The 144,179-nt window shown below is 46.2% G+C and overlaps 2 protein-coding genes and 1 non-coding gene across 5 annotated transcripts; 1 reads left to right on the top strand and 2 right to left on the bottom strand.

The window, feature by feature from the left end:
• Positions 1-22,502: 22,502 nt before the first annotated feature.
• Positions 22,503-22,591, bottom strand: TRNAY-GUA (transfer RNA tyrosine (anticodon GUA)). The gene is given in 2 exon segments: positions 22,503-22,538; positions 22,555-22,591. It is a non-coding gene; the product is annotated as a tRNA-Tyr (tRNA).
• An 11,466-nt stretch (positions 22,592-34,057) lies between these two features.
• Positions 34,058-91,974, top strand: TRIM55 (tripartite motif containing 55). 3 transcript variants are annotated; one of them, XM_074987126.1, is made up of 11 exons: positions 34,058-34,386; positions 35,739-35,911; positions 42,746-42,911; positions 45,438-45,533; positions 51,536-51,769; positions 53,940-53,962; positions 54,079-54,203; positions 58,877-59,079; positions 61,601-61,888; positions 64,660-64,750; positions 91,568-91,703. In XM_074987126.1, the coding sequence occupies exons 1-11, from the start codon at positions 34,219-34,221 to the stop codon at positions 91,576-91,578; spliced, it is 1,578 nt and encodes a 525-aa protein (XP_074843227.1). In that variant the 5' UTR covers positions 34,058-34,218; the 3' UTR covers positions 91,579-91,703. The 3 variants fall into 3 exon arrangements, with proteins under 3 accessions (XP_074843227.1, XP_074843229.1, XP_074843226.1); XM_074987125.1 differs by lacking the exon at positions 64,660-64,750 and having other exon boundaries at positions 34,062-34,386; positions 91,568-91,974; XM_074987128.1 differs by lacking the exons at positions 61,601-61,888; positions 64,660-64,750 and having other exon boundaries at positions 34,061-34,386; positions 91,568-91,974.
• Positions 91,975-95,634: 3,660 nt separating this feature from the next.
• Positions 95,635-96,800, bottom strand: CRH (corticotropin releasing hormone). The gene is made up of 2 exons (XM_074985753.1): positions 96,697-96,800; positions 95,635-96,336 (listed from the first exon to the last, which is right to left on the bottom strand). Exon 2 carries the CDS (start codon positions 96,319-96,321, stop codon positions 95,872-95,874), a length of 450 nt encoding a protein of 149 aa, XP_074841854.1. The 5' UTR covers positions 96,322-96,336; positions 96,697-96,800; the 3' UTR covers positions 95,635-95,871.
• Between the last annotated feature and the right edge of the window lie 47,379 nt (positions 96,801-144,179).

Below are 144,179 nucleotides of genomic sequence, written 5' to 3'. Positions count from 1 at the left end.
GATGAAATTTGATTTCAGACTTTAAATATCGTTGCAGGGAGAAAATTCCAGATACAAAAGGCCTCATTAATCTAGCTGAGAAAGGGATACCAAGAACAAAAGCCTGGAAGCTGAAGCCAAACCTTCAATTTAGAAATAAAACAAAGGTCTTTTTATAGTGAGGTTTATTAATCATTGAAAAAAAATGAAAACAAGAATAATGCAGGATTCTCCATCTCTCCATGTCTTCAACTCGAGACTGGGTAGCTTTCCAGAATGTGTACTGTCGTCGAACACATCTTACTCTGTAGCTGGATGAATGTGAAAGGCCTGTGGTAAATAAAGGAAGTCGGAGTAGATCTCTCCCTTCTGGCCTTAATTGTTGTATGCTGTTTTCTATTTGTTTTCCTGCTAAAGGTAATTCCTCCTCTTCTTCTTTAGCTGTGGCACTAGATTTTTCTACTGCAAAACGGTAGGGATGTGTACAAGTTGACCCTCTCTCGTTCAGTACCCTAGCGACCTGCCTGGTGCCAAACAAGAGAATTTGCTGGACTACGGGAGGTCAGTATTGTCTAGCAGCATTACCAACACTTCCTCTGCTTTATATGATGACCATGAGCACCTTGGGTTTGATAAAACTTATGGACTGGTATGATACTAATTCTATTGCAACAAATGAAGACTGATGTTGAGCAGTATTGTGAGACCTGTGCCTGGTGTGTACAATGCAAGATTCTACCCATGACAGCTGCTCCACTGTCTCCTCTTCACAGCGAAGGGCCTATGGACTTGGTCTGTATGGATTTTGTCACAACCGAACCTGATAGCAGGAATACTTGTAATGTGCTAGTCATAACTGATCATTTCACAAGGTATGCACAGGCCTCTCCAGTGCCGTAACTAGCTAATTTTGTGCCTGAGGAAAGAATATAAAATTGTGCCCCTCGTTTGTATAAATTCAGAGTAGTTATTGCATAGAAAAAGGGAAAATACATTATTATACTTATTTGTTATAGTTATGATATTTGCACAAACAATTAATACATCTATATCTTAATACATATAATTATACTGTAACCTATACCTATAATGTAATCTATATATTAATACATATAAAATATCACCTTGTCGGGTACTATTAGGTGTTTGTTTATTGTTGTACTTTGCACACTTTTAATGAGGCAAACTCATCAATAATTGCATTGAAATTAATATTCGCTACCTCATGTTTTATTGGTAAGATGAACATATTTGACATTTGATATCCATCCTGATTCATGGGTGCTCAAAGGTAGTTCTTAATTAATTTTGGTTTACTAAAACTTTAGAAGCCAGTCACTGGCAAGCAGAGAAATATTAGCAGTGCAGTTTCCAAATTTGGATAAGATTTGTCCAGATTAGAGTTGCCAGGTTTTTGGAAAACTTATGTGGGACAGGCAGTGACAGCTGTGGGATCCCCGGCTGAGCGACTGGGGGCACCCCACAGCTGAGAGGCTGGGAGTTGGATGGGGCACAGAGCCCTAAAGACAGTGTCAGCCATGGGATCCCCAGCCAGGGAGCCCCAGATTTCAATTGGCAGCTCTGCAAAACATTTTTGTGTAAACGCAGGATGTGGGACTGCTGACTGAAATCCAGAACTGCCCCACAGATTGTAGCATGTCTGGCAACCCTAGGCAGATTATATTCACGAATCAACTGTACAAGGTCCAAACTAGTCGCAGGTGAAATGTTCGGCATAGCTGATTCCTGCCAAAGCCTCTAGTTCAGGCAGATGTGTTGGTTTTCAGGGTGGTGGGGTATTCTAGCTGTTTACTCTTACAGGTAGCAGGGGCTGATCTTGTAGAGATGGGGAAATTTTAGGGTTTCACTGACAAAAGACTGAGAGTTGGACTGTGTTGAAATCTTCTTTTATGGCTCTCAGCATTGACTCTCAGAGCCAGTTTTCCGTGCCCTGGCACAGCTTAAGTGCAATGAAGGAGCCCTTCCTCTGATGCAGGATGGGGGAAAATTCTACTGTCCCTTCAAACCTGAGGAGCTGCAGGAACCAGCTGGTCCCATCTCCCTGTAAATGGTGCATACATGTGTGGGTGGGATGATCTCCCCAGAGCATTGCTCAGTCATGTGCCCCCTCCTGGACCCGCTCCGGGAACTGGCTGCAAACTGGGTCTTTGTGCTGCAGACTGGGGCTGAGCAGCACTCTCCCTTTGCAGTTGCACTTTCTCTCTGAAAAGTGACACACTTGGGCTGGCCCAGGAGCCTGAGCCTTGTGCATGCTGCCTTCAAACCCTGTGTCAGGTAAAATACCAGGCCCTACCCTGAGTGGAGGGCTGCTGAGGGGGCAAAGAGGCATTAGCTCAGGCCGGCTCCTGGGGAGACTGTGAATTTCACTTAGCACCTCCAGTGAGTGGTGTGAGAGCTGAGGCAGGAGTTCCCCCCACTTGGATCCGGCCTGCAAACCCACATGGTGACTGCAGGAGGGTATTTCCGAGCCAGGGAGGCAGGAGCCTGTGGTATGATTTCAACCAGCAGCTAAGTTTCCATCTATGCTTGAATCCGCTTTTAAATTGCCTCCCCTGCAGTTTCTTCCAGCCAGAGGTAGGGAGACCTTTCCTCCCCAACCCAAATATGGAAAAGGTAGAATAGGTCAGCGGGGAGGTGGAGGAGGGCCCAAATATGGGACCATCCCGCCTAATATGGGACGGACGGACACACACACACACACACACACACACACACACACACACACACACACACACACACACACACACACACACACACACCCCCCCCCCCAACGAGGCATCTTTCCACGATGCTAGTAGAAACCCCTTTCTCCTGCAGTAATGTAAGGGGGAGGGGGCCATCAAGGCAACCTTGCCAGCCCCCCAAAGACAGGCATGTTTTGCATGAAAGAAACTTGGAAAAATGCAGTTAGTAACAGGATTAAACTGCTAGCACTGCGGGGGGGGGGGGGGGGGGAACCTCCCTGCCTGAATTAACACAATCAAAAGCACATTTGCATAAAAACTTTTACAAAGGAAGGAGCTGCTGCCGTGCTGTGGCTGTTTCCTGCGCCCTCTCAGCCCTACGCCCTAGGCAAGTGCCTCACTTGCCTCACCCTTGCTAGGGCCATAAGCCTTGCTTAGTACCTTTTAGTAAAGGCACTTGAAACTTGTAGCCCATGGCTACCCAGCCTGCCGGCAGCTCGAAGTCTGGCACTTCGAAGTTGCCACAGGGGAGAATTAGCCTAATGAAGTGCTGCATATGCATCGCTGCACTTCATTAGTCATCTCCCATCAGCCTGATTACCATGTCCCCTTCGAATTAAGGGGCAAGTGTAGACATAGCAGAGGAGTATACTCTCTGGGGTGGGGCAGCTAACAGCAGCATAAATACCAGTTGGATAAGGTTCATTTATTTCTTTGTACTTTGTTGATTGCTTTTATTCAAGTGTATTCTGTAACCCTGGTTCCTTAAGCTGTTAAGGAAAGGTATTAATTTAGTTTGATCAGTCAGACGTGTTATTTATCATTGCTGTTTTGGTGTTAAACCCAGATGATTACTAGAATAAGTACTCTTGGAGGTTCCCAAGGCACACCATTTGGAGCACACAGGAGCCAAGCTAGGTGGAGACACTGCCATTTTATATACCTTTAGAAATAAGGGACTGCAGCAAAGGGGTGAAAAGGGGATTTCCAGCTATTCAGCATCAACTGGGACATTCAGGATCTTCTTTAATATTAAAACCATCAGGCACCCAGACACACTGGTGAGTGTTGCCTACTCCTGAGTAAACCAGGAGGGAAAAAAGGAGGTTACAATCAGAGCTTAGTTCACTGCCTGGTGTGGTAAGTTCATGGGGGATCTGGTTTAATGAGGCTGCGTATGATGGCTTGTAGCTGATCTGCAACCGCTGGTGGCAAACTTCCCCAATGACTGGTGATGGGTTTCTTTGTGGGAAGGGCTCTGAGTTACAACAGAGATTCTTTCCCAGATAATTGCCTAGTGGGTCTTGCCAAAATACTCCTGCGCTAACTGAGCCCATTTTTGGGGGTGGGAAAGAATTTTCCCCGGATCAGATTTGCAGAACCCTTGAAGCTGGGATGCAGGGGAAGGTCACTTGCAGCTTTCATCTATTTTAAATGGTGGATTCTCCATAGTATGATGTGTTTAAATCACAATTTGTGGACTTCAGTAACTCAGCCAGTGATGATGGGTCTGTGAAAAGAGAAGATGGATGAGACTGTATGGCCTGCAACAGGCAGGAGGTCAGACCAGATGATCACGGTTGTCCCTTCTGCCCTTAATGTCTGAATTGTGAGACCTGCCTTTTGGCTTGCTCTCAGAGTCCTGACACCAGCTCTGACCCATGTCACTGAATCCTGCTCCCTGACTGCTACTGCTCTGACTATTAGGCATGACTGCCCAAATTAGGAGTCAAAGGAGGCTTTGTTTCTGGAGGTGGTGTGGTTACACCAACAGAAAAACTCCTGCTTCCTTCTGGGCTCCTCCTCCTTCCTTCTGGGCTGCAGCTAAGCTAAGGTGCTGTGCTGGCACAGATATGACAGTGTAGGCTCAGGAGTACAGACACACCCTCAATTTTCATTCAAAAAGTGTTTCAACCACTCAGGTTTGCAGAAAAAAGGCTGAAAACATCACCTGAATATGTCTTTAAAGCTCAGAAAGCAAAGGTGCATAAAAAGACCCAAAATGAATGGTAAGTTTATTTTTTTCTCTTTTATCTTATTATTTGAAGCCAATCTCATGATTTTTTTTTTTCATTTGGCTCCTGATGTTTCTAGGCCTGAGGTTGGCCATGCCTCCCGGATGAAGAATTTTGTGGGTACGTAGCATTTCTTAGCAACTAAGATTGTGTTTCACTGCTCCAGGAAATGAAGGAGGAAGCAACAGCCTGCCAGAGACTACAGAGTTTGTAAAAGGTTGTATAAGTTTTGGCTGAAACAAGTGGAATGGGGACACAATACTTTTGTTTCCAGGTAAGTAACAGGTTTCTTTATGCACTCGTATGTACAAATAAGTATATGGCCACTAAATGCCTGGGATGCTGATGTTTGAGACGTATACCACGCACCTGAGGTTTCCAGAAATGACCTCCTTTTTGGTCCTTCAATCTCCCTCTGGACAGATATTTGAAATATGGAAAACTTCCTTGAGAATCTACAACCACTTCTGGCAATACACTCACCCCTGGCTATATGAGCACAATTGGTTCCCAACTTTCTGCTCGTAGGCAGAAACTGGTAAGAGGGACACTAAATTCCTATTAAATTACATGGTAAAGTCTCTGATTAGTTACTAGGGCTCTTAACCTGGGGAAGGAGAGGCAGCAGGTGGTGCTGTTTTTAAAAGGTAAGTGAACCTTGGGTTGGGGAGGGTTAAAGGCTGGGGGTACTTTGGGGCTGTGAGCGGGAGGGTGGGTTTAGACTGCTGCGGTTTGGGGCCAGTGGGGCGGGGGTCAGGCTGAGGGCCAGTAAGGGGGTCTGGCTGCTGCGGTTTGGGGCTGCAGGGCTGTTGGGTGTGGGATCAGGCTGCAGGGGGTCAGGCAGCAGGAGGGTCTGGCTGTGGGCCTGTAAAGGAGTCTGGCTGCGGGGCTACAGGGGGGACAGGTGGCAGGTGGGGGGTCTGGCCGTGGGAGGTGGTCAGGCTGCTGGGCTGCGGAGGATACAGGCGGTGGGGGGAGCTGGCCACGGGGGTTACAGGCAGCAGGGGTGTTGGGCTGCAGGGCTGCGGTGTCGGGGGGCATCAGGCTGCAGGGCCACAGGAGTTACAGGCGGTGGGGGGGTCTGGCCGCAGGGGTTACAGGCGGCAGCAGGGGGTCTGTCTGCAGCGGTCACAGGAGGCAGTGGTGTTGGGCTGCGGGGCCAGCAGGGGTGTTGGGCTGTAGAGTCATGGGGGTACAGGCGACCATGGGGTCAGGCTGCAGGGCCACTGGGGGTACAGGTAGTGGGGGGTTCAGGCTGTGGGGCTGGTAAGGGGGTCTGGCTGCCACGGTTTAGGGCTGCGGGGAAGCGGTCAAGTAGCAGGGGGCGGTCTGGCCATGGGGCTGGCAGGGGCATCAGGCTGCCGGGGTTTGGGGCTGCGAGGCTGAGGGGGAGGGTCACACTAGGGGGGTTGGAGCCGCGGGGAGGGGGTAAGGCTTGTATTAGCAGGAGGGAGTTCACTCATAAAGTGAACTAAGGGAGGTATATATGTCCCTTGTTTAAGCGAGTGTTCGTAAATAAAGTACTCGTTTGAGGAGGGATGAGTGTACCATACCACAGAAGTTGTAGGAAAGGGTTTGCCAAGAACTGCTGCTGTGTTGGACCTCAGGGTCACAGAGGAATCTCCTAGTGCAGCGTTTCTGACACTGGGGTCCTAACCCAAACGGGGGCAGCAAGGTGAATGCAGAAGGGTCGCTCGGAGGGTCACCACGTTTGGGTTTTCGCAGCCAGGATCTCTTCTTCAGCCCTCTGATCTCTCTCCAGGCAGACTTTGGAAATATGAAAACATGTCCACGAGTCTTCCTGGCCTTCAGAACTGGGTGGCTGGAGTGGCAGCTGCTCTCTGCCGCCCAACCTGGCAAGTATTGCCGCACCAGCAGCAGCTCAGAAGAAAGAGTGGCAATACCAGAACTTGCTACACTTCCTTCTGTGCTGATGCTGGTGGTGACACTTGACTTCAAAGCTGAGCACCTGCTCTCTCTGGCCACCCAGATTGGAAGATAGAGATGCTGCTAGCAGTGGCACAAAAGGAAGAGTGGCAATAGCATGACGCACCACCCTTCTTTCTGAGCTACTGCTGGCAGCATTGCTGCCATCCGAGCTGTGCACCTCACCAGAAGCCGTTGCTGTGTGGCCACTCAGTTCAGAATGCAGCTCCACCACCACCGACAGTGTACAAGAAAAGGTGGTAATACCATACCTGGCCACCCTTCCTTCTGCACTCTGGCTGGTGGTGTCACTGACTTCTGAGCCAGGTGTCCTGCCAGCAGCTGCTGCTCTCTGGCTGTTGAGCACGGAAAGCCGTGCTGTCCCTGGCAGCGGCACAGGAGGAAGGGTGACACTAGCAGGCTATGCCCTTCTACGCTGCTGTTGGTGGCAGATTGCCTTCTGTGCTCGGTGCCTGCATTCTATTGCTCCCCAGCTTTGAAGGTAGAAATGCTGCCAGGAGTACCATAGAAGGAAACATGTCACTGGCAAACCATCCTCAGTACCATCCTCCATTCTGTGCTGCTGCTGGCTTTGGTATTGCCATCCAGGCTGGGCACCTCACCAGTTGCCACTACCCTCCTCCTGCATCCCTTTGTGGAAGGCAGTGCCACCACCTGCAGTGGCACTGAAGGAGGCAATATCAGATCACGTGACTCTTCCTTCTCCCGTGCTGCTGATGGTGGCACTCACTTTCCAGGTGCCCAGATTAGACAGCAGAACTGCTCCTAGCCGTGGCCCAGGAGGAAGGACAGCAATACCATAACATGCCACCCTCCCTCCTGTGCCATTGCTAGTGGTGGCAGTGACTTCTGAGCTGGGTGAACTGCCAGCAGCCAGAAAAACAGTCAGTGCCACCAGCAGCAGCAGCAGTCCAGAAGGAAGGGTGCCAACACCATACAAATCCTGGCCTGTAATCCGAGCTGGGCACCTCACCAGAGGCCATTGCTCTGCAGCCACCCAGCTCAGAAGGGAGCCCCTCCACCCACAAGAGTGCACAAGGAAAGGTGACAACACCATACCATGCCACCATTCCTTCTGCACTGCTGCTGGCAGCGGCATTTACTTTTGAGCTGGGTGTCCTGCCAGCAGCATTCACTCTCCAGCCGCTCAGCTTGGAAAGCAGTGCTGCCACCAGCAGTAGCACAGAAGGAAGTGCGGCAGTAGCAGAAAATGCCACCCTTCCTTTGGCACTGTTGTTGGGGGCAGACTGCCTTCTGAGCTTGGTGCCAGACACTGTTGCTGTCCAGCTTCAAAGTTAGCGCTGCTGCAAGCAGCACAGAAGAAAGGATGGCAACACCATGCCATGCCTCCCTTCCAGCTATGCTGCTGTTGGCACCAATGCTGCCATCGAAGCTGGGCAACTGCATTGATCTGTGGCCGTCTAAATCAGAATGCCATATCACCACTAGCAGCAGCACAAAAGGAATGGCAGCAATAACATGCCATGCCACCCTTCTTTCTGCACTGCGGCTGGTGGCAGCGCTGAGGTCCAAGCTGGGTAAGCTGCCAACAGCCACCACTCGCTGGCTTCTCAGCATGGAAAGCAGTGCTGCCACAAGCACCAGCAGAAGGAACGGTGGCAGCAGCAGACCATGTAGGATGCAGTAGCAGACCATGCCACTCTTCCTTCTATGCTGGTCCATTATGGACTGGAAGAAGAACTGAAGAAATTTATGCACAGTGAGGTCCAGCATGAGAATCTCTTGCAACATAAATAATGGCTGGAAAAATTGGCATATTTGGCTGATGTATTTGAGCAACTAAATTAACTGAATCTGAAGCTGCAAGGATGCAATGAGAAAATACTGATGTGCAAAGACAAGCTAAATGGGTTCCAATCAAAACTTAAACTTTGGAGAGAAGCAGTTGGTCATGGTTCACTCCAGATGTTCATGTGAGCGTCTAGCTCAGACTGAGACAGAAGACTATTCCCACTTCCAGAGCAACATTTGAATTTGCTTCAGGACAAGCTGAGGCATTATTTTTAGTCCATCTGGAAAGGAGCAGTTTGATTGGATTCTAAATCCTTTTGCATCATCCTCAGAAAAGTCAATAATGTGTTTATCTTTGCAGGAAAAGGAAGAATTTTTGGAAGTCAGGAATGATGGCAACCTTGATCTACAATTTAGAGAGATTCCATTGGATCAGTTTTGGCTACAGAAATTAATATCCACCGATTTCAAAGCAAGCAACAATTGTTCTACTGCCATTTTCAACAACCTACCTCTGTGAACTTTGTTTGTGTTTGTTATCACTTATAAAAATGAGATCATGTTTAAAAAGTAAGGGTGAGGAGCTCCATATAGTAGCTCTTTCCAGTACTGAACCAAATATTAAACAGTTGCGTTCATTAAAACAAGCCCACATTTCGCATTAAAATTCTAGTCGAAAATGTGAAGTTCACTATTTTTTTCATTGATATTGTAATATATGTATGTTTCATTTTGAAATTATGCACTATTTTATGCTGACTATATTTTTAATTTTGGTGTGCCATGAAAAGTTTGGGATCTTAAAAGTACACCACGAGATTACATCGTTTGGGAAGCACTGTCTTAGAAGACATTTAGCAGTAAATTGCAGCTAAGTAACAACACAGAACGCTGAAAGCCAGGACTGGTGGCTGTAAACAAACATTATGAGACTACGGGAAACTTGGCCACACCCATGATAAGTGATTGCCCGGGTAACTAAAATCATGCTGGGTTATGGATGTTGCTGGATTCAACCTGTAGTATCTTTGAAGAAAAAGAAATGCAAATTATATTCTGCTATGTAAATTGTATCTGTTAAGTGGAGTTCAGTTCCAAGGTGCTATGTAAGTTAGTCTGAAGGTCATTTGTTTTTCCCTATCAAGATGAGATTTCTGGAGATGTGTGGAGTTATGACAGGGTAGGGTGGAATTGTCTGACGTTACCAAGGGCTCCTTTAGTCTATAAAAAATTGATACCTGCATTCTTTAAGGTGTGGATTCTTTTTTATATCGCTGCTCTTTTTTGACTTTTGCCTTCTATCTTTTCAGTTAGTGATTTGACTGCAGTGTGAAGAAAATTTTGGCCTGCACTGAACACTCTTCTGTAGAACTTCCGTCATGGCCAATACCGTATGTTAGTCATTTCATGGGCCACTGGCCATTGGAAATGCACTTGACTTAAAACACATCTTACAACTACTTTCCTCTGCCACCCCTGTTTCTGAGTACCTCAGTTACATTTTTGTAGGCAGAGTTCCTTTTTCTTTGCCCTCTTACTAGCTCCATTCATCACCTACATCTTGGGGCACAATTGGCACAAAACACAATGCCACACTAATTATTGTGAGGGTGTGTCTGCACTACAGAGTTATTCCAGAATAGATTATTCCAGAGTTATTTTTTCCAAATAAACTCTTCTGGAACAACACATCTATACTACAGGGAATCCCTAAAATGAGCAAAACTTATTTTGAAATAGAGTGTCCACACACAATGGCTACGTCTACACGTGCATGCTACATCTAAATAGCTTATTTCAATGTAGCGACATCGAAATAGTCTATTTCGATGAATAACGTCTACACGTCCTCCAGGGCTGGCAACATCAACGTTCAACTTCGACGTGGGGCAGCACCACATCGAAATAGGCGCTGCGAGGGAATGTCTACACGCCAAAGTAGCACACATCGAAATAAGGGTGCCAGGAACAGCTGCAGACAGGGTCACAGGGTGGACTCAACAGCAAGCCACTCCCTTAAAGGGCCCCTCCCAGACAGTTGCACTAAACAACACAAGATCCACAGAGCTGACAACTGGTTGCAGACCCTGTGCATGCAGCATGGATCCCTAGCTGCAGCAGCAGCAGCCAGAAGCCCTGGGCTAAGGGCTGCTGCACACAGTGACCATAGAGCCCCGCAGGGGCTGGAGAGAGAGCGTCTCTCAACCCCTCAGCTGATGGCCGCCATGGCGGACCCCGCTTTTTCGATGTTGCAGGACACGGATCATCTACACATGCCCTACTTCGACGTTCAACTTCGAAGTAGGGCGTTATTCCCATCCCCTCATGGGGTTAGCGACTTCGACGTCTCACCACCTAACGTTGATTTCAACTTCGAAATAGCGCCCAACACATGTAGCCCTGACGGGCACTATTTCGAAGTAGCGTGCACGTGTAGACACGGCCAATAAAGCCTATATTGAATTATAGCCCCTATATCTATTTTGAAGTTAGTGCTATTCCTCATGGAATGAGGTTTAACAATTTCAAAATATGCCAATCACTGTTTCAAAATAATTTTGATATGGGGGTTGCGTAGTGTAGACGCTTGCAAATTGATTTCAGAATAGCAGCCATTATTTCCAAATAACTTTGCTGTGTAGACCTGTCCTAAGAGACTTCATGGAGTCTTTGGTGTCTCTCCATTGTTGGCTTAGATAAAAGTTGTTTGTTTGTTTTTGTTGTTCTCTTACTTAGTTTTAATTCCTTTCCCCCCCGGCCGTTGGGAAGGCTGAGTTGCAGTGGAGTGACTTTTGGCTACCTGGAAAAAAGTGGCAGGTGGGGTGAACAAACAGCCTGCTATTATCACAAAAGTTGTAACACCTTAGCTATGTCTACACATGAACCCAACATCGAAGTAGCCTATTTCGATGTGGCGACATCGAAATAGGCTATTTCGATGAATAACATCTACACGTCCTCCAGGGCTGGCAACGTCGATGTTCAACATCAACGTTGCGCAGCACCACATCGAAATAGGTGCTGCGAGGGAACGTCTACACGCCAAAGTAGCACACATCGAAATAGGGGTGCCAGGCACAGCTGCAGACAAGGTCACAGGGCGGACTAGCGCTTCCGGGGCAACAGCTAGCCGCTCCCTTAAAGGGCCCCTCCCAGACACACTCAGCCTGCACAGCACGCGGTCTGAAGAGCCATAGGCACGCAGACCTCGGGCAACGCAGTCATGGATCCCCAGCAGCAGCAGCAGCAGCAGCCAGAGGTCCACCCAGCCGCCCCTGCAGGAGCAGGGCTCACCCTGATCCATGCCATGCGGGAGGCAGCTGAGCACCTCCTTGCCACACCGGAGGAGGAGCGGCCCACAGAGGAGCAGGACTCACCCCCCCAAACCTGCAGCACCCCGACCTCCTCCCCGCCTCACACGCCGCCGCCTGTGGAGCTACCCCACCAGCACCGACTGGTGGGAGCAGCTGGTGCTTGAGGAGTGGGACAACGACCGCTGGCTCAGGAACTTTAGGATGAGCCGGCAGACATTTATGGAGCTGTGCCAGTGGCTCACCCCTGCACTCAGGCACCAGGACACCACCATGCAGTGTGCCCTCCCAGTGGAGAAACAGGTCGGCATCGCTGTCTGGAAGCTGGCCACTCCAGACAGCTACCGATCCATGGGCCAGCAGTTTGGCGTCGGCAAGGCCACCGTCGGGGCTGTCCTCATGGAGGTAAGAGGACCCACGGGGGGAGCGGGGGGAAGGCATCCCTGGCATGGCAGGGGGGCCCGGGCAGGGCAGGGGAGGGGAGGGGAGGGCAGGGGGGGCCCGGGCAGGGCAGGGCCACGCACACCCTGCTCACCCCTCATTGGTGCTCTCCCATGTGCTTCCCCTGCAGGTCGTGCGCGCCATCAATTCCATGCTCCTCCACAGGCTCGTGAGGCTGGGGGACCCAGATGCCACCATCGCAGGCTTTGCCACGCTGGGCTTCCCCAGTTGCTTCGGGGCTCTGGATGGGACTCACATCCCCATCCGCGCCCCGCAACACAGTGGAGGACGCTACATAAACTGCAAGGGCTACCACTCAGTGGTCCTCCAGGCCCTGGTGGACAGCCGGGGCCGTTTCCAGGACGTTTATGTGGGCTGGCCTGGCAGTACCCACGACACCCGGGTTTTCCGGAACTCGGGCCTGTGCCACTGGCTGGAGGCGGGGACCTACATCCCCCAGCGGGAGATCCCTGTGGGGGACACCACCATGCCCCTCTGCATCATCACAGATGTGGCATACCCCCTCCGGCCCTGGCTCATGCACCCGTACACAGGCCGTCTCTCTGCCAGCCAGAAGCGCTTCAACCAGTGCCTGAACCACGCACGCCAGGTGGTGGAGCGCTCATTTGGCCGCCTCAAAGGGCGCTGGAGATGTCTCCTCACCCGCCTGGATGCAGGCCCCACCAACATCCCCCAGATTGTGGGTGCGTGCAGCGCCCTACACAATCTGGTGGAGAGCAAGGGGGAGGCCTTTTTTCAGGGCTGGGTTGTGGAGGCTGGCAGGGCCAACGTGCAGCCACCCGCTGCCCCCAGTCGCCAGGTGGACCCCGAAGGGACCCGGGTCCAGGAGGCCCTGAGGGCCCACTTCGATGAGGCTGCGGGGTGAACTCTGCCAGGCCCCCCACTGCGCCCCCCCCCCTTCCTCCACAACACTCCCTGCCCCTATGCCCACACCACGGAGCACCCAACAGCACCGCCCCCCCCGCCGACTTTTCCTGGACAAATAAAAGCACGCACTTGTTTGTAAAATCAAACTGGTTTTCTTTGAACTGTTGTTTTAACTAATACCAAACTATATCCAAGAACTTCTAACTATTATAAGTGAAAAATAAAAAAGTATGCATATATTTACAAAAAAAAACAGGGATTACAAGGAAGGGGAGAACTGTTTACATGGGGGGGGACAGGGCAAACAGGGGGCACAAATAAATAAGTCCGAACTATATACAAGGGGGGGGGCACGTCCTGGGCCCCACACCCCTATAGTCCGGCACTGGGGGTGGGCGGCCGGGAGCCCCGCCTCGGCCAGAGCCCTGTCCAGGGCTGGCTGGGGGCTGGGCGGACCAGAAGATACGTCCAGCGAGTCTCAGCTGGCCCCAGGTCTCCCTCAGCAGTCTGGCCCTCGGTGGCGGGGCGACAGCGGATGGCACGGCGACGAGCGGAGCAGCGGCTGGCGCGGCAGGTGGAGCACTCAGGGCGGGTGCAGTGGCGGCTGGCGCGGCATGGGGGGCCAGGTAGTCCACTAGGCGGTTGAACATGTCCATGTAGGCCCCCCATGCCTCTTGGCGCCAGGCCAGCGCCTGCTCCTGCAGGTCCAGGCGGCGTTGGTCCACCCGCAGGAGCTGCTCCGCGACCTCCAGCTGCCGACGATGGATGGCCAGCAGCTGGGGGTCCGTCGCCGTCGGGTGGTGGTGCTGGGTCCGCCGTCTTGCCCACCGCAGGGCCGGTCGGTCCTCCACCGAGGGGCTGGCCTGGAGCGATGGCCCCGGATGGGATTCTGGGACCACTGAAGCCTCGCCGGCGCTCTCCGGTCCTTCTGATGGTGCAGCTGCGGAACACAGGAGGGGGGGAAGAAGAGTGGAGACAGGCATTAGTGTGGGCCCCGAGCCATGGCCCTTGTCCCCCCACCCCTGTGCTGCAGGTTCCCCATCCCCGTCCCGGGGAGATGCTGCTGTGATGGGGTTCACGGGTCCCCCTGCACTGCACCCTGTCCCCCGGCGGGAGTGACTCTCACTTCACTCAGCAGGGTCTGACAGGAGCGGTTTCTTAGGCCACAGATGCCCAGTTTCTCCCAGGAGTGACAGCACCAGCTGTCGGAAGAGACAGTCCTTCCAACCCGTCCTGGGGAGAAGACCCCAAGGGGTGCCCCTCTGGGGTGTAGCTTTCCCCCTCCTCAGGCTGGCTGCCTTCCAGCTCTCCCTTCCCCTAGCCTCTACCTGCAGCCCCTCCCGATTCAAAGCCAGCTCGGCTCCTCCCTCCTCTTTGTTCAGGGCAGAGGTGTAACCTGCCAGTTGTAGCCCCAGGATCATCCTTTGCCCCTGGGAGCTATTCAGCTTGTTGCTCATATCTAGCCTGAGTCTCGCATTTGCACTCCCCCCACTCCATCACATGCTGCTGCTGCTGCTGCTGCTGCTGCGGGGTGTCCCACCCCCTCCTCCCGGGTGACCCTAGAGGTTCCGCTCCCCCTGCCCCGGGGATGGGGCATGGCACTGTCGTGTTGGGGGGGGGCAGGGGCTGATGCACTCCTGTGAGAGACATGCCACTGCTGTCCTTGGGGCCATGGTCATCTGGGCATGTGGAGGGCCCTGGCCACATATCTATTACCCCCGCCCCTCAACCCCGGGGGTGTACACCGGGGGGGGTACATACCTGTAGGTCCACTCCCACAGTCAGGGGACACCCGGGGGACGGACGCCCAACTGCTGCTCCGGGATGGGAGGAGGAGCTGCAGCCCCGTCTCAGTGGAGGAGGAGTCCCCCTCCTCCTCCTCCTCCTCCTCCTCCTGCTCCGGTGCCCCAGGGGTGGGCTCCAGGGGGGGTCCCCGGGGTGCGGGGCTTACCTCCGGGGCGGATTCCAGCTCCGGGGCCTGCTGGGGCTCCTCAGCCGAAGTGTCAAGAGTGGCCAGAGGGGAGGAGGTGTGCCGGGGGCCCAGGATGTCTGAGCTCCCTGTAAAAGGGTCAAGTGACGGGAGCGGCCCCAGATCGGCCAGCCGCATCCCGGGCCCGGGCATAACCCTGCTGCAGCTCTTTCACTTTACTCCAGACATGGTCCGGAGTGCGGGCAGGGTGACCCCGGGCAGCCAGGCCTTCGGCCAGCTGAGCAAACGCATCCGCTTTCCGCCTCTTGCTCCCCATTACCTGGAGCACCTCCTCCTCGCTCCAGAGCCCCAGCAGGTCCCAAAGCTCGGCCTCCATCCAGGAGGGGCCCCGCTGCCGCTTCCCAGCCTGGCTGCCAGCTTGGGAGCCCTGGCTGCCCTGGCTCCCCTTGGGGGGGGGGGGGAGGCCCTGGGGGTGCTGGGGGGGCTGCTGGGCGGCCATCACAGCTGGGGTGGCTGTCTGTGCTGGCTGTGAGGCGTGCAGGCTGGCTGCGTGTCTGGGCTGCCGCCTGCACGTTCTCTCAGCTTCCTGCACAGGAAAGGGAGGGGGAGGGGACCTTTAAGGGGCCGCTCCACGCAGTCACCATTGAGCTGAGGGGCTGGAGAGAGCGTCACTCAACCCCTCAGCTGATGGCCGCCATGGAGGACCCCACAATTTCGATGTTGCGGGACGCCCAACGACTACACGGTCCCTACTTCGACGTTGAACGTCGAAGTAGGGCGCTATTCCCATCCCCTCATGGGGTTAGCGGCATCGACGTCTCGCCGCCTAACATCGATGTTAACATCGAAATAGCGCCCAACACGTGTAGCCGTGACGGGCGCTAGTTTGAAGTTAGTGCCGCTACTTCGAAGTAGTGTGCACGTGTAGACATGGCTATTGTGTGTGGTGAAGAATGTTTCAAACAGTAGATTCCATTTTGTCTACTTTTTACCAGTGACTTCTCTTAAATAAGTATTGACAAGAAGCAATTCCATTTCCCTCTGTCTGGGATGTTTTGTCCATCTCAGTGGTAGAACGTGTATTTATTTTTATCACTGACTTTGCTCAATATGAAAAACCATTCAGGATGAGAATTGTTACAAGCCCCAGCTCAAGGATTTTCTTGTAATGAGCTACTGGTCTATCCCATAGAAAATCTGTCCTTGCTCTGTGCAGTGAATACACAGGAAGGCAGGTAGCTTGTCCAATTTACTCTGGAATTTTTTCTTTTCTTCTCATTTTACTGAGGCACTAGCTACAGTTAAGGTTAACACCAGCTTTCTGTTTACAGTGCAGCTTTTGAAAGTGTCTGTAGTGAGTCAGTGTGGCCTCCTGCTGACTCAGAGGCAGAGGAGGCTGCGCAGAGGCCCTGGTGGGCGGGCCCAGAGCCAGAACACCAGTGGCCCGCCCCCAGAGGGCGGGGCCCAGGGCTAGAAGGGCCAAGGGCAGGGCTCGGGACCCATTAAAGCCTGAGCCTCCGGGCAGGGAGGAGGTGCCTGCACGAGCTCCCCGGCGCCAAGGGCAGATCCAGATGCCCCAGTGGGAGTACCCGGACTTCTCAGACCTACCAGGACCCTCACGCCGGCGGAGACCCCCCGCCTTGGAGGAAGCCCCAGACCGGCCAGACCGGCGACGGTGAGCGACTCCGAGGCCCCAGGAGCGGCCTGCCCCAGCGTCCCGGCGGACCCCTGCAGCCCCCAGGCCCAGGATCGCCTCAGGCCCACTGTGCTACCGCCGCCAGACTATCCCGACGACATCGACATGAGCCACTGGCCGGAGCCCCCGAAGGTGGACGACCTGGAGGAGACCGACCCCGCGGGACCCCCCAACCAGATGGACTGGGACCTTCTGCCAGCGGAGGTACAGGTAGGAAGTGGTCCGGGGAATGACGCTCCCGAACCCATGGCGGTGTGTTGCGGCCTGGATCCCCACTGCCGTGGTCGTGTGTGAGCGACCCCCAGGGCCCCGGGCCGGGTCACAGTGGAGTGGGAGGGCCTGCGACCCCCTACCCCCTCCCTGACAGGGCCAGCCCGCGCTGGGCCTGTGCTCGGACCCTTGTGCTGTTGCCCCGCCCCAAACTGAGGGCTGGGCCTGTGCTCAAACCCTGAGCGCTGCTGCCCCGCCCTGAACTGAGGGCTGGGCCTGGACTGTGTTGCAATTGTGAACTGCTGCCCTGCCCTGGACTGAGGGCTGGGCCGGTGTTATAACCCTCTTTTGGTTGCCGCCCACCCTAGGCCAAGGGCTGGGCATCCCAGGACTCCTACAGTGGCAAAATTGATCATTCACCTTGACATCTGGGATGTTTCAGCGGGTGCCAGGCTCTGTTAATGATTCCAATTTGGGGCCCTTTGAATAAGGGGTCTTGAACTACAGTCCTCCACCTCAAAAATGGCTTTTCTTGAAGTTGAAGATTCTGTTTGTCACAACCAGGAGCAAAGGCTACATCTATACTACAGAGATCTTTCAAAAGAAGTTCTTCCAGAAGACCTTTTCAAAAAAAACTTCTTTCAAAAGAGCACATCCACACACAAAAAAAATTTATCTACTCTTTCGACAGAGAGCATCCACGCAGCCCCCGCTCCTTCGAAGGAACGGGCCAGGGATCGAAAAATCCAGTGTTATGAGAACTGTTCTTTTGAAAGAAGGGCCGTCAGGGCGTCTACACACAGGGTTTATTTTTTTCTGAAAATATCTTTTGAAAAAAGTGGTCTTCCTCATCTGGGAGAGGAAGAGGGCCTCTGGAAAAAGAGCTGCATTCTTTCGATTCCAGGTGGAAAGAGTGCATTTTGCGTGTAGATGCTCCATGAGTTCTTTCGGGAAAGTCTCGTTTTTTTTCAAAAGAACTTGCTAGTATAGACGCAGCCACCCAGTCAGTTCTCAGGGCTAGCACAGAAGTTAAGCCTACTGGATGGAACAGAAAATTAGCTTAGTGGTTACAGCAGGAAACTGGCCCGGGAGCCAGAGCTGAAAGTAGGAAATGAGAGTCAAAAGCATGCATGGGACACAAGGGAAAGCAAAGTTGGGAAGGAATCAGATAGACACAATTGTAGTTACATACATACATATTATGCAGCTGGTTACCTTTAGTCTGCTGGCTCCTATCAGCCAATCACATAGGCCAAATAATCAAGTGGTCCTATCACAGCCCAGCTGAATTAATTAATCTGCCAGGAGAAAATGAGCAGGCTTCTCTTCCTGATACTGGCAAGGCAACTTTTTTTACTCAAGAGTAGAGCTTAAACCAGGACTCAGATCACCTCAGTGCCTCCAGTGCTTCGGGATTACTCCAACAGCGTGAATGGGTCTGACCTGGCCATGGGTGAAGATTAATTAAAAAGTAATTTTAGAAGCAGTTCCTCCTTAATAGATCACACTGATCATATATATACAGAGAAGCTAACTATCTGGAAAATTTAGAGAGGTAGCTGTGTTAGTCTGTATCTTCACAAAACAAAGCAGCAGTCATGTAGCACTCTGAAGGCTAACAAAATAATTTATTAGGCGATGAGCTTTCATGGAGAAGTGGGTCTGACCCATGTAAGCGCATCACCTAATAAATTATTTTGTTGGTCTTTAAAGTGCTACATGACTGCTGCTTTGTTATTCGGAAAATTGTTTCTTCATCACAGGATCTGAACTCTAAGGACAGCCAATCCAGGATAGAAATTGGAAGTGAAAAAACCAAGTATACTGCTCTAATCTGCCTGTATCAAGGGTTATATTTATTTTGGGAAATGTAATCTGCATTCAGCACAATATTCAAAAAGCACTGAAACTTGTTTTTGACAAGAAAAATCAGTGAAATTTGCAGATGTTCACAAGGAAGGAAGAGTGATCGTGGGTGGAAGACTAGCTGACAACCAGCTGACGGCGATTCGGATTAGTAGAGCAGAAGGAAGGGGGGACCCGAGGGTGAGTAAGAGAGGGACTGTGGAACAATAACATCAGGAACACATGTCATCCCAACATTCTCCTTCAGTGGGCATCCAACTCATGGACTGAGCTACATCCTCAGGTGTAATTTCCTGCCTGTCTCATAGCAGCCATGTTTAGGATATATCTTGTGTGACAGATGAGAGGCTACTACCCTATTTTTAGACATTACAGTATTCAGTTAACAGAAGTGTTACACCCAGACATACTGGATCCTGAGGTGAGAAGCATCCAGGTGAGCCAATTGGAAAAAGAGAGGAGGGTTGTTGAATTGACGCAGTTATCTCCTGGGACATCAAGGGAAGTACAGAAAGCCATCAGGTGCTATGCTGGTCCTGCTTGTTAGACATGAGGCCTAATCCTCCAGCAGACTCGCAAGGGACTCGGGATTAGCTCCAGCAAGTGTAGGACACTGCTGGCACAGTAGCCCTGATTCCCACACAGAAGAGGGATGAAAGTGCCACTGAAAACATGGACCCAAACCACCTTGCAGGGACTTAACTGCCCCCTGCGTGGGGCCCGAACCACCCCACAGTGGCTTAACTCCCACGCATGGAGCTCTAAGCGCCCCCTGAGTGCCTAAACTGCCCCCTGGGCCCACCATAAATCATTCTGGACTTCAGTGACACATTTTATTTTGAGGTGTGTGTCCACCATGAATTTAGAGTCTTGCTGGACTTCATCTGGGTTTTCACTTCATCAGGCCCTGGTTCAGGAAAGCGGCTCTATGGAGGAAGGAAATTAAGCAACTCTTGAAATGAAAACATGTGTTGAAGTGCTTCAAAGCATCAGGCTCCTAATTACAAATTCAATCCCTCTCCTTCTCTTCAGCAAAAGCTGTATACAGTAAATTCTTTCATATCTGGCCTTCTGTCACCTGGAACTCTCAAATACCTGGCATACGTAAATTTTAGTTGCCTTTTCCATAAGAACAGTACAGTGAAAGTAGATAGAAATTAATACAGCAAATACAATACGAGTTTGCAGTGTACAATACTACTGTTGTGGGTAAATAAAGTACTCTGAATACATTTTTGCTTGTTTCTTAATATCTAATCTTACTTTTTGTTACTGTTATGCATTGCTAGGTATATCTCTCTAGGATCCAGAATATTACAATATCTGGCAACCTCCCAGTCCCAGAGCTGCCAGATATGAAAGAGTTTACTGTAGGTTGTTGCGACTGAAGTAAGTGTCAACAGTTTCTGCTGTCTTCAGTCAGTAGCACAGGTATCCGGCACCCAGCAGTATCCATTCATTGACATCACATCTGGCAAGTAACTCTGCTGTTGACAAAAGCCTTGTGACTTTACAAGAAGGAGGCTGTAAGAACAGCATTGGTTGCCCAGGCTTGCAACCCAGGCCAAAAGAAAGCAATATGTGCTGGAGCTGCTGAGAGGCTCCCTTGAAGCACCATTTTGCCCAAGTTTCTGAGCCTAGATTATACCAGCTGCCTCCCCACAAGCACTTGTTTCCTGATCCCTGCAACCGCAACTTGAGGCCAGACATCACAAACAGCTGCAGCCACGGGCTGCTTTTTGGCTTGCAAAAGAATCACAGAACACGAGAACTGTGAGGGACCCCAAGAGCTCACCTGGTCCAGTCCCCTGCCCTGAGGGCAGGACCAAGCACTGTCTGGAGCACCGGCGAAATGTCCTGCACCTTCTCTGCCACTTCAGGTTGTGCCCTGCCGCCCCATGCCCCAGCTCTTTGGGCCTGTAATTACAGCTCCTGCCCAGATCAGGTCAGTCACTGATTCGGGGAGGTAGAAACTTGCCCCCGCACCTTCTGCTGCCTGAGTCACTCAGTCACTCATCCAGTGCCAGGGCCAGTCCCTGCCTGACTGCAACCCTCACCTGCCTGCTGCTGCAGCCCACCCCTCAACTGGGCTGGGAAGCATTTGGGGCAGCACAGGATCCCCAGTAGGGTAAAGAGCAGCAGTCCCCTGCCGCCCCTGCAGCTCATGTCAGCACTGGTGCACCCAGCCCGACCACTTCACATCCAGCAGTGCTAACAGCCCCCTGCCACAGCGGCTCCGCCTGCACTCCAGGGCTGGAGGGGAAGGGCAGGATGCCTGGGCTGCCCCTGTGAGGTGTCCCGGAGGGGAGCCAGGCTGGATCGGGAGCTGGGGGTTGAGGGCCCCCCCAGGCGCTGGGGGCAGAGGCAGGAGTTGTATGCAACCTAGTGGGCATCTCTGACATGTTCCTCACAGCAACAACTTGGCCTCTGCTTGGTGCTCGGCAGCAGCCCGGTCCACGGGCCTGGCCCCTCAGGAGAATGCCCAGCACTGGGCTTCTACAGAACATGCCAGCCTGGTGTTTATAGTGCTGTGCCCTTGTGCATGGACCCCGAGGCACCTGCCCAGTGCAGGGCCTGAGCCACGCCAGGCAGCTTAACCCCACCCCAACACAAAAAGGAGCTGCCCCCCACCCCCAGACGATTTAACCCTCCTCACTCTGCTGCTCCAAATTTCTGCCCCCCCCAGGATAAACCCCAAGATTCACTCAACTTAGCCAGAAGTCAGAGCTTCATGTGCACCAACTCTCTGCTCTTCACCACTAATCTGAGGCTCCCTCTGGGTCCCCAAGCCATGCTGTATAAACCAATTAAATTGAGTCCTCTTTCACAATAGCAGGACGCCAGGAGCTTGAAGAGAGCAGCAGATGCAAATGGCTCTTTAAAGAGCCACATGCAGATGGGAGCTGCTCAGCTGCCTTCGAAATAGCGGAGAGAGAAAAAGAGATGCTGGAACAAATTCCGTGGCATTGCAGCAGGAAAAAAGCCTTCCCTTCAACTGAACTTTACAATGCTGCAAACGAAGAAAAAAGAGAAAGCACCACACCTCCCATAGCTTCCCCTAGAAGAGGGATGAATGTGGCACAAAAAACGTCCATTACCAGAGCCTCCTTCTAATCTGGAAAGGGGAACTTAAAACAATGACATTTTCTCCAAAAGGGAGCTCGGGGATTTAGCTAGAGATATTTTTATGATGCAGGTGCCCCACGACAAGGGTGCTAAGTGGTACTTGCGAATCCCGAGCTCGCTAGTTCTAAGTCTACATGGTCAACGCAGGAGGGCGACGAAAAAGGAACTTTGCTGAAAAAGGGGTAAATTGTGGCCGAGGTACTCACAAGCAGGTGTGGTACATGAAAGTAGGGGCCAGTCGTGCGTCAAATGCACCAGATTTTCAGCAGCCAACCTCGTGCCAGTGGGGTGAAGCAGGTCAGTGGCCAGAGTGGGAGATCTAAGGCCTTGTCCAAAATAAATCCGCCAGGCTCGTTTTAACCTGCACAATAGCACCTCTGCAAATGGCGGAGTTCAAGTCGAGGTTCTTACCGCAATCTCTCCTCTGCAGTAAGGTCAGCAGGGGCTGCTCTTCTGTTGACTCCAGCTACTCTTCTGGTCCCGCTGGAGAACAGGAGGCCATGGGAGAGCGCGAGAGCGCATCTCAGCAGAGGTGATGAACCGATTGCCCGTGCATTGATTGCCACAGCCTTGAACCACAACGTGGCCAACACAAAGCTGACCGACGATTGTGTAAAGAAGCTGACAAAATGCTACTCCTTCGAGCCGGAGTTGAACCGGCAACCTAAGGATAACCAGGGAAGCAAGCCTACAGTCCTCCGCTCTACCAGGTGAGCTATCGAAGGAATGCAGCAGGTGCCCCCTCTGAGTGACTCAAGGTGTCAGGAGGGCAGAAGTCTTGCTGGCACTCGCTGCTAATTCCAGGCTTGCCTATGCCCCGCCCTCCGAAAGGGATGAGCCACAACCTCCTCGCTCTCCTTCTCACAGCTGCCCCAGCAGTTGCGCAGCTGCCTAGTCTACCCTCCATTCACCCAATGAGAAGCCCACACACGTATGCAGCTCAAAGGCTCCCGAACAGCCACAGCGTGCTGACAGCACGCCAAGAGAAGGACACAGTGCCAGGGCTGCTGCACTCATCCTGCTCGTTAGTCATGAGGCCTCATCCTCCCACAGAACCACAAGGGAGCCAGCATTATCTCCAGCATGCGCAGGACACTCTTGGCACAGTAGCCCACATTCCTACCCACAACAGGGACAAAAGTGCCACCCAAAAACAAAAGGCTTCTGCTCACAGCCTCCTTCTCAGCTGGAAAGAGGCCCTTTAAACAATGACGTTTTCTCAGTCAATTTTCCTTCCCCTTCCCCTATTACCAACACATTCCCATTCGATTCAGGGACAGGAAGGCTTCACGCTTTTATGATGGACGATCCATCAGTGTGTCCAACTGTTGGAATTTGAAATGCTGGGTTATTAGGTGCGGTCAGTGGATTCATCAGTGATGGTTTCTTGTAATATTGGCTGTGTGTGGTTTCACTTCTGAGGTAGTTCAAATCTGTTGTGTTTGCTTTGAAATACTGGTGCTTCCTTGCTATACTGGGGTCTTGCTGTCTCGGGCTACATCTACACAGCAAACGTATTCCACAATAAGTGCAATTATTCCAAAGTAACGTTGCTGTCATCTACATTATGTAATCGCTATGTTGAAATAAATTTGCACTCTCATGTGTCTCATTCCTGAATCTGTAAACCTCATTTCAGAATGAGTCATGCCTCTTTTGTTATTCTTATTTCAAAATTAGCTGCTAACATGTCGAATAATGCTTATTTCAAAATAACTATTTCAGAATAAGTGCTATTCCCTGTGGCAGTGTCTGCCCTGGCTCCCTCCTTTCAGATGGGGCAAGTTAATGCGGGAGTTTGGAAGATGCTAATGAGGTGCTTTGTGTCTGTATAGTAGGATAAGGTATGGGAGCTCAGGCTCAATGGAACCCCAGTACATCAAGGGGAAAGGGGATAACCGTTCACAAGAAGAATGGGTCTTCTCAGGTATGTGAGGAGGGCAGGTGTAGGAGGCAGGAGGCACTAAATGAGTCGCAAACACTATACAGTGCTGCTCACCCAGGCAACACACACTAGATTTAAGTATCGGAGGGGTAGCCATGTTAGTCTGGATCCGTAACAGCAACGAAGGGTCCTGTGGCACCTTATAGACTAACAGAAAAGTTTTGAGCATGAGCTTTCGTGAGCACAGACTCACTTCATCAGATGCTGGTCTTGGAAATCTGCAGGGCCAGGTATAAATAAGCCAGAGCAAGGGTGGGGATAACAAGGTTAGCTCAGTCAGCAAGGGTGAGGCTTACTACCAGCAGCTGATCTGGAGGTGTGAACACCAAGGGAGGGGAAGCTGCTTTTGTAAATGGCTGGCTAAATACAAAAGTGAGTCTGTGCTCACGAAAGCTCATGCTCAAAACTTTTCTGTTAGTCTATAAGGTGCCATAGGACCCTTCGTTGCTGTTATAGATCCAGACTAACATGGCTACCTCTCCGATACTTGAGCTAACCTTGTTATCCCCACCCTTGCTCTGGCTTATTTATACCTGGCCCTGCAGATTTCCAAGACCAGCATCTGATGAACTGAGTCTGTGCTCACGAAAGCGCATGCTCAAAACTTTTCTGTTAGTCTATAAAGTGCCACAGGACACTAAATTTAATGACTTTTGCCTGGGTAAGAATGACTAAATTTGAATAACTTTCACTACATAGTGTGCACTGCCTGAAAAATGAAGTCAGCCATAGAGCATGCACTGGGTGCATAGGAAAAGTCATTGAAGGTATGAAATTTTCATTCCACCGCGAATTGTAGAGGAGCTGGCTTTTCTCAACAGTTGACCACTTAAATTTTAAAATCAAATTTATTTATTTGAAATTATCAGTGTTACAGTTACTCTCTGTAATCCATTACTTCCACTTTTTAATTTGGACCTATCCCTTCCAAACCAGTGAAATCTTTCCAAAATGGTGAGATAGTCCAAGATGATCAGGTCAAAAAAAGTAGGGAAGGTTGGTGGTGAACCCAACTACAAAGAAATCAAAAGTTACTTGTTGAGCAGTGAGTTCCCTGAGTGTGTCAAAGAAGTCAAGAATATTGAGGTGAAGAATAATTTTATTCAGCAAGCTGGGCGTATCACAATAAGGAATGGAGATCGACATTCCTGGTACAATGACATTATGAAGCTGAAGAGACCGTTGGCACATGATACTTTAAAGGTTATTAAGGACAAGGTTAAAATATGTGAACTAGTGAAATGTGTTTATGAAGGGTTAGGAACAGCAAAACAGGCTAAGGCACTGGGAGTGTACATTGGTCGCAAAAAGATCCTTGGGAAATTATTAGACTCAGGATTATGGTGGTAATATATGACCAAGGATGTTAGAGACTATGTTGCCACCTGTGAACAGCACCAGAAAGGGGCCACAAAAATGTGAAAGTCAGCTCTAGAACTTCACAGTGTGCCCATCTCAAATAAAGTATGGCACCAAGAAGAAACAGATTTGTGTTCTTTGCCCCAAAATCCAGAGGGCTATGCGTGTATTTTTGTTGCAGCAGATTATTTCTCTAAGGTTGCATCCACACTAGGAAATAACTTTGAAGTTAACTTCGAAGTTAGGCACTACATCAAAGTAGCCAGCATAGAGTCTACACACATTTTCCATTACTTCGAAGGGAGTCCAACTTTGAAGTCCTTACTCCAGTCCTGGGAATGGAGTTGTGCCCTACATCGAAGTTAAACTTCAGTGTGTAGATGCTCTGCTTCGAAGTCGCTTAGTTCGAAGTTGAACTTCGAATTAAGCAACTTCAAAGTTATTTTTGTAGTGTAGACACAGCCTAAGTGGCTAGAGACGAAGCCTCTGTGGAATAAGGATGCCAAAGAGGTGGCACTTTTCCTTTACAAGCTGTTTTGCAGATTTGATTGCACCAAAATACAAATTAATGACCAAGTGTGTGAGTTCCATAAGGAAATTTCGAAAAATGTACATCCTTTAACAGGAACAAAACAGAGGACCACCTGTCCTTACCACTCACGAGCAAATGGCCTTCTTGAGTGTGCAAACTGGACAAGTCAGGGTGTCATGCTAACAGTGTTAGAAGAGGAATGGCCAAACGTGCTACAGGGAGTCCCGTTTGCATTCCAAACATCATGGTGTAAGTCGACACATGTTACATCTTATGGGCTTGTGTATGCCAGGAAGCCTGTGCTGCCCAGACATTGCCTAGACAGTGATGACAATGAAGGTTTAAATGCTGAGATTCCTGTTGATCTTGATTTAATGGAGTGTTCGTTAAATACCAGTGATGTCCAAGACCACTTGATGTGCATCAAGCAGGTACAAAAATTGCAGCTGCAAAGAACATTGTTATGGCACATGCAAGACAAAAAACGGATAATGAGGAATGCCATAAGCAGCAAGTAGCCTTTAAAATGGGTCAAAAAGCATTCCTCTACAACATACAAAGGGGAGAGAGGAAAGGGGATAAAGGCAAGCTACCCTACCTGGGTCCTTATACAGTCATGGAAAAAAATTCAAAGGGCTTGTATACTTCAGCAAATGAAAAAGGCAATAATAATATACTGTATCAGCAACATCATAGCTTTAATCTAAAAGCTGTTTTTGAGTGCAAAAACCCCCCTTGTGATGAAAGCTCCCAAGCTCCAAGCTCACCACCACCATCAGACCCTGCAGACACTAACATATCATGCAGTGAGAGCCATGATGACATGCCGGTCATTTCCATGCCTGCTACTACTTGTGAAAAAAACACTGCATCCTACAGACACAGGCATTAGAATTATAGGCAATAGTTGTGCTGACAAGCCCTTCATTCCCACCTCAGCTACTTGGTGAACAGCAGCCTGTAAAAGCTGCATATTCCAATTCCCTGACCAAACAAAGAGCTACAGAAGAAATCAGCAAAGTTGAATCCACCGTATAAACAAGATTATTGGTGACGGCAGTTGCCTCTCCAGGGTTATCAGCAAAGAGACTGCATTGTCAGAAGATTATTATGCTGTAGTCAGGGCTGCTGCTGTGAATGTGATGAAATCTCCTGAATATCAAGAAGTTTTTGAAGCCTTGCTCAGTCTTACTGTGAAGAAGTACTTGCTCCAAAGCCAAATGAAGCAAGACAAAGTCTGAGGTACAGACATCAAGCTCTTCGCTCTTGCCACAGTTCTTCAAACTCCTACAGCAATCTATCACTAGCCATCAGGAGTGTTGAGGAGGAACTGGGATTTTTTCAGACCAGCAAAGAAGAGAACACTGACAGATTTGAGACAATTGTGCATTTATTTATCCAATTCTGGGACTCATTTTGACACAGTTCTGGGTGTTACCAGTATTTAATCTCCTGTCTTCTTTCTGCATTTTCCTATGAAATACTTGAAAATGATGAAGAGTGTGAACAGTCATTTCTTTGTGTTTTATATTTTTCTGTGTGGTTTTTCTTTTGCCTGTGTGTTACGGCTTTAGTCCCTGCTAACTAACTTCAGTGATTCTCACTGAGCAGGCATGACAAACTATGTAGTGAAAGCTACCCAGGCCTGGCTGGCTATATAATGATTTGTGCCCAGGTAAGCTGCAGTATATAATGCCAGGTGCCTTCAGTCATGAGGCACTCTATAGTGCAGCTTACCAATATTGCTCCATGACTGCCACAGAGGTCTATCCTGACTGCTGCTGGTCTTCCCTAGCTGCTGTCAGGGGCTGAGTTTCCTCTGAGTGTTAGTGGGAGTCAGAGAGAGATAGTGAGGCTCAAGGCTTCCTCTCAGTAGTGGTTCTTCAGAGTCTAGACAGAGCTGGTCACAACCACACTGACAAGGAGATGGGTGAGTGGCCAGACTGTCACTTAGGGTATGGCGAAATTAGGTCAAATTTGTTAAGGTTAATTTTCTCCCCCTTGATTTTGTAAAGTCAAAGGTGCATGTCCATACTGGTACATACAGTTGATGGAGTGTGTCCCTATTAGCATTGCCAGGTTTGACATTGTTAGCAATGTACTGTGAGTACCTATCCCACAATTCCAACTGCATTGTGGGTTTCTGTCCCAGTGTGTGATGGGACAAAAAAGTGCTGCAGGACATTCTGGGTGTGTGTCATCAGCATCCCATAGGGCACTTGTCTCTCCTTCCTCCCCCTTTGGAAAGCAATGGCAGAAAATCTTTTTGTGCCCAGTTTCATACCCATGCAGTTGCCATTACAAGGCTAGTATGGAACCCATGTAGCTGAAAACAGTTGTAGCAAGCATTATGAGCACCTCATGCATTGATCTCCGGTATGTGCAGAGTCTAAGCAGCCATGAGAGCAATGAAGACTTTGAGAAGAACACAGATGTATACGAAAGTGCGACATTGGAGAGGAGGATCTGGGAGATGCTGGCTACACTTGATGCTTGGTACACAGTGGAGTGCCAGTTCTGTTGCAACCACATTTTTCTGCAGGCATGGAACATCAGCAGGGGCTAAAAAATTTCCACATGCATAAGGCCACTTCCAGAGAACTTTGTGAATTGCATTCCCCTGCCTGAAGCACTGCAATACCAAAATGAGACCTGCTCTGACAGTTCAGAAGTAAATGGCAATAGCTCTGTGGAAGCTTGCTGTACCAGGCAGCTACTAGTCAGCGAGCAATCAATTGGGAGTGGGCAAATCTATAGCAGAGGCTGACAACGTCCAGGGAGCAAAGGCAATCAATACCCTTATGCTGTGAAAGATAGTGACTCTGGGGAACGTGCAGGACGTAGTGAATGGTTTTGCCATGATGGGATTCCCTAACTGCAGTGGGGTGATAGATGGAATGTACATCCCTATCCTGGCACCAGACACCATGCCACAGAGTACACAGACCACAAGGGGTACTTCTCCATTGTGTTGCAGGCATTGGTGGATCACAAGGGCCATTTCCCCATAACACACGTGGGATGTGTTTATTTTGTTACTCTTTAAAGTATCACCTAATAAATTATTTTGTTCGTCTTTAAAGTGCTACTGGACTGCTTTTTTGTTTTGATAGCATACAGATTAGCACAGCTATCTCTCTGGCACTATCACACATGGGATGGTCGGGAAAGGTGAATGATATGTGCACCTTCAGGAACTCTGGTCTGTTCAGAAAGCTGCAGAATGGAACTTTCTTCCCAGACTGGAAAATCACCATTGGAGACATGGAGATGCCAAGAGCAGTCCCGGTGATACAGCTTACCCTTTGCTTCCTTGGTTCAGGAAGCCATACACAGGCAGCCTGGACCACAGTAAGGAGCAGCTGAATGACAGCCTGAGCAAGTGCAGCATGGTAGAAGAATGTGCCTTTGGCCATTTAAAAGCCAGATTCAGGAGACTTGGTTAGACATCAGCGAAGGTAACATTATGCTTGTGGTGGCTGTCTTAGGGTTCTCTTTTCATCCCAATCAGCTCATCTTTCCTCCAAAAGTGGTTTTCTTCCATGCATTTGACTGTGCCCTGTCTTTGTGGATGGCTTCCATGTGCTTTATGAACATATGTCTCCCTTTGCTCATTTTCTCCTGCACATCTGTGCCATTCTAACATCTGGGGCGGGGGGGGAATGAGCAGTTGTCAAAGATTCTGCTGTTGAGCACGCTGCAACAAAACAGAAGCAAAGGCCAGACGTTAAGGAGATAACGAATGATCTAGACTGTAAGAAGGAAATAACGACTAGAATAGCAAAAGCAAGAGTGAGTTTGAAGGCGATGGATAAGATCTGGAAAAGTAAAGCAATTAGCTTAGGAACGAAGCTGACCATCTTGAAAACGTGTGTATTCAGCAGCATGTGAGACATGGGTGATAACGAAAGATTCAAAAAGAAGAATATTGGTATTAGAAAAGAGTTGTTATAGGAAGATTCTGAGAATAGGATGGATGCAGAAGGTCACCAATAAGGAGTTATATCGAAAGATATAGCTGAAAGAGAACCTGCTGCAGAAGGTTATAAAACACAAGCTACAACTATTTGGGCATATTTGCAGAATGAACCACGAACAAAAAATCAAGACCCTGCTATTCGGCATAATGGACGGCTCAAATAAGAGAGGCAGACCCCACAGAGAATGGATAGATGACATAGGAGATTGGTGCAGAGCTACTCTACAGAAACTAAGCCAGTCTCCACTGGACAGGGAAAGATGGAAGGAAATAGTGAGAGAGGCATCAGACACCAACAGGCGCTGAGCCCGCAGTTATTGATGATGATAATTTACTGTAGATAAAAGTTTAACAACACACAAAGGAATCCCATGAAAGTACCTCTGTGAAACACAATAGGGATGTATTCTGTGCAAGGACAAATTTTGGCTTTTAAGCATCCTCTGTGTAGCAGGCACTACAGAGGGATGTTAAGGGACCTGCTTGACATAGTTCACTTCCAGCCATGTTAAGGCACAGACTGGGGGCGTGCTTCTAAGCCTGTGATTGCCAAAGCAGTTTCTGTAGCTGTGCCTGCTGCAATCAGGTGCGGCTGGCTAGGGGCTGTGTTAGTGGCAGTCACCATGTGCTCCTCCTTCCCCTTTTCTGGGGCATGGAGGCTCCCCCACCCCCCGCAAGGGTATGGGGAAAGAAAGGGAGATGTGGGATAGGGCTCAAGCATGACAGTGCGTTCGTGCTATTGGGGCTTTGTGTCTCTTGCAGTCACAGCATGTTTCTACTCACTACTCTGCTGGGACAGTGAATGTTGCCCTTCCCCTAGAGACCTGGGAAAGGGAAGGAGTTGCCTTTAAATGGCAGAATAGTTTGTGCTTTCCTCTCTGCAGCTCTCTTGAGTACCACATGCCTCCAGGCCCGCTCTGTTGGGACAGTGAAAATTTCCCTTCCCTTAGCAGCCTGGGGAAGGGAGTGGGGTGGTCAGGGCAAGGTGGAGCAGCTTGTGCTATCATATAGAAGCTCAATGCTCCTTGCCCTGTTCCTTCTAGGTTGCAAAAAGAGATATTTGTCAGCTTAGAAGAAGAAAAATGGATAAGGAATGAATGCTAACTCAATGTGGACCCAAGGCTGGTCATTGTGCCACAATGCTCTGTGGTGCCATGATTTCAGATTATGTACTGTTCGTTTGGCATGGAAACGTGCTGTATTGAGGAGGTCAGAATAAGGCAAGCCTACCCAAACACTCCGTAAGAAAAATTAAAGAGTACCTGTCTGAGAGCTTTACAGAGATGTGCAAGAAGGATCGGGGCTCCACCCCCAGATACATTAACAAGCTGTTCCAGGGCTCCCGGTCTGTGTAGGTACAGCACCCACCACAGATCACACCCAATTGCCTTAACCCCCTTGTAGCATTAGTAAAAATAAGAACTCATCTGACGTGCCCCCCCCCCCTCATGGTCCAGCTGCCAAATGTCTTGGGAAGAGGGGCTGAAATCCAATGTTACAAAAACTTCCTGGCTGACCACTAGATCAGCTGCTCCATTCACCTGCTGACCAACCTAAGCCATGTCCACCTCAGTTTTGTTATTCATGTAGCAGGAGAAGCATAACTTAGTTTGGCTTACCCCAGCAGTGTAAACAAGGCCTGAAAATCTCCTTGTCAGGATTCAAAGGCCCAGTGGGGCTGACTGCCCCCACAGACCTGGGGGCAAGGTGGGAGGGGGGCCTAGCTCCCTGCCCCTGGAAAGGGCAGGGAAAAGGCAGGAGGAACAGGACTTAGGGCAGTCAGCCATGAGGTTCCCCCCACGCCCCTCAGCGGCGCACAAAGAGGTGGTGAGCCTGCAAGGGACTCTTAACAAAAGGCTCCTATGAGACATGTCTCCCTTCTCAGTAATTCCACTCCCACTCTCTTTGGCAACTTCTCAGCAGCATAAATGTTTCTGCAGAGAACACCTTTTCTTCCCTCTCCACCTTGGCTGCCTAGATTATATCCACCTATACAAATGTCCCACCAAATTCCAGTTATGCTCACTTCATCATTTAGTAACCCCTTCAGTCTTGCCGACTTTTTTCTGTGCAGTTGCGTATGAACATCGTAGTACATTGATACATGCGTTATTCAGCTTTTGTCTCAGAAGTTCATCTCCTTCTGCTTTACTTCATAGGCTGGAAGTACAAGATGAGTCATCTGAGAACAGTAGACGTTCCCTTTTTTCCCTTTCCTTCTTGACTTTAAAGCTGCCTGCAGTGGAAGACAGGGATACCGAAGGGACAGCTGGTTGAAGGCTGAGGGAGAGGGAATGAAGAGTGCAAACTTCTGTAGATGCTAACAGTCGTCTCTGACTCTGCCCATGGCGTGAGAGGTGGGATGAAAAAGGTGCATCTCCTTCTGTTGCCAGAAACCTCCCTTTCCACTGTCTCCTGCATGCTGCCAAAACATCCAACTGTCCCCAATTCTGCTGCCAAAGCAACTTCCCCCTAACAACTTTTAAGGCCTTGTCTGCATGAGAAAATAGCACCAGTTTTGTTAAAGGCGCGCTCTGAAAGTGATTCCACCAAACTGATGTCTTGTGTGAATGAGGTCTCTGATGTATTTATGTATATTAGCAACATCTACACTAGAGACTTTTGTTGACAAAACCCCAGTTTTGCTGACACAACTTGCAGAGGGTGCATGCTAAAAATGTGTTCTGTTGACATGCTGTCGACAGAACTCGGCACTTATGTTGACAGCCTTCTGCCTCACCTCCATGAAGCAGAACGCCTTTCTCAGCAGACTCTGTCAACAAAAAAGCAGTGTGGACACTCCAGGGAGCCCTCTGTCCACAGACAGGGCTTCCAGGTCACTGGGCAGCCCTGTCTGCCATGCTTGCAGTTGGCTATTCTGTCAAGAGAGTGGCCAGGCTGTCTGGCTGCTCGCTGTCAACAGAACAGATCAAGAGAGCAATCAGCTTTCTTGTCAGCTCTGGCCCTCCCCTTTACTGAGACACGCCCCCCCACTCATGCATCTGACAAAGCTTGTGCTCCAAAATATCTGTTAGTCTATAAGGTGACACAGGACTTCTTGGTTTTGAAGATACAGACTCACTCGGCTACCTCTCTGATACCTGCTTTCATGTGTGGCTGTGAATGTGTCAACAGAAGTTTTGTCAGAAGATATGTAAATGCCTTAATGTTGAATTTGGGTTCATCTTGTCACAGAGTACACAGGCTTCTTTAATATCACTTAGCACATATATATAATTTTTCCAAGTTAAAATACTCTATCAACTTTAACTACTGTAAATAATGAGGCCAACTATAAGGTACATTATTGATAAACTACTCTGTATAGCAGTAATTACTCCTATAGTCAAATAACACTGGAAATAACATGCTAATTAACATGGGCAGTACGTAAGCAGACAATGCAATTCTTTACAGTATGTGTGGGAATTGGGTTTAGATTTGTAGATGAAAGATATACAGTTGTGTGATACATTATTGGCAAATAGAAGCACAGATGGCTTTTCCCTAAGATCATGCATCACATGCCAGAAATTATCTGTGAAATTGTCATTTATAAAAATAACTCTAGAACCAGTGCCAAGTTTTGAAGGAGCCATGTGTCTAATAAACAGATAGACACAGCAGTGTCCAAAGCTTAAATATATTTGGTTTATACTATGGATATGGAAAGCATGCGCAATTATCCTCTAATAGTAAAAATAAAATATCTTCATATATTATTATGCTTTTAATCAGAAACAGGAATTCTTTAATGGCTGTGAAACTAACAGACAAAATTGTCACTCTCAATTAACTTCTAGTTATCTAAGGAAGTTCAAGAAATTATAATGTCATGAGAATTTCTGTACCAGTTTTTTAGAGTTACTACAATGTTAGGACATGATTATTTAGGAACTTATCCACAGCTCCTATTGATTTCCATTAGGTTTGTGAGAACTCAGTGCTTCTGGAATTCAGGGGTTGAGTTTGTTACTACTTCTACATCCTATTATTGCAATTTATTAAAGTTTCAACTTTTCAGTCATTAAAATTTTATTTATCATATACAGTAATTAAGCAATGGTTGTTACATTACTATTCATGCTAATATTCACCAGAAAGTGATATGGGGTTATTCAGAGCCCTATAATTTTCACTCTGGCACAGAGCTAAGAAGGAACTAGATTGCATTTGCTGTGCCGTTAACACTTACGCTTCTGCATGTGTCAGTGACAACTGTCAACTCCTCTCCCTTTCCTCCACCTCCTCCTCTCTTTGAGACAAGAATGTTGTTCTCTCATCCCTGTAATCCATCACCTGTCTGAATCTGTCCTCATGTCACTTGCATATATGGACAAGTTAGAATGGCAACTAGTGACGTTGTGCTGCTAAAAACAGCTCCAGCTCCCTTCAACTCTTTGTTTTAAATAATGTCCTTCAGTGAAAGAAATTCAAAGGACATTTGATCGCACAAGCTGTGGATTTATTTCAAGGAAGCGAACCTGGAAACTGATCGACGCACTCGGAGACATATGTGCCTTGGAACAGCTAGGAGATGAGCACCTCTCTGAATTACAAGTCTTTTTCCAAAGAGCAGCAAACCATGGATAACCTGGAGAAGCAACTGATTTGCCCCATCTGTTTAGAGATGTTTACTAAACCGGTGGTCATCCTTCCCTGTCAGCATAACCTATGTAGAAAATGTGCCAGTGATATTTTCCAGGTAGGTTTATTTCCATACGAAGATTTGCAGTATAAATTAATTCCCGCAAGGAGAAAAGGAGGGGAGAATTTACCCAGTTTATTTTCTGTTAAGAATTTGCCGTTTTTTTTTTTTAAACATAAATAGAAGCTGAACTTAGACAGGAAACGTCTCTGTTTGGCTCTCTCCACCTGGAGATCTGTGGGGGAAGATCCCCTGCTGCTGTAAGTAGTCATATGGTGTTTACATATATGGTATCCATATATAGAGATGATTTACACCAGCAGAGATCTGCCCCCTTGTATTTTACATTTTGACCTGTTTCTAGCATTTATTTTTATTCAGACTGAATTTTTTATTTCAAGTATGTAGAACTAAGAAGAGCTGTCAGAAGCAGGGCCATTTAGAGGTGGGGGATGGGTAAACAGACTTACCCTGGCCCCCAAAATAATGAAGAGGTGGGTAGGACAATTGGGAAAGCATTGTGGCCTGATGCCCTGGTTGGCAGTGCCACCAGGTGTGGTGCCCACCATTCATAGTTCAGGGAGCTACTTGCCCAGCCTGGCCAGGTCCAGTCACCATCAATATTATTGGCTTCATTGCACCGAGTCTAAGGGAATCCAGTAGGCCTGGAGCCCAAAGACAGTAACAAGATCAGGGATACTGGTCCCCTGGCAACAGGATCGGTGCTCAGGTGGGATTTGGAGCAGTCCCCTGGTTGCATCGAGGGCAGACCCCCAGAGGCATGGGCCTTCTACTATCCCATCTCATCGCACTTCTAAAACTCCTTTGACAGACTGATAATTTTTGGAAGGATGAGGGAGGGGCTTCACTGTCAGATTTTGCCAAGGGGCTCCCCCAGATCTTTGTATGGCCCTGAACAGAAGCAGACAATGTTTAAAAGCATTTGGTTTAAAAAAATAAATAAATAAACATGCAGTCCTGTTGCATCTTAAAGACTAACACATCCATTCATTAGTTAATGAGATTTCCTGGGTGAGACCCACTTCTTCAAATTCATTTTTGTTCTAACACTGTAGAATGGTTTAGTCTTTCTAGCTCAGCTTGTTTCAATATTATTAGCTGGCAGGGGCTGAGTGAAGTGATGTTGGGACATAACTTTAATCTGGGTATTTTTAGGTCAATGGAGAGTCCCGTTTTAAGGGTCTGATCCAGAGATCATTGAGTCCTGAGAATATTTTCACTGACTTCAGCGGGCTTTGGTTCAGGTCTAAAATAGGTGGCCTGATATGCACCTTGTGTTGTGAAAATTAAGGCCACTATTAGAACAACCATAGTGTTTTGTTTTGTTTTTTATAAAAAAGTTATGCATGGCTTTATTGACCTGTAATTTTACTGCTTGGCAAGAACAGGCCTCTAACCCATATCTGCCAACCAGAGGAGGTACCACTGTGGCATCAGGTGGTCGATTTCGTTGTCCCTCCTGCAGACATGAAGTGGTTCTGGACAGACATGGTGTGTATGGACTTCAAAGGAACCTATTAGTTGAAAATATCATTGACATATATAAGCAGGAGTCCACCAGGTAACATACTAATTTATATCCTTAAAAGAAAATATGCTACACAAGATGATGCAGCTTGTGGTGTTTTTGTTCTAGCTTTCTTTGCTTTCTGAGTTGTTAGTTCAGTGTAATTTATTTCATTGTTTGGAGGTGATAGAGGTTTCCTGTATTGGAAGACTGGAATGATATCTGTGTTTGTTGTGAAACGAAATCATCCCTCACTTAAGTCGTGTCTACACGTGCACGCTACTTTGAAGTAGCGGCACTAACTTCGAAATAGCGCCCGTCACGGCTACACGCGCCGGGCGCTATTTCGAAGTTAACTTTGACGTTAGGCGGCAAGACGTCGAAGTCGCTAACCCCATGAGGGGATAGGAATAGCGCCCTCCTTCGACGTTCAACGTCGAAGTAGGGACCGTGTAGTTGTTGCGCGTCCCACAACTTTGAAATAGCGGGGTCCGCCATGGCGGCCATCAGCTGAGGGGTTGAGAGATGCTCTCTCTCCAGCCCCTGCGGGGCTCTATGGTCACCGTGGGCAGCAGCCCTTAGCCCAGGGCTTCTGGCTGCTGCTGCCGCAGCTGGGGATCCATGCTGCATGCACAGGGTCTGCAACCAGTTGTCGGCTCTGTGTATCTTGTGTTGTTTAGTGCAACTGTGTCTGGAAGGGGCCCTTTAAGGGAGCGGCTTGCTGTTGAGTCCGCCCTGTGACCCTGTCTGCAGCTGTGCCTGGCACCCTTATTTCGATGTGTGCTACTTTGGCATGTAGACTTTCCCTCGCAGCGCCTATTTCGATGTGGTGCCGCGCAACGTCGAAGTTGAACATCGACGTTGCCAGCCCTGGAGGACGTGTAGATGTTATTCATCGAAATAGCCTATTTCGATGTTGGCTTCACGTGTAGACGTAGCCTTACTTTTCTATATCACTTGACAGAGGGCAGAGTTAAAATAGGTGCTCATTTGTTGCTTCCCCCATAGCAAGTCTGATTCTGCAATCCTTATATGCATGTGTCATGCAAGCAGAGTCCTCCAGTTCAATTAGGTTAGTCACGTGAGTAAGAAAAAAAGGGTCTTGTCCATCTACTCACTCTTAACACATTTTTCAAAATTTGCATGTTCCACAGTTTGTTTTCAGTCCATGTATTCCTGTCTTTGAAAGGTGCCAGCACTTTTTAGGAAGTCCTGAGGGACAAGAGGAGTCAGAACAAATATACTGTATCTGAATTCTACTCAGAAGCTTTTCTGCATCGTAATGTTGAATCATCAATATTTTAAAAAACACTTGTGTAAGCTTGGGATGCAAGGTCATGAAATCAAGTCTTTTTAAGGCCTCATTTTCTGTACAGAAGAAAATGAAAAGGCCAAAAGTAACAGTTCAGGATAACACGGTGTAACTGTGCACAGGAAAACCAAAATCCTTTAGGGCATGCAAGAGATAATCCTAAAAAGTCAGATTAAGTCACAGCTACCGAATACAGTAGAATGTGCCATGTGCTTTCTTACTGTCATACTGTTGACAGAACTCGGCAAGTTCATTGACAGCCTTCTGCCTCTCCTCTATGAGGCAGAGTGCCTTCCTTGACAGAATCTGTTGATAAAATAAGCCATGTGGATGCTTCCCGGGGGTCCTCTGTCCACAGACAGGACTTCTGGGTCACTTGGCAGCCCAGTCTGCTGTGCTCCCAGTTGGCTGTTCTGTCAAGAGAGCAGCCTGGCAGTCCAGCCGCTCTCTGTTGACAGAGCAGATCGACAGAGCGATCCACTTGCGTGCGTGGCCGCAATCTGTCAACAGGAGTTATTGTCCGAAGATATCTTCTGTCGACAGATCACTGAGATCACTGTAATGTAGACAAAGCCAGAAAGTAGAGCCCCTGAAGTAAAGGTGTTCTCCAATTGGTACAAGTTCCTCCACACTCATTCATCGCTGGACATCATGGGAGGTGTGTGTGTCTCGATAGCAAACCTATCAGACTGTCCTCAGCTAAGATGAGTACCAAACCAAGAAACCTGGGAACACAAAGTTGGTTGAGAGCTGTCGTTTCCTTTCCCTCAGAATGATATCCTGAGCAGAGCTCAGCTACACCCAGCCACATCCCTGATTGTGTCATTGGTATACAAATAGCTAGCTGGGAAAATCAGAGAGGAAATGAGTCAGCAATGCAACTGCACTAGAAGGAGCAGACAACAGAACAACCTGATCATATGTGGGTCTTTCACTTATTTTCATATTTATCTATACAGTTTGAGGTTAACTTTAATACTATGGAAATTACCCTTTTCTCCCATGAGTCCATTGCTTCATTCTGCCTTGCACCAAGAAGAGGTAAAAGACCGTAAAAGATTTGGTGATTCTTGGGTTTTTTTAACCTCACAAATATAAAATAAAATAAACTGAACTGAGAAACAAAACAGGCATACAAATATACGTTGTCTCTGTCATATGTCTGGAAAAATAAGTTTTACTCTATGAATGTATTTTTAACCTTCACTTATGCCCTTAGAGTTCAACTTATCATCAGAGCTGTCCTGGCAATAGTAACATAACAGCATTATCTAAGCTATGTGACACTTGTGTGCTGCCCTCAGCTGCTTATCTCCCTCACCCCAACTTTTCTAAAGCCATCATGTGTATGTTGCCAGAAGTCGCATTGCCTTATTCTAGTTTTATGCTGGTGTAGCTCCACTGAAATCAGTGGAGTTACGGTCCCCAAAGCTAGGCCAAATTAAGCCTGTTACCTTTCCTACATATCTTCCACCTTGTTCAGTCATCCATAGTATCCACTCCACTTCCTTTATAAAGTAATATAACACTTTCTTTGTCTCATTACTTCCTAAATGAAAGGATAGGTTTTGCCAGGCCTCCTAAGGGACTGTGTTTCTGGCACACCCATCCAGCATTCCCCAGAAGGCTCTCCTGCATGTAATGGCACTTTAAAGACCCCAACATAGGCCACTGCCTTTCTGGCACGTCCTGGCATTTATAGAGACGGCTATTCATTTTTCAGTATTAACTGAAACAACCGCATTATTACCAAGTAAAGCTTTGAATAGCATGGGAGTCTGAATTTCAACTGAAGCTTTTTGACACTGTAAATCCAGAGACAATTGCTCACTCATGACTAAACAGTTCGTCCTCTTTTTTGGAAATGTAGTACCCACTCCTGTAAATCTTTATTCAGGCGAGCAGGGTTTTTGTTTTGTTTTTGTTTTTTACTTCTGTGAAATTCCTTTAGATTCTCAGGCTGTCTCGAGACTGTGGCTGCTATTTTGGAACACAAATTTATCCCGAAATAGCAACCCCATGGGTAAACACTGTGCTCAAAATAGCAGTGCTGTTTTCAGTGCGGTATTCCATTCCTGCTACCCCTCGTTGTGAGGGGGTAGCGGGAACTTTGAAATCAGCACTTATTTCAGACTTGGTGCCGTTTGGACAGCACCAAGTCTGAAATAAGTTAACTTGAAATCATTTACACAATTTGTGTTGATCAAATTGCATTAGTTATTTTGACTTACAGCTCCAGTGTAGCTGTAGCTTCACTGGTTTAATAGAGATCAGAATCTCACCCAGAAAACTTACTCAGACTATCAGGCAACGCTTCTCAGAACAGCTATTCTTTACTGAACTTGACCAATTTCATCTATGAATGACAGTGAGGTGAAAACATAAAATAGCACCCAATGGTCTATCTCCTCATCTCACGTAAATCAGAATAGCTCCATTTCTGGCCCTGATTATATTAATTGAATGTTTGCTCACTTATTATTACACTTAATTAAATGATGCCTCATCTCATGCATTGATTTTGTGTTTAGTTTTTCTCTTTGTTTTGCTTTTTCGTTCTATAAATCCAACACATCAGTGATGCAAAGTGCTCTCTCCTTTAAGAGTCAAATTCTATTGACGTGTGAAGCAACAGTAAGGAGTTTCTATTCATGGGATCTTAGAGAGTGGGACACAAAATCCACCCCAAGTCAGATCAGGAGCTTCAGTACTATTTGTGGATTCTCTCTGAGTTGCAGTTTTAGGGTCTACTCCTACAAGCCATCTGCCCTGAAACTCTCATGGAAGTCAATAGTGTACATAATATGTATGTCTCTCCTAACACTAGGTGCTAGATCAGTTTGGCTACCAGCAGCTTATTCAATAAGCTTACGATTAATCTTTCACTACTGAAACTGTGCTATAATTTTCCTACTGACTACCATTTGAACTTTTATTTCAGAAGACTCTGGCTTTTGTTGAACCAGTGTAAATCTAGGTGATCTGTTGTGGGTGGAATGACTTTGGATTTACACTGGTATAAAAGAGATCAGAATGTGGCCCAAGGTACTCCGGTAAAAGTCTCTCTTTTTCTTTTAATGTGTCAGCGTATCAATTGGTTTCCAATTTTCTATGCTAGTTTTGAGGGCCAGGTTGATCCAGGGATTTCTGCCTTGGTTTCTTTGAACTCCTTATGATTCCTTTTGAAGACTGGCTACGTCTGACAGAGGGCCCCTCGAGTCATTGCTGGTTCTTCATGACACCTTTACCTTTTTTACTCTTATTTTCTGTCTCACATATGGTCATGATTTCAATGCCAGTTAACATGTTGATGGGTTCAAGTGTTGCAAATATTTCAGGAAGTGCAGGCTTTTCAGTCATCTTTCCATTTCGAGGTTTACTTTCCATCTAGCCCAGAAGCTCCTGCTTTTGCACACAGTATGCACAGAGGGTTTGTTGTTTGGGAATCATCTGCACACAATTTAAAGCATCCTTTACAATGTATGTGTTATGCAACTGCCTTGAAGAAACCATATCCATATAATACAGAATACTTCTAGAAATCATGTCACTTCATCCCATTGTTACCTTGTACCCTGTTACAATGCAGAGCATCAATTTTGCTTACTGTACGAACAGACTCCAATTAACTCTTGTTTCAAAAGCCCATGAATTAAAAACAAGGAAGTAGAACATATTTTCTTTTCAGCTTTTCCCCCCCAACTTTTTAATTTCAGTTGCCTTGATTTCCTTTTCAAGTAACACAGAAGAGAAATCATGCCTGATATCCATGAAGAGAAGCAGTCATTCCCACCATACTAACCTGTATGGAATAGTCTTATATCATTTAATAGACAGATAATCTTTGTATTAGTTCTTGAAGCATCTAATAGAATTTTATGTACCACAGACTTCTGTACAATGATTAAAAAGTATTAAAACTAACTCCTGATCCATAGGGTTTTAGAGTAGTTTTCATAGACTATTACATTTCTGTGGAGCAATTGTCCTTGCCACTTTTAAATCTATAGGATTTTCATATAAGGGAGACATTGGGAATATCTGAAACAGGGACCCCATTTACATTTGATCAGGATCCAAATCAAACAATTACTTTAAATACAATTCCAAGGCTGAGTCTACACTTGCCCCCAACTTTGAAAGGGGCTTGTTAATCAGGGTGATGAGTGAATACTAATGAAGTGCTGTGGTGAATACGCAGCACTTCATTAGGCTAATTCTCCCCCATGGTAACTTCGAAGTGTCAAACTTCGAAGTGCCAGTATGCATGTAACCAGGGGCACTTTGAAGTGCCCACACTACTTCGAAGTACCTTTACTCCCCAAAATTTAGGGAGTAAAGGCACTTCAAAAATAGCACAGGCCACTTCAAAGTGCCCATGGCTCCATGCATGCCGGCACTTCAAAGTCTGATACTTCAAAGTTGCCACAGGGGAGAATTAGCATATTCACCACAGCACTTCATTAGTAATCTCCCATTGCCCTGATTAACATGCCCCCTTTGAAGTTGGGGCAAGTGTAGACAAGCCCAACATAAACTGATTCCTAATGCAGACAGATTAGCTAGTGTGCGTGAGGCAAGGCACGCTAAAATGATATTAAAAATTGTGTTGTAGCTTTTGTAGCACTCCCGGCCCAGTATAAACAACAGGCAATTTTATGTAACATGTGTTCTTGGTGGCTAGTAGAGTGGTGTTAACTACTTATACAAAGTCCACATTAGAAACTTGTTCAGCTGAGCTCATTTTAAGTGCAGTTCCAAGCATGAGTCTTTTGATTTGGTTCCCAGCCTAGTATGGATATAACATTCCTTCGACACCTTTGGGAGTAGTCATGTAAAAGAAAGACCCTGCTTAAATATTTTACTAGATCGAAGCCAGATTGCTCAACTTTTTGTATGACTGACCCCGGAATACTTAAAAGTATGGAGGTGTTGACTCAAAAAGATGTTAAACAGCATGCCTAACTTATGTGCATGAGTAGACTCACTGACTTGTATGGGTTTACTTATACAGTCACCTTCCTGAATCAGAGCCATACTATAGTCATGCTTCTCAGCTTGTCATAGGGTGTCAGAAAAGATTACAAGTACAGGTTGAACTTTTCTAGTCTGCCACCCTCGGGACCTGACCATTGTCAAATAAGAGAATTTGCCAGATCATGGGAGGTCAATATTGTCTAGTCTACTACCACTTGCACAGCCTTCAGGGCTCTTAGAAGACATTGGAGGGGGAGTTACAGCTAACTAACCACACAGAACACTGAGATCAGGACTAGCGGCTGCAAACAAGCTATATGGGGCCATGAGAAACTTGGCCTCACCCATGGGAAGCAGTCATTCAGCTAACTAGAATCATGCCGGATGGTTTACAGAGTGCTGGACTAGAGAGGTTTGTCCTGTACCTGCACTTGCTTATTCATCATTGGTTGGCTAAACTATTCTGTGGTTCTGTACTGAAACCTCAGGTACTTTTTTTAATCCATTTGTTTTATGTTGAAGGACACAGGTGCTGTTATCACGATCAGTAAAGCAAGTAAGCAAGTGACTTTTAATGTGTTTAATGGTGACTTTCACAGACCTGAAAGAAAATCTGAGCAGCCAATGTGTGAAGAACACGAGGATGAGAAAATTAATATCTATTGTTTAAACTGTGAAATGCCCACATGTTCCATGTGCAAAGTTTTTGGTGCCCATAAAGACTGCCAGGTTGCTCCTCTAAAAAACGTTTACCAACGACAAAAGGTAAATATCTTGTTGCTTCTAAACATAGTGACCTATTCAAAACAAAGGGACACTGTCAACATGAAATTTAGTCAGTTTAAAAAAAAAAAGAAAGTAAAAAGTACATCTGCCCGTCAGCTGCCCTGCCATTTGGTGGTTTAATAATCCATATTCCTGTGATGTTGATTTTTGGCTGGTTTTTTTAATTGTTTTCTCCTCTATTGCCATGTGAAAGACACACATAAATATCCAGAGCAACAAACTCAACAGATTGAGATATTTTACAAGAAATTGAGAAAAATTATATTTTTCCTGTCTAAATGCTTTCAGTTCTAATTACTTACTTATTACCTATTGCAATAGCTTTCAGGCAGATGTGTGATTTTTAGCTTGATCTCCCTTTACATGTCTCTGACTCTGTTTTCAGTCCTTTTAGACCATGAGCACAGGCAGGTTTGCCAGCAAAAGTGAGGGAGAGCAACTCCACTCAGGTCAAATAGTTTTATATTGGATGCTTCTCTTGTTTCTGTTTGCAAAGGGATCTTTATCTCGAAGAGAAAAGTCCTCTCCTGTGGCGGGCAGCTCAGTGTGTTCTCAATATTTCCTTCCATTACAGCCAGTAGTAAAAACTTGGCTGTTTATATTTAATACAATAGTCATTTAAATATGGGCTTACCAGGTAAGTTCATGAGATAAGCAGTTCATTTTCTGGGAAACCCAGGGAACTAAGCAACAGAGGAGAACAAATTTACAGCACCAGCCTCCAGGGCTTTTTGTTTGCTTGTTTTAAAAAAAACCACAGCTACGCATGTGCATGTAAACTAGAGCCGGGGAAATACTTTGAAAAATATTTGCAAACATTCTCCTGAATAAAAAAAAGGAAAAATATCCTTGGCATCTGTACCCCCTTTTGCTCCCCTTTCTGAGAACTTTCTTGTGAGAGCATTTGTGGAACGAGTCTCCCGAGTGTTCAGATAGCTATATTTGCCCAAGTGGTTATGACAGAAGTTTCTGGTAGCTGTCTTGAGAGCTTCTTGTTCTTCTGGAAGCTAGTCAATTACGGAACAGAAATAATGCCATGTGAATGCGGGTGACAAAGCAATATGCAAATACTAAAATAGCGACTATCTGAAGCAGCAGCCACAACAAATAGCTTGTGAGCAATTTGTAGGGTGAAATATGTTTGCATAAAATAGCTGTCAAATAACGTGCATGTTGTTATACTTGTAAGTAGCAGGGAATGCACTTTGCTGCTTTTGTAGTCCCAACTTATTGCATGTTTCAGAGGCTCCTTCTGTCCTCTTGTTCCCTTCCCCTCCACCACAAGATCCCTGTGTGCCACCCTCCCATCCTCTTCTGATTTCTGGGGTTCCATGCCCCCTGCCATTCTTTCCCTTATGCCAGAGGCTCTGCGGTCCCCTCACCCCACCCAATCCAGGGGTTCTGTTGGCCCTCCCATTCCCAGTCTCCCATTCACACCAAGCCAGCAGTTCTGTATGTTCTCCCATTCCCCACATGACACAGTCCCCCATTCTGCTCCATGCCGGGGCTCTATCTGTGTGCCCCCTTTTCCCTCCATTGCAGGGGCCTTCATCCTTCACCCGACACACACACACACACACCTCACTGTCTGCCCCCTCATTTTCTCTCCCCCATTCCAACTTCCTTCATGACGCTCCATTTCCCCATCACCTTACACCACTCTTCTTTCTTCACAGTCAGCATGTCAACCTTTTCAAACTCTGTTAGGAGGATGGACCAAGCTAAGCTGAGGAGGGTGGTTAGGTGATGTGGATGGCTAACATCAATCAACAAATAAAGAGGTGGTTGAACCTTTTAGCTCCGCTAACTGGATGCCCAGGGTTCCCTCTATGCAGCATTTCCCTCCTTCTGTTTTTTGTTTTCACTATAATCACCTGGGTTCTTGCCACTGATGGCTCTAATATTCCCAGACATTTGGAACTGATAGGATGTGGTGTTGAGAAGTGACCATGTTACAGCCAAATGCTATCAGCTTGGCCAGTTAACAAATTCATACAAATTATAATTTATTCACAGCTAATGCAGGAACAGAAAAAGGAGCTAAATTAATAAAATAATTTATTCAGTGTGAATCGCTTGCCCGACTCAGCTGTAAAACCAGATTTTTGCACATAATTGCCCACGTTGCCTGCTCAACAGGTGCTTTTGGCATGTGCAAAGGGCTATACCTGCTTATTTTTTCCTGTGCATTTTTAGAGGCTTTAAAGGTGTCTCACGTTTTTTCTGAAGTTTTCGTTTCAGGAAAAGCTGCAAATTTTCATTCTAGTTCAGGATGAAAACAGTAGGTCAAAATACCAGAATTTCCCCCAGGATGGAAATTCTTTCATCAGCTCTGGTTCTGAGCAATTGTATATCCTTGTGAAGCCCACTCATCCACTGCCTTTGCATCTCAGGTTATATGTGCTATTTTCTGAAAAGTGCAGGAGAAGGACGAATTTAAAATAAAACTGCCAGCGGTGCATGTTATTAACTCTGCATATGCTCATTCCTTCTACTGCTGTTTAGTCTGAACTCAGTGATGGCATTGCAGTGCTCGTGGGCACTAATGACAGAGTGCAAGGAATAGTAGGTCAGCTGGAGGAGACCTGCAGGACAGTAGAGGTAAGCAATGCACTTGAGTTACCTGTTGAATGTGAAGTCAGAGAACATACCTGATTGTTAATGACAATTTCCATGCATTAATGTAATTTGCTTCTTTCAACAGGTTCCCAAATTATTTTGCCAAAAGCCTGTGTATATGACACCAGAGCTGCCAACTCTGAGATACTCTATTGAGTTTCACACTTGCCTCTCATGACATTCACACATCCTGCAGCAATTTAATACACATTTGCAGCTATCTCCCATTACTCTCAGTGGGATTGGTGCCAGGATGCCCTCATTTCCCTAAACTTTTCATAGATGGGAACAAGGCTTTGTAAGAATACTGTCCTCTGTCTCCCACGCTTTCAACGGGGTAGAAGTCAAGCTGTCGTCAGTAAAGATAATTGAGTCTCTTCTCCATGTGTGACCCTGAAAGGAGACATTCAGGGAACAGGAGGACAGGATAGGCAGGGTGTGTGTATGTGTAGAAGGGGCAGTTGGGTGATGAAGAGAGAGGAGGTACTGAGCATGGAGGGATGGTCTTTTGTGGTCTGTCCCACAAAAGCTCATTACATAATAAATTATTTTGTTAATTTTTAAAGCGTCACTTGACTGCTTTTTTATTTTGATAGAATACAGACTAACATGGCTATCTCTCTGTCACTATTCAGCATGGAGGGATGTGGGGGGGGGCAGGGCGGGTGATGCCTAATGAGATGAGGATTGGGATGAAAGGGGCTGAGAAGGCTGGAGAAAGTTCTGAGCCATGAACAGGATGAGGTGAGACTGGATGGCAGGGTGGAGCAAAAGGGGAACAGAAGGTATATTAATTTTTTTTTCTTCTCACTTTGTCACTAAGATCCCCAGGAAGTTCCACTACCCTCCCGCATCCCAGCCAAAACTCCTCCCTGGGACACCATGGCCACAGTGATCCAGTTTTTCATTTTGCAAACCCTATGCTACTTGCAACTTCATTACTTGTTCTAAGCAACTGCTGCCACTGCTCAGGTGTAAATCTGGAGTAACGACACTGTGTGGTAGTGAAGTGGGACAGATTCTGTTCTTATTTACACTAGTGTAAAGCTAAAAAAATGTGTCTTTGGAAGTTTAGTGCCAGACCAGGGATTCCTTGACATCTGAGATACAGCTTTTACCTGAAATGAAAGATGGGAAGGAAATTGAGGAGCTGCTGTGATTTCTGAAATGCAATTGCAACTTTGGACATGTAAATAGTCTGCTGAGGCAGGACCAAATAAAGCTAGACCATTCCTGATTTGTTTTTCCAACTTAAGCTTAAAAATTTCCCATGATAAGGATTCCACAAACTACCATGAAAGTCTATTCTGGGCTTAACAGCTAGAAATTTTTCCTAATGTCTAATTTAAACCTCCCTTGGTGCAGATTAAATCCTTTACCTCTTACCCTATCTGTGACGGGTTGTACCTCTAGGATGTGGTCTGGGAAGACATTAGAACTACTGTGTCCCCTACAATTTAACTGGGTTGGCCTTGCTGTGCTGGTGACATACAGGCAGCCTCTCTAGGCTGTATTGTCAACCAACCTGACAGAAGGTGGGGCCACATATCTAACTGAATGGCATGCTTGCTTTACCTAAGCCACTCACGGACAAATGGTAGACCCCCACCCCAGCCAAATTCAACCCCTCTTACTGTTGCACCCCTGCAGGAGTATAAACCCAGAACAATGCCATCTTACAGCACACAGGGATCCACACAATGCAAACTTATTAATGAAGTCACTCTTCCTTCCCAATGTGGGGAAGATGTGCAACAGCCTTTGTCTACCAACCTGAGATTTTCCTGTACACTTCACACAAAATGCACCCGCTAAGATAAGTTGATTAAGGGCAGAATGCTAGATTTTAGGTGATTATAAGTGATAACAAACAGATCAAAGCAGATCACCCAGCAAATAGAAATGCAAGATGAGCCTGATATACTAGATAGATGAGATTTGAAGTAGCAATTTCTCACCCCCTCTGATGATCCAAGCAGGCTTGCAGATGTTCAAGGCACAAACTGCATCTGCCTTGCAGCTTGGGTTTCCCTTCCCTTTCCAAGTGTTTTAATCTTCCAGAGCTCCTTTCAGGTGTTGGGCTGCGGGCCAGCGAAAGCCAGCCATGATGTTCTGTAGCAGTGGAGACCTCTGGGGCAGGACAGAAGGGGGCACTGGACACGTGACTGCTCCCCCATGTGACTCCTCTCCTAGCCCAGGGACCACCATCCTTAGGAGGTTGTGGAGTCTGTGTCAACGCCTCCCACTCCGTCTAGGGTTGCCAGATGTCACCAGACAGAAGCGGGGGAGGTTGAACGGGGTGAACCGGGGCGAGGGTTTATGGGGGGGGGGGGCGGTTAGAGCCTTATGTGCCTGCAGTGGCCGCCAGCTGGAGCCGCGCGGGCGGGGGGGGAGCCCAGCACGTGCCGGGTGGGGGGCTGAGCCGGGCGGGGGCGGGATCGAACGGGGGTGAACTTGGGCGGGGGCGGGTTCAGCTGGCAGGGGGGTTCCACCGCCGGCGGCCGCTGACAGCTGGAGCCCCGCGCGCGGGTGGGTGGGCTGCGGCCACAGCGGGGAGGGGTTGAGCCGGGCCGAGGGTTGAATGGGGGGGGTGCACTGGGGCGGGGTGTTAGAGTGGCGGGGGGGGTTGGAGCCGGAGCCCCACGCGCGGGGAGCGCGTGTGAGCTGGGGCCGCAGGAGGACTGAGCCGGGCAGGGGAGAGATTGGGCGGGGGGCGGGGAAGTTGGTTTAATTTAGTAGCTGAGACATTCGGACCCATCCCTGGAAAGTGTTTGTGTCATCAGCTGTCAGTGAAATCAGCATGTGGGATCAGGAATATAGCGTCTGCCAGGACTGGGGTGGGGAGAGATTGATACTCATCTGCAGAGGCAGCCTGAGCCCCTGAAGCCATCAGAAGAACAGAGCCTTGCCTTCACCAGTAGTTTATCCTCACAGGCATTTCAGTAGCGTGTGCATTTATTTACCTGGCCTGAAGTATATTGAAAGTAAACTACCTGTTCATGAGTTATACTTTAAGGAGGTTTTTTTTTTTTTTTTTGGTACGGCTTTTACTGTGAGAGTGCTGGGATGGATCTCATTCTTTTGCTCCCACAAGTGCCTTTCAGGCAGTTCTCCCAAGCTGTTTGAATTGGTGGAGCAAATAAAGATAATTATCCTGGTCAGTATGGAAGCAGCACGGTTTGACAGGCTATGGAAGGAGCCCATAATGATTCACTTTCAGGTCACACCCTGATGACACACCTGGTGAACCAATCACATACCAAAAGGGGAAAAAAATAAAAACTTACTGAGCCTTCAAAATAGGAGCAATAAATAGTAAGTGCAGTAAATGATGTATAAAGACTACGTTTACAAGGTCTAAATGGCAAGAAAAATTAATACCATGGTCTAATGTGCAGCTGACCCAGGCACCTATCTCACGGTACGCCAAGGATAAGGAAGAACTGATAATGTCCAGAATTTGCTTCAAAGAATATAAAACTGTTAACCCATGGAAATGAGAGAGAGTGTAAATGGCAAAGTCAAAACTTTGTAGTAAAGAACTCTTTGCATTGCAAGGATGAAATTGGCTGCTATCAGGAGTTTGCAGACAGAAACAAGCCTTTCAAGTAAGTTAAGTGTAGAAATTAAAATAGTACAAAAGCTTAGGTTTCTTCCCCTTCAAATTTTACTAATTTAATCCAAAAACAAGACTTCACACATCTAAACTGAAGTCACAGAGAACACTCCATTAAAATGCATAAATAAGTACAGCAATATCTAAAATTAGCTTTCCCAGAGTCATTCATTCATATGTAATATCCATCTTCTGATTTATGAATCAGAAATTGAGATAGACAGAACAAGAAGAGCAGAACCCTTCTAGCTTCATACACCTTACCGGGCTTTGCAACCGTAAAATAAGAGATTACAGAAAACAGAGATTACAACTTTACATAGTGCTCCTACTTCATAGTGCAGACAAATCATAGTTCTTGCCATCACATGGCCTTCATTTGAATTCGATATCAGTTTGACCTTGAAGACTCAGATGAACAGCTGGAACCAAGAGTCCCAGAATCAGTCTTGCAGGTTTTTCCTATCCTCAATTTAAGTCAACACATTGCACTACAAATACTACTTTAGAGTGAGTAATACTGAAAGGACGCGGTCAGGTTGCTTTTAGCTCCTGTAAACAGTAAGCCCACAGTTCTAAATTTAGCTACAGTTTCTATGCAAAGTTTTAGCAAACAGGCCAGTGCATGTTAAAATTACAACAGACAAACCAAAAAGTAACACAAATTCACATATTTTACCATAATGAAAAAGAAACAATTATTTAGGACAATAAAAATGTGATAATACATACAAATAATAGATAAAGTGAGAATTCTCATAGTCCTTTCAAAATATACATAGCTAGGTACTTTCTTAGTATATAATTTTCAAATGCTCAGAATGTTGGTAAACCAAGCCAAAATTTTTCAAAGCAATCAAAGGCACCAGTGCCCAGTGATGAGTGTGCCAGTTCTCATCCTGTATCTCTTTTTTCTATAGCTCTGTTTTGGTTGTTTGTTTTTTAAAAAGGTGGTGAGAATTTTTTGAGGTGTTTTTTTTGTTTACTTCTCTATAACTCCAAAACCAATGAGATGTTTTGGTCAGACTTTAAAAAAACTGTTCACACAGACTAAATATGAAAAAAAAAATGAAAAATAGGGCATAGAGGAGATGCATAGAGTTTATTTCCAGCGGCCTCTATCATGGATGTTGATTACAACTTGCAATTATGTTTGATGTTATGTCCACTAGCAGATAACTTGTGTGAAGGTTCAGGGAATGAAGACATAGACGGACTGAAATGGAGGACCAGGGTGGAACAAGAGGAAGGAGAAATTGGGGGGAAAACTGTAAAGGAAGTAAAAGAAGCAAGGGAAAACATATTGAAAAAAGAGGCATGGGAAACAGAATGTCCCTCTGCAACTGTTTATTTGATTATGACCCATCTGTCATAAACCTCTAACTACTGCAAAAAGTCCTGTGGGTGCGTTAGCTATCACAAGGGACCAGGAGTTAAGTTTTATGGCTCATTTGAAAGATGGCAGCACTACAGTGGCTCCAAATGTCTCTTTCTGGGGAGTTGATTCAGCTCTAGCTCCCAGGGAGGAGCACAGCATATCAATTCATCAACACCACTTCCCACAGCATGCTATGTTCATTTTGGAGGCCTCCAGTCCAAACATGCACCAATGCAATCTGTTTTTAGCTTCTGTGCCCAGCTAAGATGACCCCATGAATGACTACAGTTACAACAAAGCATATTTATTACAGGAAAAATAACTACACTAAAGCGGTATTATGTAGGTTGCGAAGTCAAATGTTTGAAAGTTAGAAAGTTAGAATTTAGCTTGGAATCTTAATTTGCTGCTGTTTTGTGCATTATTATGACACAGTCTATAATTACAGGACCACATCTGATGGTATAGGATGCTTGCCTCATTCAGTGTAGTAGTATAATTAACACTCACCTTGAGGCCCGTTAATGCTGCCTGAATGGTGTAAAGAGTTCTAAAATGTGTAGGATAAATTGGCCCTTACAGCTTCTGTAGTATTTCAGGATCTCTGATGATGATGAATTTTTCTCTAGAACTCATTTGAGCTGATCTGTACTGTTCCGCTCATTTAGCTGTTAATATGGCAATTATTTTCATGATTTTCCTACAAGTTCTACAGTATTACTACAAGCATAACATAAATGTATTTCACCTTGTTAGCATGCTGAGAATGACATAGTCTATCTGTTTAAAAAAACAAAAACGTTTGCAAGTATTCTCAAAACTTTTTATTTCAAAGAGTTAACTTAAAAAATTACATATTCTGCAGTCTTTAAAAGAATCTTCTTTTGTTCAGAATAGGATTTATTTGATGAAAACACTTCCAAGTAATTGTAAAAATAGAAACACTTTTAAGCAACATAACACTTTTAACATAAACCAAATGATTCACAGGAATGCTGCAGAAGACAGAAAGAGCAACTGTGTGAAAAATTTGATTATCTGTATGCAATACTGGAAGAAAGGAAAAATGAGATGACACAAATAATCACTAGAAACCAAGAGGAGAAACTGGAACACGTCCGCTCCTTGATGAAAAAGTATGCGGATCACTTGGAGACAGTGTCTAAGCTAGTCGAATCAGGGATCCAGTTCATGGAAGAGCCAGAAATGGCAGTGTTTTTGCAGGTAGGTTTCAAAGAATTCTAGAGAGGTAGGAAAACAGTGGTAGAGGAGAGGGGAGGAATTAATCACAAACAAATTGTGACTCACCTTTCAATTCAAGCAAAGTCCTTTACCTGTTCCCTTCCCAGTGAACATCCACACAAATACGTTTTCATTCACAACAATGTGCAGAAATTATTTTTCTTCATTTGAATAACATTCAAACAAAGAGTTAAACATGAGAATATGAGTATTTTTATTCACATAAAAAGCACTGTTCTGTTTATAAGCTTTCAGTCATCCAATCAAGAAACAGAAAAATATTTTCATCTATATTTACATGATCCTTAGCATTAGTTTGAGTAACTTCCAGTTCTATATATGGGATTTAGCAGTTCCATCTCTGTGAAGTAATGCTGTGCTATTATCCCTATTTTGTGTATGGGCAGCTGAGCCATAGAGAGGTTAAGTAATGTACTCAAGGTCACACAGGCTATTGTAGAGTCCAAAACTGAACCCAGGTTTTACAGGTTACATTCTAATTCTTTAACTGTAAGATTCTTTCTGCCCAATGCCCCACTCATTCCAGGGGCCCAGAGCAGCCTGTATTCCCCATCTGCTATTCCCCATCCCCATGCCGAGGGGCCTGGCAAGGCTGTGAACCCACCTGAAATTGGGTCTCAGGACCATTCATCTTGGAATCTTAAAATCCCCTAGCAAGGAAAATCCTTTTCATAGAAACAGAATGCAGGAGCAGGAACCCATCCTGAATGGCAGAAATCCCTGCGTAGATATGTGGAACTGTAAAGCTTCAGAATCAAATCACGCACTGTGAATAGTCAGACATAGTCCTGGAAGGAAATGTGCTAGAGTGAAATGTTCTTGGAACATGTCTGAACAATAATACACTTGTGAACATTCAAAAGTCTATTCTCAGTTAATTTACATAGAGCAAAAGGACACAATACGTTGGATACATGTCTGGGGGAAGGCTTGTCCAGTTCAATTTTTAGCAAACAAAAGTCACCATCAAGGAAAGTGGGATTACGCGGGTGGTGCCAGGAAGGGAATATTGGTCATGCTGGTTGAATATCTTGCTTCAGCTTTGGCCATGTGTGTGCACTGCATATGAGCCTGAGGGTAAATCTATACTTATGGGAAGATCCACGTGGAAAAATCGATCTTCCTGAGTTTGATTTTGCATGTCTGGTATAAGCATGGCAAAATTGACCTCTCTGGGCTCAGCCATCGACCCCTGTACTCCTTGCTATTGCCTGGAGTAAAGGAAGTCAGCACAAGCCTAAAGAGGCCCAGACTACACTAGGGAAGAAAGTTGATTCTGATAAGTCAAATCTAGCTATGCTAATGGCAAAGCCAGAATTGCATCTCTGCACTTGACTTTCTTCCCTAGTGTAGACCTAGCCCCAATGAAAACAGATATTATGTGCCTGATTCTCAGTGGTCTCATCTACACTACCACCCTCCTTCAGAGGCAGGACGGTAAGTAGGGTGTTGGGAGTTTACTAATGAAGTGCTGCTCTGCATATGCACCACTTCATTAAGCAAACTCCCTCGCAGCAACTTTGAAGTTTTAAACTTCAAAGTGCCGGCTCGCGTCTAGCCACGGCTCAGCTGCTGGTACTTTGAAATGCCCGGGGTACTTCGAAGTCCCTTTACTCCTCAAAATTTTGAGCATCAAAGGGACTTAAAAGTTGCCCCAGCACTTTGAAGCACCGGTGGGTGAGCCACGGCTAGATGCGAGCCAGCTCTTCGAAGTTTAAAGCTCCAAAGTTGCCATGGGGGGGAATTTACTTAATGAAGTGGTGCCTATGCAGCGCAACACTTCATTAGTAAACTCCCAACATCCTACTCACCATCCTTCCTTCAAAGGAGGGTGGTAGTGTTGACAAGCCCACTTACACTAAGGTCCCTTTATACTTCCAGAGCAGTGTAAAGGGGTCTTAACATAAATGAGAATTAGGGGAGGGGCCTACAACACGCTGTTGCTCACATGTAAACTAGTTCCAAGCTGAGTCTAATCTTATTCACGGGCCTCCTAATTCCCATTTCTAATAAGAGCTCAAGTTCGTATATCTAGGAACAGAACATGTAAGAATTAGGTATCAGAGTGCAAAACTTGTTCAATAAAAATGAACCTTTTAAACATGCAGTCATTTCACTTTTGTTTTCACAGAATGCCAAAACATTGCTACAAAAGTAAGTACTTCCCATTCGAGAGAAAGCGTATGGTTTTGACATTTATGCTAAATTATTCATTTTTTAAGCATTTATTTGCCAACCCAAATGCAAATGACAAATGATCACTCTTTTAGAATTACTGAAGCATCCAAAGAATTTCAGATGGAAAAAGTAGAACCTGGCTATGAAAATATGAGCCATTTCACAGTCAACCTCAACAGAGAAGAAAAGATAATAAGAGAAATTGACTTTTACAGAGGTATGTCATTAATGTGACCAAAACTGTTCTCCTTCTTTTCTCTTGTGTGCAAATGTATGTGAAAGTACTATATAAGGAAAATTCAGGTAAGATATTCCCCTCCATCCACTAAGATACTGGATCATTTAACATAAATCATGATCAAAAGTAAAATCCCACCAGGGTTCAGAAGCATTTAATCTGTGGTTGCTTCTTATTTTCCTTTTAATTTAGTTCTTTCCTAAGGACCTGGTCCTTCAACCCTTATTCAATGATTGCTGATATAAAAGAATTGTAGGATGGGGCCTGTATGTATAGTAGTCTGTCATTAAAATGAGAAGCAGCTGATTTATGGACTGTCTGATATAGAAAATCATTAAAGAAATAGAAGAGTGCAAACTAATAAAAGTAATTATAAATAATATATTTTTCTTTTTAATTATATCAGAGAAATGTAATTGAAAATGTAAATGGAAGTCTAGGTTATACGTTTATGGAGACAAACAAAGAGACCATTATTTGTACTATATTAAGGGATATCCTCTGCTGTCATTTATATGGTTGGTATGCCAGAATAGATGAAACAGTACATAGTTACTATTCGGTGCTTAACAAAGTAGCATGCAATATGGATATCTTTATGCTTCAGCTTATAAAATGATGGGAAATCAGATGGTATAAATTGCTGACAAATGTAGATTTCTCTCAAAATCTTGAGCATTGTAAAATACAGAGAATCATGAGGCTCATCCTCTATACCAGTGGTGTCCAAAAGGAAGACACCTGACTGCCACATGCTCCGACCCTAGCCAGATGCCACCTGCCCCTCCTAGATGCCATACTCCTCCCTGCCCCCGCAGCCAGGCACCAACCCCCTTCTCCCCCCTGCACAGCCATGCACCCTCCCCCTCTCCCCCCCGCGCAACCAGGCACCCTACCCCAAGCCACCACTGGAGCCATGCTGCCAGAGGCACCCATCCCCAAGCCGCCCAGCCCTGAGAGTTGGTGTGGTGGCTCCAGGGGCTGGCTTGGGGGCTGCATGGTGGGATGGCTCCTCGGTCACTGTGCCACGGAGCTCTCGGGGCTGTGTGGCTTGGGCCTGGGCGGCTCCGGAGGTGCATCATCCAAGGAGGCGCCACGCCAGCTCCGTGGCACCCCAGGAGGTGCCGTGCCACTGCAGAACCCCCGAGCCAGCCACGTGGTACCTGAGGAGCTGCCCTGTTAGCCCCCAAGCCTCAGTGCCACTGCACCGCCACCTGAGCCACTGCAATAGCCCACTGCCGCATTTGCCACAAAATGCTTCCCCTTTCACCGCATGTGGTGAAAGGGGAGTGTGTTGCACAGTGCAGCTCTATACTTTACCTATTGACATGGAGATCTGCTGTTACGGTATAATTCACATGATTGTAACGCCATCTAGGTCTCTTCTGGCATTCATACTTATGGGTATGCCTGCACTACAGACATTCCAGAATAGCTTTTATGGAGTTATTATTCCAAAAATTGCAGCAAAGCTGTAAAATAAGCAAAATTTATTCTGAAATAGTGTGTCCACACACTATAGAGCCTAATCTGAAATACTATGTCTACATAGCAGCTTTATTTCTAAATAGTTCCTATTCCCTGTCTACACAGCCCCTGTTTTGAAATAGGTGCTATTTCTCATGGAATGAGGTTTACTGATTTTGAAATAAGACAGAGGTGTTGTGTAGACACTTGCAAAGTTATTTCAAAATAACAGTGTAGACCTACCTTACTAGATTTCATCTTCCTGCTGAAAAGTTGTGATTTAGATTATTTTTCCTTAAATGTATTTATTACCCTGGCTGTGGCCACACTTGGCCAAAACTTCAAAATGGCCATGCAAATGGTCATTTTGAAGACTACTAATGAGGTGCTGAATTGAATATTCGGCGCCTCATTAGCATTAGGACGCTTCTGGCCGTAGCACTTTGAAAGTGCTGCTTTCGAATGCTCACAGCTCAACGTGGCTATATGGGGATCCTTTTCAAAAGGACCCTGCACCTTTTGAAATCTCCTTATTCCTCTCAGCGGAGGAATATTTGAATAAGTGAATAATTAATTTGAATAATTGAATAATTTGAATAATTGAATATTCAATTCAGTACCTCATTAGTAATCTTCGAAATGGCCATTTGCATGGCCATTTTGAAGTTTTAGCCAAGCGTGGCCACAGCCCCTGTGTTTTTCGTAGCTGAATATCATGTTGCTATTTAATCACTGTGTTTGTTGATTAAGCTAGGCCCTTTATATTAATTCTGCTTCTTCATTGGTATTAAACACTGAAAATTGACAGAAGGACTGTGAGGAAAGGTTTATGACAGGTGACAGAATATTAACTTGTAGGGATATGTCTAATGGGAAATCACAGCCATTTGCTTTAGTCCTGATCTCATATAACATCTTTGTAGAGGAAGGAATATACAGCAAGTTAATAAAACCTACACAGATTATAATAAATTGAGAAGAGCTGTAAATACCATGAAGTTCATGTTTTGCTACTCATTTTGCTAAAGGTGAATGCATATTTTCACAGCAGTATTTAGGAAAATTGATGATGGGGCTGTATTAAGACAGGATGAGGCCCTAAGCTATATCAGGTTTAAGAGTCCACATAGCATTACCAGAAAATGTACTTTAGTGATATTTTTATATGTAGAGACCCCTCATAATCTGAGACCATAACTTAAATTGTATCATATTTAGCTTGTGAATAAATTCGGCTCTGACTGAAGGTTACATTTTCCTCAACCTAAGCTATACCTGCAAAAGACATATGCATATGCGCTATATATTTGCCTATACTAAACAATAGTATGGACACAACTAATTACGCCACTGTCATACATATCTCAAAGAGCTGGAAGGGACCTTAAGAGGTCACTGAGTCGAGTCCCTTGCCCTCTCAGCAGGACCAAGCACCATCCCTGAAAAGCTTTTTTTAAACTTATTTTCCCAGACCCCTAAATCGCCTCGTCAAGGACTGAGCTCACAACCCTGAGTTTACAAGGCCAAAGCTCAGACCACTTCATGTGCCACTGTGGGTTTTACATATGAATTGGCAACCAGTGCATATGAACATTTCAGTTATGCAACTTACTTTTCTCCCTTTGAAAATGTTTCATTCACGAATACTCACAATAGGACATACTGAATGTGTTTGCTCATATATTTTGGGCTAAATCAAGGCATAGTTTGTAGCAGGGATTAGGGAGGAGTCATGCTGCCCATTACAGTTGTCAGGCATCTGATTTTCAACCAGAATGCTTAGTCAAAAAGGGACCCTGATGGCTACCGTCAGCACTGCCATGAAAAGTCCAGTTGACTGCCCACACTGGGGTAGGCAGACTCCCTACCTGCTCTTCACATCTCCCAGAAGCAGCTGGCATGTCCCTTCTCTGTCTTCTAGGCTCAGGGGCAGCCACCAGTCCCCATTGGCCAGGAAGTGCAACCAATGGGAGCTGTGGTTGTGGTGCCTGCAGGCAGGGGCATCATGTGGAGTGAAGCCAATTGGCCACCTCTGACCATAACATACAGATATGCTGGCTGCTTCTGGGAGCCCACTGAGGTGACCACTCCCTACAGCCAACACCCTGCACCCTCTCGCACACCCAAAACCCATGCTGCAGCCCTGAGCTCCCTCCCACACCCAGACCCCTTCACCATCCCAAAACCCCTGCCCCCACTGCAAACCCCCATCCCAAAATCTGAACCCACTTCTACACCTCAAACCTGCCATCCCTGGTGCCAAGATAAAGCCCACATCTCTAGCAGGAGCCCTCTCCTCCCTCTCACACATGAATCTCCTTCACAAGATCTGAGCCCCTTCTCTCACTCTGGACCCCTAATTTTTGGTCCAACTCCAGCACCTGCACCCCAAGTCCAGAGTCTGTATCCCAGCTTACACCTCAACCCTCTGCCTCACCTCAGGCCCTCCGTCCACACTCCAACCCCTTGTCCCCAGCTTAGAGCCTCCTCCCACATCCCAGATCCCTCATCCACAGCCCCACCCCTCAACCCGCACACCCAGCTGGAACCTTCACCCCCTGCATCCCAGCAAGGTGAAAATGAGCAAGTAAATGAGAGTAGGGGAAACCAAGCAATGGAGGGACAGGGGATGGCATGAGCAGAGAGTGGAGCCTCAGGGAAGGCAGAAACCTGGCCTGAGGGACAAAAACATTTAGCTTTTTGCAGATAGAAAGATGGCCACCCTATACCCTATGGGGAGATTCTGGAGGCTTTTTCCTTAGATAGGGGGAATGCAGTTGCCGCAAAAGCCTGTGGCAGAATACAGTCTGTGTTCCCATCCCCAGGACCTGCGTGGAGCCTACACTGTTGGTGGCACTGGCCAACTCACTTGGTCCTTGTGCTCTAGACCTATGTGCAGAGATGCAGCATCTTCGGTCTCCATCTCACCCTGGCATCTTCTTCCTTCTTTCTGCATGCATCGCAGGCAGATTGCAGTGTTGCCCTTATGAGCATCAGCTGGAATTAAATCATAAGTTGTACTGTCCCTTGAGAAAACCCTCACCAGGAGTCCCTTTTGCTATCCATAGACCTATTGTGTAGTTACCATAGTAACTTCAAATTTCTGGATCCCTGTGTTGTATAAAGAGCGTGCCCCATGTATTGATGTGTTAACCTAGCACTGTGCTTATGTGAATGTTTATTAGAGGAGGAGGGTGATGAGGAAGAGGATGATGTGGTGGAAAGCGAAGAGTTGGATGAAGTCCGCACAGAATCATCGGGTGAGGAAGAAGAGGCAGCTGAGAAAGTATCGCAGCAATCTCAGCTGGACTTAGAACCAAAGAGCACAATGGGAGGCCCTCAGAATGAACCAGCTCCATCATTACCACCAACTCCACCAGTGAGCCAGGTAACTGCACCCATCCATTCTCTATCCTATCAGGTATGCTGAATGTTTCCTCCATTCTAGAGCATTTTGAATGATCTAATCTGGCCCAACCGATGCTAAAACATATGCCAGAAACATGTAAAAAATAGTCCATTCAAAGAAGAAAGCAAAGATTTTACTGCTATTGCTTGTTTTCAAGCAGTGTATGTGTGAGCGTTCATTGGCTTAAAAAAAACCCAATGGAGTTCTTTTATGTAAATACAGGAAGAATAATTGGTTATTAAGGTTTAATTCTGGAGCAAAACCCTTAAGAACTGACAACCTGATGCTCAGTTTTGTTGGTTGTTTGGTTTATTTTGCTTAGTAGAAACTAACAGTCATAACTGAGGTGAGAATTAAAAACATGTGTACCATGAGAATGTCACATTTAGCTTGCCTGCTGAAGAATTCACAAGCCACATTACCGGATCTGTCTAATCTTTTGTTCCTCTGACTGACACATACCTTCCTTTGGTGATCTTGTTGCTGGAGTTATCATTTAGAAGTTCATCCCTCATAATGTCAGATACAGAGAAGTAAGACTGATTGTTATGAAATGGCAGCCCAAATACATTCAGCAGTAGAAAAATCTTTCTGTTTTAAGCCACGTATTTAGGATTTATTTCATATTTTGTATGTTCTTTCCTGGAACATAATTAAACTAAAACATCAGTTACTGATACTTTGTGAGATCTACACCAATACAATACTTCTTACTCTCCTTCAGCTACCAATATCACCAATTAACTTACCAAACACGACAAATTCATCTCTTCGGCTCCATTGAAGTCCTTACTCCAGCACAATGCTGAGGTTCTTGATAGTGTAGCACAAACAAGGGAGCAAATAAAGAATCCATGTTTATGGTGAAGTTCTAATTTAACAGTAAGAGGGAAAATAAATGATTGTGGGTTTCTGCCTCCTTTTATCTGTTTGAGGGCTTACACAGGTTTATGCAAGTTCTCTGTTGATATTCTTTATTCGGTTTAGAAATGGCTGATGTTGATTTAACTTGACTCTTTAGCAAATTAATCTAAATCTAAATAAACACATTTAAACTGATTTAAGAGTGTTCGCATGCAAAGTTGCACTAGTTTAACTAAACCAGTTTAACTAAATTGGTGCAACTTCATGTATAGGCCAAGCCCTAATTGTAAAATGAACTGCCTCATAATTTTGTGAAGTTCTACACCTCTAAAAAGGAAGCTAGAGACTTGCTGGTATGGCCAATGAGGAATTTTAAAAAGCCTTCATGAGTTGACCAGAATGGCATATGGGGGATGCAACATGCAGGATATTTGGAGTTCAGCTTTTTCCTGTTGGCCAAAGAGTAAAAAGCCTGTAATATCTGTCTAGTCTGAAAAGGCTTAACATTGACAGAGAGGATGCAGTTCTGCCAGCTGTTCCAGTCATTGATAAGGTATAATTACAGTCAGCTATTATATGTAAACTGTCATATTGTGGACAAATATTTATCTCTATTGTTATTATAGTCTGTTTATTCCACTCATGCATCCAGGGTGAGTGAAAAAATTCTGAATATTTATTTAAAAAAAGAAATTTTTGTCTCAATCCCAAACCCAAGGAGGTGATTTAAAAGACTCCAGTTGACTTCACTGGAGCAGTTGGTCAGATCTCCCATATGTCATCTTCAATGTGAGAAGTCAGTACTGAATGTTATTATGCAGAGTCTAGCATATTTTAGATCAATGATTACACAGAGATGGGTGTTCACATGAGCATGAACTTAGGTAATTCTGAGTAAAAATCTCCAGACATTTCTGAACAATGGATAGTTATTTGGCAATACACTATCTCTAAAATAAAGGACCTCATCCTCCCACAGACTGATTTTTACTATAATGTGACTTCAACTTTGGTGGAATTATTTCTAATTTATACTTAAGAAGAGAATCAGGTCCAAAGTGTAATGATCTGAATGAAAGGAACACCTCCTTCTGTGTTTTCTCAACCAGTGTTTCCTTCAAAGTTTATGTAAAGTTTTGCTAAGTGGGGATGCAGGAATTGACCCAATGTTTGTATTTTTCATACGTATATTATCCAAATAGTAGAAACTTAGGGCAGGTCTACATTTACTGAGAGATAGGCAATCGATGCCCTGGGGATTGATTTAGCGGGTCTACTAGATCCACTAAATCAACTGCTGAACAATCTTCTCAACTCTGGCATTCCACTGGAATGAGAAGCATAAGAGAAGTTAAGAGGAGACCACTGTGGAGACCCTACAGCAACTCAAATTAGAGTACATCAGTTCCAGCTATGCTATTCACATAGCTGGAATTGCATATTTTAGATGATATTGCCTCTTAGTGTAGACCTGCCCTTATGCTCTGTATTTCTTTTATAAATATTTTGGATCTCAAACAATAAATTCTTTGCAGATGGCATGCAGAGAAATATGGGTTGAACACAGGATGGTAACATAGTATACTCTGCTTGTGTGTTTTTTTGTTTTGTTTTTACTTTATCTACTCTGATTAAGGGTGAGGTTGTGCCAACTGGTGCTCAACAGACTGCAGAGTCTGATACACAAATGCCGTCAACAGCAGACACCTTCGATCCCTTGTTTTACCCTAGTTGGTATAAGGCCAAATCACGGCAAGCAAGCAGCCCAAGTCTGACCCAAATGAGTGATGGGTTGGGCCAAGTAGGGCCTTCTGTTTCTCTGGAAATGAATGTAAAGAAGGCAGAAACTACAGAAGCAGCAACAAGCAATGAGCGTGCAACTGGGAGTGGTAAGGAAACTAGCACAGCTGCAGCTACTTCCCAGGTTAGTGGTTATGCTATCTCAAAGAGTTTTTGCATGTCACTGCGGTCCAACTGCAATATAATATTGAAGGAAATTTTATCTTTAAAAATGCAGAGGCAAACCATTATCTACGAAATATAGAAGTAAAACTCCCTCTGATTTCAATAAAGTCAGGAAAGATTAATACATTTAATTTAAAATGTATAGTGGGTCAGACTCTGAAACTTAGTCATCCACAGTGATGAGGATATATTTGCTTATGTCTAACTGATGTGCCCATGAAACGAATATGTGGGAGCAAATACCTGAGGCACTCCTGCATATGATCAGTCAGATGTAAAACACATCTCATCGGCCATGTCTGTACATAACAGATTTACATTTTAGTAGCAAATTCACACAGTTACCTTCCTATAGTGTTGAAAAACTGAACCTATATATCACACGCAATTTTACAACCACTGCATATGCAGCTGTTGCTTCAGACTCACCAACTGCACTTTTACTGCTGTAGCTGTCACACATGTGGAGTGCAAGGTTGCTCGTGGTTAGCCTTTTCTCTATGCATGCTGGACTACACAAACATCAGGGTGCTTCTGTTTGTCAGCAATTCTAAAAGCATGGTGTGCGTTTAGTTAACTGTGCACTGTGAATGCCTGTTCCAAAGGTTTTCTTTCAAGAGTACATCCAATCTGATTAAAGATAACGTGAACATAAGAAATGTTGGCCCAGCATTAGATGATCACAATGATAGCATCAGCATGGGTGGCATTGTCATTTTTCATTTTTTTTCTTAAAAGGACACTATCAGAGTTTGACAGATCCCAAAGTTGATGTTTACCCCATGTTTATTTGCAAAATCCGTGGAATTATTCATAGATCAAAATATTCTTGGAGTGTACCTGAGGGGCATGTGAAAAATATCCACAACACACTTGCATTTGTGTGTGTAAATTGGTTTAGGCCTAAATTTAAAAAACATACAGTAATTTGGAATGTCTCCGTTTTTGAGTGCCAGATTCAAGAGAGGTGGGTTTGTGAAGATGAGGGCCATCTGTTTTCGAAACTTACTTGAGTGCATGCTTGTGTGCATTGTGTAGGTGTGTGCCTGTGCATGCATTTAGCAAATAATTTAAATGCTATGTTTATTCTGAGAATAAAAAAAAAAAAAATCAGACTCAGCAGTCTGGCACTCCTGGGCAACCCTACAGCAGTAAGCTTGTGCGTGGCAGGGAGAAAAAGATAAAACAACAAAAGTAAATTCAGATGTGGTGTACGGGGGCACAGCTCTAATGACTGAAGGCCCAATCCAATAACCATTGAATTCAGTAGAAAGATTTTCATCAACATCAGTCATAATGAAGTCGAAATTTGGTCTACCTTTTTCAGTTTTAACCCTTTCAGGTCAGGATGTTATTTGTAAACAAGAATAGAGTAAAATATTCTTAAACATTATTAAGCCTACTGTGACAATGTCGTCTTCAGTGTGTTCCAGTCAAGATGGCAAAAGCAGGCAATTTCAAAGTGAAACTTCTTGTTGCAGTTGTTTCTGTAGAACTGTTACAAAGAATTGGGTCCTATCCCACACTCCACAGTTGGGTAAAAAGCCCTTTTGTGTACATTAGTGGGAGATTTGCCTGTGTAAGAACCACAGTTTGGGGCTTTTATTTATCAAGAACAGTGAAAGAGCAGAAATAAATGTTTTATGTGACATTTATTTTTAGGAAAAGCCTACTGTAGTGGCTTTTAAGCAAACCAATGAAGTAAACTGAAGCAGTCAGTTAAGGAAAGTTTAGAAACACAAAGGTAAACAAGAGGGGAAGAATATTTTTAGAGTTGTGACAATTCCTGATATTTATCTATCGTTATGTACTAGTTGCCAAGTTTCAATATTTGCTGGAAATAAGTAGGGTACGTACTTAGGCTGCCGCAGGGACAGCAGGTGAGACTATGGCCGCATCTACGCTAGCTCCCTCCTTTCAGAATGGGCGTGGTAATGAGCGATTTGAGAAGATGCTAATGAGGCGCTGCCATGAATATACACTGCCTCATTAGCATAATGGCAGCCGTGCGTGATTTGAAAGCACCGCTTTCGAATCGCATGCCGCCCATGTAGATGGGGGCCTTTCAAAAGGACCCCCTGGACTTCGAAAGCCCCTTATTCCTATTTGATTTTGGGAAGAAATGGATTTTGAAGTCCAGGGGGTCCTTTTGAAAGGCCCCTATCTACATGGGCGGCGCACAATTCAAAAGCGGCACTTTTAAATCACGCTTGGCTGCCATTATGCTAATGAGGCGCTGCATATTCATGGCAGCACCTCATGAGCATCTTCCCAACTTACTCATTACCATGCCCATTCCAAAAGGAAGGGGCTAGTGTAGACATAGCCTATAATGGGGCGAGGTGATTCTGGCACTAGCAGGTTGTTGGGTAGTCCAGGGATTTGTAAGTCAGGCTTGATAGAAATGTGGATTTTAGTGGAAGAGTGGTGAAGCAGAGCTGGAATGAGGAGCAATGGCAAAGTCATGTGAAAAATGGCCTTTGCCAACGATTTTATTAAGTATGCAAACATCAGCTTGTTTCCTGCGTACAATTTTAACAAAGACTACTAATCTGGCACAGTTTCTAGAGTCAGAGAGATGGGATATATTCATCATGAGCATATTTTCCTCCATCTCTTCATTTAAATACTGAGATGTAAAAGAGCAACTGAATCTCTTCACCAAACCCAAGTCAAGCAGCCGGTTACCTATGACAACATTAGTGAAGCATTCTTCTTATTTCCTCACAGGAGTTAGCATTCTGCATATCACTTTTGGCTTTTCTTATCATACTACATCATCTCTGGAATCAGATTCAATACCTGATTTTTACATTAATGGGTAGGAAATGTTTTCTTTTACGAATAACTAACAGCACAAGTAGTTTCTCTGGTGATGTTTCTAGGCAGCTCATGAGTATTTTTTTTCTCTTTCTGCCATCTAAAAAGAATCAAGCTAGCTTATAATATCTCCTGACACTTCCAATATGCCACCCTGGAATTTAATCCCGCACTGTTAAAATTAAATATCCATGATTTTAAAAAATGAATATGCAGTTCATGAACTCATATTTCAGTTGTTCAACATTTTAGTAGCTATTTGAAACTATAAATCAACAGTAACAACAAATTGTGACTATTTTCATGATACGTGTGTAAGAGTCACATAAATTTACCTAATGAGTAGTGAGCCTTTTTACAGTATTAAAAAAAGCACTTTGTCTGAGAAAGTGGTTTCTTTAGGTGCTACAATGCAGATGAAAGACTACATATAGATTTACAATTATGCTCCTTACTTGCTCAGGACAGCAAACTAGTCATTACATGAAAGAAACAACTGTTGTTCATAAGATCATAGACTATTTTATTTTAGATGTTTCTCCCTTTGTCCTAGGGATCTGGGGAGTTATTTTGGTTTTGGTTCAGTTTTTGAGGTCTCTGAGCTGAGTACTTTTGGGTCAGTTTCCCCTGCCTCTGTGGATGCACGAAATACCTGTTGTCTCTAATGATAAGAACATGACTGGTGAGAACAGATCCCTAGCAAAATATCACAGCACCGGGCAATGGCCTGTTGTGGAACAGATCCTAAATCTTTGGACTGAATAGTTTTTTTGACTAGTGTTATTTCTTACAGTAATTAAAAATGAAAAATTATCTTCCTTTAAGATAACATGTGACCTAGATTCAACCTTGCCTGTACAAAAGGTGTAATGTGTAGCTCTCTTCAGTGGACTGGGCTATTATTCTCCGGGACCATTCTCCCCATCCCAACATCAGTCTGAGTTTTCAGTGTGGGATGGCAACAGGAATTCATTGAATCTGCTCATTTCTATGCTCCCCTAGCTAAGTCCTTCTCCAGCCAACACGTGGGCTATGTCTACACGTGCCCCAAACTTCGAAATGGCCATGCAAATGGCCATTTCGAAGTTTACTAATGAAGCGCTGAAATGCATATTCAGCGCTTCATTAGCATGCGGGCGGCAGCGGCGCTTCGAAATTGACGAGCCTTGCCGCCGCGCGGCGCGTCCAGACTGGGCTCCTTTTCGAAAGGGCCCCGCCTACTTCGAAGTCCCCTTATTCCCACTTCGAAGTAGGCGGGGCCCTTTCGAAAAGGAGCCCAGTCTGGACGCGCCGCGCGGCGGCAAGGCTCGTCAATTTCGAAGCGCCGCTGCCGCCCGCATGCTAATGAAGCGCTGAATATGCATTTCAGCGCTTGATTAGTAAACTTCGAAATGGCCATTTGCATGGCCATTTCGAAGTTTGGGGCACGTGTAGACACAGCACGGTGTGTTTCTGGGGTGTGCAGGCCCCCTTTAGATCTCCTTGGGCAGAAGACAGATTGCAGCTACTTTTCTCCTTTGTTACACCCCTCCCAGTCAACATTTTGCTTCTGTTGTCCATTTCCTAAGTTTATGCCAGGAGAAGTTGGGGTAGACCTGGGAATTAATGTGGCTGTGAAAATAACATGGAGCAAATTAATTCCTAGCTGAGGCTGAAATGCTTCTATCCCGTTTGGACAAAGGACTTATTTTGATGAGATTGTCAGAAGAACCTGACGCTTCCTAGAGGTCTAGTGAATTACTGAATATGCTGATTAGCTGAAAGACCACATCGTCAAAAGCCAGGTGCGATTTTGCAATACATGCTGTTTACAACCACCAGTGTATAGTAGATCCCCAACTTACACGGGGGTTGCATTCTTGCAACCCTTGCATAAGTCAAATTTCCTGCACAACTCAGAGGGAGCCAGAAAACTGAGGAGGGCACCAGCCCTAGTCAGTTTCCTGGCTCCAGAGAGTGGAGGGGAGCCAGGAAACTGACCAGGGCTGGTGCCTTCCTTAGTTTTCCCGCTCCTGTCGAGGCAGCATCCACATTAACCTGAGACACGCGCAACTCAGTTTTGCATATCTTGAGGGTTTACTGTAGAAACACCAAACACCTTCTTCGTTTACTTTCCTCTGAGGGCAACATGGCTTACCCATGAGCTGCAACAGATAAAGCAAAATAGAAGGTGACCAGAACATTTGTGGTAGAAGTCGTAGCAGAGCTTGAGTAACTGAAATTTTTGAATGCTTATCCTTTTATCTGCTCTTGAAAGCAAAGAACCTGCTCTATGCTGCCATCACAGACTCTGTGAAACTTGAATATCAGACTTTTTGTGGCTTGGCTGTGGCTATCAATCTGGCCTGAGCAATCAGCTGTAGAGATGTCAGAGAAATCCACTCAGTGATCAAATGCAACATCTTCTAAGTCTGTGTTTCAACCAGCATAGCCTGATGTGCTGGAGCACATACAGGTCTGGATCATGTCTGTTGTGTCTGGTTGAGGTCAGTGAAAAAACACTGGGCCCTCTGCAGAGCTAGTTGCTAGGTGTGCTCAACATTTCACTGATTAAATCCTTTTCAATAAACTATCATTCAACACTGATTATCTTGTGAGCTACTGTAAGAAATTTAATCTCCCACATTTTGGGATGATATCTGAGATGCTTACAGCAAAGAAACACTGGTAGTATCTAGAGGGCTCCTATCTCCTTGACTCTGGTGAGCCTAATTTCAGACCTGGTTATGGAAAACAAACAGATTTAATAGCGCTGTTGATGATCTCCTCCTAGAACTGAATCATCCAAGTAACCCTGGTGATTTTATATCTAGCAGCCAACTTTGATACCATTTATCCATAAACTAGTGTCATTACAACTTCCGCAATAGACTGGAATGGGTGGATTCATCCTTAGCTGTTCATCCTTTACTCCTTTCTGGATAATTGATCACAGAGGGTGATGATGGGCAGTTGCTCTTGTACTCCATGTGCCCTTTTATACAGAGTGGAGTCCCTGCCACTATGTGCTCCTCCAGTTACTGGTAAATTTATTGTATAATTCCCAAACAAAAACGTCATTCCAATGGAGTTAAGGTAACTCATTGTTAATGTAACTCAGCTTAAACTGTCCTTTCTTGTTCCTATCCGTAGGGATTTTGCATTATTCCATTACTATTCAGTCATTTCGCAATATCGTTTTCAAGCCTAGTTACCTTTATTTCTTATAAGAGAATTGTCTACAGCCAGGCGTGCAAGTAGAGTTTATCTCTGACTGATCTGGTATCAGCCTCCTGCCCCTGTCTCTTCACCCAAAAAATGTTCTGTGACTAGAGCTCTGTGTGGATACAAATTTACCCCTGCAGACACAAACAGAAAATGGTGTCTGCTGTACCTCAGGCCTCTCCTGGGACCTGCAGCAGTGAGAGGAAGAGAACGTGGGACTGCCACTCCCAGGAGCTCTCCTAGCATGGCTTCACCATCCACACCGCTGTCCTCTAGCAGTGCTGCACAAACCCAAGACTGGAGACACATGTATGAAAGGGCTGGGGGCAGGCCTGAGAGGTAGTACAGCCACACTAGAGCTGTGTCTACACGTGCACGCTACTTCGAAGTAGCGGCACTAACTTCGAAATAGCGCCTGTCGCGGCTACACACGTCGGGCGCTATTTCAAAGTTAACTTCGACGTTAGGCGGCAAGACGTCGAAGTCGCTAACCTCATGAGGGGATCGGAATAGCGCCCTACTTCGACGTTCAACGTCGAAGTAGGGACCGTGTAGACGATCCGCGTCCCGCAGCGTTGAAATTGGCGGGTCCTCCATGGCGGCCATCAGCTGGGGGGTTGAGAGATGCTCTCTCTTCAGCCCCTGCGGGGCTCTATGGTCACCGTGGGCAGCAGCCCTTAGCCCAGGGCTTCTGGCTGCGTCTGCGGCAGCTGGGGATCCATGCTGCAGGCACGGGATCTGCAACCAGTTGTCGGCTCTGTGGATCTCGTGTTGTTTAGTGCAACTGTGTCTGGGAGGGGCCCTTTAAGGGAGCGACTTGCTGTTGAGTCCGCCCTGTGACCCTGTCTGCAGCTGTGCCTGGCACCCTTATTTCGATGTGTGCTACTTTGGCGTGTAGACGTTCCCTCGCAGCAGCTATTTCGATGTGGTGCTGCGCAACATTGAAGTTGAACATCGACGTTGCCAGCCCTGGAGGACGTGTAGACGTTATTCATCGAAATAGCCTATTTCGATTTTGCTACGTCGAAATAAGCTATTTCGATGTTGGCTTCACGTGTAGACGTAGCCTAGAAGAGCTGCCAGCTTAGGTCACTGGCTTCTGGGAGCAGCAACCCCCTGTTCTGCTCCTTTCACTGCTGCGACTTCCAGCACAGTCTGTAGTTCTGAAAAATGTTTCTTTCCAGCATGCAACACTGGCACTAAAAGTCTGAATGGTATGGTGTACCTGACCCTCCCAGCTTACTTGAACCACTGCTTCCTTGATACTTACCACATCCTGCCCATCACCTGGAAGAATGTTACTGATTCATAAGTAATGGCCATACTCCTGTGCATCTGTCAGAAGAAAGGGATCCCCTCCTAGACCAGTGACATTACTTTTTTTATCAGAGAGGTAGCCATGTTAGTCTGTAGCTTTGAGAACAACAAGAAGTCCTGTGGCACCTTATAGACTAACAGATATTTTGGAGCATAAGCTTTCATGGGCAAAGACCCGCTTCATCAGATGCATGAGTGGGGGGGGGGGTTTCAGAGAGGTATTTAAAGAGGGGGGTCGCAGTAAGAGGAAGGGCCAGAGCTGACAAAGTCTATTCAGCAAGGTGGAAATGGCCCAGTATCAACAGTACTTATCAAAAGAGGAAAAAACAAGTCAGATCAGACAGGGGGATGTGAGCCTTTGTCAGACTATAATGGGGAGCTATTAGCACCCAAAGCAGAGAAACTGCCTTTGTAAGCTACGAGCCACTCCCAGTCTCTGTTTAATCCTTGGTAATAGAGTCAAATTTGCAAATAAATTGCAGGTCAGAGATTTCTCTCTCCATTTGATTTTTAAATTTTTTTTGTTTCAGAACTGTCACCCTTAAGTCTGCCACTGGTGTAGATATGTGAGCAGAGTTGGCAGCGAGGACTGTTGCAGGGGCTGGTTCCAGGCCTAGAGTCACTGGTTTGTGATTTGTAGTGGCTGGTGAGGTTTTGTTTAAGGTTGGCAGGCTGTCTATAGGCGAGGACATCTGATGAAGTGGGTCTTTGCCCATGAAAGCTTATGCTCCAAAATATCTGTTAGTTTATAAGGTGCCACAAGACTTATTATTTTTTTTTACTAACTCCTTAGGAAAGTTTGCCACAACCCTGACTACTGCACCTGAGAAAGAGATATGTATCTGAGAACAAAAAAAAAAACCCTTAAAATATACTAACAGTAGCTAATTACACAACTTCCTGTAGGCCACAAATCATATTTGGATTTTTTCAGCATAATTAGTTTACCATTATTTCTGTACTTCACTTGCAGTGGTCAGTAGCAGAGTTCAGTCCGAAGAGCAGAGCAACCTGATCTCCCATATGAAAGATAAAGAGCAGATGAATAAAAAATGAGGCATTATATATGGGATGATAAAATAATTTTATGCAAATGACCTTAGAGACAAAAATGTCCCTGTTCTTTACCCACGTCTTATGGCAAAATTAAATAAATAGTCAAGAAGCCACAAGAGACCATGTGCCTTGAGATCCCAAAGGCTGGAAATGCTGATAGCTTTTTTCATTTAATTATTTTTAATTTGAAAAGGTATTTTGAAAAAAAAACCAGAAGAAAAAGAGCATAGTGTTATTCTCATGCTTAATTTCCCATGAGTACAAATATGCTCTGTGCATTCCTGTCATACTATATTTAATTTTCAAAAACAAATAAATTAAAATTAAACTGTGTTCTGTACATTTAAATGAGAGTCTCATAGTCTCAAATTCTATTTAAATTAATACCATACATGGGCATCTCTTTGCATAAATTATGCAGATAAAGTACAAATCGCGGCCTGTTTTGTGTAGTGATTTCTGCATTTCTCTCACAGTGCTGGAATTTCAGCATGCAAAAGCTGGGTGATACTTCACCATTGCTCAGGTTTGTCATACACGCACAATAGAGCATTCAGAATTTATTAATTCAATAAAGATCTCATGTGAACTGTTACAAAGTCAGGGCCTTGCATGCAAAGTGAGAGGCTGGTGTTATTCTCCCACAGCCAGCCTTTTAGTGCTGCTTGACCCTGGCTGCTTGGGGCTCTATCTGTCTGGTGGCTGGGAGTTTGGGGCCTGTTTAGATTTTTGAGCCCCAGGACAGCTGCCCCCTTTCCCTACCCCTTTTCAGCAGCTCTGCAGCAACACCAGTGGGAACACTCAAGTGCCCCAAGGTAAGCATAGGACCAAAGCGCTTAATTAAGTGCTTTGTTGGATGATGCCCTAAGTAAGATCCCCAGGACCTGGCTCTGGAAATGGGCACAATGAAAAAATAAATGGATCAAAACACCTCTGAAATTCAAAAGCCTGCACTTGGATCCAAATTTTGTGAATGGGCCCTATGTATCTAACCTTCTAAACCAAAATCTGGGTATCAGAGAGGTCACCGTGTTAGTCTGTAGCTTTGAGAACAACAAGAAGTCTTGTGGCACCTTATAGACCAACAGATATTTTGGAGCATTAAAAAAAAGCTGATACTCCAAAATATCTGTTAGTCTATAAGGTGCCACAAAGACTTCTTGTTGTTCTCAAAGTCTAGGTGTGAACACTCACACACTATTGCAGATTCAAAAACTGCACCGATACTAAGGAAATAAGTTCATCATCATTATTACTGGAGCCTCAGGCCAAACCTTTTTAAAGGTGGGAGTCTAAAGTTAGACACCTAAATCACTATTTAGGCATCTATAAGTGCTATTTATTTTCTGTCTGTTGCTTCCACTAAAGAAAGTGCTGACTTCTTCCAAATATCAAGCTACTTATCTGTGTTACTAAATATGGATCTAGCTGCCTAACTTTAGGCAATGATGCTACACTTTTTGGGTCTAAACTCTCCCCTTGATTTACTCCTGCAGCTATCTGATAGCTGGTCCACTCCATGCAATTTAGGATCAGTCTCTGTCAGGGTCTCTGGTTTCTGTATTTATTTTGTGTAAGACGAGGTGCAGATGACAATATTTTGTAGTCCCAGTGAGTCACTAGCAAAATGTTATAGAGCCAAGAGTCTAAAGAAATACCACAGTTCAAAGGGACTAAACCACGTATGTCTAGCTGAAAAGGAAATTCAGGTTAAATCATACACATTCACAGTACTCAGTTTCATTTCCCTTTGCAGTCAGTATCTACAAGGCTGCAATTCTGCCAGGATATAAGCTATAATAAAGATTGAGCTGTTTGGGGAGAGAAATGCTAATTGAATGACCTTTGTTATTCTTGTTCCATGGGTTTTAAAATTTTCCATTACTTGATTGTAACCTTGTGGTATCTGCTAGAATTACCATAGGGACATTTCTCTCTGTAGTCACACACATTTGTAGTTATATCTGCCCCAGCTGCTGACTCTTTTCATTTCAGCTGTGGGTCCTCAGTATATTTCCCATGAGATAGTATGAAATCAAATGTCAGAGAGGTCTGTAATTGGCTAAGTTTTAGCTAATTGTTAGCTGTATAAAAGCATTTTAAATATGCAATATAGATGGAGCATGGACAAAATAGATTAGTGAGAGAAGTGTGAGATCACATGTTGGTACTCTGCTCCCATACATCTGGTTTTCAGTTGTGTATATGTGCTCTAATGAAACGACCGCTCTAAATTTCAGTGTAGTGATGCTTTGGAATTATTGTAGCCTTTTGTTGAGGCATAAATCATTCCCCCTCCTCCATAATATCAGTCCTGCATGCCTTGATCATCTCACTAGTTCTGTTGACGTCAGTGAGACTACTGCTGTTGTGAGAGTTTCATTTTAGAGGAGCGTATCTTATGTAAAAACATCTAGGCTACGTCCACACTTACCAAAACTTCGAAATGGAAATGCTAATGACCAGATCAAAGAATACTAATGAGACGCTGAAATGCATATTCAGCGCCTCCTTAGCATGCTGCCGATCACGGCACTTCAAAATTGCCATGTTTCACTCCCACGTGAGCTCATAGGAATAAGGGGATTTCAGTGTTGGTGGGGTCCTTTCGAAAAGGAACCCTGTGTATGCATTTCAGCACCTCATTAGTATTCTTCGATCTGGCCATTAGTATGGCCATTTCGAAGTTTTTGGTAAGTGTAGACACAGCCCTAGAGGTGAAGTCATCCTCTCAGTATCACATGATACCTTGACTCCAACATGTTCTTTTCACAAGAATGAACTTCTATGGACCTCAACAGCAACCTTAATACAGGCAATATATGGTCAGACCCCACAGGCAGTTCTCTCCTCCACTCCTCTGCTCTCCCTGTATGAAGCAAAACACATTGTATGGTCATGAGAGATCAGGATAGAGCAATGGTCAGCAACCTGTCTGAAGTGGAGTGCCGAAATTTGACCTTTCAACCTCTACATATGGTCCAAGTGTTGGTGATATTTTTTGAAGTCACTAATAGTCCTACTTAGCACAGCTTTATTAATAAATACTAAGATGCAGAGCTTTACCATTTTGGTCTTTAAATCCCCATCCAGCTGGGTTTTATAAATATCTAAAAATGTCCAGGATTTTAACACAGGTTGAGCCTTTCTTATCCTGGATTCACTGGTCTGGCACCATCTGTGATCCAGCAAGATCATGGATGTTGCTGAACCAGGGAGCCCCAGCCACAGAGTTTGCCACCAGCCCTGGGGAGGGAGCCCAGGTGGACTGGGGTATGGAGCTGCCAGAGGCCTGGGGTGAGAAGTCCTGGTGGCCAGAGGTGCAAAGCTGCTGCACCACGGGTAAGGAGCCATGACTGACCCTGGGTGGGGAGCCTCAGCCCAGGACACAGAGATGCTGCCATCCCAGACAGGGAACCCAGGTGCAGAACCCCTTATGGCCCTTGTCAGACAGCCCCTGGCAGCCAGTGGGCAGCCTGGGTCATGGAGCCCTAGCAGCCAGGGTCATGGAGTCCTAGACAGCCCCGGGTGGGTAGCCACTGCTGGCCCAGGGAGGGGAGCCCCAGTGGCCAGGAGTGTGGAACCCCAGCTGGCCCTAGGTGGACAACTGCCACAGCCCCATCAGGGAGCCACTGCAGTGAGCAGTAGCTGGGTGAGAAGGGGCAAGGCTGAGATTCTGACATGTGCCAAAGGAAATCTGCTCACATGGCACTCTTGGTATGCGTGCTGGGGCTGCCGACCCTGGTATAGAGGGAGAACAGAATATCAGACTTGATCTCTGCCCTGAGGCTCTGAACAGCCTTGTATGTAGCTTGATAAAAAGACAGACAGAAAGATAGATGGACAGATGCATAATATGTCAAATGACTTAGCCGAATGACTAGAGGAATCAGTTAGTTCACTGTTAGTGATGTTCACCCCTTTGCAGATGAACTGTGCACCACTCAAACGCCAATTAAACCCTATTTCGAGACTCCTCTCTACAGATTGAATTTCAGTACTGCATTTCAGTTGTGCAGCAAAATCACAGCAAATAATCGGGTGTGAAAGACTCAAAGTCAAAAAATCCTCTCCAAAAAGAATGATGCTGCTTCTGTCTAACTTTATTACAGAGATGTTTCTTTTAACGTTCAGGTTAGTAGCCATTTGGTTTTGATATTTAGTTTAGGGTGGTTTCTTCTAGATTTTTTTTCTCCTGGCTTTGATACTTACTGCAATATTTCGTTGAACAAAACATATTCAAATAATGCAGGAAAATCCCGAGTGCTCATCATTTAGCCCCACTGTTTCTCTTGCTTTTGAGAGCAGTGTGAATTAGTAGTGTTGGTGATGAGTTGTGGTGACAATACATTGAGAGGTAGCCATGTTAGGGTAGGTCTACATATCAAAGTTATTTTGAAATAACAGCCGTTATTTTTAAATAACTATCACAGTGTCTACACAAGGCAGCTGCTATTTTGAAATATTTTGAAATAGTGGTTTGCTTATTTTGAAATTGGTAAGCCTCATTCTATGGGGAATAGCACCTATTCCAAAATAGCTATTTTAAAATAGGTGCTGTTAAGACAGGGAATAGATTCTATTTCAAAATAAGCCATAGTGTGTTCAATGGGTCTATTTCAAAATAGGTTCTATTTGTGTAGGTGCTATTTTGAAATAGCTAAGTGCTATTTTAAAATGCATTTTTGTGTGTAGTAGCATTATTTTGAAATAAACTATTCTGGGAAGCTGTGTCTACACTTGCAATCCTCTTTTGAAAGAGTTGTGCAAATAAGAAAAATCAAAAATGCAAATGAGGTACAGATTTATGTATCAGGTGCTTCATTTGCATATTTTGTCAAAAGTGCTTCTTTCAAAAGAAGAAAAACAGTGTAGATGTAGCTCTTTCAAAAAAGAAGGGTTCTTTCTAGCATGGGGTTTACTTTCGAAAGAGATGCCTCAACACTGCTTTTCTCTTTTCGAACAAGCTCTTTCGAAAGAAGAATATGCAAACAAGGCACCAGATATGTAAATCTGCACCTCATTTGCTTTTTTGATTTACCTCATTTGCATGCCTCTTTCGAAAGAGGAATGGAAGTGTAGACACAGCCAAATAGCTCTTTCAGAATAGCTTATTTTGAAATAAGGCTGCTGTGTAGACATACCCTTAGGCACATCTACACTACAGGCATCTTTTGAAAGAAGTTTTTCCGGAAGATCTCTTCCAAAAAAAAAAAATCTTATTTTGAAAGATCAGGTCCACACACAAAAAGGAGGATCAAAAAATTGATCCATTCTTTTGATAGAGAGCATACATACAACCGCTGTTCTTTTGAAAGAATGGACCAGGGATTGAAAAATCTGGCTCCATGAGGACCACTCTTTCCAAAAAAGGGTTCCTGGGGCATCTAAACACATTTTGTCTGAAAGCATCTTTTAGAAAAATGTGCTCTTCCTTGTCTGGGAGAGGAAGAGGGCTGCTGGGAAAAGGGTTCTGTTCTTTTTATTTCAGATTGAAAGAGCACATTTTGGCTACATCTACACGTGAAGCCAACATCGAAATAGCTTATTTCGATGTAGCAAAATCGAAATAGGCTATTTCGATGAATAACGTCTACACGTCCTCCAGGGCTGGCAACGTCGATGTTCAACTTCGACGTTGCGCGGCACCACATCAAAATAGGCGCTGCGAGGGTACGACTACACACCAAAGTAGCACACATCGAAATAAGGGTGCCAGGCACAGCTGCAGACAGGGTCACAGGGCGGACTCAACAGCAAGCCGCTCCCTTAAAGGGCCCCTCCCAGACACAGTTGCACTAAACAACACAAGATCCACAGAGCCGACAACTGGTTGCAGACCCTGTGCCTGCAGCATGGATCCCCAGCTGCCGCAGCAGCAGCCAGAAGCCCTGGGCTAAGGGCTGCTGCCCACAGTGACCATAGAGCCCCTCAGGGGCTGGAGAGAGAGCATCTCTCAACCCCCCAGCTGATGGCCGCCATGGAGGACCCGCCAATTTCGACGTTGCGGGACGCGGATCGTCTACACGGTCCCTACTTCGACGTTGAACGTCGAAGTAGGGCGCTATTCCGATCCCCTCATGAGGTTAGCGACTTCGACGTCTCGTCGCCTAACGTCGAAGTTAACTTCGAAATAGCGCCCGACGCGTGTAGCCGCAACAGGCGCTATTTCGAAGTTAGTGCCACTACTTCGAAGTAGCGTGCACGTGTAGGCACAGCTTTTGTGTGTAGGTGCTCTGTGGGTTCTTTCAGAAAAGGCCCACTTTTTTCAAAAGAACTTGCTGGTATAGACACAGCCTGTTTCTGTGGCATCACAAAAAAAAAAAGGTCCTGCTTTTTTTGTGATTACATTGAAAGTAGTTCTCAGACAACTGTGTTCTTGTGATTAACCTGAGTGGCAAATAACACACCTCAAGTTTTGCATTTTAATAGTTGGGTCTATGAATTGTCTGATTAGCCAGGAGTATCTTCTTGTTTAAGAGTGCTTCAGTTTTGCTCAATTTCAAGTAATAATATATCATAACAGAATAGACACAATGATTTCTTCTGTTCAGATTGTTGTAATTACCTAATGTAAAATCTGAACAGACTTGAATTCTGATCTCCATTTTACTGCCTTTTCAGGACATTTCTCATTTGTTTGTATAATAAAAAATTCTGAAAGAAAAATTACTACTTCCAAAGAAAGTATTTTCTTCTGTGTCTCAGACGAATTGTTGCTGTTTTACATCATGTCACAACAGAGTTTCTTCACAATAACACAATCCACCTGTTCAAAAAATAATTGGGTAGATCTCATCCTTATCCTGTGAAATATGTCAGCTTTTCTGTTTAACAGTAAATAATTCCAGAATTAGTAGTGCTTGGTACACATTACAGGTGGATGAGCATTGACATTTTAGTTTACCTGGCTGCAAATGTGTTCTGCTGAAATTTCCTTTGACAGTAGTATAATTATGGCTGGAGCGTGTGTTTACACACTGCTGCATCCTTCTGCTTTGCCTCCCTGGCTGATGAGCAAGCAGGATATTGAAATGTAAAAAGAATTACCAGCATACTCAGTGCCTCTTTTGTTGAAAAAAGAGGTCCGAGTACTCAGTTACCTTCCAGACCCTCTACAGTCTACACTCCAGTCAATGCCATAACTAGGGCTGTCGAGATGCTGGTGCTCAGTACTGGCAGGTACCAGCACAAAAAAAAACCCACTGAGTGTACTGAATATTTCCTTGCCAGTCCACTCACAAGAATAGCTCAGGGCTTTAGAATGGAGGGATAGGGTGGACATGCAAATGCAGTCTCACAAACCAACAGAAAATAATGACTAATTTTTAAAGAACATAATGTCCCTTAAATACTGGTAGTGCAGTAGCTATGCATGCAAAGGGAGCAGCTATTATTCACTATTCAATAGTTCACACACACCTGTACGTGTTACAAAATGGTTTATTGATGGCTGTTGCTGTTTAACAGTCTGGGGCATTTTAAACCCTGGATGCCCCTTGCTGGAGGGATGCCAGGGCAGCCACACCCTGTCTGAAAAGGTGCAGTAGAATGCAGACTTCGCTAAGCTGCTTAGAGTGGCTGTATGGGATACACTTAATCAGAACAAGTTGCAGGGAAGCAGCCAATCAGGGCCCAGCAGGCTCATATAAAAGGAGTTGTAGGATGTGATGGGTTCAGTCTGCTGGCAGGGATTAGAAGAGCAAGGCAGACACTCACGGTTGGCTTCTGGGATGTGGCCCGGAATCACAGTTAGAGGGACAGGGGATGGGGCTGCTACTTGAAAATTTGCTGGGTGAGGGCTTGGAGTAGTGTGAGGGCTCAGGTCCTCCACAACAGCCACGGAGGAAGTGGCAACAGCCCAAGAGAAGGAAGTTTGGACAGGGCTAGGAAAGGGACTGTCTGTGAAACAGTTACCCTGAACTGAGACTGTGCCAGCTGTGGAGCTGGTGTCAGAGGACTAAAGGAAATGCAAAGGGTCTCTAGGGAAAAAGCCTTGTGGCCATCGGTGCCAACTCCATGGGTGCTGGGTGCTGGAGCACTCATGGGGAAAAAAATTAGTGAGTGCGTATCACCCTCTTGGGAGCCTGCCAATCAGCCACACCCCATCCCTTGCAGCCCCTCTCACCCACTAAGCTCAGCTGTTCAGTGGTGTGCCGGGGATGAGGGAGCCAGATGTGCTTAGGGGAGGGCTGGAAGAGGTGGGGCGGAGAGGGACAGGAAGGTGCAGGATAGGGACTTGGAGAAAGTGATGGAGTAGGGGTGGACCTTGGGATGAATTGAGCCCCCCTCCACAGCAGTGCTGATGACCACTGTTCACCCAGGGTCAATGTGAGAGAGGGGCCCGGCTCCCTGCCCTCAAGGGTGGGGAGGGGCAAGGGAAAAGGTTGAGGCTGAGGGAAGTCAGCCCTGCCCTCACCCCATGCTCCCTCACAGCCACATGTGCAGCGGCAGCACAGTGCTTCCACAGCCTTCAAAGAGGCCCTGAACTCTGGCCTAAACATCAGTGGTGATGGTGACCAGAGCTCCCCGCCCCTTTCGAAAGTCAGGCCCCAGGGCAACTGCCCCTTTTAGAGTCCTAGAGTCATAGAATGCTAGGACTGGAAGGGACCTTGAGAGGTCATCAAGTCCGGTCCCCTGCCCTCATGGCAGGACCAAGTACTGTCTAGACCATCCCTGATAGACACTTATCTAACCTGTTCTTAAATATCTCCAGGGATGGAGATTCCACAACCTCCCTACGCAATTTATTCTGCTGTTTGACCACCCTGACAGTTAGAACATTTTCCTAATATCCAGCCCAAACCTCCCTTGCTGCAATTTAAACCCATTGCTTCTTGTTCTATCCTCAGAGGCCAGGAAGAGCAAGTTTTCTCCCTCCCCCTTATGACACCATTTTAGATACCTGAAAACCACTATCACGTCCCCCTCAATCTTCTTTTTTCCAAACTAAATAAGCCCAGTTCTTTCAGCCTTTCTTTATAGGTCATGTTCTCTAGACCTTTGATCATTCTTGTTGCTCTTTTCTGGACACTTTCCAATTTCTCTGCATCATTCTTTTGCCTCCCTCTGTCGGTGGGCCTGCCCTTAGGGAGGTAAAGAAGCTGACATCCATGCCTGGGGCACTGCTCCATCCCAGAGCAGGAGTCTTGACACATAAGCTGGCCAAATTAGGGGTACATGTGCCCAGGGGTACACAGACATCTTCCAAAGGATACATTGACTCATCTAGAGATTTGCCATATTTTAAAACAGACAGCATAAGTATCAGTCCCATCAGTACAAACTAAAATTTCATACAATGACTTGTTTATACAGTTGTATATACTACATACTGACATGTACTATAGTTCTATGTCAGCTGATTTTTATCAATGTACAGTAAAAATTAGAAGAAGCAATTTTTCAGGAACAGTATGTTGTGCCACGTTTGTATTTTTATGTCTGATTTTTATAACTAAGTAGTTCTTAAGTGAGCTGAAACTTGGCGATATGCAAGACAATTTAGACTCCTGATAGGGGTACAGGAGTTTGGAAAGGTGGAGAGGAAGCGAATTTTAGTACTGCAATAGGTTGGACCGAGGACCAGCGTCTGGGGAGGGCTACAGAGACACTGCCATTGGAAGGGTATCGTGATGGGTCCTGTTAGACTGTTGTAAGCCTGAGCCCAGAAAGGGCTACAGGACATGCCCAAATAAGGGGTACCTTGATGGCCCCGATGGCCTGTTGAGAGCTGAGCCCAGTGAGAGCTACAGGGATATACCAGCTGAGGGTACTGTGGTGGGTCCTGTTGGACTGTTAAGGACTGAACATGGGGAGGGCTGCAAGATATTACCAAGGTCCCTGAAATAGGCCTGATTGGGTGATATAGCTCAGAAGGGGTTTGTTTTACTGTACACGTGGCCTGTATATGACATGGATGGAGACCAAGCATCTGACCCTGGGTACCATCAGCAGGGAAGTTGAGAAAAATTGCAGGCACTGACCTGGGGTACACTCATGTGAAATGAGCCTCATCCCATCACATTCATCTATTCTTTTCAAATAATTGCTAGAGTCAATGGGAGTTGCACCTACTTTACCAAAAGGAGTATCTATCCCAGATCTTTAACATTCCTCTGGAAAGGCACCTGAGATGGGCAGAAGGGTCTTCCATTTCCCTTCCTACCTAAAAGGTGGTACCTCTCCCACTTCAGCAATGGTGCACTATCATGGATCCACCCTTGTCCACACCAGGGTGCAAATCAGAGAGTTGGACTTGGTTCCACAATCCCCTTTGTGGCTAAGTGATAGTGTTGTTAGATGAGCTATGTTATTGCTCTGGTGAATAACTGTTAACTATCAGCGCTCAGTAGCACCGTCCTAGCAAGGAGAAAACTCCTACACTCTCCTATCCAGACCAACAAGCATATAGCTGAGAAGATGTAGAAACGTGAGACCAGGGAGAAGAAAAATGTTTAACTGTGCCATGGACCTTCTCTTTCCATTGCACGGTAGTCCCAAGGACTTAGAGCTCACTGCTTCAGCTGGCCTTCAGCAAGTTGTTTTCTTCCTGGAGCACTCAGTATTTTTCCGGCCTTCACAGAATGTGTAATGTGTCCCCAGCTCTGATGTGTCACCCTCAACATATCTACAATAACACAGCTAAGTCATTCATTCATGACTAAGTTCCCGTAGCATTCAAACCTTCAAAACGTGTTAGGTCTATAAACCCTGTAAATTATACTGCCTCTGTTACCTGATACAATGAATCAAATTCTTGGGTGAGTCACAATCTGAATTAGTGGTGTGTCTCATTCAACAGGTTTACCACAGCATCCATTTAAAAAAAAAAAAACTTTAATTTACAGCATTGCGTATTTCCCAATGGAACAGAGAGGCAGCGTAGCCAAACGAGACTGATCCACTATTAGATTTTTCTACTTATCTCTGCAGCAAGGTAGGAAAGTTTCTTTTGTCTGGAATTAGATGGGCTGTAAGCTGTAAGGTATCACTTGGAGGTTTTCTACATTTTAATTCAGTGCTTGGTTGTTCCTCCTTGCGTATCTACTGGGAAAGAAAAGTGGAGGAAGTAAAAGCCGGTGGTAGTGTGACCACTAGATTCCTCACGACTAATCACTGCTGGGGCTTTTTTAGAGGATTTTTTTTCTTTATTAGACCAGTCTGTGGTGCAACTGCAAAAGGAACAGGACCAGAAATCATCAGGGATAGTTGATTGACCAGAGGAGCTTCCAAAGAGTTACTACGGGAGAATCAAATAATGGTGGATGGAAAAGTCTAGAAAAGATGCTTCAGCCTGAATGTCTGTATTTTTGTAAAGTGTTTTCTTCACTTTCTCCCACTGAGCAGAGCCCTATAACATAATTTGGGGTTGTGGCCCACTTTTTCTTGTCACTTTTTCCTTCTTTTTTTCTCGGACAGCAAGACTAGGCTTTGATCCAGATTGAAAGTTAATTGCTTTCAACAGAGACAGTAAACTTCTTGGGTGCATAAAAAGAAGCTGTCTGGAAAGTTAATAGATTGTGCTTTTGTTCGATTTTGGCTGAGCATTGAGATAGATTAGGAACGTAGTGAAAGTAAGTGCCTGTCTCAAAAGACCTTTCAGACAATACAAGCACAAGGAAACTTTTCTTCAAGATAGTCTTCCCCTCAGCTAGTTCAAACTCCCAGACCTGTGATTTACTTAATATTCTGCAAGGAATGTATACAACCTACACAAAAATAAGCAAACCCAACTGGTTTTGCCCAGAACTATATTTGCTATTATTAAGTTCATAAGTAGGTGACATTGCACTAGCCATTTGCCACATAACACTAATTGCAAGTAATGAAAATCCTTTCAAGTAAGACATTGAGTCCCAATAGACTTTTAAAGTACACTGCTGGCCACCATTCAAAGAATGACACAGCCAGTATTATAATTGATGATGTCTGCCTATGCATATGCTGTCTGCTACTGTATATAGCTGAACAGGTTTTTTTAGATCATATTCTTGTTGTTCCCACTGATTTTTTTCAAAGGAGCCATTTAATAAAAACAATCTCTCATCCTGAAGCAGTATTGTGATCAGGGTAACAGCTGCCAGGTATTCTGCTGAAGCTGCTCTGTTGCATAAACAGACATTCGTTCACTAAAGTTTAAACAATTTAAAAATAACCTTGAATTCCTTTTGCTTTTACCATTGGAATATGGTTAGAGTCAGAAGCCCAGGACCTGACATTTGAGGCACCGATCAAAGCCTACAGATTATGGGATTGATATGTGATCATTACAGTGTTTTGAAGCATCGCCATTTTTGTCCATGCTGGGTACTAGTGGTGTTTTAAAAGGTTAGCTAAAGTCGTTAATTAACACATCATTTATTTTGACAGTTTAGACTAATCCTTCTAGGCAGGAGTCATTTATTGTCGTTGCTCATTTTCCTGAACTCCATTCCCCCTACCCCAAACATACATCCTTACAATTTCCTGCCCCTGCTTCCTCCAGCAATGAAAAGAAGCCATCAGAAGACACTCTGCAGCCAGTGAGATTACTCAAGTGTAACTGAGAGCGGAAAGCGGCACACCAACTTTAGTGAAAAAGCTATTTGCACCATGTTGAGAAATAAACCTCATTCGACAGTCAGATTTAGAACTTTTGGCTCAGATTTTTCTCTGCTATATCAACGTAAATCCAGAGCAACCTCTGTTGAGTAAATGAAACAGAGAGGAAGCTGGGCTAGGGTCACATTAAGAGCCATAGGTTATATCTACAAAGCTGCAAAGAAAATCGACAGGACTCAGTCTCAGAACCTGGGGCAGGTGACTTGGTCGGACTTGGCTTAGGCTGCTGAGCTAAAAATAGCAGGGTAGCCATTCCCGCTTGGGCCAGAGCAGATGTTTCAAGATTCTCCACCCTGGCCAGGTTTCAGAGCCCAGGCCACCACATGGTGGGAAAGTCTACACTGCTGTTTTTAGTTCTCAACCACAGGCCCCGTAGGCCAGAGTCAATGGAGTTGGGCTCTGAGGTTCAGCACCCTGGGTTTCTCTTTGCAGTGTAGACATACCCTTCAGTTAATGGAGTTCCTGTGACATATAGCTATCAATTATTGGAGGAGCAGCCCTTTTAGTCTGCATCCACAAAAACAAGAAGTCCTGTGGCATCTCACAGACTAATAAGATTTATTGGAGTGTAAGTTTTCCTGGGTAAATACCCACTTCATCAGATGTGGGAAATGGCTTATTTTGGAGATTTTGCATTAGTACCAGTAGCAATTAAAAATGGTCAGACACTGAGGTTTTCACTTGATCCTAACCTGAGCAAACTCCCTCTGAATGAGTAAGGGCTAAAGTGATCAACAACTGAAAAGACGTCATGATTTCAGACGTATTCAGAAGGTCAGTAACTGCTTTTATTTTCTTATGTAGCTAAACAGCCACTCTGGAGGAAATTCACTCTTATGCAGTGGTTGAGCTCAAGGCCTATACACCAATTACATTCCTCAAAACATTGTATACCTGGGACTAGTTTGAAGTCTTGACTGAATTTGAGAGGCACTGAATCCTTGAGCTGGCTCCTTCAGAGGAAGAGTTGTGCTCAGTAAAAAGAAGCTAACATGAATGAAGCAGAAAACAGCACAGGCCATCTTTTGTTACCCTTGGGCCATATGTATCATCTCTGGAGGAATATGAAATTGTCAAGTAGCAGCCTGCATAGAGCAGCAGGGAGAAGGCAGATTACTAACTAGCTGTCACACAAAGCCCTGATGTCATAGGTAGCATTCTCAGGAATGCTTTTTACTGCGAGTCAGGTATTATATAACACAGCAGAGATGTAAAGGGAGGACAGTCACAATAACAAATTCTACGCTGTATCTGGTGGGTTTCTATGGCCTTAGAGAGAACAAGTTATTTCACCCTTCACTTTTCATGATGCGATATCACTTTGTAAATAGCCTAATAGAGCCTCACACAATCCAGTCTCCAGGTAACCATACAGCAAAGATCTATAGACACAAGTAGGATTTTACAAAATTAGACATCGAAAGTAGGCTCAGCTAGCAAAAAAAGTTATTTACAGACTTTGTAAAAAATGATCAGGTAATGTTCTTGATTCCAGTCTAGCTTGTTTATGACATATTGAAGTTTTTGTGCATGGAAGATATGGAGACTGGTTGGTGGTTATAAGCAGAAAGAAGTATGTAAAACTTTGAAATCTTCCAGGTAGCTAATATGCACCAGCTCTCTATCCATTTTCCGCTCCTGCCCCCTCAATATAAATCAGACAACCGTAGGACACTAACAAGCAGAGACACGACTAAAAGTCAGTTTTCCTGTATTAATGTGAACCTTGTAAAGATTTAACTGATGTTTACGCCTGGTGCTTAATGAACTGAATCCTGAGAAGTGCTGAGTACCTGCAACTCATCATACTGAATAACCTCTGTGGTGCTGGCCCTTAATTTTACTTAATCTTCAGTCAGCCAAACACTGTGCACCAGAGCCAGAGTGGTTCCAAGCAGCTGCTGAATTCAGTTGGAGTTGTAAATGCTCAACACTTTTTAGGCTATGCCTGTTGATTTCAGCTACAATTTTGCTTGAATAAAACCTAACGAAAGACCAGGTGCTCAGCTCTGATTGTGAGTTGTCCCAATTGGAATTCTTGGTACTTATTGAGGGTACAATTCAGTGCCCCTTGAAGTCAATGAGAAAAGTCTGAATCATAACTATCTGAACTGCCCTAATGTGATTAGTGTGATCTGAAGTAAATGGCTCAGTTATTCATTCTTATTTTGAGTAGAGGTCCTAGTAAAATCCCGGGATCCCATTATGCTTGGGACTATATAAATACACCATCTCTGCCCCTAGAAGGACCCTTAGTGTGGGAGATAATTTCAGATAAAGGTTTATTACTTAAAAGCAGTAGGAAGACGTAAAGTATTGAATCCACTTAGACACCCTGGCTATGTCTACACTGTGCCCCTAACTCAAAATAAGAGACGCAATTTGCGGTACACAAATTGCACATCCTATTTCAAGTCAATTTTGAAATAGAGTATATGAAGTTTTGGGGTTGTGTAAACACCACCGAATTAGAAATATAGCGCTATTTTGAGGCATCCGTTACCCCTCTTGCCACGAGGCATAGAGGGATGCTGAAATAGCATGCCTGGTATTTCAAAAAAATATTTCAAAATGTCAGGAGCATTTTCCAGACGTGGTGTTACTGAGGTATCACGAAATAGTATCCCCAAATAGCTCTGCAGCGTAAACATAGCCCCTTAGACAGGTGAATTCTGCCAACTGCTACAACCTGGAGAAAGCTTCCCTTTTTCTGAGTAGCTGTGCACTCTGTTAGGAGGAATGTTTCAAAGACAAAGGGGAAAGAGGTCTGCCTAACTTCTACTGACTTTCAGCTGTGTAGCAGACTCGACTTTTAAACGTATCTCCTTCCCTCTCCATTTTTAAAAAGATGTTTTCAATGAATACTGGCACTAAAAAGTTTGCCCTGAACTATCCTAATTAATGACACCCTATCTTTCTGCAAGGCACAGTCAGGCTGCTGTTACAAAAGGAAGTGGGCTGGGTTATACCAGCAACAACTTTCCTTGAAGTAGAGCTGAAGAACTGCCCTTTTTACCAGACTGATGATAACAGGGCTCCATCCCTGTGTGACTCAGTGAGAGTCAGATCTGAACATGCTGCATGTATGAAAACGCAAGTTTACAAGTCAGTGCCGAGCTGCATTCTCAGCCTTGCCTCTGCTCCACCCACAGCTAATTGCGGTGTCAGTAAACGGCTCTTGAAAAAACCACGCCTGGCCCAGGTCGGCTGACTCGGACTCAAAGGACTTGGGCTGTGGGCTCTAAAATCCTGGCACACAGGGGAGGCAATAGCCCCCAGGGCACCCAGAGAAGTGCAGGGGGCAGGCTTCATGCTCTTGGAAGGGACTGGGCCTCAGGTGGAACGGACGGGCCTAGATAGACAGTCCTCAGCACTGCCTAGATTGCAGCACAACCCCACTAAGCCTCAGAGCCAGATGGAGGCTGCTGTACAGCACGCCAATGGCAATCTAAGGGGCCCAGGGCTGTGGCCATGACTGCTGCTGCAGCACCTGCAACTGGTAGCCCTAGGCCCCTGGGAATCACTGAGCCCTCGGGCAACTGCTCCCTGTGCTCTTCTTGTTGGTGGACCTGTAGATGCAGATGTTCACGAAGGGGGGAGGGTATTAGAGCAGGGGCTCTAGCCCAAGCCCAGCTGCTTACACTGCACTTGTAAAGCCCCAGCCTGAGTCCCATGAACCCAAGTCAGCACCCAGACCAGCTGCAGCTGTGCTGTGAGTATTTCATCCCAGTGTAGAGGTACTCACCAAGCAGGGGGAGAGCAGGGCTCTGTGGAGCACGGTGGAATGGTTAAGCATAAACTCGTAATACATCCAGAATAAAAGGGGTGATGTGGGAGTCCTGAAGCATGTGCCCACACTGGGAAATGCCGTTGTGTTATAACATATCTGCTAATTAGCGCAATGTTAGTACTTGATCTAGGGGCATCGGGCTGCCCCCTGCCTGGGGCGCTGTCTTGCAAAAGACCACAGCATAACAGGCCTGCCTGCCTCAGTTCCTCTCCTTCAGACCCCCCAGGAGTAGTCCACAGAGTGCTCCGAGGTATACATAGAGCCCATGTGGGACTCAGTTTCCCTAACAAAACCTAAGCACTACAGGTGACATCCACCTTCAGTGTCCCTCTCCAGGCCTTGGCTCCAGTAGGGTGGGGGAGCTAAAGCACTGGGACACATTCCAGCTCCATTACACCTCTGTGAGACACGCCCTGCAGCCACAGGGCAGGAATATGCTACTGTTCAGAACTACGCCACTGCCTGGCGCTCCAGCACAGCCCTGGAGTCTCTTGCCATGGCCTAGCTATCCAGCCCAGCCCAATCCTGTCTTGTACCCGGGCAGCCCCTCCAGCCTTTCCGATTGGAGTGTAACCCTACTTGTCCCAGTAGGAACCCCTCCCCCACAGCCTTTCATCTGGGACCATCCTTGCCAGGGCACCTTCCTTCATGCTTCCTGGCCCTTTCACTGTGGGCTAAGCTCTCTGGCCCTGAGATGTCAGTTGATAAGTCCCTCTGCTGCTCCCCTGCCTTCCGCTCTCTCCAGCCTTGAGGGCCCCAGCCAGAAACCAGTCTCACGGCTCTTCTGCCTTCAGTCTTCTTCCTGGTCCCAGACATAGAGTCTCCTACTTCCTTCTTCACTCTTCCTGTGGAGGGATTGCAGAGACCTTTCTGCAACTTTCCCCAGAGGCTCCTCCAGTGTCCTGACCAGCTCTCACCAGGACCCTTCCCCAGGAGAACTTTTCTTGAGTTTTCATAGCCCCTAGGTGCTGCCTCACTGTTATAATTGGCTGAATGGGAGCACCAGCTCTGGCACAGGGAAGCTGGAGCTACTTCACTTACTGGGGCCAGCCACTTTGTGACATCTAGACAAAAGACTATTGGGTTTAAACTTGTGTCAGCAGACAGGGTCTACCAGGAGTCAGTTAATGTGTATCTCCCAATGGGGAGAAGCCCAAGTAATTACTCTTTTATTTTTTCCAATCCTTTTGGTTCCGACCCACCAAGGCACTTATACACAAGCTTAAGTATAAACTTGTGGGGCGCCCCATTGGTTTACAGTTACATATAGGTTTACAGCCCAGGTCCGCAACCGGGTTTAGGAGCTTAACCTCCACCGTGTGGGTGCAAGTTAACCTGCCTATGTAGCCTTGTGGATATAGGCCCAAATGCATTGCTGGATCAAGCCCATAGTCTGAAACCAAATGAAGTGGTTGGAACATCAAGTAGATGTGCTCATTTTGGCTGATTCTGGACAGTAAGCTAACGATAGGCTACAGAGGCAGTTTTAGAGAGTAAATCAGAGGTGAGGCAGGTGCTATTATAATGATTTGCCAGACATTTAAGACTGTGCACTAAGGGCATATGTTAAGTGCCCCGCTGGGAACTTGGGTGCTCAAAAATGTGCATGTGCAATGATAAGTATTTTCAGCTGCTTTAGGCGTCTCAGTTGCGCAGCTGAAAGTGAAAGGCAAGCTGTTCAAACAGGGATTCCCTCAACTTAGGCATCTATCTCAAGCTACATAATAAACCCAAAAACAAGGGCTTTATTTTCCAAAGTGCTGAACACTTACCACATTGAGCACATTCAAACAAAGGGGAGTGCTGGGTGCTGAACACTACAAAAATCAGGCCACTTATTTATGTGCTGTCAGTACCAGTACATATCATCCACTCAACGTGCAGCAGCAGTCAAAATAGCAAACAGAATGTTAGGTATCATTTTTAAAGGGAGAGAGAATGAAACAGATAATATCTTATTGCCTGCATATAAATCCCTGGTACACCCATATCTTGAATACCGCATATAGGTGTAGTTGCCTCATCTCAAAAAAGATATATTGGCATTGGAAAAAGTTCAGAAAAAGGCAACAGAAATGATTAAGGGTTTGGAATGGGTGCCAGGTGAACAGCAATTCAATAGACTGGGACTTTTCATCTTGGAAAAGAGGAGACTTAGGAGGGACATGAGAGAGGTCTATGAAATCATGACTGGTGTGGAAAAAGTGAATAAGGAAAAGTTATTTATTTGTTCCCATAACATAAGAACTAGGGGTCACCAAAGGAAATTAATGAGTAGCAAGCTTTAAACCTATGAAAGGAAGTTTTCCTTCATGCAGTGCATGGCAGGCCTGTGGAACTCCTTGCCAGAGGATATCTTGAAGACCAAGACTTTAACAGAGTTCAAAAAAGAGCAAGATAAATTTATGGAGATTAGGTCCATCAATGGCTATTAGCAGTGCTTTTTTTCTAGAAAAAAAAAAAAAGGTTCCAGAACTCAAATGTGCTGATTCCTAGTAGGGGTTAGAGCGTTCAGTTTTAGTGCCCCACTCCCCATGCTGTTGCATGACCAGCAGGGGCTCCTGCCTTGGTCCTTGCACTGCTATGGAACCAGTGGTGAAAATTTTTCTGGTGTGCTAATGGAAAAAAGGTGCTGGAATGTGGTTCTGCCAGAAAAGAAAAGCCCCGGCTATTAGTCAGGATGTAACGGTGTCCCTAGCCTCTGTTTGCCAGAGGCTGGAAAAGGATGACAAGAGAGGATTAATGATTAATCCTGTTAATGATTGCCTGTTCTGTTCACTTCCTATGGGACATCTGGCATTGGGCACTGTCAGAAGACAGTCTACTGAGCTAGATGGACCTTTGGGATGACCTAGTATGGATGTTCTTGTATGTTTAATTTTAGGAACCCAAATTGAAAGTCTTGTCCCACTTGTTCTTTTCCATGTTGTTTTTCAGACCTGTGGGTCAGATCTTCAACTGATGTAAAGATTTGCACCAGCTGAGGACCTGACTATTGTGTCCAATTCCTTAAAATGTGCAAATCTGAGAAAGACTAGCTGGGGCAGGTAATATGTTTTATTGGACCAACATCTGTTGATGGAAGATATACCCTTTCCAGCTTCACAGAGGTTTTCTTTCAGTCTAGGGGGGGAAAAAGCGTCTCTGAGCTAAATACAAGTTGTGTTCTTGCATTTGCTCAGGAAGTAGAAGTTCCATGTGGCTGCTTTCTTCTCCATATTGTGAAATTTCCAGAAGTCCAGTAAAATATATTGCCTCAACTACAATGTCTTGTGCATGTCCTGAGATCAACATGGTTACAACACTGCAGGCAACCTGTTTACTATGTTTAGGAGACAAATATTTATTCCAGCCTTGCTGAAAAGGGACCCTGGTACTTAAAGAGGTAGCTGTTGTTCCCGGTCTTCCACTAATTTTTGCTCTCTGAATCAAGTGCTCTATAAATTTACCCACTGGAAAGCATTATCCATTGAAAATTTAAGTCTGCATTAAATTTGCACATCACACGTTCAACCTGCAACAAACAGACATCATTTTGAAAATCTTGTCCAAATTAAGAGCTAGATTAAAGCATCTCTTGAGCCTTAGGGCCAGATCTTTAGCTGGTTAAATTGATTACCTCTATTGAAACTCTGGGGTTATGCCAATTTATATTAATTAAGAAATTGGCCCTTAGAAATAAACTGAAAACTTCAATAAGATATAGGAAAAGAAACAGGAAACTACTTGTGTGCATGCCCACAAGATTTTAGGATTTGTCCTGCCGTGGTATGACATTGTCCAACTAGTCAGTAACTGGAATGAAGCCCATTAGCCAACTTACACATAACAGACCATCATTTCTCACTAATTCCAGTATGGATTTTAACATTACATACTTACAAAAATTGCTGGGAAAATGCCAAATAATCATCCATCTTATGCTGTAGCATTTCATAAATGTCTGTGATATACAGTTAGTACCTGTACATATGTGTTCACCATGATTTTGATAACATTACATTATGCAAAATGATGGAGACAAATTCAGTGTTAAAAGGCTCAGTTCTACTATCCTTGCTCATTTTAACTAATACCTTACCTGCAAATATAACCACTGAAATACAGTACATTTCCCATGGTAAGACACTACACATTGTGGTAAAGGATGGAAGGACTGGACCCAAAGCTCTGACAACTATTTTGATTTTAAGCATCCTAAAACAGTTAGTAGATATTGTCCCTTATATCACAAAGGTATAGTTCTGCTTTTTTCAGATACTACATTTTGTAGGCATTTAAGGACACTTCAGACTAATTATTTATTTTATGGGTTTTTAAATTTGATTACTGATAACTTGAAGTTGAGTTTACTATCTGTAGAGTGAATGCCAACATTCTGCAGCTAGTAAAAATTATTCTTATGTATTGCAGTAATATGTTATATATGCGGCTAATGGGGCAGGTTTTCATTTCCCCTCTTGTTTTAAAGTTACAACACTGACTTCAATTGTGGAGAAAGTCTTGCTCATATTAGTCATGCAAGTTGTCCTACTGAAATCAATAGGATACCTGTGTAAGGATTGGAGGCCTTTTGAGCTATGCAAACACAAGGAGTGAAATCCCAGCCCTTTTGAAGTCAATGACAAAACTCTCATTGGCTTCAATAGGCTGGGATTTCACCCCTGATCCCACCCCCAAACACTTTTCATGCTCCTGATCTTTCCTTCTTTCTACATTCTGTCACCTGCCAAACTCTACTGATAGAAAGAAGCTCGTATTATAGAACGGTATTGCAAGCAAAATTACTTCCAGCTTTTAAAAATGAGCTTTCCTTCTTCCCCTTGTAAACATTTCCTTCTCACGCAGACTGGGTCTGAACCATCCCCTCAAGGACAAGTGGAAGATGCTCCAGTCAGCAGTGAAAGAGCTGATGAGCCAGCTCGTCATGTCTTCTCCTTCTCCTGGTTAAACTCATTGAGCGAATGATAACTATCATTCCGGCTGGCTTTGGACATACTTACCTGAGAGGAGCTGTGAGGCTGCAAGTGACCTGGCTGGAACAAACAAGAAAGAGCCCAGACAAGGGACATCTTGATCAAGTTTAATTCCAAGGGCCTTATTTGAATTCCATTATCCTGTATTTGATACTTTTAGATTAGAGTGATGTTTGGAAGTAGCTGAATAAAGGGCATGGGGAAACCTGGACTAATCGATGCATTGATGAGGTACTGTACTATGTGACTGTGTTCAAGTAAAACCTATTTCATAAAGGAGACTGTTGAATAGAAGCTTCATGCTGTAATTGCAATTTAAATGAGTGAGCGCTGTGATTGCTGGCAGCCAGTCAGGGTGTCTTGTTGCATTTTTACCCAACACTGTTATTTGAAATATGACTACTGGCATCATTTGTCAATGAAACTGTGGCCCTCTCAGTGCAGTTAATTACCCCAGGGGGAGTAAGTCCATCTTTTCAGATTGTTGTTAACTCTCCTGGCAAATCCTTGATGAAAGCCGCAACTTTGGAAGGTGAGTCTAAAACTCCACTGGGTACACCCACTGCACAGAACGACTGCCTCACAAGTGGTGTTCCTGCAGGCTGGTGTGCCATAGCTGAGCCTAAATGGGGCTGGCAAGAGCAGCATTTCACCTGATATGTTTATTTTCCAGCTGTGGTTGGTACATCACAAGGGTGGTTGGTACAATGTGGCTGGTACATCACACAAACCATTCAGAAATGTTATTTTGCATTAAATTTTATACTCCTGTAGAAAATGAAGACATAGCTGTAGGACACACTGTATTAGGACACCTCCTGAATTAAATGGGCTACAGGTCTCTGTGCGGTGCATGATCTGTGCTCCCCAAGGGCAGGGAGAGGATGTGGGGTGAGTGCTTTAGCTTGTGCCTATCTATATCCATAGCTGAGCTGTACTTTTATGCAGAGGTGGAAAAAAGGTTACTTGAGTAAAAGCGCAGCTGCTTGCACTTCTGGATACTGGAGTACAATCTAGATGTGATGTCAAAACAAAAAAGCAGTCAAGTAGCACTTTAAAGACTAACAAAATCATTTATTAGGTGATGAGCTTTCGTGGGACAGACCCACTTCTTCAGACCGTAGCCTCACCAGAACAGACTCAGGATTTTAAGGCATAGAATATTTAAAGGCATAGAATATTAAATACTGAGACTGTTCTGCTATGGCTATGGTCTGAAGAAGTGGGTCTGTTCCAGAAAGCTCACCTAATAAATGATTTTGTTAGTCTTTAAAGTGCTACTTGACTGCTTTTTCTTTGTTTTGATTGTGTATAGACTAGCACGGCTTTCTCTCTGTTACTAGTTGTGATGTGTATATGTGTGTACTTCTACTCAAGCCACAGGAAGGTGTACTTAAGTACACTCCTCCCCAAGCAGCTGTACTTTTACTCAAGTAACTTTGGGGGTACCTTTTCCACCTCCACATTCATGGTCTCAACTTCCTTTAATGCATTACATCGATGCTCACTTTTATTAAATCGAGCAAATTGACAGTAAAAGGGCAAGACCTTTGAAACCAGAAAAGACCATTCTGAGCTGAACTGGGCTGAATTCATCGCAACTGTCTTGTAAAGATTGCATATAAAGAGATTCCAGACCCAGGAGAAGGGCTACCCCTCCGTGCTATGGTGTATACCGTATGCACTACAGATTCTTAACTATTTAATGGAACGGATTGCATGAGCTGCCATGTCTTTTATCAAGGTCAGCACTGACATTATTCTTGATTCTGAAAGTGAAATCCTGGGCGTTTTCCTACTGACTTCCTTGGGGTCGGGAGTTCAAGCTAGCGCCGTAGGAACAGGTAATAAAACGAGAACAGAACTGAATAGTGAGTATACGCTGCTGGGTACTGACTCTCAGCAGCTCTGAAAGAGCCCGTTAATCTTTGAGAGCGATCGGTACCTCAAAGCCTCCCGGTCTAAGAGCTTATCCGAAGCCTCTTGAAGTCAGAGATGCCCATTGACATCAACAGGCTTTGGATCAGGCTTTGAATACGTCGCTTTTCTCACAGCACCCTGGAGACATGCAATTTTTTTCCCCGGGGTACCATAGTCAAAAGCAGGAACTAGCTGACCAATGGCTGCCCCAGGGCAGGGTAGTCTAAGGTGGGAGCCAAGTACTTCTTAAAAGCAAGAGCAACAAGAAAACTTTTACTGGGACCCCCACTCTTTAAATACCGCTCGGGAGCCCCCCCCCCACTCATGCGTCTGACGAAGCGGGTCTTTGCCCACGAAAGCTTATGCTCCAAAATATCTGTTAGTCTCTAAGGTGCCGCAGGACTTCTTGTTGTTAACAAAAACCCCGCCAGTTCTGACACCAGCGGAGTCAGTAGCCACTGGGCCACCACTTGCCGCCTACGTTGTTTCTGTTTTTCCTCCTGTAAAATGGGACCGTCGAGGATGGGCTTGGGGGCCACTTAGCTAAGCCTTGTCCGGGGCGCTGCTGTAAGAAAGCACCCGCTGAGGGTTCCCCTCAGGTGGTGAAATTCATTACCAGCCCGGCGTGTGGTTCCCCTCCCGCCCCCAGGGGTTGGGTCTGTTTATTTTACAAAGCCAACAGACTACGGCGGCTCCCTCCCTGCTGCTATCTGACAAGCGTCTCCTAACGAGCACTTCCAGCCAGAGCTCCGCCGGCTCTTCCCGGGGTCACAAAACCCTCCCGTGAGCGCCTGTGCCTGGGGGTGCCTCCAGCGCAGTAGCCCGCTCCTTTCCCCAGGCGGGCCGGTGTGCTGGAGTGCGGGGGCGGGGGTTGCTCGCCCGCGGGCAAAGGCGGGGACGGAACTGGCTTTCAAGCGAATCGGTGGAAGGTCCCTTCGCCGAGCCCGGGCAGCGCGCTCAGCCTCTACCCGCCCGCCCGCGCCCGGCTGCGGCCCAGCCATGTCAATTACAGGCGGCCCCTCGCCGCGCCCCGGCTGCTGCGTACGCGGCTGGCAGCGCAGGGTCTCCGGCGCCGGCTCGTTGGCAGCGGGTGCAGCCCCCGGCTCTGCCCAGGCTGTGCGCCAGCGTCGCAGGGCTGGTCCCACACCAGAGACTTCCACGCACGTTCCTGCGCCGCCCAAGCGGCTGTGACCCCGGCCCGGAGGGCGACGCGATCTGCTGGGCTGGCGCCGCGCGCCTTGCCCCGGCACCGGCTCCGGGTCCGCAGCCGAGCGCTCCAAGGCCGGGCGCGCCCCTGGCCGGGTTGGAGGGGAGGAGGCGACCGCCGTGGGCGTTGGGTTTTGTTGCGGGCTCTTCCCCTGGACGGAAACCGTTTGTCCCGCCTGCCGCTTTACCAGCAACAAAAATCACAAGCGTGGAGCTGGACGCCTGCAAACCCCCCCACCCCCCCCGGCGCCTTGTGCCAGCCCGGGTACGGGCCCCTCCGCGCTTTCGGGTCCGGGAGCGGGCAGGGTGCTGAGCCAGGCTGGCCGCGTTTTCTGCGCACTCGGGCGTCAGAAGAAAGCTAGCCGGGAGAAAGCCCACATACCCCCCAGCACTGGGGCTGCCCGGCCGCGGCCCCCTGACCTGTGTCCCGGCGGCACGGCCAGCTCACGCCTTTGGCTTCTTGAGCGCTTGGGCCGGGGCGGGGGGCGAGGATCGGGGCGCAGTTCAGCGCGGGGCCGGTGTCCCGAAGGCTCGGGAACGGGGGGGGTGCTGGGGCCTCTCCCGGGAGAGGAAAGGCCGGTGCGGGCCGGGCCAAGGAAAGCTCTAACACCGCACTCACTTGGCAGCTTTTATTAAAAATATAAATATGGCCATTCTGGTACACGACCGCCCGGACCGAGCGCTGGAGAGATGCTTTATTACGGAAATGGTACAGGGAAGAGTTGAGTGGCGGCAGCTTACAGACACCCCCGGCCCCGCACCTCTCCCCCCAGCTGTCCCTCTCTGTCCGACGGCCTCTTTCTCCCGCGGCGCCCGGCCGAAGGCGCTGCCACTAGCCTAAGGTGGGAAGGGGGAAGGGAAAGGCGGGTGAGTTACAGCGGACACGCTTGGCCCGGCCCGGCGCTGGGCTACAGGCTGTGCATGCGACCCGAGGGGCGCGGGCTCCGCTCCGGCGGCCCTCGGGGGGGAAGCGATATAAAACCAAGGAGCTGACACCAGCGCGGCACGACGGCACACGACGCGGGGCGGGTGCATGCGGACTGTCGCGCCTCACTTGCCGATGATCTCCATCAGTTTCCGGTTGCTGTGAGCCTGCTGCGCCAGCTGCTCGGCGCGGGCCATTTCCAAGACCTCGCGGAGGAGGTGGAAAGTCAGATCCAGGGAGATCGGGGGCTCCTCGGACCGCCTCTCTCTCTCTGCGGCACCCCGGGGCGGGCTCCCGGCTCCCCCCTCCCCGAGGCCCTGGGGACTCTCCGGCGAGCGCTCGGGGAGCGGCTGCAAGGCGGCGCGGCCGGGGCCGGCGGGGCTTTGGGCCAGGCTGCCCAGGCGCAGGAAGTACTCCTCTCCCATGCGGAGCAGCACCGGCAGGCTGGGCGGCGGCGGGAGCAGCCGGGGCGGCAGCGGGGCGCTGGCGGGGCTCTTGCCGAGGACTCTGCACTCGTGGCCGGGCAGGAGAGCGAGCAGCAGCGCCCCCGCGGAGACCAGCAGCTGGAGCTTCATGATCCACGCCCGGACCTGCAGCGGGACACAGGGGCGGGGGGGAAAAGCCGCCGTTGGAGCCGGGCTGGCAGGGGAGCCGAGCGCGCAGCCCCGCGGCGGCCGCTGTCCGTGGTGCTGATCGCCCGCCCGCCCTCCCGCCCCGAGCTCTCCCTCCCTCTCTCCGGCCCGCTTGCCGCGCCGGGGGCTCCTCTCCCCGCGGCCCGGGGCGGAGACCGGCCAGAGGGAGCCCAGCCGCGGCCGAGGCAGGGCGGGGAGCCGGCGCGGCTGCTGCTTCCCAAGGGCCGCTCCCGGGTGACCCCCAGGCGCCCCCCACGCCGCGTCCCCCGCGCCTGCCAGAGGCCAGCCGCCCCAAGCCGGCTCCGCGGCTCTGCCTACCTTCGCGCTGCCGCGGGCGGGCAGGGGGGAGGCGCCGTCTGCCGGGGCCGGGGGGTGCCGAGGTCCGTCCGCGCCGGCCGGTCCCCGAGGTGCGCTCAGGTGCTCTCCCAGCCAGCGCCCGGGCGCGGGATTTTTATAGCTTAGACCCTCTTCGGGAATCACGCAGCCCTCGCCGCAGGAGCTGACGCGCCCCCGACAGCTGGCGCGCGCGCCCCGGCCCGCCGCCGAATAAATCAGGGGGGCCCGCGCCGAGCCGCGAGGGGCAGAGTGGGGCCAGCGCGGCGCGGCCTCGCGCGTCCAATTAGATCGACAGATATTTATCGCCTCCCCGGTGACGTCAGCCCGAGCCCGGGCTGGGGCGCCGCGCCGGCCGCTCGCCCATTGACAAAAATCCGTGAATGAGAGTTCCCCGCCGAGCGGAAGGCGGCGGCCGCCGGGTTCTTACTACGCGGGGAGGAAACTTCCCGCCCCGCCCCGCCCCGCCCCGCCGCGGCTCAGCAGGGTCAGGGCTGGCAGCCCGGGCCCGTCGCCCGCCCAGCCCCCTTCCCCAGCCGAGTGAGAGGGGCGTCTCCAGCCCCAGGCCTCTCCCGCCCGGGCGCTCGCTCGCTCGCCGGGACCAGGGCGCCGCGCGCGGGGCTGGGGGGGGCGGGACCTCGGCGGGTGCTGCCCGCAGGCAGGGCCGGGGCCATCCCCACGGCGTTGATCTGTTCTTGCCGCCCCGGATCCCTAAGGGGCCCCGACAACGGCCGGGGTCAGCAGGCCGCCGCTCTAACCACTGAGCCACCCTTCCCCCAGGCCCGGCAGGGGGCCCCGACGCGCTACCTCGCCCCTCGCCGCCCCTGGCTCGAGGCGCCCGCCCACCCTGGGGCGCCTCCCGGGCTGAGCCGCGCGGAGGAGGCGAGAGCTGGCGATGGCCATTTGCGCTCGGGTGGAAGCGCCACCGCAGCGAGAGGCGCCGCCCAGGCGGGGGTGCGCCCGGCGAAGGCACCGCTTGCACCAGGCGGGCGGCCGGGGGCCGTGCCACGCAGGCTGGCCGCTGGGCGTTGCCGTCGGGCGCCCGGCCGGGGTTGCAGCCCCTGGGTCTGACCTGGCGCTGACTGGGCCCGGCCCGAGCATTGGAGCTGGGTCCATCCACGCGCCTCAGGGCCAGACAACGCAGCAGCCGCCGCTGCCTCGTGCGTGACCCGGGGCCGAAGCGCTCCGGCAACAGGGGCTCAGCTGCAAGGCGGGGGGGGGGGGACCCTCCAGCCCGGATTGGCTGTCCCCGGGGGGGCTGGGGCACTCCCGCACGGCAGCCCCGGAGTCTCCTCCCCGGGAGCACGGGTGGCCGCTCCCCGGCAGCCTGGGCTTTGCCGTCCGGAGTTGAGAGCCTCCGCGCCAGCCCCGGGCAGCTGGATGGCGCCACGCGGGGGTTCTTCGCGGCGTCTCTAGTGGGTGGCTCGGGCTGCAGGCGAGGGCCGGGGAGGCTGGAGGGGCTGGGACATGGCACCCGGGGGAGGGGCGCTGGGGTGATGCACCGGACGAGAGCCGGAGACCCAGGACCTCTTGAGGGAGGCGGCTGATTGCAGCCAGTCTCGGCTCCGCAGGAGATCTGCCACCACAGGGCACGTGGAGGTTTTTCTCCTCCTGAGTTCGTGGCAAATAACTACCACGCCGTTGTAAAGGGGAAAACGAGCCCTTTATTCCGCTCGATGGCCAAAAGAGGGGAAGGTGCGCCGGGCGCCGGTGCAAAACTGCAGCAACGATCGGAAATGTAGCCGGAGGCTCCTCCGAGAGGACAATTGCACGTTGTTATTGAAGTACTGCAAACCTGGGAGGCGTTAGGTACCATACCACCGGGCAAAAGTGATTCCCATTCTTGAGTCAGGGAGTTCTTTCACTCCCCTGGCTTTATTTTATTGTATCGTTTGGGTTTCTATAGCGCTTAGGAGCCCCAGTCATGAACCTTAGTGCTAGGCGCTGTACAAAGATTGTAGAAAAGGAGGCCTGGAAGGGCCAGAATTCTAATCTGAATACATCTTATGCTGGTGGAATTACAACTACTATTTAAGGGCATAACACTATATTAGGTTTACATTGAAGGAAAATTTACACAGTGCAGCAAATTAGGGAAAATAGATCAATGACTCAAACAAACCTGGATTTTTGGAGTTCCTGGTGTTGATTTGCCTATTTCCTCAGAGTGGGAATGTTCTTTTTGCACAATGCTGCAGCAACAAAACTTACTCTTCAGGGAATGTCTGCAATTCGTATGTGAAATCATCTTGGGTCAAATTCTGATCTTATTTATATAAATTAATTCTGTCCTCACAGGTAACACACTTTGACCATATCATTTTATTTCAGGATCCCATGGGAGGTGAAGCAGAGCTACAAGAAATTTAAATACAACAACAAAACTGCTGCCCTCTAAACTGGGTGGAGATCCCCACTGGTGTCAACGCATAAGTGAGAGAAAAAACTTTCCCCAACTAGCTCTATGGGGTTCCAGTGTAGAAAACCCCTAAAGCACATGCTTTCAGGGTCTTAATTGGCAATGGTATTGGGAACATGATGGAAATCATATGAATGATAAATGGATTTAAGTGCCAGTCGGATGTATGAAGAAACCTGTCTACAAGACATAAACATACCAAAAGAAAGCAAAGTTTAATTATGTGAATTGGCATAGCTCCATGAACATCAAATGCCTCGTGCTGATTGTCAACAACTGATGATCTGGTCCCTGAGTTTAGAATTCCACTAACTGCACCTTCAAACTGATTGAATTCTAGTGGAATATGCCAGAACTTTCCAGGTGTTTGAAATCCAAGAGACCTGAATCCAAATTTCATAAGTGGACCTTAATACCTTAATAATGAGTAGGATCAACACCCCCCCACCCACTACAGCCAAGACATTTGTATTGGTTCAAACTGCTGATTGGGTCTTGGGCTCATCCATAGTTATAATTCAAAATGCCAACTTGACCTTGGATAGTGCTACTTTGCCAGCCCTTTGTCTTTGTTTGCCTTGTCTAGAGTCTAAGCTCTTTGACTATGTCTACACTACAGTGATCTGTTGGCAGAAGTTACTGTCAGAAGAGATCTTTCCAGCAAAACTTCTGTCAACGGATCACATCCACACACAAAAGTGGCTCAAAAAAGCGATCCACTCCATTGACAGAGAACGGCCAGACTGCCTGGCTGCTCTCTCAGCAGAATGGTCAACCAGAAGCTCAGCAAACAGGGCTGCCCCATGAACTGGAAGTCCTGTCTGTTGACAGAGGACCCCCTGGAGCATCTACACAGCTTTTTTTGTCTACAGAAACTGTCAACAAAAGTGTTATTCCTCATCACAGAGAGGCAGAACACTGTCAGCAGAAGCGTATTTTGTGTGTAGACACTCCATGTGTTTTGGTGACAAAACCCTGGTTTTGTCGACAAAACTTTCTAGCGTAGACACAGCCTTTGAGGCAAGGACTGTCTTTTCCTGCATGTTTGGCTGGTATCTACTACTATCCACGCCCCCAATCTCAGTTGCCCCTCCCCTAGATATTACTAACTCATATAAATATTGATCAGCATTTCATAACAATAGAAATATGTTGCTCCAAAGTTTGCAAAATAATAAGCAATGCACAGAAGACTTATCATACAAGGTCAGATCTAGCAAGAAGCTGAATATCTTCTTTGAAGCATTACCAACTGTTAGCTCCCATTGTGTCTACCCATTATGCTATTTTTCAAAATATGTATATAATAAACAACTGAACGAAATAACATAACACAGGAACATCCATTACTGTGTCTTAACTCAGGAAGTTATAAACTGAAACACTTATTATGACAAAAACAGAAAGGCACACATATTGTAAATAAAAGAGAAGCTATTTGAGTGTTACAGGATGCTAGCACAACTTACACTGATATTTACAAGTGGTTTACAGGAGCTAAATTTGGTGAAATGATAGTGGATATAAGATGCACTTATTAAAAGTCAGAGAGGTAGCTGAGTTAGTCTGTATCTTCAAAAACAACAAGAAGTCCTGTGGCACTCTGTTAGTCTATAAGGTGCCACAGGACTTCTTATTGCTTTTGACTCATTAAAATAGGACTGTAAGTGCAACTGGAGTACTGTGTCCAGTTCTGGGCCCCCAGTTATATGGAGGATGTGGATACACTGGAGAGGGTCCAGCGGAGGGCGACCAAAATAATGAGGGGGCTGGAGCACATGACTTATGAAGAAAGGTTGAGGGAATTGGGACTGTTTAGTCTGCAGAAGAGAAGACTGAGGGGGGACTTGATAACAGCTTTCAACTTACTGAAGGGAGGCTGCAAAGAGGGTGGAGAGAGGCTGTTCACAGTGGTCACAGATGGCAGAACATGGAACAATGGTCTCAAGTTGTGGTTGGAGAGGTCCAGGTTGAACATTAGGAAAAACTTTTTCACTAGGAGGGTGGTAAAGCATTGGAATGGTCTACCCGGAGAAATAATGGAGTCTCTATCCCTGCAGGTGTTTAAGTCTCACCTTGACAAAGCCCTGGCGGTGCTGATCTGATGGGTTTGGTCCTGCTTAGAGCAGGGGGCTGGACTTGATGGCTTTTTTAGGTCTCTTCCAGCTCTATTGTTCTATGATTCTATGAACATCACCATTTTCACTCTGGGATATAGCTGAAAAGGACAAAAAACCTATTATTGTGTGATAGCAGAGCTAAAGAAGCTGAAGTGCTGATATGAAGGAGGTTCCAAGTACAATGGATGAGCTCTAATAGATCTATGCAAATTGAAATCACCTCAAGGTCTGACCCAAGAGATTTTACACTGGGTATCTTTTAAGTTAAATTATTGCAACCAATGCTACTCCTAAACCTCCCCACTCCCCTCAAAGGAAGCTGGTGACAAAGAAAAGAGCAGGTAGATTTGGAAAGACAGATAAAAAATGGCATAAACCTACACCCTGCGAGAGCACTGCACCTTGGCCTGCTCTCTAGATCTATGTTTCTCAGTAAGGTACACAGAAGTCTTCTAAGGGGTTCATCAGCTCATTTAGCTAGTTGCCTAGTTTTGGGAAAGGGGTGTTAGGGACTGGAGTGCAGAGCCCAGGGCTAAGAAAGGACCCGTAAAAAGATCTCTGGGCAGCCAAGAGAGCAGATTTTTCTGTGGGGCTCCCTGAGACGGGGGGTGCAGCCCCTATACTCCAGCCCTGCCCAAGGTAAACACCCAACCCTGTGCTCCAGTTCTGAGCTCCCTCCTGCACCCTAAATCCTGCCCAGATCCTACCCCCACCACCACATCCTGTCCTCATCCCACTCCCCCACCCCAAACTTCTGCACACCAGCCTAGAATCCCCTCCTGCACCTCAAACCTGGCCCCTCCCCAGGGCTTGCACCTCCATCCTTCTTCCACAGCCTGGATTCCCCTCCAGGAATCTGACCTTCTTCGTCTTGGCCCTGTCCCAAAGGCTAGCCCCACCCCCCCGCCGGAAAAATCTAATAGCCCCAGGCAGGTTTACCTACCTGTCCTAGGTCTTAGAACTGGAAGGAACCTCGAGAGGTTACTGAGTCCAGTCCCTGGCACTCCCAGTCACCATTCCTGCTGGCTTTTTTTTTTAGAATCTATTTGCCCCAGACCCCTAAGTGGCCCCCTCAAGGGTTGAGCTCATAATCCTGGGTTTACGAGGCCACTGTTCTAACCACTGAGCTTCCACACCCTGACAGGAAGCTACTTAAAAAGCATTAGTGAATCCAGTACAGACTAAAATTTCAAACAATGACTTGTTCATGCTGCTCTGTGTTCCGTACACTGAAATATAAGGACAATATTTTTATTCCAATTGATTTATTATATAATTATATGGTAAAATGAGAAAGCAAGCAATTTTATAGCTGTATGGAGCTGCAGAACTTTTGCATTTTTGTGTCTGATTTTGTAAGTAAGCACCTTGCACGTAAAAACAGTGGGACATCCTGTGGTACCTCATAGACAAACAGATTTCATGGGCAAAAACGAAGCTGGTCCTGGCTCACAAAAGCTTATGCTCCAGTAATTCTGTTAGTCTATAAGGTGCCACAGAACTTGTCACTCTTTTTAAGGATACAGACTAACAAAGTACTTGTCTAACAATTGTCACTTTTTAAGCAAGGAGAAACTTGAGGGCACACAGGAAAATCAGATGCCTGAAAGGGATACAGTAGTCTGGAAAGGTTGAGAACCAATGCTTGAGATTTTCCTTACTTTTGAGCAGAGTTTGTATTTCAACACATGCTTGCTCCTGAGCAAATATGTTCATATTTATTGCATATTTTCCCCTGAGATGGCTATTTTATTATGTGTTGTATGTCTTGCAAATGTTTAAATGAAAGAAAGCCTGTGGAGATCATACTGTGATGAAGACCATAAAAATGTTTATGATAGACAGATAACAAACCACCTCCTTCTGGCTTTCAAAGACAGAACTGTCTTCCTTAGTGTTAATACCTTTATCAAGAGATTTATTAGCTCCTGAGTGAAACACATGGGTGCCCACAATCATTCCTTAGAAAGATTAGTCCATGAGACAGACTGGATACTAGCTGGACTATTCAAATATAGCAACAAGGTGAATATCAGGTTCATGGCTTTCCACTTCCCCATATACTTAGCACATTAAAAGCTTTAGCATTTTACTAATTTTGCCTAATTAGCATTTTACTAATTATGGGGTTAGCCAGGCCATTTTCAGAGATCTGAATCATAAAAGAAAAAATACATATCTACAATAGAAGAGACCCAAGAAGTTACCTAGTCCATCTTCTGGATAGCTTCATAAGCAGAGACACAGTAAACAGTCTTTAAAAACATGGATCTAAAAATAAATGGACCAAATTTAAATCTGGTGTAACTATTGAAGTTAACAGGGTAATACTCATGATGGCTCTGACCTTGTATGCTGGTTGAACCTCTCTAGTCCGACACCCTTGGGACCTGACCCATGCCAGATGAGAGAATTTGTTGGACCACGTGAGGTCAATATTGTGTAGCACATTACCAACTCTTTCACTGCTTACTGGGCACTTAGAAGTCTTTTGGGGTAAATTAGGGCTAAATAACAGCACAGAACTCTAAGATCCAGGACTGGTGGCTGTAAACAAACTTTATGGGACCATGGGAAGCTTGGCCACGCCCATGATAAGTGATGATCCAGCTAATTAAAATCATAGAACCATAAAATCATAGAATCCCAGAACTGGAAGGGACCTCAAGAAGTCATCAACTCCAGTTCCCTGTCCTCACAGCAGGACCAAGCACCATTTGTATCATCCCTGTCAGATATTTATACTGGATTACGGATGTTGCTGGACAAGAGCATGCTGGATTAGAAAGGTTCAACCTGTATTTTGAAAGGTGACTTGTTCCATTGCACCATAATAAGAACACAAGGGCCTCACAGTACCCACTTAATTCTGGTTGGCAAAAGGAGGATGTAGAATTAAGTGGGAAAAGGGGTGAGCCTCTGAGCACTGGAAAGGGATATGTCTTTACCCTCTTGACAGCCCCTAGCTAGAGAAGCAGCAGCTGACCTTTATGTTTACCTCACATGACATTTAATTTGCTCTTCTTGCACTTAGATAATGGATGGGGAAGGTGTTCAGGGTAATTTCGTGAGCTTTCACAGCTGTTACCGATAATTCTGCAGGAACCAATCATTTTACAGTTATTGATAATAGCAAAAGGATCCATCAAGTAAGTGTCCTATGAAAGCATTACCATCATTTGTATTCAGAGTTTGCATTTGGGTCTGCAGATATTTTAAAATAAGGCATATTTCTCTGCATGTGTACAACCTCAGAGCCTGATCCATCAGAGGTGAGTTGAGCAGCACTGCCTTAGGCCCCACAGTAAGGACAAAATGTTGAATTATAATCTCAGTTACTCTGAGGTAATTTGGAACAAACTCACTGAAATCTACAGAGAACAACAAGAAGTCCTCATAGACCACTCATGCATTTGACGAAGCGGGTCTTTGCTCACCAAAGCTTATGCTCCAAAATAGCTGTTAGTATATGAGGTGCCACAGGACTTCTTGTTGTTCTTGAAGATAGAGACTAACAGGGCTACCTCTCTGATACTGAAATTTATAGTGGTTCAATTTGCACCAATGTAACTGAGTTTCTCTTTTGACCCACTGTAAGGATTGCAAAGTGTGGGCTGATATGTCTAACCAGTTGTCTGCAGAAGAAGACATATCCTATGTAGAAGTGATGAAAGTACTCTCGCTTTTATACCTGGCAAGGCCTGGGCATCAGCTATGACAGAGATAAGCAATCCCCAGCACGTGTGCTAAGAGTGGTACATAAACTGATTTTCTGCAGCTGGGAGCTTGCTCAAAGCCATGACACCTGTGGATTAAAAAAGACCAGCTAATATTATCAACCACCACCTAAACAGTAAAGCTCTGCATCTTTATTTATTAATGAAGCTGTTGTAAGTAGGACTCTTAGTAACTTTAAAAAGTATAACCAGCACTTGGACTGTACGTAGAAGTCAAAAGGTCAAATTTCAGCATTCCACCTTGGAAAGGTTGCTGACCCTTGAGCTTCTCAGTCTAAGGGTGAGAAGGGAGGTGCATTCACAATGCTTTGAGTGGCTGCTAGGCACTGATCTTGGTTCAATGTTTAACATTAAAAGGCACCAGGTGCAACAAGTGGAAGCAGCTTTTTTTCTGAGCATGTGCAGCGGCGAAGGTGGAGAGCAGGTGGAATAATAGGGGGAATGCTGGGCCAGAAATGAACAGTTTGATGAAAACCTGAAATTGTCTCTTCCCAGGCCTACCTCTGTCTTAAATTTCTGCCACAGGGAAGTCAGGATCTCCTCATAATCCCCCACCCACATCCCACCCCACCTCACACACACACACACACTCCAGTGTGACTGGGTGATGAGTAAGCAAAGTAGGAGCCCACACTTAGCTCCTAGAGCTCCCACATTGCAAAAAGCAAATCATTCTAATGATTTTCAGCATGCTTGTTCCATAAATTAATGAACACCTTAAAATCACAGGGAAAAGGTATGGCTTCTGGCCTGTTGAAACAACTAGATGAAAAACAGTCATCACTTAAGGGTCATGGGGCTGGTTTGTGTCACCAGTTCCTTCTGTGACTTCTTTCTAATGGGGTGGAATGTGACCCATTGTCTTCTAGTAATGAATCAAGTTGTTGGCCCACTTTTCAAAGCTGAGTGCCTTAGCAGAGCTCTTCAGTCTGGCATTTTGGACAGCTATGCAATCTGTCCCTGGGATTTTATAGAGCATGGGTGCCTGCCTGGCTGTTCACATTCATGTTGGTAAACTGAGCTTTCCATCTGATCCCCAAATATTTTAAAAAGATGCATGTCTTTAAGGCCCTATAGCAACCCTCATCTCAACTCTTGCTGCGAGTCCCAGCCTGCTCATTCCAAGTCCTGTTCTCAACAATGGGTTAAATTAAAGACCCTTGTTAATGCAGCACGCTGGACTTCTGCCACTAGAAACAGCTTCACAAAAAACAAGAGATCCTGTAGCACCTTAAAAACTAACATATTTATTTATTAGGCAACAAGCATTCATGGGTAAGACCCACTTCTGCAGATCAGAGTAGAAAATAAGAAATAAGAAAATAAGAAATAAGAACCCAGGGTTTACATAGTGGGGGTGGGGAGGGGAAGGAAATAGGAGGAGAAAAAAAGGGGGTCCCATTTTCTTCATCCTTATTCCTTCCCTTCCCACTAGATAAACTTTGGATTCTTATTTTCTACTCAATTCTGAGAAAGTGGGTCTTGGCCCCGAAAGCTCATTATTTAATAAAGAAATTGGTTAGTCTCTAAGGTGCTACAGGACCGCTTGTTCTTGTGAAGCTACAGACTAACACAACTACCTCCCTAAGACTAAAGACAGCTGTGATTAGCTTAGGTCATCTCCCACCAAACCCCAAATAGGTAATGAGAAACTATGCATTAAGAAAACATCTGTGCCATGGTTAGACTAATACACAGAGCTATCTAAAATAGATTGGGAGACCAATAACTTATGCCTCCTTGCACACCCAATTTCCAGAAAATAATTTGCTTTCTCTATTGGCTCCTTTTCTGGCCTGGGACAGGTCCTGTAGATTTTTATATATGTGTTCAGGACCAAGCACACTGTAGAGCTCTATTAGTTGGTAGTAATAGTGGCATCTGTTGTATTTATTTCTAAGACAAGTTGTCATGTTACAGATGTGGGAATGACTATGTTATTGAGACGATATCTTGCCTGTATGGGAGTAACTTTGCTAATAATCATGATAAGCTTCTGAGCATGGTCATGGTGACCTCATCTTTTCTAGACGCTTAGCAGACTCATTCTGAACTGGGTGTTTGAGCTGTGCTTTCTCGCCTACAAAAATACACCCTGTGTGCTTAGCAAATATTACAGATATCTTGAAAGAAAGCAGATCAGCATGGGCTTGTGTGTACACTTCAGATGAGAATTTGCAGAGTTCCAAACTGTGGTATAGCCCTGAAGAGTGGAAGACTGAAAAAGATACTGGCAGCAATGTGAAATAAATGTGACATTTACACAAACACACACACACGCAGCCTTGTAAATACAGATGGGATGAAACTCTGGCTGCACTGAAAATCAACAGCAAAATGCCCATTGATTTTGGTGGGATCAAAATTTCACCCTGGGGTATAATATGTGATAGGTACATACAGTGGAGCACACACAGGAAAAGGAAGAGAGGATGGGAAGAAAAGAAGCAAATATAGGGAAACACACACAGAGCTCTGGTAGTTGTGATTTTTCTTATGAACCTGGGAAATATGTTTTTTTCCTTAAAGCCCCAGCCCCTGCAGTCCTGTGATTCTGCAGGAATCTCAGTTTTCATCTACAAAACTGATAACATTTTAGCCCTCAGGATTTTAGAGAAAAGCTTGAAAAACCTCCCCAGATTGCACCCTTGAGTCCCAATAGGCAAATACAAAAATCCCAAATGGGTCATCTTTTAAAGATCTTTTGTGATTTTTTTAAGTCAGTCTCATGATTGCATTGGGGTGGGAGCCTGAATCAGGATTTTTGAACACTTGGGGTTGGCAGTATTTAAGTCTGACTGTCCTCTCATTTGGCAGTATTTAAGCAACTGTCCTCTTACTTCTTTTAAACAAGCAAATATGGGAGGAAACATAAACACGCTCTCTCTTTTGAACAGTTAGGCAAGGAATTCTATATAGCATCTCCTCTGTCCTACTTAACTTATGAGTAATGCTCAACAATTAGAAATCCAGATACCTGCGCCTTGAAAGGAGAAAACTTCTCTCTCATGCATTATTTCTTGTTTACTAAAAATTAGAAGGATCAAAGTCTCTCAGTGCCCCAACTAGCATGCAGTCAGCAACAGGTGCATGTCTCTGAACGTGGAGTCTCAGAAGACTAATTGCAAAGGACCATGAACAAAGCATTCCTGGAAAACAATTTTCTTTATAATGCTCCTACACAGGCACAGATTCTAGCCTCTTTAGGGGGCAGACAGTCTTTTTGTTCCATGTTTGTACTGTGTTTTACCCTCCTTTATACTAGAGACCTCCTCAGGCTTACACTCATCTGTATTTTTATTAAACGCCACTATTGGATTAAAGAAAGAGGGGATCTAGCTTTCCAGCAAATCCCCATCCTCAATGATACCCTCCTGCATTCGTACACTTACACTGGCAAACTCACAAAGGTGAAGAGTTGCAGAAGGACAGTGGAAGAAGCCAGGTATAGTGTATCCAGTGTGCCTGCCTGCAGTCATGAATCTGGGATGGTGAGTTGACTGGATGACCCCTTGTCAGCTAGCTCTCTTGTTAGTATAGTGTTCAGGAGCAGTCCTGGGGGGAGAGGGGCCTCCTCGCCAGCCAGCAGAGACTAGCTCTTGCAGAAGCACTGCCTTACAGCTTTGTACCCATCTTTTTATACGTTTCAGTCCATAGCTCTTATCTTGTCCCATAGGCCCAGGACTCTGAATCTACATCTACACAACACAGTGTTTCTGACAAAATTGAGCTTTTGTCAAACAAACAAAAAAACCCATGGAGTGTCTACATTCAAAATGAGCTTTGTTGACTCTCCGTCAACAAAACCCAGCACATCTGCCAGCAGCGTTGTGCCTCTCTGCGTTGAGGAATAAAGCCCTTTTGACAGTTTCCTGTCAGCAAAAGCTGTGTAGATGCTCCCAGGGGGCCCTTTGCTGACAGACAGAGCCTCCGGTTCACTGGCAGCCCTGTTAGCTGTGCGTCTGGTTGGCTGTTTTGTCAAGACAGCCGTGGGCAGTCTGGTCGCTCTCTGTTGACAGAGCGGGGTGCTCTTTTGATGTGCTTTTGTGTGTGTATGTGACCTGTCAACAAGAATTTTGTCAGAAGATCTCTTTCAGAGTAATTTCTGTCGACAGATTGCAGTAGTGTAGACATAGCCTGTATGACCATGAGTCATCAGATAGCAGCAGCTGGGACTTTGATCTTCTCTTGATGTGGCCTCTTTCTCTTTCTTGGGTGGGTCTTTTGCAGGGCTCAGCTCCTATCATTTTTTGCTCATCAAGATGCTGCTGGCAGCTGGTCATCCAGGCAGGCTGGCTTCTAGGATCGATTCCATTGAAAACACACACACATTCATACTTCTAAATGAAATTGAAGACACACCTAACTTTCTAACAGCCAGAATTTCTTACAGGCTTATGGCATCTGTAAACAATTGCTTTATACTACTTAATATAGACCTTGCTGCTGCTACAAAACAAAGCTTCTTCAACAAAATATAACTATATCAAACAAAGCTACATCTATCAAACAAAGCTACTGTGACAAAGCTTACAGAACCTTCCAGGACTTAAAACCTGTGGTGATTAAAAGTTATGGAACTTATGTCTGCATTGTACTGGACTGAGCAGAGGCTTTATACAACACTATGGAGTCCTAGTTCATGACTGGAACTACTAGGCACTACTGCAGTACAGATAAGTAAATAATAATAACAATAATTCATAGTAAATACATAAACAGAGGAGCAGGAAGGTAACTGGTGACTGTTTTACTTTATTGTCTGTGGTGTAGGAGCTCATCAGCCATTTACTTATGTCACTTGCCCATGTAAGAGTCGATAGTTTTATTCCAGAATATTGGTGTTTGTATGAAAAGGAAACAAAACTAGCATAGCTTGAAGATCCCATTTTAAGGGCTTTGAAGGAAATTTTTAAAAAGAAACATTGACACCTGAAGTATTGGAGTAGGTTGTAATATTATAGAAAATGAATGAAAGGATACCAGGGACATACTGCAGTATAACCCCCCACTAAAAGAAAAGCAGATGAATCAAAAGAAACAGACAACATCCATTACTTAAAGCTCCCAAACATCTCAAAGTGTTTTCATTTTTACATGGCTTATTGTGAGGGCTTATTGCTACATCTACACGTGCAGCCAACATCGAAATAGTCTATTTCGATGAATAACGTCTACACGTCCTCCAGGGCCAGCAACGTCGATGTTCAACTTCGACGTTGCTCAGCCCAACATCGAAATAGGCGCAGCGAGGGAACGTCTACACGTCAAAGTAGCACACATCGAAATAGGGATGCCAGGCACAGCTGCAGACAGGGTCACAGGGCGGACTCAACAGCAAGCCGCTCCCTTAAAGGGCCCCTCCCAGACACAGTTGCACTAAACAACACAAGATCCACAGAGCTGACAACTGGTTGCAGACCCTGTGCCTGCAGCATAGATCCCCAGCTGCCGCAGAAGCAGCCAGAAGCCCTGGGCTAAGGGCTGCTGCCCACAGTGACCATAGAGCCCCGCAGGGGCTGGAGAGAGAGCATCTCTCAACCCCCCAGCTGATGGCCGCCATGGAGGACCCAGCAATTTCGACGTTGCGGGACGCGGATCGTCTACACGGTCCCTACTTCGACGTTGAACGTCGAAGTAGGGCGCTATTCCTATCTCCTCATGAGGTTAGCGACTTCAACGTCTCGCCGCCTAACGTCGAAGTTAACTTCGAAATAGCGCCCGACGCGTGTAGACGCGACGGGCGCTATTTCGAAGTTGGTGCCGCTACTTCGAAGTAGCGTGCACGTGTAGACGCAGCTATTGTGTGTCTAAGCTATTGTATGGAGCCACCAGTACAGTGCTGCTGTCAAAGGCTTTAAAACTCAATAACAAATTTATTTGTGGGCTCACCCCTAAAGCCAATGGCAAAACTCCTGGGTCTGTGAAGTGCTGTGCTAAGTAACATATCATAAAGCAATGTGTTTGCCATTCATTTTCCTAATATTAAGCAGAAAATGACTAAGTGTATTCATCAGCTACAGTGGTTGTGTTCTGATGTTACGCACTTCCGTGTGACATTTCTCCTCCCTGGCATATCCTGTCTCTTGTATCAGCAATGACAGTCATTGAGCCCATCTGGCTTCTCCTCTGCTATTTTCAGCAGATCTAGTATCTTTATAAACTTTTTCTTTCAGTTCTGGTTCCTCTCCTCCACACACACACACACACACTCATTATTTCTGCTGGGACTTCAAACCTGCCCAGACTCATATTAGAAAATCTAGTAAGTTGAACACACCCATGTTTAATAAGGGTGAGGGCTCTCTTAAATTTGCCTAATGCACCGAAGTACTATTAGTCAATCATAGCTTTAGAGCAAGGGTAATTGCATGGTGCTCTTACAGACAGCTTTACAAGGTCTTTTTCTTAGCATGCAGAAAATCTTCAGCACTGGAAGAAATCCTGCATTGTTATTGGTTTGCTGATGCTGTTCCTTTCGGGTGGAGATCTGCAGCAAGCACAAAGGGCATCTTCTCTCTGCATTAATCTTTAAGGCTGAGTCTACATTTGCATTCCTCTTTCGAAAGAGGAATGCAAATGAGGGAGATCAAAAATGCAAATGAGTCACTGATTTATGTATCTTGTGTTTCATTTACATAATCTCTTTTCAGAAGAGATTCTTTTGAAAGAAAAAAAGCAGTGTAGATGGGGCTCTTTAGAAAATAAACCCAGCCTCGAAAGAACCCTTCCTCATATTTTGTTTCAGAAAGAAGCTCTTCCAAAAAGAGATTAAGCAAATGAAACACAAGATATGTAAATCAATGCCTCATTTGCATTTTCAATTTTCCTCATTTGCATTCCTCTTTTGAAAGAGGAATGCAAGTGTAGACACAGCCTAAAAGTTTTCCCATGGAACCTAAGCTTTGGTAAGATCATTTTGCTGAAACCCATCAAGGATTTTTGCATGATGTTTGTGATCACCTTTCTTTCAGGGCTGGTGCATTATATCAGGTGTGAGCAAACTTCTACATTAGGCCCTACATCTCGTCCCTGCAATTAGCAGGGTTCCCCCTCCCCAGCCCCCAGATCCCTAATCTGTGTAATGTAATCCAAACCAACCAAAATTTTGGTTAATGTTCATGTAAAAAAAAACAAAAACCCTTTTGGCATGTGTAAGAAAATTAGTTTGTAGAATGTAAATATTTTCTTAACTGGTGTATAAATGTGAATACACTTACATAAAAACAGCAACATATTTCAACATTTTTAATGAGCTGGATGAGCCTAAAACTCAGCAGCCAACTGTGCACCCCTGCATTATATATAATTACAACAGGTTGCCCTAAGTATATACCCAGACTCTGTATCAGACTTTTCTTCCAGCCAGACATTGTGCTGCAAGGCCCCAATATTTGCAATTGACCAGAAGAGGGACAACCAGAATGATGAGAAAAGCTTGAATGTCTATAAAAACCTTCCATCTGAGGACTGCCAATCGTTTGGCAAATATTAATGAGTTACACCTGTAAAGTAGGGAGGGGACCAAGAAGGGTAACATTACCCACCCATCTGTACCCACACAGCGGCTGCTGAAGGGCCTAATCCTGAAAATTGGTGAGCACCCCTAGAAAGGTGCTGAGATTAGCCCAAGGAAGGTGCTGAGACTAGCCCCAGAAAGGTGCTGATTACCCTCAATTTCCATGGAGGTCAAAGGGAGGCAGCATGTCCTGCATCCCCCAGCACCAAGCCCTGTACAATGGGTAAAAGTCTTGACAGGTAAATGAAGATGAATATTGTATCCCTTGGAAACTGAAGGGGAATTGAGATACCAATGAAGGAGGAGTTTGGTCAGAACTCCAGGTTTAATGTCAAGAGCACAGAGGTGTCCCACACACTGAGGCTTTAAAAGAGGATCCTACAACTGGAACTGACCTCCAGAGACCATCAAGTCCAGCCAGCTGGACTCACAGCAGAACATATCACCATCCCTGACAGGTTTTTTCAACCTTCCCTAGACCCTCAAAAGGCCCCCCTCATGGACTGAGCTCACAGATCCTGAGCTTATACAGCCACTGCTCTAACTGCCTCCCTGCTGAATTAGCCTGCCTCCTCTGGAGGGAGTTTTGCTGAGGTGGAGTGGAACTTTGGCCTGAGCTTGTGAGGTGAGGGGCACATCCCAGAAAGTGCTGAGCACCTTTGGTTCCCATCACTGGGAGCTGTGAATGCTCAGCTCCCCATGGCATGTGCTCAGCATCTTCCAGAATTAGGCCTTTGTCTGGAGACAGGAGGATGTGGAAGCTGAGAAAGTGGCCAGGATTTGAAAGTATCATCAATTTCTCATCTTTTAAGAGATACTATCTTAAGTTAGTGCCCTCGGCAGTCAAGGCTGTCTATTATACCATAGGTCTACTTGAGCTGATGGTGCCTCTTTAAAGCAGGTGCTTTTCTGCGCTCATAAAGTTGGCAGTGTGCATTGGCAGTGTGCGTTTTGCAGCTCTTGTTAGCAAATGATGATTTTTTAAACGTAAGTCTGTCTGAAAAAAACCCTACATTTTAGGGAGACGTTAGATTTTTTTAAGCTGCCAGATTTTAAGTATTTACTGCAAGCAGCAATAATCCTTGGCTTTGCAATAAAGAAAAAAAAGTGAAATGCTAGCAATTAGGCTCCCATGAGTTTATCCCTCCTTAGTGGTTCTCTCAAATTGTCATATGGTCAGGGCAAATTTAATGACCTATTAGCTCAGCTCCCTTGCTCATACAATCCTTCCAAAAGCCACTGTCTTTAGGAAAGCTGCCTGTGAAGTCCTGGACAATGTGTGAATGGCTACAATGAACCTGCGAACCTGTCTTCAGTGAAAACCTAAATGAAAGTACTGCGTGAGAAATGCTCTTGCCTTTGCAACTAAATAGGTCTCTCCCTCTTCAGCTACAAGATAAGCTTGTTCTTCTGTTCCTGGGGTTTATTCAATGAGCACATCCTGCTCGCTACCCATTCTTTTCTGTATCACTGCTCTTTGGGAAGGAAGAGGTGAAATTCTATTCTATAATTAAATGGAGTGAGAATACTTGTCTTTGTCCTAATCTGACCGTTGGGGGCAAGAGGCGGCGCTTTAAGGGTACGCTGAAGGCACACATGAAAAAGTGCAACATCGGTGTAGACACTTGGACAAACCTTGGCCAGGACCATCCCCAGTGGAGAGCAGTAGTCAGTGAGGGTGTGGTGTAATTTGAGAGTTCCTGCTGCATCGCAGAGGAGGAGAGACAAAAATTGCCCTGTGCCCCTCCAACAACTACCAGCACCTGCCACTCCTGTGATAAGACCTGCGGCTCCAGAACTGGGCTGATCAACCATCAACGGACTCATAAATAGGAGGGTGAAATGAAGACATCCTACTCGTTATCAACTCTGCTAACTCTGCTAATCGACATGGTCTGGCCCTAATCTAAAAAGGAGGCTCGGAACATCCTGACATTTAAAAAGTGTCTCACATCCAAATTGGCTGAGGTTCCATTACACCGGTGCTTTCAAAGGTGCAAACACCGTTCTGATTATCAAGGAGGAGGAATGTGGCTGAACCAGGAAGACTTTAAAGTCCTACATTTCTGCTGCTTTGTTTTGTTGGAGTACAGACTAACGGGGCTACCTCTCCGTTACTGTTGAACTAGGAAGAGACTGAAAGGGACTGCAAGGTCATCTGGCCAACCTGCTGCAAGAGCTGAATTCAGTTCTCAGGGGTGACTATCACACCATAGCTGCGTCTACATGTGCACGCTACTTCGAAGTAGCGGCACCAACTTCGAAATAGCGCCCGTCGCGTCTACACGCGTTGGGTGCTATTTCTAAGTTAACTTCGACGTTAGGCGGCGAGACGTCGAAGTCGCTAACCTCATGAGGAGATAGGAATAGCGCCCTACTTCGACGTTCAACGTCGAAGTAGGGACCGTGTAGATGATCCGCGTCCCGCAACGTCGAAATTGCTGGGTCCTCCATGGCGGCCATCAGCTGGGGGGTTGAGAGATACTCTCTCTCCAGCCCCTGCGGGGCTCTATGGTCACCGTGGGCAGCAGCCCTTAGCCCAGGGCTTCTGGCTGGTGCTGCGGCAGCTGGGGATCTATGCTGCAGGCACAGGGTCTGCAACCAGTTGTCAGCTCTGTGGATCTTGTGTTGTTTAGTGCAACTGTGTCTGGGAGGGGCCCTTTAAGGGAGCGGCTGGCTGTTGAGTCCGCCCTGTGACCCTGTCTGCAGCTGTGCCTGGCATCCCTATTTCGATGTGTGCTACTTTGACGTGTAGACGTTCCCTCGCTGCGCCTATTTCGATGTTGGGCTGAGCAACGTCGAAGTTGAACATCGACGTTGCCGGCCCTGGAGGACGTGTAGACGTTATTCATCGAAATAGTCTATTTCGATGTCGCAACATCGAAATAAGCTATTTCGATGTTGGCTGCACGTGTAGACGTAGCCCATAGGACCAGCTGCTGCTCAGCAGGGGTTTCCTAGCTGCTATTCCAGTGAAAGCTAAAGCCAATCACTTGCACAGGACCAGGCCAAGATGTTAATGCCAACTGGCAAACCCATATCTGTAATGCTTATTAGCTTAGTCTGGTGATTGTGTGTGAAAAAGCAGCCAAGAAGCTATGAGATGCAGCTGCGGAACAGGCCTGCGCTTCCACTCAGAAGCTGCGGCCCCCAGGTGCTCGTAGTAACCATGTGGGACCCCTTGTCTGTGCTCAGATTTCTAGCGACAAGACTTAGAAGAAGATGACGTACAGCTTACTCATTTTGACTTTGGCATGCCGTAGAACTTGCAAGGTGGCATTCAGCCCACTCCATACCCAGCCTGGCAATTTGCTCAGTGTACACAGTGCATGACATCAGGCCCCTAGTTTCTGCCAGCAAACATAAAACTTGAGTGCCTGGTCTTTGAGATGCAGGAGAGGACTTAGTCACAAGGGTATGCCCTAACGAGTCATCTGGGCAAGATGCTGATGATGATACTGATGGAGAGACCAAGATCGCACATAGAACATATAGCAGACGAGCAAGCTGGCTTCAGAAAAGATAGAAGTACCATACAGCAGATATTGGCACTAAGACTGATAGCAGAGAAAGCTCGACAAAAGAACAAGAACATGTACACTTGCTTCGTCAATTTTCAAAAGGCATTTGACAGTATAGATCAGAAAGTGACTTGGGCGGTGTTGGAGTCATATGGAGTAGATAGCAGACTGATACGGTTGTTGAAGGATATCAATAATAATGCGGAGGCAGTGGTGAGAACAAGTGGGGAGTTGGAAAGTTGTTTTAAAACAAGGAGAGGTACAAGACAAGGAGATGTAATATTGACAAGTATCTTCATCACGCATCTGGAGAGAGCAATGGACAAGATCAAGGAAGAGGTAGAAGGGGTATCTGTGAACAGGAAACAAATAACAGCTTGAGGTTCGTGGATGATATAGTTATCATTGAGGAAGATGAGGAGAAGCTAGTGAAAATGGTGCAGGTGCTAAATGAAGAAGGGAAGTGGTATGGACTGATTATGAACATAGATAAAACAAAAGCAATGGTATTTAGAGATAAGAAAATAGGAAGAAAGATCAGTGTAGGTGGTGTTGAACTAGCAAATGTAGAGAAGTTCACATATCTGGGGAGCAGCATAATGTATGATCTAGACTGTAAGAAGGAAATAGCAACTAGAAGAGCAAAAGCAAGAGTGAGTTTGAAGGAGATGGATAAGATCTGGAAAAGCAAAGCAATTAGCTTGAGAATGAAGCTGAGCGTCTTGAAAATGTGTGTATTCAGCAGCATGTTGTACGGATGTGAGACATGGGTGATAACGAAAGATTCGAAGAGAAGAATATTGGCATTTGAAAGGAGTTATTATAGAAAGATTCTGAGAATAGGATTGATGCAGAAGGTCACCAATGAGGAATTATATAGAAAGATACAGCCAAAAGAGAACCTGCTGCAGAAGGTTATCACACTAAAGCTGCAACTATTTGGGCATATTTGTAGATTGAAAGAAGAACGAAAAATCAAGACCCTGGTATTTGGCATAATGGATGGTTCGAATAGGAGAGATAGACCCCACAGAGAATGGATAGCTGATACAGTAGATTGGTGCGCAGCCAGTCTATAGAAACTAAGCCACTCCGCACTGGACAGGGAAAGATGGTAGGAAATAGTGAGAGAGGCATCGGACACCAATGGGCGCTGAGCCCGCGGCTATGGATGATGATGATGTATGCGTACAGGCCAAGCACCAGTGGGGGAAGGGGCAAAAGTCGGCACTCACCTCTAATCTCAGGGTTTCAAAGGGACCCAGACCTCTGGCCCCTGCCACTGCTACTCTGGGCGCCTTTGAAATGCCACAGCAGTGCTGCTCCAGCTGTGTAAGGCTAGGAGGGTACGAGGGGGGGCTCCAGCACCACGGCCCAGGGAGCGCTTAGGGCTGACTTCTGTTGGCCCAGCCTGTTCCTCTCTCGGCACCGCTCCTGCTGGGATATGGAGCCAGGGCCCCTTCCCATCTTGTCCTGGGGCCTATGGCAGCTGTCAGCACCACTGGATGTGTACACTGCAGTTAGATAGCCACAGCTGGCCCATGCCAATTGACCTGTACTGTTGGCAATGCTGAGTTCTGGGCTGGGGCTGAAATCTAGGTTCTAAGCCCCTGTGAGGCTGGGAAGCCTGCAATTAAACAGCCACAAAGCCTGAGTCCTGTGAGCCCAAGCCAGCTGGCAAGGCCAGCAGCCAGGGAGCTTGTAAGTGCAGCATAGACATCCTGGTCATGACCACGTAGTAGCTGTGAAAAAGAGAGAGGAGCTTCAAAAGTGCCAAAATATCATTTAAACTCGGTGAGGTGTTTGCGGAGACCTCAGCTGAGGACAGAAAAACTGAAGTCGGGTCCAATCCTTTCCTCCAGAGTCAGTCTACTGTAATCAGAGATGGGGAGGGGGGTGGATATATTTTCCTGTACATTTACCCATCCCTTCCCTGTCATAGGTCTACAAAATGTGCCTTATGGATTTAACCCAAATGCTCTGGCACCCCAGAGGCAACTAAACTGGAGAGGGATACAGCCCTGATGCTACTGACACTTAAGACACTCAGATGTGTATAGCTAGTTACAATGGACTTGTGGGCCTGCTTGAGTGCATGAGAGAGTGTGGGCACAGCCGTTTGTGGTGTGACCACGGCAGTGTTGCAAGCTGCAGCCTGCACACGCCCCACACATGATCAAGGCTTCGCTACCCAGTCAGAACCCAGCATGCCAGTGTGCATTGACACCCTGCCCCCGCCCCGAGGAGCTAGGGGCTCAGCCACATATGAGGAAGCGGGACCAGCTAAGGGCTCAGCCAGATATGCGGAAGCGAGACCCCCACCTCACCAGCCAGTAAAAGCTCCTAAAAAGGAAAAACTCCTAACTCCTCAAAAGGGCAAGAGGGCCCAAGGCACTGACATTGGCCCAGGGGTTGTTTCCTTGTCCAAACGCCAATAAAAAGTTAAGTGCCCCTCTCCCAAATCGGAGTTGTCTGTACCTCGACAAGCCCCTCGGCCCGCCCGAGTCGCTGGTCCCTCCTGCAGAAAATCCCAACCCTTTTGGCTGGATGTTGGCATGGGCTCTGCTCGCCATCTGCGGCTTGGTAACCGCCCCGTAAGTACAGGCTGTCCCCTGTCCGGCACCTGACATCGCGCTGGGGTAGACAGCTAGAGGGCGCCAGGTATTCCCCCTTAATCCCCCCGCCCACCCATAACATTGATTAAGCCATTGTTAATAAAGCTTTCTTACACTCGCCGCTTGTCTCGTCTCCGTCCACCGCTCGTCCAGCGAACCCCTGTTACTCCTGGGACAGAAGGGAACTTGTGCATTGCTGTGTGCAGGACTGGGCACTGTACTGGGGCAGAGTGGCCTCCTTCCCAGCCTGACACTGAGGGAGCACTGCCCTTGCCAGAAGGGCAAACCACCCCGGCCTCACCCCTGCCAGAAGTGCGAGGGGCTGGGGGACAGGAAATATAAAGAGAGGGCCCCACAGCTCTGGTGGGAGTGAGTCCAGGAAGAAAGCTGCTGTCTCAGATCATCTGCAGGGCTCTGAAGAGGCCTGGAACCACCCTCTGTCCCACTGCTGGAAGGGTCGCAGGACAGGCCAGAGGCAGGCCTGTGCCCAGGAATGGCTGTGAGGAAGTGCTTTTTCTGTAAATGGGGACCACCACCCCGCCCCCATAGCGGGCCCTGCCCTTCTCCCACCACACCCATCTCCCCAGCCAGCCCTGCCCCCCGACTCCTCCTCCAGCCAGCCTGGCCCTGCCCCTGCCCCTCCCTCCCAGCATCGCTGCTGTGGATGGCTACCCCCATGCACACATGGTCCCTTCTGCCCTACCCCGCTCCCCACTTCTACCTGTCCTATGCACCTGGTCCTGGCTGCCCCGCACCTGGGGCTCTTTTAGCTTTCCCCAACCCCATGCATGCGCTGGGGCTCTCCTGAGGGCGCTCAGGGCAGGGGAGCCGTGTTCCCTCTCAGACTTTCCAGCCTTGGACTGGCTGAATTTTCTTAACATTTCTTGTATGCAACAGCAACACTGGGGTAGTGTGTGGATGTGCTCCACAAGTACAAGCAAAACACCTCAATGTAACTATATATTGAAAACAGTCCATAGGCGTGGAAGAAAATATATTCAAATAAGCAACAGTTAACAAGGAGCAAGGCTGGCAATGTTTACTTAATATGAAACCAAATAGAAGGAAAATGAACCCTACCCTTGGAGTACCTGTGTTACCCTCCTTTCTAACTGCTCGAGCCAGTGAACACACCAAAATGCACAGCAGCCACACACAGCTCAGCTTTAAGGTGCTAAACAAATCGACGAGTCCCTTAGAAATACTCCAAATATTGGGGGCTGGAGCGTGGGAGGCTCAGGGCAGTGGGCTGGGGGTGTGGGGGTGCAGAAGTTAGGGCAGGGGGCTGGGGATGGCAGGGGGTCAGGAGTAAGGGTTGGGGCACGTGAGGGGCCTAGAACAAGGCATTAGGGTTCATGAGAGGCCCATGGCAAGGTGTTGGGGTGGGGGAGTACAGGAGGAGGGCGGGGCGGGGAGGGCTGGTAAGATATAGCGTGTGTGCGGAGAGGGGGACGACTCTGGGGTCAGGTTACCTGACCGAGCCTCTGGAGCTGGGCCACTGCCACAGCCAGGCCCACTGGGGCCATGGGCACTGGAGTCACAGCAGCGAGGCAGGGCCAGCCTCATTTCTGCCCTGCAAACAGCTCCCCGCACTCCACCCCAGCTAGGCCTGTCGAGTCCCCCTGCCCCCAGGCCCAACATCCCTGCACCCAGTCACAGTCCCCCTCTCAGTGCAAACACCCCATCCCCCACTCAGCCTGTAAACCCCCCCCCTCACTCAGCCCAAGGACTCCCCCCGCCCCCGCCCCCCCCACTCAGTCTGGGCAGGGGAGGATTACAAGCTGTACCTGGGCAGGGGCAGGAAGGTGTGGGCAGGACGTGGCAGCAGCCACCAGCCTCAGGGGATCACCCCAGCAGCTCCCTAACACTCATCAGGCGGTGCTCTGCTGGCCTTCCCGGGAGGGCTGGTGCAGCAACACCTACTGTGCTCGGTGCTGTGCTAGCGACCTCCCCAGTACTGTAAAATCCCCAACCAGCCTGGTCAGGGATCTGGAGGGGAACAGGCCAGTGGAGTGGGGAAGGGGAGGGGCCAGCAGTTTGGGGGAGTGGTGCACAGGGCCCCACAGCCCATTGGGAAGTGCATTCGCCCCCATCCTGCATATGGGCCTGGAGAGGAGTAACTAGGACGACCATGGGCTGTCTACGCAGCAGCCACTGAGGATATGCGGCCAGTGGAGCTGTTTCACTGGAGTGTGGTAGGAAGTAGCCCCGGGGAACCAGACATTAGTCCTGTCGTGCTGCCAGAAAATGTCAGCAACTTTTAGGGACTTCCTGACTGATCCCATGGTGGGGTCACCTGCCACTTTTAGAGCCCATGGCTGAGACTGGATGGAGTAGGGTTGGCCCAGATCCCTTTATCCCCTGTGCTCACTCTGTGCTGGAGGGCCTGTGCCTTGCTTGTGGCCTGTCCCAGCCAGGAGGCTGTGGGCCTCTAGTCTGGAATGTGTTTGTTGGTTGCTCCAGCCTGAAGGCTGAAGAACTGACTCTTCCTGATTCTGCTCCGCCCAGAGACCCAGGGCTAAAGACTGAATTGTTGTCTGCCCCTGGCAAGAGGCTTGGACTTTGCATTGCCCATCGTCTCTTGCTCACTGATTGGCTTTTGCAGTGTGAACCAGGAAGGCGAAGTGACAGTCCTCTGATCCTGACAAAGAGGGACTACTGCAGGACACAGGTAGTAAGCAAATAGTCTTCAGTTTCCAGAAAAGTCATAATTTGCTTCTGTTTGGCTCTGCAGAGCACTGTGACCCAAGCCAATGATTTAATGACTCAACGGCAGAATGGCAAGGAAATTACAAGCAAGTAGACAACCAGTAGATGGATAATGGCAGAGGTAAGTAAACTAATTAGCTGCTGTGGTACTTAACTAAAGAATGAACTAGCTACTGCCCAAGGCAAAGAAACTTTACATTGGCAAACATGACTGGGTCTGTAAACACCATTAAACCCCACTGGCTAGAGACTAGTTCTGTGAGAGAAAGAGGCCTCAATCCACAAAGGCATGGAAGTCTCAGTTTTAGGCACCACAGCAACCCACAAAACCCTCTCGTAGATGCCATCAAACCCTGCAGTCACCCACATTTCCACTGCCAAATGTGCCTAGGTGCCTAGGTATCTGCCTCTGGGTATGCGTGCTGCTGCCGGCTTGCTCCACACAGCTGGAGGCTTAGCTACTGCAGGAGATCTGGTGCAATCCCTGAATCAAGAGAGGCTCGATGGACTAGCACGAGGCTGACCTTCTGTCCCGTTTCTGACGGGACAGCCCTATAGTTCAGGTGCCAGGAAGTCATCCTGATTTATTTTCAAAACGGGGTCAATTGCCTCATATTGGTGGGGGGAGGAGCTGCTGCCCAGCTCCTGCCACACACCAGTGCGGCTGCTGCCAATTCCTGGCCCTCTGCTGCTCGCAGGAACCAGACTGACGTGGCGGCACCTGGCTCCTGGCAGGAGCTGGGAGCCGGACCTGCATGGCTGCTGCCTGGCTCTCGTCTCCCTGAGGTGTAGGGAGCTGGGAGCCCACCCGTGCGGCTGCCGCCTCCTTCCCAGCTCCCTGAGGCTTGGGGAAGCCATGAGGAACACCAGCAGCTGCCAGCTCCTTCCCAGCTCCCCGAGGCACAGGGAGCGAGGAGCCAGGAGCCCACCCAGATGGGTGCCACCCGGTTCCTGGCTCCCCTGGCTTAGCGACTAGTGCACTTACAGAGACATGAGACATCCAAGTTCAATTCCCCCTTCAAGAGCCAGGGTGGAGGAAAAGGGTTTAAACAGAAGGTCTCCCACCTCTCAGGAGAGAGATCTTTAACCATTGGGCTATGGATGAGTCCCAGAGATCATTCTCAGCAGTAGATCACAAACAGAAATAGGTGCCTCCCTTCAGCCTGGACTGGGCTGCTGAGCTCCCTAAGAGGGATGAGGCTAAGAGCACACCTTTCTTGGTTGCATCTCCCATCTGCTAGTTCCAGCAGCTCCCTGCCTAGGATTCTGGTTTGCGTGGATCTCATCCTTTGGCATCTATCTCTCCATGGACTTTATGGGTCCCAGTATATTTCTGCTGTGGTATATTGAGGATGGTTGGAATTGCAGTTTATCGCTTTAAGTGTGGAAGGAAAGGTTAGCAGGCTGGGGAGCTCTGCAACTAGTGTCAGTCTGGAAAGAACAACAAGAAGTCCTGTGGCACCTTATAGACTAACAGATATTTTGGAGCATCAGCTTTTGTCTTTCAACAAAGTGGGTCTTTGCCCACGAAAGCTGATGCTCCAAAATATCTGTTACTCTATAAGGTACCACAGGACTTCTGGTTGTTCTCGAAGATACAGATTAACTCAGCTGCCCCTCTGAGTCTGGACAGAGCCAGCTTAAAATAAGGTGGGGGTGAGTTTGGTCTTCTTGCTTTAGGGAGCAGCCTGTTTTCTCCCTCTGTTTCAGGTATTGTTCTGAATTCTAGGAAATTCAGTTTTATGTTACAATCTTCCAGCAATAGTAGCTGGAGTTTTTTCTTAACAGAGAGATAGTCGTGCTAGTCTATGTACTATCAAAACAAAAAAGCAATCCAGTAGCACTTTATTTTGTAAGTCTTTAAGTTGCTACTGGACTGCTTTTTTGTTCTGGGTTTTTTTCTGCTGTCTCTGTGTGTATGCTGTGAACATAGGGTGACCATATTTCCCTACATTGTCCCTATGATGAATATGGAACACCTGGTAAAATTTCTCAAATTCAAGTGAGTTCAGTGGCAATTAATCAGAACTATGTGGTACCCTTCCCCAAACAGGACCAATCAGGAGTGGAGGTGGGGGGGCAAAGCTCCATTTGACCTTGACCCCAAGCTTAAATGGGACCTCAGGTTTAGATACTTGTTAATTTTTTGGCGTTTTAAAAGCTAGAAAAGCATTTGTTAAATAAAAATAAGGATTCCAATTCTGTGTCACTCTTTTTTGGAACCTTATTTTGTTTTCATGTATCATCTTTTTGTAATTTGTATAATGATGAGGGCCCTCAAAAGCTGGGAGTGGCCCAGGCCTCTCTGGACCTATGAGAGGCCCTGCTCCCAACATACTTTAAAAGCTGCATGGCCCAGCGGGGAGGGGGACTGTGAAGGTCTGGGCTGTGGGGGTTTCAGGTACAGGTGCAGTATGACTTGTTTTGGGCCAGGGCCCAGCAGGCCCCAGCCAGCTCCATATGTCAGGACCAGGGAAGCAGCACCACCTCCACCCCATTCACACCAGCAGCCACCCAACCTGGCTTGGCTGTGGTGCGGGAGAGGATCAGCTCAAGAAGTTTGAAAAGAACTCAGGGCGCAGGGGGAGGCAGTTCAGGGTGTGGAAGCAGAAGTGGCCAGACGCTGCGTGTGGGCAGCTCAGGGCTCAGGGAAGAACAGCTAGGGGGCTGTGTGCATGTAGGCAGCTAGCTTATGGTGCAGGGAGGAGTAGCATAGGATGCAAGCAGGAGATAGCTCAGGGGACAGGCATAGGGTAGTTTGGGGCTATATGTAGCTGGGGGTAAATCAGGGTGTAGGGAGGGGGTAACTTGGGGCTGTGAGTGGACAGGGGACAGCTGATGGTGCGAGGAAGGATTAGCTAGGGGCTAGACAGGGGGTAGCTCAGGGTGCAGGCAGGGGACAGCTAGGGGCTGTATGCAGGCAGGCATAGCTAGAGATTGTACGTGGGCTGGGGATAGCTCAGCACCAGGATGGGGTAACTAGGGGCTGTGCCAGTTCCCCTGCAACTCCTGCTCTCTGAGGGATCTGCCAGCTATGGAGCCGGGTCCCCCATCCCCACAGCTCTTACTGGCTATGTGAGAAAAGGGGGTTGGGAGCTGGGCAGAGGCAGGGAGAGAGGAGGACTCGGTCTGTCCCTGGGCCTGCACTGCACTTTTAGTTAAGTTTGGGGGAGGCGCATAGGGTTTGCCAGGGCTCGAGCATCCAGTCCCGCAGCTCCCGGCTTCATTGGCAGAAGAGGTGGAAACAGCAGGGATCAGGGATCAGCCTCGGGGGAGGAGCATGGTGGGAACCTGGGGACCAGACTGGGGGTGGGGAGGAAAGGCGCACTGGGAAGCAGGAATTCAGCCTGTGGGGAGAAGCGCACCGGGGACTGGGGCTTCAGCCCTCAGATCTTGCCTTCAGCCCTGTCAACTGCTGGGCGCGACGTGGCAGTGAGACCTATCAGCATTTTCTCCAGCAGTTTGGGATCCATTCCCACAGGCCAAGGGGACAGAGCACGCAGCACAAAAGCCATTGGAAGATAGTACCCAATGTAAACAGAAGCAGAGGGGTTGGTGGGATGGGAAGCAATGTGCCATGGGGCTTTGGGATAGGACTCAGGATGCCCTGTGGCTCCCCCCACCCCCCCAGCTTGCCTTTCCACAAACCTCAGGAGCAGAACAGGAAGAGATGCTCTGTAGGATAGCTACCCAGAGTGCACCACTCTGCGTGCCACTGCAAGTGCAACAAGTTTGGCTGCATTGCCGCACTGGCAGCTGACAGGGTGGACACACAACAGCAGTTTCACTGCTGCACTCTGTGAACGGTGCTGTAACTGCCAGCGCTTTACATCTGCCAGCTGAGACAAAGCCTAAAGCTACAGATGGGGCAAGGGAGCACAGGGCTAGTGCTAGGACTCTGAGGTTCCGTACCTTGTCCCTGTTTTCTCCATTTGTCTTCAGCTGGTGGCAGATGATGCAAAGCAGGGCTGTGCTAATGACACGAGGGCTGCCTCTACGCTAGGAAGGTCTTTCAAAAGATTTTTCAAAAGAAGGGGGCTCTTTCGAAAGATCCCGTGGAGCGTCTACACACAAAAAGGGGGTTCTCGAAAGCAAATTGAAAGAATGCGGCGCCGCTTCCGAAAGTGCTCTTCCCTTTCCATTTCAGGAAGAGCGCCCCCTTTTGAAAGCTTGTTTCAGAAGATCAGCGTGCATACGTGCTCTGCCGGCCCTTTTTCCAGAAGAGCAGTCCCCATGGCATCTGATTTATCGATTGCCGGCCCCTTCTTTCGAAAGAGCGGGGGCTGTGGGGATGCTCTCTTTCAAAAGAGAAGGTCACTCTGTGCTCCGCTTTCTTGTACGTGGATGCACTCTTTTGAAAGAAGCTGTTTCGGAAGAGGTCTTCCGGAAGGGCTTCTCTCGAAAGCTCTCTGTAGTGTAGACGTAGCCAAGGAGTGTTTATTGACTGGTTTTGGTTGGGATGCTTCTTTCTATCTTCAGACAACATAAAGCAGCTATTTTACCTGATCACCGTTTTGTCAGAAAGAGTGTGATCTGTGCTGTGTTCTGAAAAGTAACCAGCTGAATGTTTTATTGCAGCAGTAACATACTCTTGCCAGCACTCACCTTCTAGCATTCTTGAAACACTACACTCTCGCTGCAGGCAGAGCCACTTATCTCACTTAAATATATAATCAAAGTGGCTATATAATGCACATATATTCATGAGTTAATCTTGCTCCATTGTTTCTAAATTGAACACTAGAGCAACACACTCCAAAAAATGCCTGAATCATATCATGCTTAGAACCAGACCTCCATCACTAGCAGACTGTTGTCTATGGGGCTATTTTTATTAGCTTCTAGGTCAGCTACATTTCTAACTGTACTAGATGCTGGCTACCAGTTAAAGGTAGGGCAGAACAGGAGTAAAAGAATTGCTTTGGTCACTCCTTGTTTCTGATTGGTTTTGGGAAAAAGGTGGAAACAGCGCTACAGGTAAACAATAGCAGTGTTGCTGTCAGAGGAAGCTAAAATGATACCCTCCTGCTTGAGCCCTGATCCTGCAGAGTGCATTTGAAAATGGACAGTCTAGCTGTGCTCCCACTTGGAGCTAAGGGAATTGCAACTACTAGGAGCAGCCAACCTATTCTCTGCTGATAGCAAACCAGGAGAGCGTTCGGCGTGGCCTTGGGACGTGGATTTATCCAGAGCAAATTGGGCAGAGACCACGCACTGCACTTACAGAGGAAAATGAACAACCATTATCTGAGAAATGTAGGTTACTAGTTACCTGTGCCAGCTATTAGCTGACAGTTTTTAAGAGCTTCATCACCGTCACCGGCTTCATTTATTCTACAAAAACATCCCTGTAAAGACTTTCTCTCAAGAACCAAGACCAAACTAATAGGTCATAACATCATGATTAATGGTCAGAGAACTGTCGCAAGAGCTCTTGAACAATCAGGTGGTAATGCACTCCACATGAAATTTTCATGAACAGCTATCAAATGAGCCCGTTTTAACTTTACTTTCCCATGCACAATAGCTGATTTTGTTGTAGGAAGCAGACACAATGCCGGGGTGTTACTGTGTTTAAACTAAGAAATGCGGCATTGTGATGCTTTCATCTGTAGTGTGACGTAGACTGGACAGCTGCAAGAGGGTGGGCCTGTTGACAGCGGCACTGAGAGGTGCTGTGGGCCCCGGGGCAAGGTGAGAAGAGAGCCTGGCTCTGTGCCCCAGAAGGGGTGGGGCCAAGTGTGGAAGGGACAAGGCTGAGGACATCTGGCCCTCAGCACCTCCTGGTTTGCAGCACTGCGCCCCTCTATCCGCTGCACAGCCGTGTGCAGCCACACTACTATGGCAATTCAGAGGGGCCTGGTGATCCAGCTGCCACCACTGCTACTTTGGCAGCAATGGCGGCTGGAGCTCAGGGCCCCTGGGAAACTCCCAGCGCAGGAGCAATTGCCCCCTTCTCCCCCATTGGCGGGCCTGCCTGTTGAATTCTGAGAGATGGGCAGGCTCATTCGCTGAGAGGATTTACCACAGGTCAGTTGGAGATCCCTGAGTCCCATTAAGGGCTGCCTGAGGCCTTCAAAAATCCCTTCTCTGGTGCGTGAGGGAGAGCACATACAAGCGGCTGCAGGGCTTAGTCAGTCCCAGCCCGAGGGCAAGGTGAGCAAGGCAGCTTTCAGGGACCTGCACTCCAACTGACTGTAGCATCTACCAGCCTTGGTCCTGGCCCACTGGCTGGGTCCTGCTGGGCCACCTCTGAGGCAAATTGCAGTCAGAAGACAGGCAGCTCCCCTCCCTACAGGGGAAAAACAATCAAAGCTGATTGCCTGCTTAGGCGAAGGACTGACACTGTGGTGCCAACAGCAGGACAACCCCACTCCAGCAAGGGGGCAGGGAAGGCTACCCCCTTCTTACCTTGCTGGTAATTATGGGGGGTTTTTTGGTTTGCTGGAGAAGCGCTCCTTGGGCCTGCTGTGATCACCTGCCTCGAAAATACTGATCAGAGAACACAGAGATGGAGGATGATGAATGCTCCCCAGAGCAGGGCTGATTTACGCTGCCACTGCCAGAGGGGAAAGTGCAAAGTGTGGAGAAACAGAGGAGGAGCCGTGCCACAGTAGTAAAACATTTCACTGGCAGTTGTTCACCTGGCAACATACAGAATTGTTTTAGAACAGTGAGATTCTTTAGCTCAAGTCGGAGGCAGGAAAGACTGAAATGAAGCCACCCACACATTTCCTGTCAGCACCGAACAGCCATCTTGCCACAGAGTCTTTTGATCATTTATGGCCCTTCCCTCTGCACAAAACACACAAGAAAAATCAAATCACACACTTATAAGTAGGGTTTTTTCCCCATAAAACTAAGTCTTTCAGTGGCCTGGGGCCTAATTTTTAAATCTGCTTTATTACTGGACCAAATTGTTGAATAGTAACAGAGAGAAAGCCGTGCTCGTCTATATGCTATGAAAACAAAAAAGCAGTCCAGTCGCACTTGAAAGACTGACAAAATAATTTATTAGGTGATGAGTTTTTGGGGGACAGACCCACTTCTTCAGACCATAGCCAGACCAGAACAGACTCAATATTTAAGGCACAGAGAACCAAAAATAGTACTCAAGGTTGACAAATCAAAAAAATATTGTCAAGGTGAGCAAATCAGTGAGTAGAGGGGCAGAAGGGGTGGGGAAGTCAAGAATTAGATTAAACCAAGTATGCAGAAGAGCCCCTATAATGACCTAAAAAATTCCCATCCTGGTTCAAACCATGTGTTAATGTGCTGAGTAATATTTTTCTGATTTGTCAACCTTGATTACTATTTTTGGTTCTCTGTGCCTTAAATATTAAGTCTGTTCTGGTCTGGCTACGGTCTGAAGAAGTGGGTCTGTCCCACGAAAGCGCATCACCTCATAAGTTATTTTGTTAGTCTTTAAAGTGCTACTGGACCGCTTTTCTGTTTTCATGGAACAAATTGTGAGAGCCTTGCCCTGTTTTTAGCTTACTCAGGTGAAATCTCACTGGAGCTTTGCCTTTTATAAAAACTGAGGAACTAGGACTTGTCTAAATGAACACTTAGTTCATGGTACACTAGACTGTAAACCTACCCTCACACTAGCCTGCTGTGCCCCACATAGGAGGGGGACCCTGCTGCCACCCCTTAAAAGTCCTCTAGCGTGTCTCAATAATTTGGGCTGCATTAAGGTGCATTAGGGAACTTTCATTGCATGCAAGCAGTATCCATAAGGATATTGACTGCATGGCGTGCCAGCGTGGGGGAGATTGTCTGTCAGGCTTGTCACAAACAAAGTGTTAGGTTGGACAATTCCTCACCTGCAGCCATTTAGGGTTTGTCTAGGACTCAAGCTAGGGCAGCCTCGAAAAGTTTGTGTCATGGAAATATTTGTAGAGTGTTGTGGACTAACACTTACAATCAGTTAACCTGAGTTAAAACAGACCATACAGCTTAGCCTATGATAGGTAAAGCCACCTGAGGAGGAGCCAGAAGTGATTCCTTCATTCCTGGACTTGAATAGGTGATTTAGTCATTACTAAGTCCTTCTGTGGGGTGCACCTTATTCTCTACTCCAAGGTAACCCACTGGCCAGTATATAAGGAGGATGTAAATGTGGCCCCACATCAGTTCTCCTGCATATGATCTTTGCTTTCCTTGTACCATATTTGTTTGGTGTCTCTTGGAGCTCACAGATGGATATTACCAGAGAATGCTTCTAATCAGCCATCATATTTTTTTTGGCATGTATTTAATCATTCGCTTGGGACGCCACATCTCTAATGGTTCAGATTCTTCTAATTAATGTTTTCAACATGACTGTATTTACAGTAATTGGGACTGATTTGAAGTACAGTAAAAGCTGTCATCTCATTCCCAACTAAAGAACCCAATTACCTTGATTTGTTAGCAAATGCATGCAAACAGTTGGCTTTATTACACTCGAAAACATGAGGCCAGTTCCTCAGCTGATGTAAATCAGCAAAGCTTCATCAGATTCAATGGAACCACCTAGTGCAATGAACACTGCCTGACAATGTGGCTTGGAGACCCCAGTTCTAATCTGAGAGCAGGAGTTCAGATTCTTCCCTGACTGACACCCATACAACCTCAATGAAGTCAAGGGAAACACTGACCCAAGGACAAGGATTTCCCTTCTATAGTCATGCGTTAATCGAGCTGGTACTTTTATAACAGCCACTTCTCAGTGTATTAATGCACTTTAAAGACTTACTTGATCTTTTGAGGCCTTGTTCTGCCTTCCCTTATACCAGTCGTACTCACTGATGTCAGTGGGGGTACTCTTTACTTACTGAAGCCTCAACAACACAAAAATCTGTATGGAACAGAGCCACATTGTACAGGGCTGTGAACAACTTTGGCCCCTGAGCGCCATTGTTCAATTGACTTACCTCTCGTGTAGATGTGACTAGGCTGCTGGGAGAACTCTTTGGCTGTGGCCACACTCCCACTTCCTTTCGGAAGGGGCATGTAAAGTATGGCCATTCGAAAATGCGACTGAGGCACTGCCATGCATATGCAGCACCTATTTAGCATAACGGTGGCCACGCGAATTTCAAAGCTGCTAACTTTAAAGTGCTGACTGGCAGCCTAGCTGTGGGTGCTTTGAAATATGTGCCCAGCTTCAAAATTCCCTTACTCCAAAAATGAATTGGGAAGAGCAATGCTGTGAGAAGCAGGGCTTCCTTTTGAAGAAGCCCCCTGTATAGGGCTATTTTACATTTCGAAAGCAGCACTTTTGACTCAGCAAGTGGCCACTATTATGCAAATGAGGTGCTAAATATTCGTATCAGCCCCTCATTAGCATTTCTGATCTGCTGCAATTACATACCCTTTCCAAAAGGGATGGGTAGTGTAGACACAGCCTGTCCTAACAGCACCTATTTTGAAATAGGTGTTATTTTAAAATAAATGCAATGTATGCAGACTATGTATTCTGAAATAGCTAATTGCTATTGGGAAATATAGTTTGTGTGTAGCAACCTGGTTTCAAAATATCTATTCCAGAATAGCTTATTTTAAAATAAAGCTGCTGTGTGGAAGTAGCTCCATTGATCTAGCTACTGCTTCTTGGAGAGATGGTTTAACTACATTCTTCTACATGGAGAGAAAAACCCCTTGGGCTGATATAGGGAGTGTCTACACTATGGCATTACAGCAGCACAGCTGTGCCATTGTAGAGTACTCATACCTTTCATGTAAATCAGATCAGAAACAAGCCCTTGGTATTTGCACAAGAAAAATTATTCTTGTTACATCTAAATTGTAACTTTAATATCCTTTATTATAATTGAGGGATATTGCTTTGAAGATTTTCAAAAACCAGAAAATAGGATGGATGCAGAAAGTCACCAATGAGGAATTATATAGAAAGATACAGCCGAAAGAGAACCTACTGCAAAGGTTACACAATGGAACGTACAGCTATTTGAGGAATGAACGATGAATGAAAAATCAAGACCCTGGTATTCTGCGTAATGGACAGTTTAAATAGGAGAGGCAGACCCGACAGAGAATGGGTAGATGATACAGTAGATTGGTGTAGAGCTACTTTACAGAAACTAAGCCACTCTGCACTGGACAGGGAAAGATGGAAGGAAATAGTGAGAGAGACATCAGACACCAATGGGCGCTGAGCCCATGGTTGTTGTTGATGATTTTCAAAATACTACACAAACTGTTTACTTGCTGATTAATTCATAAAACCCCTGTGAGGTAGATAAGCAAGATTATTTTATAGATTGGAAAATGGAGCAATGGAGTGAAATGACTTGCCCATATGCACAGTGTGAGTCAGGTGGCACATGACCAGAATTAGCCACCATTGGTTGACCGTTAGCTTCTCAGTGTCAGGGCAGGCGCTGACAGGGAGCACAATCTGAATGCTGATCTGTGCCTTTGCCTCATGTCCACTTATAGGCCTTGTCTCCATTAAGGAGAAAGGTGGGTATTTAACATGTGAAAATCCTAGTGTGGCCAAGGTAAATCATAGTTTTAAAACACGTTTACTGTTCAAGGTGAACTCTAGTGGGAAGCCTAATATTTTCCATGATCACGTGTAGATGGAACAAACAGAGTTACAGTAAAACTCTTTCATATCTGACACCCCTGGGACCAGCATGGATATTCAAATGTGCTACATGGTGGAGAGATGTCTTCCCCGACTCCCCGACGTGGCTCCATGCCTGCCTGCAGGGTGCTCTTGTCCCATTCCTGCCGTAATGCAGTGGTCTCGCTCGGCTCCTTCTTCTCTGCCTTGTGGTGGGCCAGCAGCTCCTCCTGGTCATAGCTCGGCCGGTGTGGCAGCTCTCCTGCCGCCAGTTGCACCACTGGGCTGCCCTTCTCCTTTACCCGTGCCTCCTTCTGCCGGGCAGCCCTCGGGCTTCACCATGCTGCTCCAGCTCCCATCTTGCCATGCAGCTCCTGCTTCCTTTGCGCCTGCCCCAAATGGTGGGGCTTCCCCTCCCCCAAAGTCAGCCCCCTCCGGCTTCAGCACAGCTGCACACTCAGGGGCATTCATGGGGGCCTTCAAGGCCCCGCAACAGCTGGTGCAGACCACCCCACCTGGATAATATAGCACCTCCCCTCACTGGGGCTGCCTTGTCCTGGGCCGCCAGGCACAAGCTGCTCCCAGGGCAGCAGCTGGATTCTTTTCCCTGTGTGACCAATGGGCGGGAGAGGAGTGGGATGGGAAGCAGGCTGTGAGGAGGAGGCCTGGGTACTGGGATGGTGCCTAGTGCTAGTTGTTTGAGAATTTCAGTAGATTGAATGCTGGTTAAAAGAGAGTTTACTGTAATTACAATTAGCCTTGTCTAGACTAGGGATTTAAAATAAGTTAATTAAAATGTGTTAGCTAATGTATCTGACAAATAACCCTCTTTACCAGAACTAGATAAAGCCTTGAATCAGGGGCAGAACTCAGGAGTTCCTGGCTCCCAACCCAAGAGGCCGAATATTAATTTCTTCTCTCTTTTTTGGAATCAAGTTTTCTGGCTGAAAAGGGTTAACATGCTGTTCAATAAGTAAACAGCCCCTTGCTCATCTAGTTACTTCACACAAGAGTTTCTTACCACTATTTTAGTTTGTTTAATTTTTGTTAAAAGGATCTTCCTTCCAAAGCACCTACTTACAATTGAATCCTACTCTAAATTCATGTCAAGATCAGTTTATGTATTCACTGTTGAATTAATTTCAAATATGTGCTCCCTGGGTTCTTTTCCCAAAGGGATAGAAAGGCCTCTCAAGCTGCTTTAAATGTCTCATTACAAATACTTCATTAAAAACTACGTCACAGATTGTGTCAATCTGGTCCACGCTTTCATGCCAAAAAGTAAAGACTTTCAAGCTGTGCATTTCTTTCTATTAAGTTTCCAATCTGTTTTTAGAATCTCAATCAGTTCTTTAAGGAATGCTAATGTTAATTCTCCCTTTAGTCCTTAAACTAGCCACTGGGAAATGCACATGCATAATGCTTTCCTGTTCATGCATGTATTGTTGTAATAATCAATGCTGGAAGGGCAGAGTACTGTGTACATATATATCTTTTCTGAAGGAAGCACAGACCTTCTAAACTCAGGGGGCCAGACTTTGCATTGGTGTAAATCAGGAGTAACTCAATAGAAATCAATAATAAGCATAAGTGACAGGAGAGACTTTATATTTTCCTTCACTCTGGTACATTCCCCTCAGTTTCCTAGGAAATCCACTTCACATATATGGTTCCAAAAAGACCATTGAATGTCCCCATTCCTCCTAGAGATTCCATTAACCTTGTCTTCCTGCGAAAGAAGTTCCATACATTCTCACAATGGTAAGTAAATGTTTGCATTTCTTAACACAATGTATCTCACATGTATTAGCCCTAATTCACTATGCTGTAACTAAATTCAATCGCGTTCATTGAGGATATTACAGAATATTGTTGCAGACCTCACCTCCAACAATAAATGCTGCTGTACCTCGGACGTAGGTTGTTATCCAGTGTATTATTAAGTTGTTGTGCCTGATCAAGGAAGTATGGGTGGGGAAGGGAGTCAAGTTCTTCCTGCCTGTGGAGTTGGAATTTATTGTAGGCTCTCAGTAAATCCCTACTAAGGTTTTGATAAGCAAATATTAAAATTTTCAAACTCCCAATTTCCCTCGTCACTTAGATGAGGTAACCACAACCACACAAAGTATTCAAGATTTGGGCATATCATGGATTTATATAATGGCAATATGTTATTTTCTGTCATATTATGTGTCCCTTTCTTAATGATTCCCAACATTGTTTGTTTGGTTGGTTTTTGATGGCTGAGATATATTGAATGGATGTTTTCAGAGAACTATCTAAAATGACTCCAAGAGCTCTTTCTTGTGTGGTCACACTTAATTTAGACCCTATCCTTTTATATGTATAGTTGGAAATACATTTTCCAATATGCATTACTCTGCATTTTATTAACAGTGAGTTTCCTCTGTCATTTTGTTGCCCACTCTTCGAGTTTTGTGAGATGCTTCCGAAGCTCTTTGCAGTCTGCTGTGAACTTAACTATCTTGAGAAATTTTTATCGTTTGCAAGTTTTCCTGCCTCTTTGATTACCAATTTCTCCAGATCATTTATGAATATGTTGAATAGGATAGGTCACAGTAAAGACCCCTGAGGGACACCACAATTTTCTGCATTCTGAAAATTAACCATTTATTCCTACCATTTGATTCCCATCTTTTAATCAGTTACTGATCCATGAAAGGATCTTTCCTCTCATCCCTTGACAGCTTACTTTTCTTTGGAGAGGGACCTTGTCAGAGGAAGTCTAGAAATCTAAGTGCAGTATATCCACTGGATCCCATTTGTCCACATGCTTATTGACTGCACCAAAGTATTCTAGTAGAGTGTTGAGACACAATTTTCCATTACAAAAATCACGTTGACTACTCCCTGGCATATTGTGGTCATCCATGTGTCTGATAATTCTGTTTTCACTGTAATTTCAACCAGTTTGCCTGGCAGTGAAGTTAGATTTGCCAAGATCACTTCTGGAGACTTTTTTTTTTTAAATTTGATGTCACATTAGGTCTCCTGCTGTTATTTGGAACAGAAGCTAATTTAAAGGATAGATTATACACCACAGATAGTAATTCTAACTCTGTCAAGAAGCCTCTATGAGCTCCATGCCAGTCCCAAGCCTGGATGAAGGAGGAGGGTTGGTCAGATGTGTGTCTATGCGCTGACCGTCAAACAACAATACAAATGAAATCTGATGCCAGTACAACTAAATGATAAAAGATGCCATCTCTGACATCATCTGGATAAACAAGGTCCGCGATACCAATCGAGCAATTGGGGTTGGGTTGATAAGTTGGCTACCGAAAGAAAATTACAGTTAACACATACTCTATCCATTGGAACATGGAACGTCCGAACACTGTGGCCAATTGGAAAATTAGAGCTGCTTCGGAAGGAGATGGAGAGATACCGATGTGAGATACTTGGACTGGCAGAGAAGCATTGGATGGCATCAGGAGAGATATGCAGTTGCAAAGTCATTTGGTCAGGAAATGAACCAAAGCATGAAGCAGGAGTTGGATTCCTTCTTAGCAAAACAGCTAGAAGAGCATTATTAGGATACAAAACCGGTGAGTGCAAGAATGATGTTAATGAGATTCGAAGCAAAACTGTTCAACATCTCAGTCATTCAGGTGTATGCACCCATGTTGGACAGTATGGAGGAAGAGATTGGGCTCTTCTATAAAGACTTGACAAAGACGGTGGAGGAGATACCAAAGGAAGATGTGTTGCTCATCAGAGGAGATTGGCATGAAAAAGTTGGAACAGATAACGAAGGTTGGGAGAGAGTCGTGGGAAGGTTTGGATATGGAGAAAGAAACGAACGAGGTGAGAAAATACTAGAGTCTGCTACAAAGCATGAGATGGTGATCTGCAACATGAGATTCCAGCAAAAGGACTGTGGGAAGTGGATGTGGCAATTGAATGACGAGAAGTCCAAGAACATGATAGATATGATTTTGATAAGAAGAAGATGGATGACATCAGTACAGCAGTGCTGAACTTTCCAAGGAGCGCCTATAGACTCAGACCACAGTCTAGTGATCGCAAACATCAAGATAAAACTCAAAAGAAAATGTAAGACACAGTTTAAGAAAATAAGAGATGCGGTGAGGCTATGTGAAGAAGAAACAGGGAATGCATACAGAGCAGCGCTCGAACAGGAGGTTAAGAATATCACCACAGAGAAAGACCTAGATAAGAGAGTTGCAGGGATAGCCAGTGCTATAGAAGAGGCAATTGAACAGACAGTTCCAGAAGAAGAAAAGATCAATAAGAAGTGGATTACCCAGGAGACACTGAAGCTGGTTCAAGAGAAGAGCACATTGAAGATCAGAAGAGATGTTTCTGAGATGGCAGAACACCAATACAGGGTGAAATGCAATGAGGTAAGGAAAGCAGCCAGAAAGGATAAGGAGAAATGGTTAGAGGAGCAATGTGAAGATATCGAGAGGTATTATGGGGAATGTCAGACCAGGGAGGGGTATAAGACAATTAGGAACATTAATAGGAAATGGCAACCGAAGCAGATGACGATCAAAGATAAGAATGAAGAAGTGCTCATGAACAGGGAGAAGATTGTGCAGCAATGGACGAGATATTGCACCGACCTATACACAGCACAGCTGGACCCGAGTGTCTCAGAGGGACTGATTGAAGAACTGAAAGAGATATTCTCCCCCGAGCACTGAGAGCAAGACCGATATTTCAAAGGAGGAAGCAGAAAAAGCAGTGAAACGACTAAAGAACAACAAGAGCCCTGGAAATGATAAGATCACAGGAGAGATGATCAAATATGGGGGAGAAAGCATGATTCAGGAAATACATCGACTATGTAATATAGCAGGGAAAGAAGGGAAGGTGCCTAAGGAATGGACAAGAGCTATGCTAGGGACAATACCCATTAAAGGAAGTACACTGCAGTGCAAGAACTACAGAATGATTGCGCTAACTAGTCATCTAGGCAAGGTGCTGATGATGATACTGACGGAGAGACTAAGATTGCAGATAGAAAAACATATAGCAGACGAGCAAGCAGGGTTCAGAAAACCTAGAATTACCATACAGCAGATATTGGCACTAAGACTGATAGCAGAGAAAGCTCGACAAATGAACAAGAACATGTACACTTGCTTCGTCGATTTTCAAAAGGCATTTGACAGTATAGATCAGAAAGTAACTTGGGCGGTGTTGGAGTATACAGAGTGAATAGCAGACTGATACGGTTGTTGAAGGATATCAGTGATAATGCAGAGGCAGCGGTAAGAACATGCGGGGAGTTGGGAAGTTGGTTTAAAACAAGGAGAGGTACAAGACAAGAAGATCCAATATCGCTAAGTATCTTCATCGCACATCTGGAGAGAGCGATGGAGAAGATCAAGGAAGAGGTAGAAGGAGTATCTGTGCACCAGAAAAGAATTAACAACCTGAGGTTCATGGATGATATAGTTATCATTGAGGAAGATGAGTAGAAGCTAGCGAAACCGGTGCAGGTGTTAAACGAAGAAGGGAAGCGGTACAGACTGATTATGAACATCAATAAAACAAAAACAATGGTATTTGGAGATAAGGAAATAGGAAGGAAGATCCAGGTCGATGGTATTGAAGTAGAAAAAGTAGAGAAGTTCACATATCTGGGGAGCAACATAACGTATGATCTAGACTGTAAGAAGGAAATAGTGACTAGAATAGCAAAAGCAAAAGCTAGTTTGAAGGCGTTGGATAAGTTCTGGAAAAGCAAAGCGATTAGCTTGAGAATGAAGCTGAGCGTCTTGAAAACGTGTGTATTCAGCAGCATGTTGTACGGATGTGAGACATGAGTGATAACAAAAGATTCAAAAAGAAGAATATTGGTGTTCGAAAGGAGTTGTTATAGAAAGATTCTGAGAATAGGATGGATGCAGAAGGTCACCAATGAGGAATTATATAGCAAGATACAGCTGAAAGAGAACCTGCTGCAGAAGGTTATAAAACAGAAGCTACAACTATTTGGGCATATTTGCAAAATGAAAGAAGAAAGAAAAATGAAGACCCTGGTATTCGGCATAAAGGATGGTTTGAATAGGAGAGGCAGGCCCCACAGAGAATGGATAGATGATACAGTAGGTTGGCAAGGAGCTAGTCTACAAAAACTAAGCCACTCCGCACCGGACAGGGAAAGATGGAAGGAAATAGTGAGAGAGGCATCAGACACCCAGGGGCGCTGAGCCCGCGGTTATTGATGATGATGATGATGGCGATGATAGTAATTCTGCAATTTCACATCTGAGGTCCTTTAGAACTCGGGTGAATGTCATCTGGCCCTGGTGACTTCCTACTGTTTATCAATTTGTTCCAAAAATCTCCTCTATTGGCAATTCAATATGAGACAGTTCCCCAGATTTGTCACCTAAAAAGAATGGTTCAGATTGAGGGATCTTCCTCATTTCTTTAGTCGTGAAAGACTGACGGAAAAATTTAATTTAGTTTCTCTGTAATTATCATCCTTGAGTGCTTCATTAACATCTCAGTCATCTAGTGACCCTATTGGCTGTTTTGCGGTATTCCCACTTCTGGTGTATTTACTTTTTTTTTTTTTTGGCTATTGCTTTTTCATTTTTGGGGCTGTTCTTCACATTCTTTTCTGGCCACCCTAAATTTATTTATTTATTTATGTGTTAAGCTGCTGGAGTTTGTGCTCCTTTGTATTTCCCTCGCTAGGATTTACCTTTCGTTTTGTAAACAATTCCTTTTTGTCTCTCACTGCTTCTTCTCCTTTACTTACTGTTTAGCAAAGGAGGAACTTCTTTGGTTCTCCCGAGCCAGGTCTACACTAAAAGGGAAGGTCAAATTCAGATACATCACTCCAGCTACGTTAACTGTGTAGCTGTAGTTGAGGTGCCTTAATTTGAGTTTCCGTGTGGTCTCCACTGCGGGAGGTCAAATTTCCTTTGCTCCTCATGAGGAGCGGGAGTACTGATGCTAACAGAGGTACCTTCTGAGTTTGATTTAATATATCCCTATCAGATGCGCTAAATCAAACTGGGGAAGATCAGCTGCAGCTGTGTTGCTCTTCTGCTTAGTGAAGACTTACCCTTACCACATTTTCCTAATTTGGGGTATACATTTACATTGAACCTCTATTATAGTGCCTTTGAAAAGTTTCCACACAGCTGACAGGGATTTTATATTCATCTCTGTGCCTTTAAATTTCTGTTTATCTACCTTCCTCATGTTTATGTTGTCCCTCTGGCTGAAATTAAGTGCTACCCTACTGGGCAGCTGTAGTGTTTTCCCCACCACCGAGGTGTCTAATCTAGTTATATTTTGGTCAATATTATCAACCAGTCCAGTATATTCACCTCTTGGACCAGATCCTGTGCTGCATTTAGGACTATATGAAGATTTACCTCTTCTCTTGTGGATTCTAAGACTAGCTGCTCCAAGAAGGACTAGCAGAAAGAAAAAAAATACATCATATCCAACTCTGGGTGTACGCTCCGGTGTAAGGACACCAGTGAGCTCATGTGCTGCATCTCATCCTAAGGACATGTGGCCAGTCAAAGTGGGGATAATTGGAATCGTCTGTTGTATTTGGTGTTTTGGGGTTTTCTAAAAATTTTTATGGACTTTCTAATATGCCTGAGCATTTCACAGTCACCATCATCATCCTGGTCACACGGTCATTAATGTATCCCTACTGCTATATTCTTATTATTAGAGCATGGAATTCCCATCCATATAGTTTCTGAGTTTGGTTTATTAAATGTTTTTACTTCTTTTGAGTCTACACTTTCCCTCACATAACCTGCCGCTCCTGCACCAGCATGACCTGTTCTGTCCTTGCAGGCATGGCGTACAGCGGCTTGCCCACAGATTGCATAATATACTACACAGAAATGTTTAATGCATCTGTTTAATAGACCTTTGCACACATTTCTACCCTTTTGTGAATGGGAAGCATAAGGCTTTTTGGCTTTTGGCTGAAGGAAGTCTGCAGCCACCGGACGCTACCTTTGATCAGAGAATTGTTCCTTTCTGAAGATTATGGAACGTCTAATTAGACTTCCCTCACTTGTGTCTTGCTTTGAAAAATTGGGATAAGAAATTCTCCTGCTACCTCAACGCATCTTATTCTTTCAGAGCTGACTAAATAACAATCTGCAGGCAGAACAAATGTAACAACTTGCGGCCATAAAGTGACAAATTTCTTCCTGAGCCCAGCCAGTGAGAACACATTATACCAGTTGTTGATGTTTACTGCCACAAGGAAATAGATAACCTGTTGGACCCATCCTCTTCATGCTGAAAGTGTCCAAAAGTGGATTCCAAAGCAAGTTAATGTAATGTAAATGACTCTCACTTTATGGCTCCTTTGCGCTGTTAGAATCAGAGAGGTAACCGAGTTCATCTGTATCTTCAAAAACAGCAACAAGTCCTGTGGCATCTTATAGACTAACAGACATTTTGGAGCCGTATGTTTCATGGGCAAAGACCCACTACATTAGACAAAGAAGGTCTTTGCCCACGAAAGCTGATGCTCCAAAATATCTGTTAGTCTATATGGTGCCACAGGACTTGTTGTTTTTACGTTGTTAGAGCAGCAGAAAGGGACTTAGTGTAAATGACAGTTGGGATCTTTGACTCTAGTAACCAGATATCGTTATGTTTCACTGATCCCAGAAGTGATCTGGGGCTGGAGTATCCATGGAAAGAAAATAGTGGATGCTCACCACCCACTGGCAGCCCAGGTGATCATCTTCTCCCACTCCCTCACAGTGTCTGCCGCCCACCAAGATCAACTATTCAGGCACATGCCAGAGGCATTGCATGGGGGGAGGGAGAGGAGTGGGGCAACAGAAGGCAGGGGAGGGGTGGACTGGGGTGGGAAGAGGTGTTACAGGACACCCCCATATTTTATGAAAATTGGCTTATGAATATGAACGTGCATAACTTGAAGAAGCTTTATGCAAAACAGGTCATGTAGCATAGTGTTTTAAAGTGACAGTCTGCTGAATCTATATATCCTATTTTTGAGCATGTACACTTCTTGTCTGTGAAGTTAGAAATAATACGCGTGAACCTGTTTTTAATTCTAAATGTGCTTAGTGATACTTTGGGAACGTAATGGCTTAGTACTCAAAGCAGCAACCTGTGAAAGATTTTATTTTTCCTGGAAGATCAAACTTTGATTGGTCCTTGAAAAAACATGTGACCATGCTTCTTGTACTGGAATCCCTCTTGAGTGCTGTACTTTTCCATGGATATGGGGAGGCTGAACAAAGGATTCCAGCCCTGGGAAAAGTCTGTTTAAGAAACGGAAAGCAATCAATCTTTTGTCTTCTGCTGGCTTTTAAAATTGCCACCCCACCCGAAGTGGATACACAAAAAGAAGCCCAGAAACAAAGAACAGTAGCAAGGGGATGGCCATTGATAAAGGGGGCAGACATTGATAAAGGAGGTGGACTTCTTTATGAACTTTCTCTGTGTAAAACTTTTATATGGGATAAGATGGATTTATTTGGGGTTTTGAGTTCCCAGGTGCTGTCAACAGCCTTATAGCTGAGTCCTCCCAGAACTGAGCTGCTTCAGCATCTGTGTTGTTCTTCAGGGGGAGCAGTAACCCCAACTCTGTGCCTTGGCTGTACGAGACCAGAGCTTCTGGCCCAGAGGGACAGGGTGCTGGGGAGCTCAGAGGGCAGGAAGGCAGGCATCTGGTTAGATCAGCACACTAGGTGAAAAACCCAAATGGATTTCTGTGAACCAACTCATCACAGTGACCCAGGGGAAGGAAGCAGTAGGGCAGGAGGTGCAGCTTTGGGGAAAGAGGTGGAGCCTGGAGTGAAGCAGGGAGATGAAGTGCCACTGTTTATATTCTGTAATCTTTTGCCGGTTTTGTGGCCAAATCCTGTTCTCAGTTATACTAGTACAAATCTGGAGAAATGACTCTGAGGTCAATAGAGCTTCCTCTGATTTACATGGGTCTGATAGATGGCAGAATTTGGCCTGAACCAGAAAGGTCTGATTCACTGCTGCATTATTTTAATTTTACATCTGCATCTGTCCCTTAAAGTCAATGGAATTAAAATTGAATAATGGCCTTACATTTCTCATTATTCTCTTGTATCATGGGAAGTGGCAATGGGCAGTCTTTTTCTATAGTGCAGTTATTCAAGTGCAAAATTTAAAAAGAAACATTTCATTTTCTTATTTATGGCAACTCGTAACTTCTAGAGACAGCCTGAACTTAATGGGCAAAGGTAGGGCAGCCTCATGGGCGTTAGAGCTAAATTCTGGCCAGCAATACATTTTTATCTGTGTTCTGGTTGGACAAAGGAGTCATCAAGCTGCCGTAATGGAATAGCTGAGGGATCTCAAAGGGAGAGAAGCTCCAACTGACACAGTGATCATTTTAGTTAATAGCTCAAGCGGCTATGACTGAATAAACAGAATACATGATCCTCTCATCTGTTGGGTTCTTCAATGTAGTGGAGAAACGCATAACAAAACCAAATCTTTTCTGCCTTATTTCTTAACAATGAGAGTGATTCACCATTAGAACAAGCTGCCCAGGGAAGTGGTGGATTTTCCGTCTCTTGAGCTGGTTGAACCACTACTGGAAGATGTGCTTTAGCTAAGCACAAATTATTGGGCTCAATACAGAGATAAATGAGTAATGCTGTGTGGCCAATGGTATACAGGAATTCAGACTAAACGACACAATGGTCCCTTCCAACCCTGAAACTCTCTGGAAGTTACATCACTGGCCATCACAGCAGAGAACAATGACTAGGAAGTGGGTCCAAATGTGCAAGGTGATATTATTTTTACAGTCTCTTTTCTGATAGCCCCACTTGAAATAGTGTGTTTTCATTAAACCAGTTTGTTGGCCTTCGGTTTCCTCATCTCCCCAGTTCATGTTTTGTAACACGGAATAAAAGAAATCATATGCTCATTCATAAATTTTCAATATTCAAATGTAGGAGTTAATAGATTTTGTGTTCAAAACCAATGTACTGAAATACTTAATTTTTGAGTGACTCATCTAATTCTTTGAGTAGGTGTTTTGTATGCCTTCAAGATATCATGAGGTATAAATATACTTATATCTCAGCCATCCAATTCCTTTAATCTTCAAAGATATAACAACTCAAACAATGCAGCTGAGTTCTGATGTAATTTCCATGGAAGCTCTCACTGACGCTGGCTCTGCTTAAAAAGGATACTCATATGCACCAGATGCTCTGTTCCACATGCCTTAACAACACTTATGCTCTTCCTGGAGCTGCTGGGAGCCAGTATTGTCTGTGGCATAACTTAGAGCAGTCTCAGGGCTGCTCTAAATTCTTCCAGATTCTAGTTACCCTTTAAGGCTATTATTCCAGCACAGATTATTAGAGATAGCATGCTCCATCCATGCTGTCTTCCATGTCTGGCACACCTTCTATGCTTCCCCTCACTAGCTTGGGGTGATTTTAGCCTTATATATTTAGTGATATCAAAACACCATCTTATAACAAGGTGGAAGCCAAAGTCACAGGGCAAATGACTAATGGTAACCATGTGACCCACAAGAAGTCAAATATAAGACCTTTTTAGGAAGGTTCAGCAGACAAGAGACACCCAAGGTCAAAGGACCTGTCAGGGAGTTGTTTATGGTAGCTGGGAAAGGGTAATTGTGGGGAATGGGGATAGATATGTCCTCCCAGCTTGTAGCTTATGGACAGGGGGAAATCTCTATTGCTGTTTGTATTCCTTTGAGCTTTGTGTACTATCTGCTTTTTAATGAAACTTGCACTGAGAAAATGGTTGTGGAATCTGAGTCAAGAATTTGTGCTTTACTCAATCTGCCCTGATGGGAGAATCTGTCCTCTGGCATATGCACCCATATACCTGTGTGGTAAAGAGAACATACTGGTTAAATTCCCAGAACAGGATCTGTAGAAGCAACAGGCTCCCCTTCTCAGTATGTGCATCATTAACATAACTTCTGAGCACAGCTCTCTACAGACAGTCAGGGGAGGTTTTGTTTGCACCAGAATTGCAGGATGGGGCCATTTAGAACCACACAAGACAGATTTGATATAACTATCAACTGCCCCAATTTCAGAAAATAAACTGAGGTGAGTGTGAAACCATTTGTGAACAGGTAAAGGTATCAGGTCCAACAGGTAGCATTAAGCCATTTATACTTGCTTAATTCATGAAATTAACAAAAATTAATTGTTTGGCCTTTCAATCTTGGGATCACAGACTGTCCTTGTTAACAGGACA

This window comes from Carettochelys insculpta, chromosome 2 (assembly GCF_033958435.1).
Source record: "Carettochelys insculpta isolate YL-2023 chromosome 2, ASM3395843v1, whole genome shotgun sequence".
In the NCBI taxonomy this organism is placed as follows: domain Eukaryota; kingdom Metazoa; phylum Chordata; order Testudines; family Carettochelyidae; genus Carettochelys; species Carettochelys insculpta.
The sequence above is the reverse complement of the archived record's forward strand: the minus strand, read 5'-3'. Positions and strand labels throughout refer to the sequence as shown.

Bases quoted from the DNA above. Each gene is read 5' to 3' on its own strand.
- CRH (XM_074985753.1), bottom strand. From the start codon at position 96,321: ATGAAGCTCCAGCTGCTGGTCTCCGCGGGGGCGCTGCTGCTCGCTCTC.
- TRIM55 (XM_074987125.1), top strand. From the start codon at position 34,219: ATGAGCACCTCTCTGAATTACAAGTCTTTTTCCAAAGAGCAGCAAACC. The intron at 42,912-45,437 runs GTAAATATCTTG...ACTGCTGTTTAG, and splicing joins ACGTTTACCAACGACAAAAG to TCTGAACTCAGTGATGGCAT. The intron at 61,889-91,567 runs GTTAGTGGTTAT...CTTCTCACGCAG, and splicing joins CAGCTGCAGCTACTTCCCAG to ACTGGGTCTGAACCATCCCC.